Below are 144,179 nucleotides of genomic sequence, written 5' to 3' on the forward strand. Positions count from 1 at the left end.
GGTTTGAGTGAAAAAAAAAGATATAGAGAGAGAGTGGGAAGATTAGGTAGGCGGTCATGCCGGCCACTTACGGCATGTATGGGTTGGTCGTGATGTCGGAAACAGAGTTTGGGGGAGTTTTCTTGTTACACACTTTAGATCTCACCCTTTTCAGGATGTTGGAAGATCTACGCAGTTTCAAACGGGTCGAATCGTTCGCATTGTTCTTGCTGTTTAGTCCGGACCGAGATGGGAACCCGGATGGAAAGTTGCTCTTTTGAAGCGTGATTTATTTACAGTTTCGGTTGGAAGATAACACATTCGGCAGGATTATTAGGACGATGATGTTGAACTAATTTTAAGTCGATAAGTTTCAAATGGTTTAGCTCTCGGATGCGGGATTTCAACTTATTAGAAAGCTGATAAGTTTCTTCCATTTGTGGTCATTTGAGCAAAAAGAAAACGAAATGAGTAAAACTTTTCTTCACAAAAAAAAAGAATTTTCTACCAACTGTTTTACATTCCAGTCTGGTAACAGGGCGCAAAACAATTCCCACTAGGATTCGGAGAATCCATCCAGAAAGGGTTTCTCTCAGCTCGGTTGCGCAACAACTTTTTCCTCGTTTCAAAAGAGTTAAACTGTTCCACTTACAAGAATGAAAAACGTTTTTAAAAAAACCCTGCATTCTCTGACCGGAATTGTATTTGTTTTCAATAAAAACCGCTGAACCCATGCTCGAAGAGAAAAGTTTTCCACCAGCATTTATTCGTTTGTTTTATTCTTGTTTTCAATCAAAGGACGAAATTGCACAGCGAAGCCTAACTGCAGGGGCTAAACCCTGGGTGGGGACGTAGAAGCCCCTTCGTTCGCTTACCCCCACCAGTTCCATTCAATTTAACAGTGGAATTGGAACAAGCAGCACCAACTGGTGCATACCGTCGTTATAAAAGCATAAATCATTTAGTTATAGAAGCTCTCTTTGTAAGTCAACCGATTGGAACAAATTACCACTTGAATGCAGTGAGCAGAGTAGCTCATTGTCGGATGTCTCTGTGTATGTGTGTGTGGTAGCACAGGAAATGCACGACCGATACCAAAGTCAAACTGCACCGGCTGCTGCTGGAACTAGCTAGTGCACACTCAAGAGTCCATCGTTAATTAAATTACACATCAGATAGCCGCCTTCTAGGTGCTGGTGGCTTCTGGTTCAAATAGAAACGCTCTGGTTTGGGTTCCACAGATCTGCAGAAGCTGCCACTGATCAACCACAGACAAGGACGGATGGAGCATATCGCATGGATTTCAGTAGTGGATAAAACTCTAAATTGAATCTAATTTGAAACTACAGAATCTAAAATTCTCTAATTTGAAACTAAAGAATGCTTGATCCTTAATCCTGGAACTCAAAAATCCTTGATGCAGGAATTTACGAATCGTCGATCCTAGAACTCAAAGATCGTTGATTCTGGAACTCAAAGATTCTTGATTCTCAACCTCAGGAATCCGGAAAATCAAGATATTTGATCCTGTAACTGAAAGACTCTTGATCCTTCGTTGATTCTGAAACTAATAATTCCTTAACGCTGGAACTCAAAGACAATTGGTCTTGGAACTCTCGAATCTATGGTCATGGATTCCAAGCATCTGTGATCCTGGAACTCAAGGATCCTTCATCCTCAAGCTAAGGGATCTTCGATCCTGAAAATCAATGATCGTTTATCCTGAAATTCAACGATTCTTGATTCTGAAAATCAGAGAACATTGATCCTGTAACTGAAGGATTCTTGACCTGGAACTAAAGTACCTTTGATACTGGAACTCCACGATCCTCCATCTTGAAACTGAAGAATCCTTGATCGTAGAACCCATGAATCCTTAATCCTGGAACTCAAAGATCGTTGTTCCTGAAATTCAAGGATTTCTGATTATGGAACACAAGGATCCGGTGGTGGAAGCAAGCACCTGTTTCTGGATCATAAAACTTAGAGATCCTTGATCCTTAAACTCACAGATCCTTAATCCTGGAATTCAAGAATCTCTAGTTCTGGAACTCAAGAATCTTTCATCATGGAACTCAAGGATCCTTCATTCTGGAACTTAGGGCTCCTTGATCCTTGAACTTGGGGATGCTGAAAATCATCCTGGAAACCTTGATCCTGGAACTCAATAATCCTCTACCTTGAAACTCAAATGTCCTAGATCATGATTCTGGAACTCAAGCTCGAAATTAGGGATCCTTGATACTGGAACTCAAAAGTCTTTGATCCTGAAACTTTAAGATCCTTTATCCTTAAAAACTCCTCGATCTTGTAACTCACGAAGTCTTGGTTCTGGAACTCAAAAATCTGTTATTCTTGGTTCTGAAACTCAAAGATCCTTGATCCTGAAAGTCGAAGATCCTTGATTCGCCAACGTGGAGATTCTTGATCATAAACACTCGAGGATCGTTGATCCTGGAACTCAAGAGTCCTCTTCCGTGAAGCTCCAAGATGCTTGATCCTGGAACTTGGAGATTCTTGATCTTAGATCTCTGGATTCTTGAAGGATCGTCTATCGTGGAACACAAGGATTCTTGATCCTGGAACTCAAACAACCCTGATACTGGAATTCAAAGATCCTTGATGCTGGAACTTAGTTCCTTGATCATGGAATCCATTAATCCTTGATTTTGGAATTCAAGGATCCTCTACCTTGAAACTCAAATATCCTTGATCATGGCACTCAAAGATCGTTGATTCTGGAACTTAAGGATTTTTGAAGCTGGAATTTAGAGATCTTTGATCCTGGAACTCAAGTGTCTTTGATCCTGAAACTCAAAGATCCTTGATCCTTGAAAACTCCTCGATCTTGTAACTCACGAAATCTCAAGAATCTGTGATTTTTGTTCTCAAAGATCCCTGAAAGTCGAAGATCCTTGATTCGCCAACGTGGAGATTCTTGATCATAAACACTCGAGGATCGTTGATCCTGGAACTTAAGGATCCTCTTCCTTGAAACTCCAAGATGCTTGATCGTGGAACTTGGAGATTCTTGATCTTAGATCTCTGGATTCACTATTTTGAAACTGAAGAATCCTTAATCGTAGAATTCATGAATCCCTAGTCATGAAACACAAGGATCTCGTTTATCCTGAAACACAAAGATACTTGATCCTGGAACTCAAACAACCCTGATACTGGAATTCAAAGATCCTTGATGCTGGAACTTGGTTCCTTGATCATGGAATCCATTAATCCTTGATTTTGGAATTCAAGGATCCTCTACCTTGTAACTCAAGGCTCCTTAATCATGGAAAATCTTTAATTCAGGAACTCAAAGATCGTTAATTTTGAAACTCAAGGATTCTTGATGCTGTAACTTAGGGATCCTTGATCCTGGAATCTGTAGTTCTGGAACTCAGGAATTTTTCATCATGAAATTCAAGGATCCTTGATTCTGGAACTTAGAGCTGCTTGATCCTTAAATTTAGGGACCCTGAAAATCATCCTGGAATCCTTGATCCTGGAACTCAAGAATCCTCTACCTTGCAACTCAAGTATCCTTGATCATGGCACTCAAAGATCGTTGATTCTGGAACTTAAGGATTTTTGAAGCTGGAATTTAGAGATCCTTGATCCTGGAATTCAAGAGTTCTGAAACTCTAAAAGACTTGATCCTTAAAAACTCCTCGATTTTGTAGCTCACGAAGTCTTGGTTCTGCAACTCAAGAATCTGTGATTCCTGGCTCTAGAACTCAAAGATCCTTGATCCTGAAAGTCGAAGTTCGTTCCTAGATTCGCCAACTTCTTGATCATAAACACTCGAGGATCGTTGACCCTGGATCCTCTTCCTTGAAACCTTTAAGACGCTTGATCCTGAAACTTGTAGATTTTTGATCTTAGATCTTCGGATTCACTATCTTGAAACTGAAGAATCCTTAATCGTACAATTCATGCATCACCAATCATGGAACTCAAGGATCGTTTATCCTGTTACACAAGGATCCTTGATCCTGGAACTCAAACAGCCCTGATACTGGAATTCAAAGATCGTTAATGCTGGAACTTAGTTCCTTGATCCTGGAACCCATTGGTCCTTGATTTTGGAACTCAAGAATCTCTGATTCTGGAACTTAACGATATAAGATCACGGTACTCGAGGATCCTTACCTTACAACTCAAGGCTCCTTGATCATGGAAAATCTTTAGTTCAGGAACTAAAAGATTGTTAATTTTGAAACTCAAGGATTCTTGATGCTATAACTTAGGGATCCTTGATCCTGTAACTTAAGGATCGTTTATCCTGGAACTCAAAGATCTTGGATTCTGTAACATAGAGATCATTCATCATGAAACTCTAGGGTCCTTAATCCTGGAATTCAAAGATCCTTGATCGTAGAACTCAGATATCATTAACCCTTGGGAGTCAAGGACCCTTGATCCAGGAACTCAGCGATCCTTGATTCTGTAACTCGAGGATCCTTGATAGTAGAGCCTAAAAAACATTTGATCCTGGAACTCAAAAATCTTTGACCTTGGATTCGTTGATGCTGGAACTCCAGGATTGTTGCTTCTTGGTTTCAAAGATCCTTGTTCGAGGACCTCTAGTGCTGGAACTCGAGGATCAAAGCCTTGATCCTGGAACTCACACATCTTTGATTCTGAAACTCAATGATCGTTGAACCTGAAATTCAAGCATCCTTGATTGTAGAACTCGAAGCTCGTTAATCCTGGAACAAAAGAATCCTTGCTTCTAGAACTTCAGAATCTTTGATCGCAGAACTAAAAGATCGCGAATCTTTGATCATGGAAGAAATCGTAGATCCTGGAACTCAAATAACCTTGATCTTAGAACTCATGGAGCCCTGATATTGAAACTCAAGGATATTTGATCTTAGAACTCAGAAATTGTTGATCTTGAAACTTATTGAATCATTGGTCCTGGAACTCAAGGATCGTTGATCCGGGAATTTAAAGTTCCTTGATCGTAGAACTCAAAGATCGTCAATCCTGCAACACAAGGATCCTTGATCTTGAAACTCAAGGGTCGTTGATCCTGAAACTTGAGGAATCATTAGTCCTGGAAATCAAAGGCCGTTTGTCGCAGAATTTAAAAATCTTTGATCGTAGAACTCAAGGATTGTTGATCCCTGTACTCAAAAAAGTGTTATCCTGGAACATACGATCCCCTAATTTTGAACGTGAAGGATCCTTGAAACTCAAGGATCGTGGAACCTGAAATTGAAACATCCTTGATTGTAGAACTCGTAGATCATTGATCCTGGAACAAAAGAATTCCTGCTTGTGGAACTTCAGAATCTTTGATCGTAGAACTCATGGAACACAAGAAATCGTAGATCCTGGAACTCAAATATCCTTGATCATGGAACTCATGGAGCCCTGATATTGAAACTCAAGGATCTCAGAAATCGTTCATCTTGGAACTTAGTCCTGAACTCAAGGGTTGTTGATCTTAAGATTTAAAGATCCTTGATCGTAGAACTCAAGGATCGTTGATATTGAAACTCAAATAATCATTGGTTCTGCAACTTGAGAATCGTTGATCGTGAACCTCGAAAAGCCTTGATTCTGGAACTCACGAAACCCTGATCCTTCAACTCAAGGATCGTTGATTTTGGAATTTAGAGTTTCTTGATCGTAGAACTCAGATCGTTAATCCTGCAACACAAGGATCCTTGATCTTGAAACTCAAGGGTCGTTGATCCTGAAACTTGAGGAATCATTGGTCCTGGAGATTAAAGATCGTTGATCGTAGAACATAAAAATCTTTGATCGTAGAACTCAAGGATCGTTGATCCCTGTACTCAAAAAAGTGCTATCCTGGAACATACGATCATTCCTGATTCTGAAAGTGAAGGATCCATGACCCTGGAGTTCAAAGATCCTTCATCGTAGAACTCAAAAAATCATCGATCTGGAACTCAAGGATCCGGGAACTCAGAATTAATTTATCCCGGAACTCAATGATCATAGATACTGAATCGTATGGATCCTTGTTCGTGAAACGTGATCCTTGACCGTGGAACCTAAGAATCCTTGATCCAGAAACTCAAAACACTCGATTCTGGATCATCGGTTCTGGAACTCGCGAATCTATGATCCTGGAACTCAAGAACCTCTGATGCTGGAACTCAAGAAATTGTCGATCCTGGAACTTTAGAAATATTGATCCTTGAACTTAGGAAATTAGGGATCCTTAATCAATGAACTCAGGAATCCTGATCCTGAAAATTAAAGGTTTCCCTAGCTTCTTTGGGAACGGTATAAAAGAATCCTCAATCTTGAACCTAAGAATCCTTGATCCTGGAACTCGAAGATTCTTGATCCTGGAATTTATTATTTCCTGAGTATACATCGTATTAACCTGATTTAATCTGTTCCACTATATTCCGCCACGTCACTCGGTCAGTTGCTGCTTGTCTCCAACCTCTCAGGTGTTCGATAATCGCTAGGTTTTGCTCCACTTGGTCCAGCCACTGGGAATGCTGCGCTCCTCTCGATCCTGTACCTGCCGGGTTGGAGGTGAAAACCAACCTGGTGGGGTTGTTGTCCGGCATCCTCACAACATGCCCCGCCCACGGTACTCTTCCAGCTTGAGCTACTTACCGGATACTTGGCTCACCATAGAGTCGCGCAAGCTCGTGGTTCATCCTTCTCTTCCACGTGCCCGTAGAGAACCACCTGTCTAATCAGTGCGTTGTACAAGGCGCGTCTCGTGCGGTGGTGAAGCTTCCTGGATCTCAAAGTTTTGTGGAGCCCATGGTAAGCACGACTTCCAGAGATAATACGCCTTCTGATCTCCCGGCTGGTGTTATTGTTCGCAGTTACCAATGAGCCTAGATAGATGAACTCGTCAACGAACTCGTCGCCGTCGATCGTAATACTACTGCCCAAGCGGTCCCTATCGCGATCGGTTCAGCCAGCCAGCATGTACTTCGTCCTAGACACATTTATCTTCAGTCCTACTCGTGCTTCGCGCTTCATTCGGGTGCACAGATCTGCTACCGTCTCCTTGTTTCTACCGATTATGTTCACGTCGTCAGCGAAGCCCACGAACTGTCCGGACCTCGTGACAATCGTACCCCGAATGTTGAACCCCGCTCTTCGCATTACACATTCCATCGCCTTGTCTTAGTCCGCTGCTTGTTTCAAACGGATCCGAGAGGCCGCCCGAAATTTTGACACAACACCTTACACCATCCATCGTAGCCTTGATCAGTCTTGTCAACTTCCCAGGGAAGCCGTTCTCGGAACTTAAGTCGTTCTGATCCCGGAACTTAAAGACTCTTAATTGTAGAACTCGAGGATCCTTGATTCCGGAACTCAGGAATCACTAAATCTGGAATTCAATGGTTCTTTATCGTGGAGATCAAAGATCCTTGATCCTAGAACTCAAACATTCTTAATCTTTTAACTCTACGATATTGATATTGAAACTCGACGATCGTTGATCCAGTTCTGAGCTGGGTCGATAATTTGTATAGGTTTTATCCGAGACGTGTCATGTTATTTAGAAAAGCAAACTTTTACCCGAACAATCTTTCACATCCCTTTTTATCTGTGACCTATGTGACTCCCTTAGCCCTGGTTCGACATGATGCCGGTGCGTCTTCAGCTCCACTATTCCGCACCAGAATCCAGAATCCGACATCGTTAGGCTGCCTGCCTGCCGCCGGGCGGGCTTGTATCTATCTTCTGTCTAATGAACAAAGTCAAGCGCCAGTTAGTTAAATTGTTAATTCATAGCAAATCGAGCGGAAATTTTCACCCATGCAGCCAACCGACGCATGCTAAAATAAACGTACGGGTGCAGTTCAGTGTGTAGACACACGACGCTCTAAAGTTTGCTCAACTGAGAAATGCGTTGATAAGCAGGTCGGGAGCCTGCTGTATAGTCAAGGTTCACTAGATTTACCAATTACCTGTACCCGCTGCCTCCTGGCTGCTTTTTAGGTTAGGGTTCCCTTGCGCTTCGAAACCGTCGATTATCTCTCACGTAACTGCCATAAACGTGTATCTTCATTTCAGAAGCTACAGTCGCGGAACCATCCAAGGAAAACTGACTCAACTCGTACAGCTGAAGCGAAAGTGTAGTAAATCATCTAATGAACCACCAAGCGGCTCCATTTTCCCGCCGAATGGGGTGAAGCACCACAAACACACTGCCGGTTTGGTTTTTTTTCACTGCCCTCGTTTGTTTGTGATTGATGCTGAGGAGTAAAAAGCAATAAAGCGTCCCTCGTGTCGGTTGCTCCACCACTGCACTGTCTCGGTGGTCCTCCTCCGTCGGCACGTCACGGGTGCGAAACAGCAAATAAAAACGTCACTTTTAGAGGAAACCAGTAAGAAAAATGGCACATTCTGTGTGATAATTGTGATTTAATCTAATAGCGTATGGGATGTATGAGTAGTTCGAATCAAACCGAGCAGATAGCGCTGCTAGTGTGAAAGAGGTACAAGCTCTGGAACGGGTGAAGAATCATCGAATAAAATAAATTGCCGTAACTTTGCAAATAAAGCCATACAAACCATCAACAGTCGAGGGAAATTCCTGGCCATGGTTAACGATTGTTTTGTGTTGTTTTTATTTATGTTGTTTCTTCTCACTTGAACCAAGCGGATGCTGAAAGTCTCGTTATACATTTTTATGTTCGTTTTCTACCACCTACCGGAAGCACGTGCGAATGGTGGAAAATAAATCAGAGGATTGATAAACTTTAAGATATTTTTCTTGCTTTTGACGTTTCCTTGCAGTGCTGGTAGCAGACTGTTGTTGCTGTTGTAACGCATATCTCAGTGCATACTTGGATCGCTTTTTCGCTTTTCAGGTGTTTCGTTTTTCTTGTTGACTATTTGTGGCATAAAATTTGAAAACATCGTAGCTTCAATTGAGAAACTTGCTCTTTAAAATTTTGTTTATTACTTTTTAGTTTTTGTGATTTCTAAGATTGTTTTTGATTAATTTCAAGCACAAAACGCGTTGTCGCTTGACTTAGTGCCATACAACCATGCAAATATAGTCTAATTTAAAATCAGATTAAAAAAGCATCGCCTCAAATATGTTCAAATAAAACAAACGGGTAAAAAGGTGACACCTAAACAGCTTCCGCGATACTCACTGATACACTTCAAAACATTCCATTTATCAAGCACCGATAAAATCGCCCAATTTCAATTAGCAATGAATCATTGAGCATTCAAATATTTACCACCCGGCCCCCAAATCACGATTACCGGGGCATCGTACCTAAAAACTAAACAACATTTTAGCTATACATTTACTACCAAACTTTCGGATCACGAGGTGCTGTAATCTGTACCGAACCAGTCGCGATAAATTAGCTCAGGGTGTCGATGCCCGGCAGCTATCCAAAGTATCCGGTACAGCCGCGCCAACTACTGTCCCCTCGCGGTTCTCAAATCTCATTTGAAAATTGCCACCGCGATTTGTGCACGCACGCACGCAGGCACGCACATACATCCCAGCATGATCACATTTCGCGCTGCGGGTGTTGTGCGTGTTGCCTGCTTCCTAACCCATATATCGTGCTCGGAACAAACGATCTGGCCTAAGCTGGGTCATTAATTCCGAGCAGAGCATAGGTGGCGGCGGCGGCGGTGGTCAGTAGTGCCCCGGCTGTGAATGGGGTAAAATGAGACACTGTTTCAACTGCGTCTAACAACAAAGCAAGCTATGCTCGGAAGGAATAAGCGTTTCACTCTGATATCTATGCAAACGTGTATGCAAAAAACGGGCCAATATTTACCGATTGTAAATCCTGCGATGGTTCGAACACTGCCATCTCTAGATTGGTTCCGGATCGGGTTTGTGTTTGCTGAGGCAGAATGCAGCTTTACGTTCGAAGACCGGTTGTGGTTCAGCTCATTGCATCTGTTACTTGGGTAGATAGTACGTAGCTTCCGGATGGATGCGGGATGTGCGCGGACGAGAGCTCCGACATCATCAATTATCATTAATTATCGGATCGCACTCATCCATTTCCTGGTGAATTGTGTGGACTATGCGTACACGGTGGCTAACACAAGAGCTGTTCAAGTGGAAACATAAATAGCCACAGCAGGACACACACAGGGAGAGAAAGGTGCTCAATCGTTTCGATTTGTTTTCGGGAGGTATAGTTAATCGACCGTTTGCCGAAACGGTCATTGCGTGTGGTCGATTTATGGCCACCCGGTGGAGTTTGTAGAAGGGACGATGTGTAAATTGTTGGTTTTATCGGTGAACTTGTCTTTCGATTAATTTGTTGAAAGCAGAAACATTTTTGTGCAAAAGTTTTGCACAAAGCATTGCGAACAGACTTGAATGGTTCGAACTCGTTCGGCATCGGATGTCAATCGTTGCGTAATGTTGTCGGAGCAGAGAAGTACATCTAACATCTGTTCCATTCTAGAGCGTACAAATGTCTGTCTAGATTTTCCATGAACAACAACAATTTTGTACCTCTGTTCAAAATTTCGTGCACGCGTTCAGTATTATTCGTCTCGATGTACAGGTTTGCCTCGAACCTCGAAACCAAGCGAACGGTGTACAAACTCTAGTTCAAACGAACGTACACCGGGTGCGTACACGAGAACGATTTGCACAAGGTGAAAAGAGTCAACGCTAATGATGATGTGATTCAGAACGAGGAAACTAGCGCCTCAAACCTACATGGACGCACACTGTCATGTGCACGTGTTTGGGTACGAAATAGCGTGTTTGAGTTCGTACACCCTCCCCAAGGTTGAGAGGTTTGACGGCATTGCAAACATCATCAGGCATATTGCGTGCATCAGCGCTAAAGAACAACTGCTTTAAGATGGTTATTGCATTACGCCTCGATAGTGGTGCACCGAGGAGACCGAGGAGACCGAGAGGGCTTATGCGCCTTTTTTATGTTCTGTATTTCATCATACTCTGCACCTGCGCATACAAACGCTCAATCACTGGTCTGTGCGCGGTGATGTGGCCGACTGGCGGGTTGACGTGCATTGACTTTTGCTGTTTTCCGTGTTTGCAAATATTGTTCCACATTTTGACAGTGGTATTCGTGGACGGGGCTCAAAGTGGGAGTCATTGTGTGTCCATTTATCGGTCGAATTCGTCATCGTACATATACTAATTAAAACAATTTTATAATTGAATTAATTTAATAAGTACATAAGTAGAAACCTATTAGTTGTCTCTTTGTAATAATCGTAGTTTTTCGTACTAGTGGATAATTGTTATGTGCTAGTCGTATGTCTATCTATGTATGTGTTCGTCTGAGTATTTGTGGCAGTTGGGTCAGGGAATGGATGCAGAACTGGCGTATATGATAGAATAGTGGCGAATACTTCTGGTGATCAATTTGTGCATTCATTCGGGAAAGTGGGAATGGATAAATTAGGGCACAGTGAATTTACCGACGCAAGTGAGTCATCCATTCCTGGCCAGCATAGCATGATGAAAGTCTAACAGCATGCAATTGTCGTTAATGGTAAATATACAACATTTGCTGCATTCAGACGAGCTTGATTGATGTTACATGTGTTTTTCTATTCTACTTCGCTAGACTGTTTCTTTTGTACATCTATTAGTTTGCTTTTCTATTATTTATGTATACCAAAATAGTATCGGTCAATTTATACACTTCTAATCAAGCTCTTTACATCTTTTTTCTTTATTCGGCATATTATGATTCCTTTTATCAGTATATCTCTACTATACGCTATCTACACTCATATAAGTACAAACGCTCGGGGCCTTCGCGATAACACAAACCTGCCCACAAACGCGACCATGCAATTGCAATAATCCACACCTACTTACGCCCGCTATTTCGCTTACATGAAAAAACTCCGGTAGTTAAGTAAACGTAGCATCTTAAAACTTCCAAACGCGGTCTCAAACATTAACCCACCACTCGCGCGATCATGAAACGGTTACGTCCGGAAGTCTTACCTTGGTCCTAGCAGTATGGACTAATGTCTTCAGTTGAACTAATCAAAAAGGTGACGTTAGCACACGCGACATACAAACGCACACGCGATCGAACACGTTAACGTACAAATGCTCGAGCTCTTCGCGATGATACACGCAATCGCGAGCCACTACGCCCCCACATACCTGAACCGTACAATGAATATCACATTCAGAATCACGGCCCGCTACAATTGGCCTAAAGCAGTGTTTCAGTGGACGACATTGCTTGTCTCGTCTGCAAATTGTTGTATGTGATTCGGACGGGGATCTCTCTGCCGAGAACCTAGCCCTACAGCTCCAGCAGGACAACTCTCGAAAAAATTATTCTGATGGTGTATCGATGTATCGACAATCTCGTCCGTAGTAGTATCGTATTAAGAGGCTTGTCTATACTTGAAATCGAAGTCGATATGATAGCTCAAAAAGGCACTTAAAGAAGCACATGGTGCCAATAAGATATGTCATAAATCTGCCAAGTGGGCTGGTTCCTCTAATTTATCTTTGACACATTTTTTAGTGAAACCCATTTGATATTACCCTACCAATATTGAATGCTAATTGTGACAGCTACCGGCAAAGATTTCGGAAGAGCATCTTGCAAGTAGCGATCAGCAACGTAATTGGTCGGTAAATGTATCAACAAAGCTTATCACCCTTTTCATGGACGAGACATACTACTCCCTCCATCCAATCTTCCGGTAAAGTCTCCTCCTTCAAAGCTTCTCTTTGTCCAAATTGTTAAATTTTATATTTGATAAGAAACCATCTGCTTCGACTCAATTGTCAAGGTGGAAATGGATGGTTTTTTTTGCCCAACTTTCGGATACAGGACAGCCTTTCAATCGACCGATATGAGTTGTGATCGGAGGGTGATTTTACTGGTGTTTGGATTGCGATGAGCATTTTATTTTCGGAGCCCCGCTAAGGGACATCTTCCGGCCTTTACAAGGAACTTTAAGGACAGGAAATGTTACTCTTTTTCCTGCAAGGCCCTCCAGTAGATGTTTCCTCTTGGGAGCCATCAGAGTCACTCTCGTGAGAAGACCAGAGAATTAAGAGGTTTTGTTAAGGCTGCGGTAGGTACTCCTAGAAAAGAAATAATTTATCAGCGTACGGACGTAATGTTGAAAGGCTGTCATAAATTCAAAAAAAAATGCTGCCCGACCGAAAAATAAAAATTACGACATTGGCGTAGTTGTTGTCTTTAGAATTTATACAAAAGATCACTTGGAACGTTCTTTAATCAAACGTTTGCTTTATTCCCGCGTATTTCGTACGCAGGACATGTCGAGATATCACGAAATTTTCTCCCATAGTCTGGATGTATGGGAAAAATGACCATCGAATTTTCAAAATGGACATGCTGCAAAAACTGTAGCACCTCGAAAAAAGTTCCCAGGCAAAACTTCATCTCAATCGGTCGTGATTAAGGGTTCCCGAATAATAGTCAAAGTTCGGAAAATCTCACTCGAGCAAACGCGGACATTTTTCAGTTTTCTTACTGCAGGAATCATCGTCATGATTCTCGCCACACGTTACAGAGCATGCCTTATTGCACTTTGTGCAAGAAGACGTAGTTCGGCAAACCGTGCAACCGCAAAGATTATCTGAAAAGACTTTGATTGGGGGTATTATTTCATTCTATGAAGCAAGGAATTTCCTCGTTTCCAGTAATTCTAACTGTCATCAGTGACCACGCCATCAATCTACACATCTCGAGCGGGGACGTAAATACGATAGCCTGTCTTAAATGGCTCGCAGAAATCAATATAATTTTCCTGCTTTGAAGCTTTGAGCATATCCGAGCGGACCTTTGCTACTTCAGTGATAGTCAAGAAGCATTCCGTCAGGTTCTTAGAAATCTTTAAGAAGTTTTATGTTTAGATTTTTCTTGGGACCGGAGAAATAAGACAAACGAAAAGTCGAAGGGCCAGAGTATCGTTTGAGTCGCGAAGAGTTGAGACGCTCACAGGGAGTCAATTTTGATTCGACCTTCCTTTGACCGTCCGGAGACTTTGTAATAGCTGAGAAGCGATGTGTGGGTAGAACAATGTTTTACACCAAATATGATCCTCTATCACTCTCTAAAAGTAGGAGATGACGTCTGTGGTTTGTTTCCACTTGTACGTTTTCTTCTGTCCCCACAAACGGCTTTCCGTAATGTGCTGTTTGATAGCAGAATTGGCACGTAGCAATTTGATTTTCGTACTTACGCAGCGTTTTCTGAGCACAGGGAGTGCCTTGTTCTTTAATAATGAATAATGAATTGGGATTGACTTAACGTATCAACAACCCTCGAGTGTTCACAGAGAGAAATCTCTTTTGTTCATATTTTCAATAGGAAGTACCCGTGCGCAATGGGGCTTGAAATCATCGAAAATTTCATGAAGGAGAAAATTCTATTTCCATTGTATCAGAAATCAATAACATTCTCAACAAACAAAAATGTTAAAATTTGTTCCTTTCATGAAAACCAGCATCACACGCGTCCCTTCTTTACAGGTAAATGAAAATCAAATAGAGCGAACCGTACAAAAGCCCCTACTCCTCCACCCTAATGTGTCTATTATAGGCAACATCGGTTATTCAAAGTGAACCAGAGCAGATTTCATGCAGATAAACATCCTCCTGCTTCTTCCAAGCGAGACCTCTCCCCCCCTCCGTGAAACACATAAACTCCGCCAAGCGGAAAAAGCAGAAGATGAACTTTCTGCTCCCCCTCAAAATTTTCCGACACAACAAAACCACAAGAAAAACATTCCACAGACGTTTGCGTCGGCAGAGAAGCCTGCTTTGATACTGTTTTAATCGATTAAATTTCAAAATAATGATCCCATTGCCTTTGGCGCAGGATGGGAAGAATATAGGTGAGAGACTCTTGCTAAATATAGGCCCCTCGTTAAGGGTGCTCAAAATTAGGATGGGGAATCAATAAATTTTCGGGTACGAAGCGCGTGCCACCGTGACAGGTTTTTTCGCGTGGCGGTGTCACTCGACAGATGCCTATACGCGGGCTGGATGTATTTTCTGGAATCCATTAACCCCGGAGCACAGCAGTCATCCGTTGTTATCTGGAAAACATTAAAAAAGTTATTTCCGGAGCGTCGTTGGCTCTTCATCTTCACTGATGGTTTACTTGTCCGCATTAGGTACGTATTGCTCAGTACGGTTCCAGGTGGCAATTTTGTTCGCGAATGATTTTCCCACATCGACACTTTATCATCATCGGGTTGCGACAGGATGGCGGTGGTGCTGAAAAAAAGAACAAGATGTTTGTTTTCGTTCGGCTCCCGATTCTGCCGTGACCCCCGGTACGGTACGTATTCCTGTCGGAACGAGTGGCAAACAGTAGACTAATATCCTATTTACCGAGCCGTAATATCGTTAATTTCCTGTGAATGGGATGTTTTTTCGCTTTTCCCGCGAAGGAAATGGTTATTCTCCCTTTGGAAGGTTTTTTTTCTCGTCTCACTCTCCGATGGATGCTAATGGATCGTTTACTGGCTGTAGAAAATAAACGGGAAAACACAGGACGGTGAGTAAGCAGGAAAATGCACTGTCAGAGTCTGCAACTGTTTACCGACGCCTACTGCCTGCAATTCTTGATGGTTTTGAAAATGTCCAGGGAAGTAGTATTTTCCGAGGGGAACGATAGCGATGCAGTTTCTCGTCCCTCAACTTTAATTAGTATAATTAAAGTTTCTGTAGAAAATTGTTGATTTTGCATAAAATTTTTATTTTCTTTCGGTTTATTACTAAAAAAACAATGACAGACGAAACGATATACCTTTGTCATCAGATCTCACGCTGTTTAGATATTTTTATCAAACAATCTTTTATTTAAAAAAACTACTTGTGTAGGAAAATTTAAATCCTTTTTTTGGTATATATGTTCGACACTTTTCTAGAAGAAAAGACATCTTTTCTTCGAATAAAATTATGTCGGACTTAGTGCCGAGCAAATTAGTTAAGAAACAAGCTTAAACTTTTACATCAACTCAAACTGCTCTCCTTGTCAGTCGCAAACGTCCCACCACCTCGCATACCTTGAATATTAGCATCCCATTTTTGAGTTCCTTTTTTCGCATATCAAATTCAAAAGGAAACGCACAATTTAATCCTCTATTACGGTCGGAGGATAAAATATTCATCAACATATGACAGGAATTCGACCGTGTATGCTCATACGAGTGTCCTTTCCCTCATTGTCCCTGTCCCAGTCAATTGTAGAAATGGTACTAGGGGGAAATTGAATTCGGATATTAGAAGCTAATAAAAATACGACATAAATTCCGTCTCGGTTCTGTTGTCATGGCAGGGTGTCCAGCAAGAGTCCAAGGGAGATGGACAATTGTCGCATAAGAAATGTCCTTTCATTTCCATATATCTAGTGGGAACTTGAGCGGAATTTTTTTTCCCGACTTCTAGCCTCTATCTGGGATTGAATGAATATTTTATTTGATGGCGTGTTATCCGTTTTACCTTCCCCCTTCCTATGTGTGTTGATCCCTCGCACGGTTGTGTCCGATTGAAATAAAAATGGTCAGAAACAAACCCAAGTAAAAATCAAGTAAAAATAACTTGGGTGAGGTTTCTTTTAACCCCTATTTTATACACATCAACCGAGTCCTGACACATAATTGTCTACTTTGTAGATTTTGACCAGCTTCACTGAACCACTGTTCTATAAGAGTCTATCACCGGGGCAATAAACATATTTTTTCACAGCTAACTAGATTGGTTCGACACGGGGACAGTTCTGGATTGAAAGAATTCCGCATTACTGATCCCTAGGAAGCTGTTTAGCTGGAAGTGATTGGAATCGGAATGTTTGATGATGAAGATATCAAAAAAAACATGCAAGTACACATTTTCAAATTATCGGGCATGTGGGGATCAAAAGAGAAAAAAAAGATAGCGAATGGTCAATGCTTCGATGACAGGAACAATTATCTTTTTAAAAGGTAACCATGAAAATATTGCAACACTTACATTTGGTTCAAACTTTTCTCCCTCCCTTGTTTGGAGAATTACAGTGTCGTACGACCTACAAACTACAAAGATGATTTCCAACAAATTTCACGACAGGAGTTGTGTTTAAAGTGAATGATGGTTTGAAATTTAAAAGAATATAGAAATTTACATTGAAATATCTTTTTTGGCACGCAATCTGTACCCGTGGAAAGCAAAGGGAACTTTCCGTCACAACAAGTATCAACATTGGTGAAATTTACAACCAATTTTCTTAAGCAAGGAAGAAGACTATTTTTATCGACTCTATTCGAATGAGAGCTTGTGAATATTCAGATGAATTAAATACTCATTAAATCGGTTAATTCTCAGAATTTTCTAATGGAAACCACAATAGCCTTGTGTATCACAAAAATGCCTTAGAAGTATCATCAAAATTCCATTAATTTGGCAAAGTATCAGTAAGTATAAAATAAGAATGTCATAAAAGAACAATAAGAGCATCAGAAAATTATTATAAGAGTACACTGGAAGTATCAGTATCTAAAGCTCCGATATCTACTCTATTAATGCTGAAATTCAGTGGATGAGGTCACGTTTGTTCACTGCCTCATAGTTCCTTACTAAAAACATACAAAACAAAGCAAAAAAGACAAAGCCTCCTCCGCCCCATATTATTTCGATTCTAGAAAGTGAGCCGCAGAAATAGCAACTTTAGTGTTCCTATGACAATCAGTACCTTCAATCTCGTTTTAATTAGCACTCAGTCATTTTCATTTTATTCAAATTGCAATTATAGCAATTTGAATCCCAAAATATGATTAGACGGTATACAATGCGGGAAATAAACACACTTAGTCACACCTTCGGTCTTTAAATACCATTGCTGACTCGTAAATCCACGGAAACGAAGGGTGACACATAAATAGTAATAGTAGTTTATTCGCTTTCAATCTTAAAGCGAAAACGTGTGAACGAAGGAAATAATAAAAAAACTGGAATTCATGCCGTCGTCTCATTTTCATTTTTTGTAATTTCTGGTGCTATGGGAGGTAGCGTCGATCTTTCGTCATTTCCCCCCGATTTTGGTAAATGAAAATAACATTTTTCGACACTGGAAAGACCCATACAAATAACACAGATTCTGAAGTACAATAAAGTAGCCTAAAATACAAAAAAAAAGTACCATAAAACACCAAAAAAGTGCCTTCAATCATCCAGCATATTTTGTGCATAAGTTTAAAAGAACCTCTCACAGACAATTGCTTTAAACTAAATGGTTATTGCATTACGCCTCGATAGTGGTGCATCGAAGAAATCGAGAGGACTTATGGGCCTTTTTATGTATTGTTTTCTTTCATACTTCGCACCAGCCTAACTAACTAACGATAGACCACAAGTCTGTGCGCGCTAGCGTGGCCGATTGGCGGATCGACTTTTGGTGTTGGCCGTGTTTACAAGCATTGTTCCACAGTTTAATGGCGGTATTGGTGGACGCGGCTTGCAATGGAGTTCATTGTGTGTCGATTTATCGGTCGACTTTGTCATCGCGCACAGGCCAATTAATTCAAGAAATGTCAAAGTAGAAGACTATTAGTGTTAGTGTAGTAATAATTGTAGTTTTTAGTAGTTATTACTAGTGTACAATATGTCGTATGTCTATCTGTTTATATCTGATTATTTGTGACAGCTGGGTCAAGGAATGGATGCAGAACTGGCGTATATGATAGAATAGTGGGTAATTTATTATCTCGAGCGCAATTTTTTACTTCCTAGAATGCGTTGGTCACTTCTTCCAGTGTTCAATTCGAGCATTCGATTCATATCACTCGGGAAGATCTGATTGGATAAGTTACGGCACGATTAATTTACCGACGCACGTGAAAAATCCATTCCCAGTCAGCATAGTATGACAAAATTCTAATAAAATGCCATTGTCGTTAATGGTAAATAAATATAATTTGCTGGCATTTAGACGAGTTCAAGTAGTTTGATCGCATGTTGCATGTGTTCTTTTCTTCTACTTAACTAGTCTGCTTTTGTTGACCTTCTGCTAGTTTGCTCGGTCTACTTAACTAGTCTGCTTTTGTTGACCTTCTGCTAGTTTGCTCGGTCAATTTACACATTTCTATTTAATCTCTTGGCAGCTTTTTTATCTTAGTTCGGTTTATTAGTTTTCTTTTTTTATTATTTCTTAAATTAATTTCATACTATCACAATCAATTGCTTCTTCTCTCATATACACTCACAATCTTTCTCACTCCAAACGTGCAAACGCTCGTGGCCTTCGCGATAACACACACCTGGTCACAAACGCGAACATGCAATTGCAATCATCCACACATACTTACGACCGCGACTACGCCAACAATAAAACACCCTGGTAATTAAGTGAACGTAGCACCTATATATTTACACACGCGGTCTCAAGCATTAACCCACCGCTCGCGCAATCATGAATCGCTCACACCCGGAAGTCTCTAGCCTCGGTCCCAGCAGCCTAGACTCATGCCTTCAGTGGGACCAATAAAAAATACGCTTATATTCCCTGAACATGTTCCATGACGACATGACCGGGAACTCTATTGATCTCTTCTAGCACCTGAACCATACCCTGAAAATTAAGTTTCACAGTCTTTGCGCGATTATCGAAGAACACACGCGAATATGTGAATGGACACACGGCTATAAAGTAGAATTTATCCATGCCAAGTTACCTACACGCTAGCACATGCGACATACAAATGCCCATGCGATCGAACACGTTAACATACAAACGCTCGAGCCCTTCGCCATGATACATAGAGGCGAATATGCAAGCGCGATCATCCGCGCACAACTACGCCCAAGATTTCGAAAACACAAAGAAACGCCCCGATAATTCACTTATAATCTGCACTTATAATCTGATCAACGCAATCTCAAGTGCAAGTAAATATACGGTCATTCCCACGCGATCGCGCATCTGATCCGTTCACTCAATATATCAATAAGAATCGGCCAACTGCAATTAGCCTTGAATTGGTATTTTGATGCCAAATGTCTTAGAATGACATGGAACGTCGAGATCTTATTTCAGAACGTAAAAATATTGTTGAAAAAAGTTGCTTCTAAGAGATTTCAAAAAATTGTTTTTATGAATTTACGCCAGATTTTATCGTTTAATACATTTCCAAGACATTTGGCATCAAACATACGAATTCGATTTTTGAAATTTCAAATGGTTCTCTTTGGTGTTTTCTCACGGGTGAAGTTGAATGCACGACCCCTTTAATCATATCCCATTGAGCTCAATTTTTGCATAGTGTTTTTTGAGCTAGTAGTTTTTGTGATTTTTGAGCTGCTAACACTAAAGGTAAGTATGGTTAGAAAATTCAGGATCATCATAACTATTTGCATCCATTGCACAACTACACGATTTACGATTACGCTATCCGCAGTTTCATTTCGCGGTACGGAAAATATGCACATGCTTCGGCCTTCCAATACCACCGCTAGCTCGTTAATCTACGGAAACAAACAGCGACAAGCAAATACCATTACTAGTTTATTTTAATTCTCTCAGAATCAGAGTTCAATATCGAAGGCACCAGTTCCCTTTTCAATTTCAAAGCAAAATATCTCATATGATTCTTGTGGCAAGCGAAAAGCAGTTCTTTCACCATGCACAAAAATTACAATAAAAGTGCAAAACTGTTCCATAAAACACCATAAAAATTAAAAAAATGCCTTTAAAGAACCATAAATTATCATAAAATATCTTAGAGGTAACATGAACAATGCCAATGGCATATATAGGAAAAAAAACTGTCCATCGAATTTTAAAACCGGACACAACTCAAAAGTTTTAGCATCTCGAACAAAATTTCTACGAGCTCAAATTGACATTATTAAGGGGTCGCGCAAAAAGGGCATCATTCAAAAATTTTCACCCGTGTGAAAATTACAAGAAGCGGGTAAACGTTTGTAATTTCAAGATTCGAATGCGTATTTTTGATGCCAAATTGCTTCGAGTGACATGAAACGTCGAGATCTTGTATCATCTTGCATTTTTTTTTTCAAATGAGTTGCCTGGGACGTTCACGTTTCATACATTTCTAAGACATTGTACATACAAAAAATTGAAAGCTGCATTTCCAAACACAATCTCAACTTTCCATTTAAATTCAAAAGTCCCGTTGAGGCTACTATTTTTTTCGGGATTACCCCAAATCTCGACGTTTCATAATATTCTAATACTTTTGGCATCGAAAAAAATGAATTTAATTTTGGAAATATTGAAGGGTCCCGCGTCACCCATTGTACCATCATCCCATCAACGATATTGATGAAGACAGATAGTGAACATTTATCTAAGACATTGGCAACGGTATTTGAGTAGAGAGAACGCGGCTAGTCCTATCCAATCCTTTTTCATGACATTGGAACATAGCACTCCCTATGCTCAGACCACGCTATGCACCTATAACAATCAGATTGTCACGTGTCAGTTTTATGAACAAACTATGCTTGCGAGAAAATAAAAAAGCAGATTCAGATTCAGTCCAACCAACAGTCCACAGACACAGTGAAACCATCACATCCTGGAATGTCAAATGGCGTCAGGCAACGATTTTAGTCATCTACTTGTCAAACTCGTTCCAAAAATCCTCTTATTATTAATGTTATGCAGAATTTATTGAATGCTCTCTTGAGCGTAATCAGCGATCTCTCCCGATAGTATATGGATGCCGTACATACTAAAGAAAGCTTGAAATACTCAAAACCCCACTCACCTTAATTTAAAGCACGATGAGTAAGGCACTTAGTAATTTTCGATTCTCATTTCAAGTATCATAGAATGAAATTATATGATAATAAATCATAAAATACGATTATACGGTAGAAATGCAGGAAATAAACACCAGTCACCTTTGGTCTTCCAATACCATCACTAACAAGTACATCTACAGAAACGATGAGCGTTTATTCGTTTTCAATCTCAAAGCGAAAACGTGTGAACGATGGAAATAATAAAAAAACTAATATTTATGCCGTCGTCTCGTTTCTAATGCTATGGGAGGCAGCGTCGTTCTTTCGTCATTTTCCCCCGATTTCGAAAAACGAAAATAACATTTTTCGACACTGGAGATAACTATACAAATACCACAAATTCTGAAGTACAATAAAAGTAGCCAAACAAAAAATCATAGAGCTCTAGAAAAATTAAAAAAAAACAAAAGAGTGCCAAAGGCACATTTAGAAGAAAAAAAAGTGACCATCGACTTTTATAACCGGACAAAGCTTTAAGCTCCTCGAATAAACTCCCTATGCTAAATTTGAGCTCAAACGGACATTATTGAGGGGTCGCGTAAAACGGCCTTATGTGTGTTGACATTAAGCTCGGGATGTAGTAGGTGTTAGCTCTACCGATTTTCCAATGACCCATTTCAGAATGACTATTTTCCGTCGGCAAGCTCCGCTCAAATTTGGAAGAGGGGGGGGGGGTCCCGACCTCCAGAAAAATTTGGAGAGGGGGAGGGGCCCGGACCTCCAGAACCCTCCCCCTGGATCCGCCTCTGGTCTTTTTCTCTTTGCCGTATGTATCCGATTCGTTCCAAGTTTTAGCCGGCCTGCCAGGCGTCACGCAAAACGGGCATCGTTCACAAATTTTCACTTGTTTAAAAAAAAACACCAGAGAGGGGTAAACGTTTGACATTTCGAGATTCGAAGTCGTATATTTGATGTCCAATTGCTTCGAGTTTCATGAAATCTCGGAATCTTTAATCATCTCGTAATTTTATTTTCATGCATTTCTCAGACATTTTACCTACAAAAAGTTGATAGCTGTATTTCCAAACTCAAGACTGATCTCAACTCAAAAGTTGTGGAAATAAAATTGAATTTTTTATCGAGATTACACCACATCTCGACGTTTCATAAGATTCTAAAATTTTGGCATCAAAAATTCGAATTGTAATTTGAAAGGGTGCTTGGTGGTTCTTTACGGGTGAAAAGTTTTTAACTTTGACCCTTTTCCCCTTAATTATGTCCGATTAAAGATAGATGACAAACATTTTTAATCGGTATTCGTAACGGTGTATGCTTGATGAGCACGCGACTTGTACGCTCCACTACCTCCTTTGTGACCCTAGAACATAGCACTCCCTATGCTCAGACAACGCTATTGGCCAATGATATGTGACAGATTTTCACATGTCAGTTTTGTGAACAAACTGCCCGCCCCTAGAAAAAAATACCAAAACACCAAGAAACAAACCCATAAGCTCGAATCACAGATATTTGGAATTTCAGATGGCGTCAGTCATCGATATTCGTCATCTACTCGACACACTGGTTCCGAAAATATTCATATTTTTAGTGTCATAATTGATTCATTGATTGCCTTCCCCCCCACTTGAGCGTAACCGTTGGTCTACCACGGTAGGTATATGGTATATGGATTCAATACATACTCAAAAAGACTCAAAGTATTCAATACCTCACTTATTTGATCAAGGAACTTAGTATTAAAGATCCAGGAATTACGGATACATAATCAAGCATCACTGCCCCAAACGCGGCCTACAAACATATGTGTTCGCGCGATCATAAATCGGTCACGTCCGAAAGTTCCTTATCCTCGGCCCTAGTAGCATAGGTCCCTCAGTTGAACCAATCGAGAAAAAAATGATGCCCATACCCTCTAAACAACCCGTTCCACGGGACATGACCGGGAACTTTAGTGATTTGGAGAATCTTACTCTTCCAGCATTCAGCACGTTAACATATAAACGCTAAAGACCTTCCCGATCATCCACGCACACTAAAGCCCGCGGTCTTGAATGTTTTAGCACTAATAAACCTTTAATAGTGGTCTCAAGCGGGAACATACAAACGCCCATGTTCGCGCGGTAATACATCGGTCAAGACTGATGATCTCCTTCTGCGGTCTTAACAGCCTAGGTCCATGCCTTCAGTTGGACCAAACCAAAAAATACGCTCATATTCAGTACACAACACGATCCACGGCGACATGACCGGGAATTCTAGTGCTATGGTGAAACTTACTCTCTTCTAGTATCTGAACCATGCACCAAAAATTGAGTATCAGATTCACCGTCCGTGCACGATCATTCACCGATACACGCGAATATGCATATGGCCACACGATTGTGAAATCTAATATATGCACGTGAAGTTCCGTACACGCTAGCGCAAGCGACAAACACATTAACATACAAACGCTCGATCCCTTCGCGATTATCCGACGTAAAGCAATGCCCGCGATGTCGCAAATATGAAAACACCCCGGTCATTAAGTGAATGTCCTAGTACTAATATACCTATAAAGCTCGAGCGGAAATCTAATCCCTCGGTCTTACCAGCCTAGGTCGATGCCTTCAGTTTGACCAATAAAAAATGACCCTCCTATTGGCTAGACAACACGTACAGGGCAATATGACCGGGAGCTCTAGTGATATAGGGAAACTTACTCTCCCCTCGCATCTCAAGCGCACACTGAAATTAAGTAGCAGATTCACGGACCGCGCACAACCATCCAAGAAATGGACACACGGTTTTAAAATCGAATTTATACGCGCAAAGTTACATACACGCTAGCACACGCGACATACAAATGCCCACGCGATCGAACACGTTGACGTACAAACGCTCGAGCTATTCACGATGATACACGCGATCACCCTACGCCCGTATATATCTGAACCATACAATGAATATCACATTCAGAATCACGGCCCGCTACAATTGGCCTTAAGTAGCGTTTTAGTAGGTGATATTTCCCGTCTCGTCAGCAAATGTAGTGAGTAATTCTGACGGGCAGCCCTTCCGAGAACCTAGCTCTACAGCTCCAGTAGGACAAATCTCGAAAAAAAATTATATAAGTTTCACCAATGATTCAGATATCAAGGATCCAGGTCTCAAAGATCCAGGTAGTGCGGTTCCAGAATCAAAGATTTTGGTATTAGGGATCGAGAATAAAGGATCAAGGATTCGAGGTTGGATTAGGTGGAAAGGATCCAGAATCAGTGATCCACTATTAAGGTTACACAATCAAGCATCCAGATATTATGGATCTATGAATTGAAAGGATCAAGAATCCAAGTATCAAGGGATCCAGGACAGAAGATCCCAATAATCAAGAATCCAGGTATCAAGGATCCTGGATCTTTGTTACTTGGATTCTTGCACCTGGAACCATATTAGGGACCATTCATAAATTACGTAACGCAAAAATTGCCCAAAATTGACCCCCCCTCCCCCTATGTAACAAATTGTCACAAATTTTTCCATCCCCCCCTCCCCTGTTACGTAACAAATTCAAAGAAAATTTTTTTTTTCTTCGATGAAAACATGTTACGTAACGATCTAGTTAACACCCCCTCCCCCCCTATGTCACTACTTGTCACAACTTGTCGTACCCCCTCCCCCCCCTAAAAGCGTTACGTAATTTATGAATGGTCCCTTATTGGATCATTGATCCTAGGTACAGTTTTTACCCGTTTTTATGCACCCTCTATTTTGTGAACTTTTCATACCCGATTTTATCAACCTCCTATAAATTCATACATACTTTTCCAGCAATTCAGATCGACAATTTTTCCTTGTAATCAGTTAAGTTAGTATTTCTTTATTTTAGACAATGCAGGCTTAGCCACCGTTACACTATGTTTTTAACATGTCCCTAATAAAATGGAACATTCCCAGCTGTAGGGAAAGCTTCCTATTTAGAACCAATTTTCAAGTCTGGCTCTAAATCGAACATACGAAACTATGGTTCAATTCAAGTCCATTGTGACATCCTTCAGGATTCCCACCTAGGCTTATTTAGATCTTACGTTTGCCTTTGAAGCCGAATTTGTTTTGACTTAAAGAACAGCTCATGAAACAAAGAATGGAGCATTGTGTGATTTTTCATTCAACGAGTCTAAATACCTGCTACTTCTAGAGGTTCCTCCCATACATTTTTCAGCACAACAAGTACATTTTTTTGCCATTCAAGTTGAAACTGGCGAAACGGTCCGCTCTTCACTAAAGTGCATGTCCCTGGACGGCTTCGAGAAATTGGAATGAGCTGCTATTGGTTTGAGGCTACCACACCGATATGTGTACATAGGCGGCATATATTTGTGAATGAACTCAAATCCGATCGCCATCGGTGTGAAAGTGGATACTTCTAAAGGTGCCAGGGTTGATGATCTGCTGCCGCTTGCTATGAAAGAATGTACTAATGCCTTGTCACTTTATTTAATCTAACAAATTCTGAAACAACCTTTTCGGAGGCCTGGAAACCTGCTTTCGTCATTCTAACACAGGAGATATTCTCAACGTAGAAAAAAATTTCCATCCTAAACTGCACTGGATCGTAACGTTAATGTTAGATTGAATAGTTAGAACATTTTAACTAATTTCTGGAGTCCTCAAGGCAGTATACTGGGACCGCTCATTTTCATACTGTTTTTGAATGATACATGTCTTCATTTGAAACGCGATGTTAGCCTGAAAATGTTTAAAATTATGTGCTGTGCTGAAAATCGCTCAGATCTACAATTAGACATAGAACTGTTATCACGATGGCGGTAGAGAGAATGGAATGGCGGTGAATATTAAAAAATTCTGTCCCATTCACTCGTTGTCGCTTATCGATTAATTACGAAAGCACTCTGATTGATGCTGTATAGGGACACATCCGTCGTAACACGTCTCAGTTTAACGATATATACGCAGGCTCCTGTCAGGACTTCATTCCAATGTACACTGTCGGGGCGAATTGAAAGGTTCACTAAATGCTGACTTCCCTACACCATTAGATGACTTCCATGGAGAGACCCGTAACAATCCCCGTCTAATCGTGGGAACCAATGGCTACTCATCGACCTTAAAACACTGGCCTCTCGACGAATTGTCTCCTGACGACTACTATTGATTGGCAACGTAAATTACTTATTCAACAGTATTCCCAGTTGTCCGCTGTGTCTGTGTGTGTATTAGTATTCAATAGTGTGTAATATAAATTTGCCTTTACCGCCGCGAAATTTATTTTTAGGAATAAAATTATGAATTGCAATTCACAGTATTCTGTACGAAGCAAAATATCAAAGACGCGTGCAAAAAAACTGAATGCAACAGATCTTACCAACTCGGTGTGGTGCTGACCCGCACCGGCCCCTACCACGCCACGGGTTCGTCCTCACCCTAACCTCTGTGCTTTCCATAAAAAGTATTGGATATCTTAAGCTGCAAAGTTGAGGGTTTCTACAGGTCAGAGGAGGACCATCGAGCGTCCCGATTCTTGATGTTTTTGCAGTCCGAGGTGAACAAAGTTGGTGGAGGCGCAATGTTGTTCTTTAAATAGTTTAGAAGTTATAGTTTGTTACTTGTAGATGGCTGTAACAGCTATTCTTCCAAATAACCTTTTAAACGTCACTACTACGAAATTGGCGTGGTTTTCAAAAGGTGTTTAAACAATCGAAACACTTATTTTCTCCTAATAACATTGGGGTATTTCACGTTTTTTTTAAGTGATCCCAATTTTCAAATGCATAGTGCCACTTTTGAATATATAACATTGGAGTGGCCGACCAATTTAGTTGAGAATAAAAATACCGTCGGTCCGCTGTAGAACAGGAGTTAAAATCTTCATCCAAAATTTCAAGATAATAATTGAGTATTTTCAAAATAGATTAATTTAACCCCTGTATACGATGCATTGTTGCAACCCGTCAGCTTCGCGAACTTCACTTATTACACTCAAAAACCCTCACAAAACTACTCTGACAATATCTTTAAAAATACAACTATGAATGAAGAGTCGGATTAATATCAGACGGAATATATGACCAGTGTCAGACAAAAAGTAGAATAGCACTATCGAATCCATGCTCGATAATGGCCCAACCTAGGTTCGAACTAGCATCTTGCCACATTAAACACATGTAGGTCAGCACCATACTATCTCGATATCTGGTAGCAGAACATTAAAAGTAGTAAAGTCAAAGAAACAGTGCTCTGCAGCTTAAATAAGCGATGACAACACATTTTATCACGTTGACGGGAGTGGATATAAAACACACCGCTATAATAGCTCGAGGAACTATTAGAAACTCTTGGTAAACAATTCTAGAAGAAGTATCTGTTAACCCTTGACAACGACCATAGGGATTAACAATTAACGCTAAGGGGATGGCCAGTAGATGACGAAAATTGATGATTGACGCCATTTTAAAGCTGATGTTGGCTTCCGTTTACTCCAAAATACTGCAAACCATCATCAATATGGGTGTCTTTGCAATACATGATTGTCGTTTGATTGTTAATAATAATTACAATGTTTATACATGGTAAATAATACTTACATATATTACGAAATCTTCAATTACACTGATATTGGTATATCTATTTAGACAAATATCTCGAGGAAGTAAAGGTAGTCGTTTATCACTACATTGTATTAATCGTGTTTGTTGCATTTTTACAAACTGATAATTACCGAATTGATTAAACAAACGCTTAACCTATCACAAATTTTCGGCAACTGGTTGCCCAGAGCAATAAACACATGATAATGCTTTTAAGAGTGGCGTATCACTAGTCAAGGTGAATCCAGATTTATGATAATTTTAACTCAATCATGCTAACAAAAATTACTTCTTTCCTTCCCCGATGACTGTAAGGACGTGGTCGGTGCTGTTATTGTCATTATAAAGTAAAGAACTCTCGAAGCGTGCACAATTGAAGATGGAAAGCTACTCCCAGGCTCCATTCGTTGGTTCTCGGTGAAATTTCACTTTCTCTGGCCAATCACGAAGTAGCAACTACGAATTGTATAGTCAGCATGCTCGCACTCATGCCCTAAACGGTTTTCCGTGTGATCGTGGTCAAATTGTATTGAGGGTTATGTCATCATCAATTATTCCACTTGGCGAATAGAGGGACAAGTCTTGCAACATCTAAAATCAACTGTCGCTGTGTTACTTCAGAAATGTTGTCCATAAGTTTAACGCATCTGGATCCAGCATAATTATGGTTCTTTGCTTTTTAGGCGATTTTATCAAATAATTGCTTCCGTTCAACAACATTCGTATTATGAATAACTCGTCAATTTGTTCACGTGTTGTCTGTTGATTGTTACCAATATCAAAAGTGGTTGAAAGAAACAGAACAGTTCTGTGCGAATGTTCAAACTCATTTTGGTGATGATGTCATCTGGCGGTAAGAGTGTTAAAGCTTACATTTGAAGTCCACTGAATAGATACAGCAGATCCTTTTCTACCGGTAGAGTGACAGTTGAAACATGCCTAAAATAGGCTCAACAATCGAATGGTTCCAAGTCGTTGTGAATTCAATTTAGAAGCTTCGGAAATCGCATTTGTTTTGATGTTACGATCCATCGTACCGACTTGTTGCTGTTGTGGGAGTAGACTAAGTTTTGCCTGAAAGAACAGCTCATGAAACAAAAAATGAAAATATTTTGATGTTTTATTCATCGAACTTTCTTCTTCTTTAGTGCATCGATATTTTTTTTGACATGCAAGTGAAAATTACTGGAACCGCCTGCTTGTGAAAGTATTGTATGATCTGAAACAAATATGGTACTTTCGTAAAAGTAACATCCGTATTCCAATACTTACCCTGTAAGTTCTCAATCAAAATAAGAAAAAAATCATCAAACATATAAGGGTTCTTGAGATGGTCTACTAATATAATTAACTTGCTTAATCTTGTTTAGGGGCTGCAACTCTGGCTGAAGTTATACATAGTGAGGGGGGCGACTTCACATAAGGACGCGACTGAAGTATCTATTACCAGAAAAAATGCACGAATAATTTGATTTTTTTTATATTTTACCTGTCGTTCATTACACCTATCATATTTATGCTGTACGTAGTTCACAAATAGTCATACAGTGCTCAAATAAACTGGTTGATCCCGAGTGATGTCTCGGAAAGAACAGAAGCATTGATTTGCTGACGAGAAAGCAAAAATGCGCTCTTGTTTTTGGATCGGAGAACGCTCCCTAACTCTCTAAAAGGAAAACATCGACGTGGGCCAATTTGTGCATTAGGACACCTAGATTATCAAAGCTAAATTTGGTGTTTCGAACTGGCTTCAAGTTGATGCCAGTTACTGATGAGACGAATGGGATGCAATTCCATAACACTTATCGATTTCTATGTGTAATAAAATATTGTATGGCACTCAGCCCCAAATAGTTGAGGTTAAGCGTTTGAAAGGAAAAAGTTCACGATTTTCAGGATTACGTTGAAGATAGATAATCGTCCACATTTTTCTCGCACTCCTGTGTCAAGACAGAACAGTTGTCTGGTATTCATACAGAATGTTTCACAGCCATAACAATCACAGCCAGACGCCATAAAACTATTCCGGATTGGTTAATATTTCACGGACTAACAAGCGTAAAAACACAATCCGACGAGATAAAAAACAACTCGTTCCCCCGCATTTTACTACCCCCCAGAGTACCCCCAGTCAGTACAGTGGCAAAACGGGTACGGGAAACTATCTTTCAACAAATTACCTCTATATTTCGCTTCATGTCGCAGCAGCAAACCATTTAGCAAAGCTCCTCCTCCAGCCACCACAAATCGCAGAGCAAAGAGCACAGAGTGGACTAGGAAAATTTTACATAAAATGTCTCATGAAAAACAGCACTCTTCCCCTTGTCTGTCCATATGACCCCCCTTCGAACCATATTTCTCAGCACCAGCAGTGGTGGACAGAGATAGAACGAGTCGCGTACTGAATATTTCACGAGAGAACTGTCATCCCCCCATGATGATGCCGGTGAGTAACAAATTTCAACAATATAATAACACCAACGAAGAGAAAGCTTGATCAAAACATGCGAATACAAAAACAAAAATAGTTCGCAGTGAATTTTCCGCCTGCTTTGGTCGCGGGGGGGCAAAGTTGCTCACGGAGTCTTGCATCCGCACGGGAGAGTGTTTGAAGCGAGAACAGAAATGAGAGTCATTTTCCCCTTTGAAGAGATGGGGGGATGGAAAAGTACGCATGTGCTTCTGTTGTATATATACCTTTTCGTTCTCTCTCAAGGCGGCGATGCTCTGACAGCTAGCGAGTAGCGATTGTAGCTTACACGTGGTTGCGTTTTATTTACCTGGACCGGAGCAGGTTCGATATCAGTCTACTATGACTGGCTGGTGAGAGAGGGAATGTTGAAAACTTGGAGATGCTTGGTCGTTCAATTTATAATTGAATAACCAAGCGTGCCCATCGAAATGATTATTTTTCGTTTCGGAACTGTGTTTAATTGATAACTGTTTTTAGTTTATTACGAATGTTTATAATCGTATTCGCAATCCGTTAATAGGTTTACAATCTATGGTAGATCTGATGAGGCAAGGTTTTTAGTTTTTCTGGTGATCAGCCTGTATGATTTATTTTTGACTTATCAACATAAAATTTTCACGCAAATATTCAAAACTTCCATGTCCCATCGTAGCAAAAAAAAACAGAAAACAAGACAAGCATAAAAATAATGATAATCTAACGCCCTTATCTGCGTTTCACGCTCCAATCACTTCGATGAAAGGCAAAACCGTTCCGGATTCCGGCCGCAAATACGCTATTTGTGGCGAACTTTCCCACATCATCTCATCTCTTCTTTCAACGAGGATGACGATGGTGATGCTGATGATGATGGTGGTGTTGCTGCGGCTGCTACCGGGAATGCTAACCACGCAGTTCGATTATCCCTTCACACGATTTCGGACCGGTTCATGCGATGTGCGAATTGCTTGATCATGCTGGTCGATGATTTGCTACAATGTACCATATTGTTCAGGAATTTACCACCAAGTCTAACGCGAGTTTATCTTTGTTTAGATATTTGAATATGGAAATAACAGATGCCATCACCTGATAACTTCGACATTTAAACTAGTTTTGTTGTACTTGAGCTATGCACCACTTAAGAATTTTTTTAAAACAAATCAGAAACCTTGTTTGTACTGGTCAGAAAATACCATTATGCTATAATTCTCCTTAGTGGAGAAAATTTAAATAAAAACGATTTTCTCCGCTGAGGAGAAAATTGTTTAAAAGTTTGCATGTCGACTTCGTCTCATCAGAATCCGACACTAACTTAGTGACAGGACTAAGCTAGCGCCCGGATTGACGGCAGCTCCGAAAACGAAAACACGATTTGTGTAAACTACTTTTCTTTCGTTTTTGAGCTGGCGTCAATCTGGGCGCTAGCTTAGTCCTGTCACTAAGTTAGCGTCGGATTCTGATGAAACGAATTTAAAATCGAAAATTCCATAACTAAATCAGGAAATGCAGTAGGCTAACCACTAGCGTCCTCAAAAGTGCACATTTCATAATTTTTTTAGTCAGAATGAGTTTGAAATGATTTTTTCCTTTAACATCTCTTCCGTTATAATGTCGTCAACGGAACGGCACTCCTTCTACCGCAAAACCAGTAAAACAAAGTTACTATCAGCGTAAACATTCCTCGTTGTAAATGTCCATTCGGTTGAATGGGAGAACGGAACAGAACAGAAGGGTAGGTCCTTATCTAAGCGCGATGGAACTTTTTTCCGAGCCCTCTCTATTCGTGAAAAAAAAAACACATGGGATATGTTTTCAGTAAACCACGTTTGATCTGCGTGAAATGTTCGACTAAGCGGAAACGTTTGTGCGGGGTTTAAAAATTCAATTTAGTTTTCTCGTGAGTCGAATCAATTGTTGGTGGGCTGTGGTACGAGGGTATGGACAATGGATTCATTGGAATAAGAAATAATTAAAAAACTACCGAAAATATTATGCTGGAACAATTGCTGTAGAACTATATACGCTCCTCTTGAAATATTCTAGGTACCAGAATTGTTGAAAACGGCGTGCAAACACATTTCCGCTGTCTAGTAGAGTTCCTTGACGTTCATATGATTTTTCGGAAGGTCCTAGAAAATCTCTTAAATTCTCATAAAAACCAAAAGCGATAAGGCTTCTTCAATATTGTAATAGCAATAGTATTTCCCTAAATTCATTAGGGACATTCTTGAACTCCGTAGGATCTCTTTGAAGTTCAAGGTTAGCTCTAAATTTTTGAAATTTATGGTGTAATGATAACTATACAGTTTATACACGAAATTGCAATGTAAAATGTTGGAGTTATCCAAGATGCTGTGAAATAATTTATAGCACGAGTTTACGTTTTGTGGGAAACTATTAAGCTTAAAACCCCAACAAACGAAGATTTGCAAAGGCAATATGATTTTATATAGAAAATAGGCCGATTGGACAATAACATACAAATGCTCGAGCTTTTCGCGATAATACAAACCCACTCGCAAACGCAATTCACGAATGTCTACGCCCGCGATCTCGCAATTATATAAACGTACTGGCGATTGAGTCGACGCGCTAGCACTCACGATTTTATAAAGAAGTCTAATATGTCAACAAACACGCCGCTCTCGCGCGATCATGGATCATGCATGTCCGGGAGCTCCCACTCTGAAATACGGAATTTTATCTAGCTAAAGGAATTTAGACACTTTTTAGGTGGTGTCCAACGGGAAAAAAAACTGATCGAAATGTTGAGTGAAGAATAAGGGTTAGTGCATTGGGCCGGAGTCTCGAAGGTTGTGGGTTCAAATCCAGTCTCTAGGGGCATTTTATTTTCACGTGATTGCTGTCGCTTCACTCACCATTTCGATCTGTTTTTCCCGTTGGATACCACCAAAAAAGTCTTAAATGAGGTATTGGCACTTACATCAAAAATCAAATAAATCAATTATTAGTTTAAGTCAAACACGTGCAGTTATACACAAGCTTGCATACGCGAAATAAAAATACCTACGCGATCAAAGCGGTTAACATAGAAACGCTTGTGCCCTTCGCTATAATACAAAACTGGCCACACATTCAAACATGCAATCGGAATCATTCCGCATTCTCGTTCTGGCATACATAAAAAACGCTCCGGTGCACAGAGGAGTAACTAGACCAACTTCCTGGCCAACAACCAATTTTTTGCCAATTTTTAGTCTCGTTATATTTTTTTACTTACCTAGAAGTCTACTGTATAACGTGGCAAAATTAGGATGATGTCCATATATATCTAGCAATACGGTTTTCTAGTGCAGATGATTGTAATAAATAAGACAATATTATTGCAAACGTAGTCGAACACAACTTCAGCTCAAAACTAACTGAAAATACTAGCGTTGCTTTGCATTGCACCAACTTTAAAAAAATACGTAAAATAGTTATATTAAACGGCGAGATCCGGCAAAGCTGCTGAAACAGTATTACAAAACAAGATTCCAGCTATCCGAAAAACATTTAAACTATGAACTGACTTGTCCGATCTACAAAAATATTGAAATTATGACTACTTTGAGGTACACCGAAATGCTGTTAGGCTAAATACTATGTTTGGAAAAATGTATCTCTATGAAAACATGCCCAGCACCACTTTTCCACTGCGCATCTGTTTATGCAACTAGAAAAACAAATGTAGTCACAAAGATATCCTCGAGATTACTAGTATTCGAAATGATATTGAAAATTGACCTCTGCACTGGTAGGTGGATAGATACCAAATTATTCCAAAAACTAGTTATTGTCTATTTTTAGTTCATATTAAGGCATAATAACAGCAATAGCAGCAGTAAATAATTATGGCCAGGATTCGACCCCAGTTACTCCTCTGTGCGGTGATCAAATACATATGTTAGCACTTACGAATATATAAACGCGGTCTCAAATGGGATTCTACTAACGAGCGATTATGAGCCGGTCACGTACGGAAATCCCTGCCTTTTGTCCATACAGTCCAGGTTCTTCAAGCGGTTACACGGTTACAAGATTACTCAGCTGAATTTATGCAAGCGACACCCACACACTTGCGATCAAACACGTTAACATACAATCGTTCTAGCTCTGCGCGATGATACAACTGTGGTCACAAACGCGAACATGCTATTGCGATCATTCATGCACCTATACGCACGCGATCTCCTAAACATGTGAAAACGTCTCGGTGAGTAAGTGAATGTTTTATCACTTATAAAGTTATAAACGCGGTCTCAAGCTCGAGCATATAAACGCTTGTTCCCACGCGATCATGAAATCTCTAAGCCCTCCTGTATGAACCATACACTCGATGTCACAATTAGAACCACGGCCCGCTGCCATTGACCTTAAGCAGTATTTTAGAGAGGTGACACTTCCCGTCTCGTCTGCCATTGTAATGAGTGCTTTGGATAGTAAGCCCTTCCGAAAACCACTGAACGGACTAGCACATGTGAACATAATTTAATGGTTTAAATCAAACCAATGAATACGAGAATAAAACATCTGTTCTTTATGCTCATATGACTGCTAAAAATTGGTAACTGGTTTTCAATTCGTGAATTCGTTGATTACCTTCACAGTCATCATTCCACTCAGACAAGACCATGCGTATTCCCTGTACACGTTAAATGCCTTGTGGATGAGTTCTTTAGTTGATCACTAAACACTGAACAAATAAATTAGTTTGTTCTGTCCGAAAAAAATGTCAGCCCAATCGGCGTCACTCAGCGGATACGTGTTCCCTAACGAATTGCACAACACATCACATCAACGAATATTTAAAATTACATAGGACAAAAAATGTGATGTCAAATAAAGCAATTGCAGAAAAAATCGCCAATGTTCAATGGTTCTCCTCAGAACGTTGACATATTGTTCTAAGAGCTTTTTTTTCAAATTGTTTGTTCAAAAAGAGTCTAGAGGTAAGCTTAACAGAGCTGTAGATCTTTTACATTGACAGCGAATAGCCAAAGTAAAACTGAATTTGGGGTAACCATTGTCCAATAACACCTGGGGCTCGTTAGTTTACTTCCATTAATGCATTGATTTTGTAGCTTTTGTTGTGTTGTTCAACTCAAATGTTATTTTGTCTTGTAGTTTGCGATTGTGAGAAAGCCTCAAAAAGTAGTCGAGCAGATTTTGGCACACCGTTGTTATAATCTTTATGAAAATCCCTCACTGGTATTAAAATAATGCCCTCAATACATTGGTTGAAGCTCATCAATGTTGTGTAAATGATAGCAAAAAACGTCGCTCTTTGTGATAGCCCACTGATGGCTGTTCGCTGTATCGTCACGTTGTTTTCTTACTTACATAGACATTAATTGGAAACCATCGAAAGCGACTAAAATGCTGCTGCTGGTTGCAACGTTAAGTTTATTACGATTGTTTGATTAATATGTGGTTTAACATCAATTGACATCCGATTAAAAGTAAAGATAACATAATGACAGTCAGTCCTACGCCTACGGTGCACGTTTCTGTGTATCAGCGAGGTTAGTAGTAAAGAAGTGTATATAATTTGTGTATGTGAGCATTGCTTGAGTGAGATGCCTGGTATTTATACTAAGCGTACAGTGCAATAACCTATTACAGACATTGAATTTACGTATAATTTAACTAACCTTATTCTGGCCAATATCTAGCATCTGAGATCTCGTGCGAGCGACTAGCGATTGCGTGTGGAGACCTGTTTACTAGGCTGGGAAATATTTTTCCTAACCGACAGCGTCTTGGTGGTCGTCCAGTTCTATCTCGTACACTGCCGTGTCATCATCGTGGTTACTGCCATGATCGTGTTCGTGAATATCTGATTTTATCCTTGTTTCATACACTTACGGGTCACGAGTGTGATGGTGCTGGCTGTTAATTTTGAGATGTCTGACGCAGCTTTTGCCGTCAATATTATCTGATCGGCAGCCACAAATTTGACAATTGTTTGTGGTACAGTTAATGGTATTGGAGACTATGGATATGCAAAGATGTAATGTGTGTAGTGATACAATTGCATTATATTTTGTACGTTCAGGGCCAGGTAGGAGGTAATGCGTTGGTCCACCCATATTCTCACCATAAAACTCAATTTGAAATAGGGGAATTACTTTCTAGATTTATAATGAATTCCATTTCTTCCAAAAATTACATTTTTAATGGTCCCGGGGCAAGTAAATTGTGTCATTCTATACGGATGGTTCTAAAATGGGTGCGCTGATTGGCTCGGGAGCCTACGGACCAAGAATTAAAGAAGCGATGTCAATGGGAAAGTGGTCTACTGTTTTCCAGGCAGAGGTATATGCAAAATACACCTGCTCGTAGGTCTATAGAAAACGAAATTACAGATATGCAAAAATCGCAATCTTCTCGGACAGCCAAGCAGCATTAAGGTCAACAGCTGGCAACTCGGAATAAAGTAATGATATTGTGGGTACCAAGCCCCCTGTACGTACACGTCACATGACACAAATACCTACTACATCACTAACTGGTGGAAAACAATAAAAAAAAAGATGCGGCAAAAGCAAATGGGCTTGTTTTCAACCAAGAAAGTGCATTAATGTTTGTCAGACCGGTCGATAAGAACTCAATGTACAATCGTGCCCAAAAGAAAACTAGAGAATGCCAGCAGTAACCAGGAAACTACAAAACATTTTGTTATAATTGTGGACGTGCATAATGGTCGGCCGTGCATTTTGTTTGCAGAACTGACTCATAGCTGTTTGATTTTCATAAATACAAAAAGTGGTCTGAGCAAAATATATTCAATGAGTCAGTATCACGAAAGATGGTATAGCATGAGTTAACTGTATTTTCAACTTGCTAAATTTGTTGTCAAAGCCAGAACAAAAAATATCCATGTCTCATTTGTAACGGATGCTCCTGAAAAATTGCGATATAATATTTGTTTTCATTTTGTTACTATTTTAATTTTTTTCTTCATGTTAAATTATTTTGGTTTCGGTCTATCCACAAGACCCTTTCCCCTTGGCCACGCCACTGGTTTATATTCAAAATAAATACATTTGACAGCATCGTTGATTCTCTTTACAGCACAACAGGGAATCGACAATGTGTTCAGGTGACAGAGCTGTCAATCAGCTCATAGTTGCATAGTTGCATATTCAGAACATAGTAGGTTTGTATGTTAAGAGGTCATTTTCGCTTCTAATGTTTTATCTTGTCTTTTGGCAGCCCCTTCCAAGGAGAAATCGTTCCAACATCCAACAGTCCCATCTTGTTTCTACATAAACAAACACTGCCACCGCTCCGTTGAAATCAAGGACAGCGGAAAAGAAAGAAAGGGAGCCGAAATATTAACAATGTTAATTTCGGTTGATATTCCACAAGGGACACATTCGTCCTGATGGTCGTGGAGAAAGTTGTATTTCGCTTATCTCGGCAAATGGCCCACCAACACGAATTGCGCCGCTTTCTGAATGTTTCGTTCACTTTTTTTTATGATTAAAAGATGAACAACAATGGATTCGGAATAAATGTAAATGGTTATATGGGTCGTCATTTGGTCCTTTTCGGGTGAAAATGTGCTGAAAGCAACTGTTGTGAAAGGAAGGGGTAGTTAACGAGCAATTTGGGGGTTTCAATGTTCAATCTTTGTGAAATAAAAATAAGCTACGGAAAAACTTGTTCTGAAATTAGATTCTAAGATAGGGTTTTGAAATGAGAAAAAAACTCTTTCCCTATAAATTTATAATGCGAACACGTGGTCGTTGTTAACAAACAAAAACAGCCAAGAAAAAATCTCCTCGCTTACAACGCAACCTTTCATCGCCTACTACAGGTGAATCGGTCCCATTTTCCCGTTCCAACCGAATTACATCAATCATTTTTACAGTCTATTACACTGACAGAGCCAACTTCGATTACGTGTCTTTTATGGTGCTTTCGGCATTTTTACACGGTATCCAGGAAAGACTCCCCCCTCTCCCGGATCCCACGGCACTTCGTATGTTGAAATTTTATCGCTTCATCACCCACGTATGAGGTAGTCAATAAAGGAAATCTTCTCGCTCTACGTCTCCCTATCAACACACGACCGCAGAAAGCGTGAGAGGGGCTAAATGTGTGGAAAAAGAAACTGTTACACTTGTTTTCCCGGCGCGCCTGAAGATATATGTGCATCCTTGAATGGTACGTGGCAATCCTTATCGTGGTCCCCCGAGCCGGGGAAGTAAAACAACCGGAGCAAGATCCAATTTAAGTCGTTTTGCGGCGGCTAAATGGTGCTTTATTTAAATTGAAGGTAATTTTTCGAACGTAAAAAGTCGGCTAGCGGAGGAGGAGGAGGTTAAAATGTCAAAAAGAAGGCTAACACAACCAGTCACTCGCGCTATCGCAGTCGTTTGAAATATTCATGAAATCGTAAACCTCCAGCAGAGAACAACCGGAGAACCATCATTCGCCAGCGACACAAAACGATGCCGGAGCCAGTGGAAAAGGATTAACATTGTAATTAAAAATTTCCAGATTAGCAATCTCAACGTGCACACACGTTCCATCATTCTGCTACACCTTCCCCCTGCCAGTCAGTGTGTTCCTCCTTTTTTTTTTGCTCCAGCGGCGCACTTTTTCTTTCTCACATTTCATCCCAGTGGTGTCGGGCATTGAGCGGCAAAGAAAGCTACCGCCGCGAGCCGCTGGAGGGAAGGGTCTCACATCACACGGTCGGAGCACATTCCATCGGGGGGACCCCGATGTTTGCAAACATTCCAAATATTTGTCTTTTCGTTTGCCCTGATTCCATTCCATAGCTCGCTTCCACAAAGCTGCTGCGGCGGGGAGCCTGCATCAAAACCAGCAACCGTTTACCAGAGTAGCACTACAGCGCAAGCAAATGAGTGGCGGTGGTGGGGGGCGGAGGCCGAGTTTTTTTTGCTGCTGCCGCTTCGCACACTGACTCGGTTTCGCTAAATTTATTTCCTCTTTTCGCTAATCCTCGGTCACTTGAGCCTTCAAGAGCGTGTGGAATTGCTCCTAGAAAGCACAGTCAGCCGGCCCCCGACCGACGTTGGCTTTGCCGACAATCCTTTGCTTCCGGGGGTTTTGGATAGCTAGGTGAGCCTGGGCTCAGACGGGGTGTTGAAAAATTAAAGAAGAGTCGTGAGTGTTTTGCATGTTGTGGTGTGAATGTTTTTCATCTATTTTTTCAATGTTTGTTCTTGTGCTTCATGTGAAGGCATTCTTTAAATTTTCAGAATCTTAGTTATTTTACACTATCATTACTCTGTCGTTTATTGAGCTTACTGCCTATATGTTTTATTTTCAGTTTTTTGGTGGAAATTACTCTCACTTATCAAACTTGCGGCTCGAGAAACTTGAACGATGAAGTCACCAAGCGGCTCTTTATATGCAGTCTAACTAGGGACGCGGTCCTGTCATACCTGTCTTGCCAAGTCGAAAATCCATCGGTTCGAGCATTCGTCACTATCGTTAGTGCCTACTAGACTGCCCAGGAAAATAATGAATTTTTTAAAACGCAATCGGCCCACCCCTGATTCGATTCCTAGTCCCACCAGGAGAACTTGCACCAAATTTGAAGCAAATCGGACAAGTCTAGCTATCGGACCAACGTGTCTGAAGTTTGTATGGGATTTTTCGACAATTTACATGGAGAAAACCCACTAACTCGCATTTTTGCCGCTAGGTGACAGTGCATGTATCGTATTATCACTGTAAGTGAAAATAAGAAAGATAATTTAATTGCCTACAACTTTGCCAAAGACTGCTAGTGAATCCGGCTTTGTTAAAAGAAGTTATTAAACTTTTAACGAAGTGATGTCTGGGTCAGTTTTGCATGGGGCCTAGCAGTGCATGGTTGTGTATCTGTAATCTATTCCCACAAACTATGCATTTTTGTGAAATAATCGATAGGTTTAGCCCAATAGTATGTTCAGAAGAATTATAAGACATAATACGAGTTATGCTTTGGTTGAAAAATTTAAGTTCCAACTATGACCGCATAGAGGGCGCCAACACTAACTTTTCATAGAAGAGAGATAGACTATCAAGATGTTCGAAAGAATTATTGGAAAATATCTGTTCTACAACTTTTTGGAAGACACCTAATTTCTATCTCTTTCCGTTGAAAAGTTAGTGTTGGCGCCCTCTACGTGGTGAAATGTGGAACTAAAACGTTGTATCCAAAACATGGCTCGTATTATTTACTACAATTCTTCTGAATATATCATAGAGCTAAATCTTACGGTTATTTCACAAAAATGTTTAGTTCGCGCAAATCAAGCACTGATACACAACCATGCACTGTTAGGCCCCATGCAAAACTGACTCAGACATCACTTCACTAAAAGCTTAATAACTTCTTTTAACAAAGCCGAATTCACTAGCAGTCTTCGGCAAAGTTGTAGACAATTAAATTATCTTACTTATTTTCATTTACAGTGATACTGCGATACATACAGTGCCACCTAGCGGCAAAAATGCGAGTTAGTGGTTTTTCTCTATGTAAATTGTCGAAAAATCCCATACAAACTTCAGGCACGTTGGTCCGGTAGCTAGACTTGTCCGATTTGCTTCAAATTTGGTGCAAGTACTCCTGGTGGGACTAGGAATCGAATCAGGGGTGGGCCAATAGGGGTCATTTTTTTCCTGTCACTCTAGTGCCTACCCATTGTAATGCGCAACAACGTTTCTTTCAATTAGCCGTCGACAAACCGGTACCAATAACTGTAGTTTTTTGTGTGCATTTTTTAAATTCGCCCGTTGTCAATTTTTTTATTCGCACCGTATTTTCGTCTTCCGTTTTTTTTTAATTTTCAATTTCTAGTTTCCTTAATCGCATAATTTTAAACACACAAAAAAATAGTTTAGAATGTTCAAATTTTGTAGTTCTTTAGTTTTTAGTATTTTTTAAATAAACTATTATTTTGGTTTTCCTTTTCAATGCATTATTATTATTTTTTTAATTTCATTTATTTTTTCAATATTGTAGTTCTCTTTTCAATTTCTTTTAAAATTAGAAATGTTCGAATTCTTTCTAATTTCCAATTCTAACACTCATAAATTTCAACATTTTGTTTTATTTTTCACCTTTTAATTTCTTTAAATTTCAATTTTTTGCCAATTTTTTGCTGAATATTTTACTTTTATATATTTTTGAATCATTAAAAAATAATATAGTAATACAGTGAAGATTCGTTTTTAGGCTGATAAAATGGGAACATTGATAAAATCGGGACATACATATGTTCAACTTGGTTCGTCTGCTAGAGCCCATCAAACTACCAACTATCGATGTTCATATGAAGCTGATAAGATCGGGTCTTCACCTTTTTTTCAATTTTTTCAATATATTTGCAACATATTGCTTTTCATTCCCTCAATAATTTAATTATTAATTTATTTTAATTTATTATTTTTTTCAATAAATACAAAAAATCTTCTATGATTCAAAAAATCGATTCTTCAAATAAATGAATTCTTCAAATAATCGCTTTCTTAAAGAAACCAATTCTTCAAAAATCGATTCTTCAAATAGTTGATCTTCAGAAAAATCTATCCTTCAAAAAAGTCGATAGTTCAAAAAATCTATTCTTTCAAATAAAGATCGATTCTTCAAACAAATTAATTCTTCAAGAATTCGATCCTTTAAAAAAAATCAATTCTCAAAAAAAATCGACTCTTCAAAAAAAAATTAATTTTTAAAAATCAATCCTTCAAAAAAGGCGATTGTCTAAAAAATCGATTCTTTCAAATAAAAATCGATTCTTTAAACGAATCGATTTTTCAAAAAAAAATCAGATTCATCAACAAAATCGATCCTTCAAAAATCAATAGTTGATTCTTAAGAAAAATCGATCTTTCAAAAAAGACGATTGTCCAAAATATCGATTCTCGCCTTCCTTTCCTTTAGAAACTTTGGAATAACAACAACAAACTGCGTCGTGTCAATTCTGTGAACAATGTGGCACTATGGAAAAACGTGCATGGAATCTGCCAAGAAACTAACATCCAGACTTCAACACACACAGGAAACTATCGCGTTCACATACCTGCTCATAAAGTTGAGATCAATGGCGTGGTCATGGGTTTGAAAATGACATATATGGATCTGTTGGAGTATGAAGTTCGTAGTTTGAACGATTCCTTACTCAAGCAAGTAAATACTTTAAATTGCTGAAAATTGCCTTCAGTATCTATCACAAAAGACAGGAAAAAATCCTATGTAGACTTAAACTTGTATCGTGTGCCATCCACAGGTTACGTTCTCTTCGACAACTCGACTTCGACTCTGCGTCATGAATTGCAGTAAATGCAAGCAATCGGGCTACACAGCCACCCATTTTGGCAATGTGGCTCATCCGGGAATGATTCTTGCAGTGGGAATACTGAAAAGTGTCACTACTGCGAGGAGACATGTCCCGCCTAAACATAGTGCGTAGTATTATGAGGAGTTTTTCGGCTAATCAGTCATAAATTAGACAGCGAAAACAACAATATTGCTTTTACTTCCAACGTTTCAATGGATTTATTCCACCTTTATCAAGGATTAAAAACTTTGTGTTTTCTTGTAAAGTGTAACGTTGTGGTAAAACATGAACTGTCCTAATGTATACGCGTCATCTAATAGTGCTATTGTTCGCATATTCATGCACCTACTGTATTTTTTGAAATTTTTCTGCGTTTGAAACGATTCTGTTTCGTGGGTAGAGAACGAGGGAAAAAGCGCTATATTCGATCTGGTAACTGTACTCCATGACTGATTAGCCGAAAAACTACTCATAATAGAAGCTCGACAGTCAAGAAGACATAGTGCGTAGAAAAACTGAAGTAATCTCTCAAGGGACGTCCTAAGCACTCTTTTACAGAGGTTGCTACCGATCACGATAAAATCTTTTGCTCTCTTGACTCAGGGTCAGGAAGAGTGCGACTCCGATAATCCCCAAGCGTCCAAATAAGGAGTCTTCGGTGTACTAAATCAGAAATTCAACTTGCTAGAATAATAAAATTCTTTGATGTCGTGTAGTTAATATTTACATCTTTCAACATTTCTAATTCTTTTAAAAAGTATGTTGATAACTTTTCACCCTCTAGTGGGAACAGTTTTGAAGCATTGGACTGCAAAATTACCAGAGCGCTATCGCATCGAATGAAGTCACGGATTCGATCACTGTTCTACAGTAGAATTCTATCGAATTATTGGTGCTAATTAGACCAAGAGTGCTTCGACTTGCACGTGGAATAGACTTCCACGTACACTCCCGAATACTCCCGACAAGGAAGTACGCGACATTGGAAACGAAACAGAAGAGCTTGATGAAAACCGAAAAACGTGGTTATTGGCGCCGATTCGTCGACGAGTTAACGAGAGAAACATCGATTTTGGGATACTGTCCGAAGTGTATGCACAACCGAAACAATACCAACGAATGTGTGGAATTTTCCAATTACTGCATATTCGATTTAGCTAAGAAAATCTGATCAGATTCTGTGTCGGTACAGAAGACCTACAGCGTCACGTCCTCTCATGAAGGAATCACCGTTTTGGAAGGTAGAATTCTAAGTTGCTTTTTTGTGATGCGAAAATAAAACTCCGAAGTTTGGTAGAAACAAATAAAATGTTGATTTTATTCAATGAGTTCATGGCGAGTAACATCGTCCCGTGAGACTACAAGGCAAGCGAGAGAAAGATCGCCATTCCAGAACCTGGAAAATCAACCTCCGATCACAGCCCGTTGCCACAATTCATTCTCTTGGTATGGACAACATAGGTTCAGTAGTAAATGTAAACATAACTCGTCTCAACCCATCTTTCATTACATTTGGTTAAGATACTCTCACCGCTCAAACAACCCTATTTACCTTCGAGTATCGTTATAATTAAACAAGTGCGAAAACGCTCATTTTACGAATCCATGTTAAAGTCATCGTTTCCACTTAATGCGAACATGTAAAGTACGATTTATCATCCAACAGGATGAATTTCCAATTGCAAAGTGTTTACTGTGAAGTGTACGGTAGCAAATTGGTATTTTTTTTAAATTGTTTCGCTGTATATTTTAATGCGCACTTACGTTTATGATACATTACGTTGTTTTTCTTCAAAATAAAAGACAGTTGAGCTTGAAATATGTGTATCGATTTACAGAAAAGGAAGATTAATGCAGATAGGAAAATATGCGATGCCTAAGTAAAATTCTCCGATTCAAAACGTTTCGTGTTGTGCTTCTGGCTATTACCAATCGATTTCATGGACTTTATTACATAATACTAATTTAAGACGGTCACATTTAACCTACCTTCGAAGGTAGAACTAGGTTGAATTGAAAACTCAATTTATGAGAAGAAAAAACGGGGGGGGGGGGAGTCGTGTGGGGCAAAACGGGTTACGGAGTCGTGTGGATCTATTCTAACTAAACAAATGTGATCAATTAATTGGACATTCTTTCCCCTTAAAAACCTGACAGCAGTCTGCCTAGTTATGTATGTACTTAGTCTTGCAAGTAAACTGAAAGAGAAAGGAATGACAAAGTGAGCACAATAACATGCATGGAGCGATTTTAAGCTTTTTTACAAAAGAATCATTATTTGATATATTTTACCTATTCTCTTTAGAAATGCCACGTAGAAACAGTAGCCTTAAGGTTAATCGGGATTCTTTTGGATTTCTTTTGGGATTTCACTAATCCTTGCTATAATAAAAATGTGCCCCTCGATAAACTGTCGACAAACCGCTGCCAATAATCGTATTTTTTTTTTTAAATGTACCACATGTTGTTGATTACAACAATGCATTGTTACCTTTACCTTAAGAACTAAACAGTGACTATCGTGAACAGATTCTATTTCAAAACAGCGGCGGCTCTTTCGGAATATCATCAGACAATAATAAAGGGTGTTTTCGGCTCCCCAAACACATCCAGAAACAGAACCTCAAAATTATCTTTATGGATGTTTTCTCTGACCATAAAAGAACCCTTTTTGTGCCTCTCACCGCCGCGCCACGCCATTGCTACAACCTACCCTGGAAAGGGTGTGAAAGTACAAGCAACATCAAACAACCCAAGTCAAGTCAAACGGAGAGTTTACCCTTTTCTTATACGTTTAAAAAGGACCTGGATGCCTGGAAGTGCGCTGCGGTAATTTTGATAAAACGGCTTAATAATTAGTTTGTTAAAGTAATTTATCTTAATCTTTTAGCGAACGGATGATGACCGACGAGGGTTTCGTGGTGTCTCTTTCCCGCCTATAAAACTCAACCCTGAGTCGAAATAGTACCAAACTAGACACACACGGCCAACTACGATGGGCGACGGGCGTAATTTGTGTTTGAACAAAGTGCCCCGGCCATATATTATCGGGTCCCTCTAAAATGCATGCGGTTGTGCTTGACTTGGATCCGACTTCAGTCGTTCGGTCGGGAGAGGTGGGAGTCTTTTTAAGTACCTAGCTTCCAGTCTTCAGGGTAAACTACGTGTGAGCATTTTCAACGAAGAAGCCGACTCCCGGCTGCTGCAAATTCTGTTATCTTGACTTTCGGCGAACCCTTTGCTAAAGAACGGCAGCGGGGGGATTTTATAACTTAATCAAGTGGGAGCTTCCTGTCCGTCCGAAGTAGTTATCCCACTTGGAGGTTTCTCGTTTGCGGCCGAGAAGTTAAATTTTATGTTTTTTGATAATCCCTTTTTCCTGGCTTTGGTCGCTGTATCACACATAATAATTTGTGGCCCCCCGTATATAGGATCTGTACCTTTGTTTGAAAGGGGTGAAAGGGAGTTTGGCTGTTCGGTTCGACCGCAGTTTGGACCGGCCAACGACGAATAGTGTTACTGGGTGATAAGAAGTTATGCCGGTCCAAAAAACAGATTTTCAACCGACCGGAGTTGAATCGGATTGAAACAAGTTTTGGCTGGAAAAGTGGGAAAACGAGCGGCAGAAAATTACAAACAACTGTTACATTTCTCCGGGTGCCGTTGGACACGTTCGTTTCCGGGACGTGTGATTTATGGCGGAAATTAGACATTTTACGGGTGAGTTTTTGGGTTTGCCAGGAGGACTTCACATCGGTAACCCATTGTTTATGGTCATTCGTCTTGTTTTTAACCTGTTTGGATCCCAAAACAAACTTTTAATTTGATTCTTGCACTGCTACCGCATGGCCTACTTTGGGACGTATTTCAGTCGGCATCAGAATCAGGTTTACCCCCCGGTGTGCTATTAATCACTTGGCACAATCGAATCGAAGCGTGTCAGTGTATCCTTTTGTGATGAGAAGTCAGGAGCTATTAACTTTTACGTTTTATAATCATTATAGTAGTGTTATTCGACGCTTTTCGTAGCTCGTGGTTTAAATGTCAAAACTAATGGCTTTTGGGGTCATGTTTTCGAGTGCTAAAATACTTTCTTTCGTTTAAAATGGCAGTCAGGCTCGATAGGTTTTGACATTTCAAGGCGATGAGCAAATAATATCACGGATCCAAACAATACAATGACGCATGAAACTCGGGAAGGAGTTTTTGCGGCTGCTAATATAAGCTACCATTTTCGTTGTAATGAAGGTAGGAGGTAAGAACTCGAAGTAAAATTTGATGTCGGTTCCTACAACAGATCTAAGGCATTCCAAAAATCGTTTAGAGATAAACTGTGCGAGTTATTGGTCATGTCATTTTTTCGGTTTAGAAACATTAGGAATCGAATTCAAATGAGCTATGTGAAGGCAACTGTCCCATGCTATTATTTTTAGCTTCCTCTGACAGCGATCCAGCTCTTGTTTTGGAATCCCACGGAGCCAACTTGGTTTCAGAAAAAACGCGTCACAACAAACGCATCTCGCCTTACTGGTGGTAACTCACTATTGAAACCTCGAAAGACGCCTTCCGCAAGATATAAACAACCATCTCGCCTTCCATCATCGTCTCCGGCACAACCGGAAAATTGTGGTCCAAATAAACCCTTACATTAATTCACTAACAGACCATAACAACAACTACACCTATCCAAACCTACAAAATCGTTCAAAATCAAAAATTTAAAATAATGTTTATGAAAATGAACAACGGTGAGTATTTATGTTGTCATAGCATGACAAAACAGAATCCTGGATCCTTGATTTTTGACACAGAATGCTGAATCTTTCATCATGGTCCCATGATCTTGGACTCGGGATCCTGAGCCCGGGATCGTGGACTTAGCATTCTGGATCCGAGATTCTAGACCGAGATCCTAGGTTCAGGATCCTGTATCCAGCCTAACCAACACTTGCAACATGTAATAGCCGCGGATTGTTGCATAACCATAAACTTTTGCTGATGCGCTTTTTTGGTTGCAAAATCAGTTGAATAACGGTTTATGTTCACTTCTTTTCAACGCATTATGTTGCAGAAACTGCTAGGCAACAAACGGTGTTGCTCGGGAGGTTACTAGACTCGAGGTACTGAATTCAGCATCCTGGACCTAGGATCCTGAACCGGGGAGCCTAGACACAACACCCGGGATATTGAATCCGAGGTTCTGGTTTCCTGCGATCCGGATCCCAGGACCCTGGACGCTGTAGCCTGGGTACAAGATCCTGTAGCAGGCATCTTGGACCCAGTATCCTGGACCCAGAATTCTGGATTCTGGTGACAGAATCCTTGCTTAAACCAAGGACCTGGAGCCGGAATCCTGGACCCAAAACCCGGGATCCTGGACCTGAGATCCTGAACTCAGGATATTGGACCCGCGGTTATAAGCTCGGGATCCTGGATCCAGTGTACCGGACTCGGGATCTTGGACCCACTCGGGATCCTGGATCCGGGATTCCGAACACAAAATCATGGGCTCGGGATCCTGAACCTAGGATCTTGCTCCTGGTATCCCGGATTCATGATCCTGGACCCGCGATACTAGAGGTGAGATTCTGGACCCGAGATCGTGAGCCCTGAAACCGAGGTCTTGAATCCAGGAACCTGATCCCTGTATACCTGTCTCAGGATCCATGATTCTTGGTAACTCAAGGTTGGAAATATGTCCAATGTCCGTTGCTGAAATTATAACACACTCTTTTCGAAATTCTCGTGACAGTGTAAAATTTATTATAGTTCGAGCACATCATTAAAAGATTCCTAATAGCGTTTTGTGTTTCCTTCCTACCTAACTCTGAAATTCAAAACACAAACTACGGCATGCACCCATCAATGGCCGATTCATACGTACCCGTACTGTAATCAGATGATATACCATTGAAAACCTTGCGAGGAAGATGCAGAGGAAAATGCATCACAACAGATCAACAGTCAACCCAACCAAAACACAGTCTTCAAAATCACTGCCTGAACCACGAGCTTGTGGTAGCTAGTCAGACCATAATCACAACTGCTAAAGCTGCATCCAGCACCTCCAAATATACTGCCAGCATTATTAGAGAGGAAGTTACTACCAATTACGGTGCTTTCACGCTGGTCACTCGTAAGTGCAAGAGGCAAAGAATAATATGTGATCGCGAGCAACAGGACTGCTTTAATGATGATGACATTGCACAGTGTTTTTTTGCTAAAATCTTGCTATCTATTAATTAGTTACGCCTAAATCGGTTGCATTTGAACCAATAACGTCTTCGGTAAAATTTGTGCACATTATAAGCTTTTTCATACGGTGTTTTGATTTTAATGATTAACAACAGCTAAAACACACCGCTCGCTCACAGAAAAGCGAACAAACAAATTCACCCGTGTCGCTTAATTACTTCTACATGTCAGTAGAAGAAAAGCCTCGTTACCGCAAGGTGAGTGACATGAGTGAACCTAAAAAAACATAGTGCGCCCACTACGGGAAAATACTGTCGTGATCGACTGCATGAGAACTCAAAGAAGACTTACAGTGTGTGAGATGGAAAATTTGTTAATGGTGAAAATGGATCTTGATCTGACGTTAGTGACACACCTACAACTACATCATACAAAAAATGTGGTTCTGATAACGTTAAATATGTTATGCTATCCGATGTAGAATTCCTTTGAATAGTGAATAACATGGAACACGACGTCGAATACGACAACATTAAAACCAAAATGCCCGTTGTTTATATTGACAAGGATATTACGGAAATTCGCCTACATGATTTGGCACCGTGCACCAGCGCTGAGTACATTAAAAAATTCATGTCGAAATACGGAGAAGTGGAGCACATTACAAAATTCATTTCGAAAAACGAAGATGTTACGAATGACACGTGGAGAAACTTTCCTCCCGGCATTCTCAAACACGGGGTTCGTGTGGTTAGAAAACAGCTGCACCAACCGATTCTTTCCTAATTGTCCTTCGAATGCAAATCTGTTCAAGGTATCACCTACATTCAGAGAACCCTATAAACATATCCTGGGCCGATGTCCACATGCCAGTTCTCTAACCAAACGGCACACTTTGCTAATCCATGCACCGAAATTGGATAGGAAAATGGATCTACTACAACACAGCCTTCCCATGCCAAACGACAAACAGTCGGTCAAACGGTAATAATCGATAACCCAAAGTCAACATTTAATATACCCAGCGTCGGAATATCCAAAAAAGAAGACGAACACCGAGGTCACGCAGAAACATTAAACGAAAACCAACAGTAAGAACCTGGAACGTGATATACAAAACTACTCTAGCGACAACGACATGGACGTACACTAAAACGAAGGAGAGGGCAGACAGAACCACCAACAAGCAGCAAACGGTAAAGGGACCAATGGCAATAACCAGTCGTCTGCACGAAACATTGCACGCAACTGCAAGCAGTGCGCCCAAGATAGACGATCGCAACAATAATCTTATTTGTTTTGTTTTATGAATTTTCTGAAAAAGGCGACTGGCTCTTGCGGGTAAAACCTTTATAAATAAATATCAAGTCCAGCTCTGAAATAAAATGTCGTGAAATATGTTGGAAACTTGGAGGACTAATTTGTTATAAAAAGTATAATTTTCTTAATCTAGGTAATTTCTTCAATTCTTATATTTGTCCTAGATTTGCTCTGTAGAAAAAATGATATAGTTAGGGCACTCACTTTAAAACACTCCGGATAAGGGTATTCAATTAGATAAGATTGTCGTTTTTACCGAGTATATACAAATGGTAACGTTGAGGATTAATGAAATTAGTAATTGTGATTAAGATGTTGTGGAAGTGCACGAGTTGAACTGTCTCACCACATCCACAAATCGTCTGCCAGATCAGAAATTTCTGGACAAATTTGGGAGTAATGTTATCTGTGTCAGATTGTTACGACGAAACTTTTCTACTCATTACGATGTAGTGTATTCTATCCATTATTCGTATTGTTTTTGTTTTGAAATTGTTTCACTAATAACTTTTCAAAATTTCGTTCAGTCTTTAACGACCGTCTCGAGTCATCATGGTTAGTTCATTCAGGCGTTCAATTTTTAAGCCCCTCCCGCAATAAAAAGCGGACTACAGGCATTTCTGCATAACAAGAATTTGTATTCCTTACAACGTGCTAATAAAAGATAATGATAATACAATCATTTTCGGAATGCCTAAGAGTAGTTAATCGAATCTATACCGAATTACTCCGATAGTAAATTTCAAAGTCATTCCACCGGAACATACCGACTGAAATAGAAGCACCACCAAATCTCGATCGAATTCAACCAGGGCACTTTTCGCTAATCAGGAGTTATGTTCTTTTCCAGTCATAATGGACATTAGAAACAGTCTGACCTACTGAAACCGAAACAATCTTCTATAATTTTTCATTTCGAATCCCCAACCCGCAGGAATTCGCCGGACAGTTGCGAAAATCTCCGGTGACACTTCCTAATGAGCCCACATAACCAGTCGTAAATCTTATCCCGCCAACCGGGTTCCAGCTCCGAGTCTTACTGTTTTCGGCGAGACACAATCCGTCCACTCCATTATCCCTGCAGCTGGTCACAGGAAAACCATTTTCGCCCGTGCGGCGAAGGGAATTAAGATCATTTTTTACCATTTAACGCCAATCTTTGGAAGCCTACGGAAGCAAACCCAACCACCAACTAGGAAAGGATGCCATAAATCGATCCTTAATACCAGCCGCCCCGGATAACCGTACATGGTGGCAGTAGCTTGGGGAGGCGAAATTATGTTTTGTCATCATTTTCATTATGTGATTTTCGCTTCCGGCAACCAGCACACTACTCGAGTCGGTGTCAAAGCAATGACGACGGTAGTTGGTTGGGGAAGAAAGCAAATCGAATGATTTGTTTCACGCCGGGGAGATAAACTAGAACATATTTATTATCAGTGTCCTGCTCGTTTGAGATCCGGCAACATTAACAACAACAACAACAACAACAACGGCTAACGTGGAGGACGGGAAAAGGAAAGGTTGATAGCAAAACACTTAATCCATTAATATAGGAAAACAGGACAAATAAATCGTTTCTGGTTTCTGGTGTGGCACTGACACTCCCGGTGTGTCTGTGTATGTGTGTCTACGTGTGTCAATGAGAGATATTTATTTTCCCTCGCAAACCCCGGCGTAAATTATCTTCATCTTTTGTTTTTCCATGGCTGCTTGTGTTGCAAGTTCACAAAAACATTCCGGCCCCCGCTTTGAACGAACGGTGCTGCGATGCTGATTAAGCGATCAGTCGAGTGGTGGACCACCACCACCACCAGGCAAAGTAGGCTGAGAAAAATCGACTGGAAAATAGAATCCAATTAGCTATTAATCACCGCCCGGGCAGTGGTCACTTGAGGTATTGTAGCATTCTACGAATTCTGAAGCGATGACCATCGTCGACTCGAGAGGGGTTTCATTGATTGTTAGGATACGATGTTTGCGTATTGGATGCGGATAAACGAAGGGCCAATCAATGATTTAATCGTTTCGCATTAATTTCAGCCTGTATCCGAGGGATCGGAAGGTAATTCTGTAGGGAATCTGTTCAAAGTGTTTCTGATTTTCGGATAATGTTTTTACTTTTTCACCTCTAACGTCGTTAAGCGAGCGAATCTTAGTTTTTGGTGATTCTGAGATGACCGGGCATTTTATGGAAATAACACAACATCCTATTACCGTGTTGACCCAAAACAAAACCCGTCTGTTGAACCCTAAGCCGAAACATTTCCAATGGTACTGCGGATCGATTGCGAATAACAACTCATTTCTGCCAAACTACATTAATACATGAGGGTGGCCAGACCTACCGATTTATCGGTAGTCCTACCGATTTTGGTCTTCCCTACCGATTCACAGACAAGACCAAGGGAAAGCTACCGATATTTTGTTATCCCTACCGAAAACTACCAATCTTTATTGATTTTGGACACATTCTACTCAACATTCATTTTTGGGTTGGATTTGGTCTGAGATCTGTGTTTTCAGTATTTTACAATTCTATGTCATCACTACGTTTTTGGGACAACAATCCGGCCTACCGATAACTACCGATACACTTTTAGTGACCTTACCGATATTAAGGCATTCTATCTGGCCACCCTGACATGATTAACAATGGGACAGACACTCCTAGTGCGACGCACATTCACGTCACTCACAGCCACTCACATGGGCCTACCGAACCCGCTTGCTGCGATTAAAATGGATGTGACGCTTACTAAATCTTGTCCTCTGTTCCACTGCAAGCCACTGATAATCCGGCCGTATAGTGACACTTGAAACACTAGACTTATATAGTGCTGAGTACAGATTTTCTTCAAGACTGACATATTTATCGGTGCGAAACTGTAACCGTAAAACGATACAGAAAAACAATGTCAAACTTCAACGACGAGGACATTCGTCGGATAATGTGACACATCACTCAGAGCGGTTAAATGAGTGGAGTCTACACACAGCAAGCCATGCATGCTGGCAGGCGACGGCGCCGGGCCAAAACGTCAAGATAAAACTAAACTTTACCCCGTTTCCAATTCCATGCGAAAACTCATCCCCGGTCGGTGGGTTGAGCGAAAAGGTTAAGATTTTGAATATGGTGAACAAAAGTCGAATGTGAAATTCTTGTTACGGTGGGAAAGTGGAAGGAGAAGCCGAAACCAGGAAAATCTTAAGAAGATTTATAATGACATTGAAAGTGTTTTATGGTGGGATTTGGAGCTGCTGCTGCTACTGCTGCGGATCTACGTTTTACGAATAGGGGTAGGAGTAGTACGAGGGTGATGTTGTTCCACCTTCTGCCACCGGGGGTACATAAATATTCAATTAGTTTTGGAAGAAACTGAAGCTATCTTTATTGATTTCAGGCACACCTCAGCTACATATATAGTTGGAAGGATCGGAACATTTTGTGGAGGTTTTATGGTTGACGTCTGGTATAAGGACATGGAAAAAGAAACTAGTTGTGCTTGGCGTACAATGAAAATATAGGCACTAATTGCAGTGAAGTCCAGAGCGAACTAGCACTTGATAGACTTTATTGACTCTTGAACTGAATTAAAATATTTAGTTAGCTTCCTCATCTTATTCACTGTAACATTTCTTATTATCGCCTTTCACAAATCCGAAGTCCGTTTCTATGACCAGACATTATTTTTTCCGTCGCACTCCAATTACAAACTTTTAATTATCAATAATTCAATTAATTATCTGCTTCGTTGAAGATGATACCACGAATCCAGTGGAACTGAGAGTTACTTTGCCTACCACTTCATACGCTCCTACATCCTAAAGTTACAGAATATAATATCTCTGAGTTCCACGATCAAAAGTCTACAGGATCAAGCTCCTGCGCAAGAGGAGGGTTTTAAGGGTTCCAACCCCTCCCATAAGAGTTTTGAATTACTTTTAAAAATGTATAACCTTCCTGTCAAAAAATAAACTGCTAGCCATTTATGTCATTTAAGGTCGATCACTGAAGAAATCTCGCAAGGCGAGGGTGTCTGGAAAGGGATGCAATTAAAGTTGGTCGGCTTCGCTGGATCGGTTCACGTTCCGACAAGTTGCAATATTAGCAATAGTGTTGTGAGTTGACCAGCAAAGATCGGTCAGCGGGCTAGCAACGGGTGCTAAGAAAGAAAAATACGAAGTCAGAAAAAATCGGCCTGGAGAAATTTTTTCCGCCGATGATATCTCCGTCGGAGTGGCTGACAGCTAAATGGCTGATGAAAATGGGCAACGGTATCAGGAGAAATTCCGCCACCGAGAAATTCTCAGCCCCAGCAGATAAATAGAAACGAGTAGCGCCAAGAAGGATAAGAAATTCTGCGACTGTGGTTGTAAAGAGAAATAAATCATTATGGTCGACACGTCCGGATCGACGCGTGTCTCCACAGGTGACGATACTTGCAGCAGACCTAAGCTGGTTAGATGTACGCCGAAGAACGATTAACACAAAATAAAAAAGAGCAAGAACACAAACCCTTCTAAAACAACAGGTAAAGTGGGTCCCGAATAGATGAGGATGGCGAGATACAAGAGGTTTAGGTTTTTATTTTGGTTTAATCGGTGGGCTTAACTATTGGAAACCAATCCGACAGTTGAATATTTCTTCTCGTTATCATTTACATTTACCATATTTGGCTCTATTCGGAATTGGCTTTACTCGTACCTAACCGTACGTGGAATGACAGTGAAAATTGGAGACATCGCCATTTGCTGCCAGGTCGGGAGTTACTCAGGGCAGTCATCTCGGACCTTCCACATTTTTGCTCTATTTAAATGACTTAGGGCCGATTTCTTCACCCTCACTTAACGCTTAAGTCAGGTTTAAACGGTATCGGTGAACCGAGGGTGAAAAAAATGGCCTTTAAACCATTTGCTGAAGTGCATGAAATTTTCGTTTGCTTGAAACTATTTCGGATTATCAGGAATGCCAAAGACGTAAAATTTTTGAAGGTTCCAGTTTGATGTATTCACCAATTGGTGCTATGTCAATAGGATGATGTTAAATGCCTTCAAATGTTCGCTTATATCTTTTACTCGCACTCTAAAGGTAATTTCGACTACAATATCTCACAAATCGTTCTCAAACGGGAATTATCTGTTGAAGATTAGGAAGTCTACTTAGATCACAAACTAAACTTAAAGCACCAGTTTGAGTACACTTTTTAAGGTCCTCTAAACTGCTAGAATTCATTTGTAGAGTCACTAAGAATTTTGTCAACGTACATTGTTTAAACGCACTCTATTTTGCTTTGGTCAGCTCTACACTCGAGTACGGCAATGTAGTCTGGGCACCCTATTACCAAAATGATATTCAACGCATTTGCTCATTTCGCATTTCTTCGACTCCCATGGAGAGACCAACTGAACCTACCGAGCTACATAGTTCGCTGTAAGCTTATTGATCTCGATCTCCTGTCTGTACGCTAGTATGTTTCGAGGGCCGTTTTCAATTGCGATCTACTGCAATCTCGTATCGACTGCTCCGAACTTCTACAACTTTTGGACATCGACATTCGTCGTCGTAGTTTTTTAACCCATGGTTATAATGGACCTTTTTACAGTATGTATCGTCTTTTCAATGCACAGTGGTCCAGATCGCTAATTTAGGAGGAATTTTTACTTTCTGACAAACCTGTATAATTTAGCCGTATCATGTCTTAGGATGAATTTGTGTACTTTAGAAGATGCTTCTTTTTATTGGAATAGTTATTAGGGTGGTTCTAATTTATCTAAAATACGAAAATAAACTTTTTACTGATGAAAGATAGAGCTCCACAGTCTTCCACAAAGTTGTAAAGTAACTTATTTTGAATAAATTTGTTGAACATATTAAAGCTCTATCTCTTTTAGTTTTTGTTATACAAGAAATTTAAAAAAAAAGATTAGGGTGTTCCTGAAAAAAACGTTTTTTTAGTATAACTTTCGTATCTTTTACTTTTTGTTAACACAACCTTTGAACAGCTTATTGAAAACTTCAAGCCGAGTATTTTTCTCCAAGACACCGAAGGTCTAACTTTTTTCTTTAAAAAGTTATGGACACTTTTCGTTAAAAAAATAGCCTATTTCAAGGCTCAATATCGCTGATGCGGGCACCTAAAATTGAATTCTGTTTCCACCACATGAAAGACCATACTTATTAGTATATTTGAGCAAAAATTGGCGAATACGATATTTTTTTAAAATTTGCAATTTAGATTTAAAGTTTGTAGTTTTGCAGGTTCAACGCATTAAAGCATTTACACACATATCGTTGTATTATGAAAAAAGCCACTTTCAAATATCATTCTCTCATCGCAGCAAGCTTTGCATAAGTGAAACGACTGTCAAAAAAGGTTTCTGATTTTATTCGTTTTAAATAAAACTAGTAAATATGGATATTAGTCGAAGAGAGTTGGCGAATTTGCTTATTGCTGGTAAAAAGACAGATGAACTGCTTAAGTTCATTACAAGTAGTAATCCAAATGTAAAATTGAGACTTGTTAATGTTCGAAAGAAATTTTATATTTTGTTAAAACAACCTTTGAACAGCTTTTAGAAAACTTCAATCCACGTTTTTTCATAACTCTGAAAGTCTAACTTTATACTTTCAAAAGTTATGGAAACTTTTCGCTCATAAATAGCCCTTTTTCAAATGTCATTATCTCTGATTGGGGCAAATAAAAGTAAGTTCGGATTGAACCATAGAAAAGAACATACTTTTAAGTATATTTGAGCAAAAATTGGAAAATATTATTTTTTTAAGCATGTAATTTTAAATTTACTAACCAAAGTTTTTAATTTTATCGCATAGCGACATAAAAGAAATTGCCTAAAGCCTTTGTATTTCCTTTTCTGTTTTGCTTACATATCAACAATACAGAATGTGTTCATTAAAAATAATTTGGCTATGACAACAATTTATGATTTATATAAGGAGAATTTATTCAATGCCAATTAATTCAAAAGTAGATGCATTGCAGCGGTGCTCGTTGAATTCGACGTTTACATTTAAGAGAAATTATAGGATCTGATGAAACAAGAAGTCTCTTGAAAACGTCATCAAGATTGACGAGTCGATCGAATTTGCGTGCGTGGAATTCTCGGAATCTGCGAATACTTTTATGCCTGGTTTCTTGAACTTCTTCACTGCACATACCTACTGGCAGCATGTTATGTTGAATAATGCTTCCTCCATGGACCAGGAGTTTATGCACGGTTGGTGAGAGAGCGTACCAACCATACAGGCGTACATAAAGCAATCGTGTATCTTCGGCGTAACTCCGGTAAGCATCCGCGTTAATTCCCAATTTGCTGTTGATGATTGTTAATAGCACATACATACGTTCTAGCAACATTTCGTCCAACCCGGTTTCTTCTGCAACGACATCTCGGTTTCTGAAAAATTTTCGAGCTGTGTTACCATCGTTAGAATTTCCGCCACCTGGCAAAGGTTCGCTAATACGAAGACCTAAACGGTCACGTAACGCTTGTCGAATTTTTATTTGTCGTTCCTTAAGCTCGCTGGTATTTTTGCCTACGCGCCAACGCGGTTTTGCTAGAGCTAAACGGTAAGCAATATTCAATAGTAACTCCATTGCTCGTATTAATGCATGTAAAGGTGAAAAAACATAAACTATCCGGTGGATCGCTGGCTTCCAGTAAAGGATCATTCAATCGCTTTCCGGAGCGTTTGCATATATAACACGCTTGAGACGGTGTGCCTGTTACGTCATTCACTACCTTCGTATCAACCATGGAAAATATGAAGCTTGAACTAATCGGAATCTTGCGCATATTAACATTTACTATAGTCGGGACTAATTCATCGATTTGCTTGTTCATCGCGGCAACTTCATCCTTTGTTAGTTCAGGATTTTCCTTCTTGAAAATTAATTTTACTGGTCGGCACAGGGATACTGAAGATGGAAAATCATTATTCCAAAGAATGCAATCTCTTGACTCATCTTTCCGGCGACTAACTACACGTAAAGGTACTATAGATAGAGCAAATATATGCGAATCGTTATACTCGAATAGTTCTCCATTTTCATCTTCGTCAACGCACATTTGCTTGTATCTATGTTCAAGTGGAAAAGAGACTGTCAGTCAAAGTTTAGAAGAAAAATAATGTTGCCTACCGGGAATGGTTGCTGCTTCCATCGCAGCCCCACTTAAAGATAACAAACGTATTATCCTCAGGATGCAGTGGTAGAACTCCAATATTCAGAAACGAGATGAGTCGTTCCACGGTATGGTTAACAAGAGCTTGAAGGGGAACATACGCACAAGAAGGCTGAACAGAAATTCCTGAAAAAAAATGTTGATTCAGGGACGAATCTTTGAGAATAGTACATACCGATCGGATAGCATAGTTTCTTTTCTTCTACTATTTTATTATACGCGGGATAAATGTCCAAACCCTTCTGCATAACTGAGCTGCGTATGTTTTGGTACTGCGCCTTAGAAAAATCATTTTCACAAATAAATCTAAGTGCCTCCTCCGCAGTAAACGCTTCTGCAATCGGGACAGCCATAGATCCTAAATTCTCTACGGTAGATCTGACGGGACTTTTCGACAATCGTTCGATTTGTCTGCCAACTAAACGGAAACCAGTAGAATTAGCGTTGACGGCTGACGCTAAACCAAGTTTTTCCGTGGAATACTTATCGCGCAACTTTCCTAATCTTTTTATTTTGGCTCTGCGACATATTTCGGAAAATGGTTTCCTCTTTCGGCCTTTACCTTTACCTTCGACTTCGAATCTTAGCTTTCCTTCAAGCCACACAAAATTTTCCAGCTCAAACCGAATTTGCGTGCGCTTACTCCGAATCCACAACCTTCTAAATTCCAACATGAAGATTTTTATTTTCTTCCGAGCACTAAAAAGTCTCAATTTTACATTTGGATTACTACTTGTAATGAACTTAAGCAGTTCATCTGTCTTTTTACCAGCAATAAGCAAATTCGCCAACTCTCTTCGACTAATATCCATATTTACTAGTTTTATTTAAAACGAATAAAATCAGAAACCTTTTTTGACAGTCGTTTCACTTATGCAAAGCTTGCTGCGATGAGAGAATGATATTTGAAAGTGGCTTTTTTCATAATACAACGATATGTGTGTAAATGCTTTAATGCGTTGAACCTGCAAAACTACAAACTTTAAATCTAAATTGCAAATTTTAAAAAAATGTATTCGCCAATTTTTGCTCAAATATACTAATAAGTATGGTCTTTCATGTGGTGGAAACAGAATTCAATTTTAGGTGCCCGCATCAGCGATATTGAGCCTTGAAATAGGCTATTTTTTTAACGAAAAGTGTCCATAACTTTTTAAAGAAAAAAGTTAGACCTTCGGTGTCTTGGAGAAAAATACTCGGCTTGAAGTTTTCAATAAGCTGTTCAAAGGTTGTGTTAACAAAAAGTAAAAGATACGAAAGTTATACTAAAAAAACGTTTTTTTCAGGAACACCCTAATCTTTTTTTTTTAAATTTCTTGTATAACAAAAACTAAAAGAGATAGAGCTTTAATATGTTCAACAAATTTATTCAAAATAAGTTACTTTACAACTTTGTGGAAGACTGTGGAGCTCTATCTTTCATCAGTAAAAAGTTTATTTTCGTATTTTAGATAAATTAGAACCACCCTAATAACTATTCCAATAAAAAGAAGCATCTTCTAAAGTACACAAATTCATCCTAAGACATGATACGGCTAAATTATACAGGTTTGTCAGAAAGTAAAAATTCCTCCTAAATTAGCGATCTGGACCACTGTGCAATGGCTGTTCCAATGTCTTCAAGTTCCATTTGTCCCGGAATCCTGCCAAGAAATCGTTTCTATGCTTATTATCTTGTTAGCTGTAGTCTAGTGCTAGTTCGTAGTTATTAAGATTATGCTGTTAGTTTTAATTGTAGTTTTAAGTGTCGAAATATTTCATTTGTATGTTTCTTATCTATTGATATAAAAGATGAGGAGGTATTATGCGTGCTGGAGAGCGAGTTAAAACAAAATTCAGCTCCAGCGGGCTTTTCTCTGCTGCCAAATAAATAAAAAACGACGTCCATCTAATTCAGAAGACTCCACATCTGTCTTTCGCAGACGATCTTAAGATGTTTCTTCTCATCCACTCTACTGAAGATTGTATGTTACTGCAACAATAGTTTGAAACATTCGCTGATTGGTGTATTCACCGTGTACTTCTGCGCACAGAAGTAATTTTTTTCCGCTCATTCCTTCCTACACTAAGTGTGTTCTACCGAATCCCATTAGCTTTTTTCGCTACTTTTAACCGAGTTTTACACAGGTGAACGCTCAGCTAACAAAGCTTTTAGCGAGATCTCAGTAGAAGTGACATTTGTTTTGCTTAAATCCAGAAAATGCATCGCTGAAAATCAGTAAATTAAAGCCACTTTGCTGAGCTAGCAGTAGAAAAACTTTACTGACGACAGCTGAACGTGCGCGAATTACCGAAAACTGTATTGAGTGTGGTATACCTAAATAAAATAGGCTGAAAAATTGCAGCATAGCTAAAAAACAACCGCTCTGGGCACCCTGTGTTTTAAGCTTGCTATCACACTCACATATCGCTTGACCGCATCTGCGCTTCCACCCGAGAGGGCACTCATGCGCTGCGCACTCAGTAACGCATCTCACTAGCGTGTGATGTTTTTCGTTTCGTTCAGTTCATCGGCAATCGCGTTTCGGTTCGGTTTATTGCTTCGATAGCAGCGCGGTTTTTAGAAAAAAAAAACAAAATCGTAGAAAACGTATCACACTTTGAATATTTAAAGTTATCTTTTTAAAGCTTGAAGTGTTTTTTTGCAAATCAAAGAACGGGCTCGATTAGTGCGCATTTTTCTCGCGGTGGTACTGGCGTCCTGCCGTAGGGCAGAGAGATGTTACTCTGTCGTAGTGCAGTGAAAGAAATGTCTTGGGGGTCTTGTTCGGTAGTGCAAAATTTGTTGCGGAATGAAAGTTCTTCCAGTAGCCTATCAAAGTTCAGTGCAAAAGCAGAGTAAAGTGTTTGTGTTGTGTATTCGACAGCCATCTTGCAAGCGCGACATGTTTGAACGTGTTCAGCAGGCTTGTTCTATTCGCTGTCGGCGTCGAGAGTCGTCCGCTGAGTGAGTGTACTGCGAGTTCCCTTCAATTTGTCGAATGAAGCACGGCTGGATGGAGGTTTCATCGTAGCGGGCTGTGATGGGCCGGGCGAAGGAATTTAATGGTGTTTGTAGTTGGTGGCTGCTTTGTACTGCGGTGTGAAATCAGGTTGGTGATAAATTCTTTCTTTAAAAGGTATTTAAAATAAATTGTAATTTTTTAGCAAAGTATGTGATAGTGTTAGCAGGGACTAATTGAAAAGGCTGATCAGCTTCCTATGGCTTAAGAGTTAATTAATGTTGTACTAGAGGATGCGTCGTAATGTCAAACAGAAAACGCGTCGATAGCCGAGCATGCTTTGCTTTTTCTAATGGTGTTTATTTTTTTTTTCTTCTGGCAAGTTTAAATACGATCTGTGAAACGTGAATATTGGAGATATTTAATATATCGGAGAACATATTAAACATTTGTAAGCGGCAACGGCAACAATTGAGGATACACTTAAGGTTTAAATTTCTTGATACCTGAAGTTAACCGCTCGTGTTTTGTCTTTGGTTCGTTTTTAACTGTACTCAGAATTCAATTTTCATACAGGGTGTTTGGTTCATGGTTAAGAATCTCTCGGGGGGTGATAGACTGCCATATTTGGAGAAAAAAATTGTTCTACACATACCATCAAATCTCAACCGTTACAGAGTTATTGAACTTTTTGTGTAAAAAACTATGAAAAAGATATGAGAACACCATTCAATAGGAAATTTTCTCACCTTTCGAATGGAACTAAAACATTTAAAATACAAAGTATACTTTTAAAGTTAGAGGTATTTTAAGACAAATAAGTTTTTTACACAAAAAGTTCAATAACTCTGTAATGGTTGAAATTTGATGGTATGTGTAAAACAATTTTTTTCTCCAAATATGGCAGTCTATCACCACCCGAGAGATTCTTAACCATGAACCAAACACCCTGTATATTAAAGCAACATTTGAACATCATTTCCCTTATTTTTTATTACAATACATTTTAAATAGAGCGAGCGACAATGAATATCTGGAAGTCTATCTAAAAACTGCGGTGTACATCATAACTTAAAATGAACGGATCCAAAAAATTGTGATTACTGCCAAAACATTGTTTGCCTTTCTTCTATAGAAAGGCTATGCAATCACTCTGAAAACCGACTTTTTAACTGAGGTCCGGAGGGCTGAGTCTCTTATACAATTCAACTCAGTTCGTCGAGTTAGGCAAACGTCTGTGTGTGTGCGTGTGTATTAGAGTGACAGGAAAAAATGACCCCTATCGGCCCACCTCTGAGTCGATTCCTAGTCCCACCAGGAGTACTTGCACCAAATTTGAAGCAAATCGGACAAGTCTAACGACCGGACCAACGTGGCTGAAGTTTGTATAGGAATTTTCAACAATTTACATGGAGAAAACCCACCAGCTCGCATTTTCGCCGCTAGGTGGCACTGTATGCATCGTATTATCACAGTAAGTGAAAATAAGAAAGATAATTTAATTGTCTACAACTTTGTCGAAGACTGCTAGTCAATCCGGCGTTGTTAAAAGAAGTTATTAAACTTTTAACGAGGTGATGTCTGAGTCAGTTTTGTATGGGTCCTAACAGTGCATGGTTGTGTATCAGTACTCGAGTCACACGAACTAAACATTTTTGTGGGATAATCGTTAGGTTTAGCTCAATGGTATGTTTACAAGAACTATAGTAAATCATACGAGTCATGCTTTGGTTAGAAAATTTTAGTTCCTCCTGTTACCGCATAGAGGGCGCCAACACTAACTTTTCAACGGAGAGAGATAGAAATTTGGTGTCTTCTACAAAGTTATAGAGCAGGTATTTTTCAGTATTTTATCCGAACATCTTGATACTCTATCTCTCTTATATGAAAATTTAGTGGTGGCGCCCTCTATGCGGTCACAGGTAGAACTAAAATTTTCTAACCAAAACATAGCCCGTATTATTTAATATAATTATTGTAAACATACTATTCAGCTAAATCTAACCATTATTTCACAAAAATGTATAGTTCGCGGGACTCGAGTACTGATACACAACCATGCACTGCTAGGCCCCATGCAAAACTGACTCAGACATCACTTCGTTAAAAGTTTAATAACTTCTTTTAACAAAGCCGGATTTACTAGCAGTCTTCGACAAAGCTGTAGACAATTAAATTATCTGTCTTATTTTCACTTACTGTGATAATACGATGCATACAGTGCCACCTAGTGGCGAATATACGAACTAGGGAGTTTTCTCCATGTAAATTGTTGAAAAATTCCATACAAACTTCAGGTACGTTGATCCGGTAGTAAGACTTGTCCGATTTGCTTCAAATTTGGTGCAAGTACTCCTGGTGGGACTAGGAATCGACTCAGGGGTGGGCCGATTGAGTTTTCAAAAATTCATCATTTTTCTGGGCAGTCTAGTGTGTATGTATGTATGTGACCAAAAATAAGCACATCGGTTACTCAGGAATGGCTTAGCCGATTTTTTCAAACTTTGACCCAAATGAAAGGCACAACGTTTCCATAGGCTGCTATTGAATTTAATTAAATTCCGACTTCCGGTTCCGGAGTTACAGGTTGAAGAGTGGGGTCGCGCATGAAATTCCCATATAAACCGGTACCCGCAAGTTATCTAAAAGATGCAAAACTTCATCAGCTCACTGATACCCAATCAAATCCACGTTGACCACATTGAACAACTTCGGCGGAACCGGAAGCTTTGGGAAAGTGGTTATGTTCCTGAGTTGAATTCACATCTGCTTCTCAGAAATGTCTGACTCGATTTTCACAAAATCAGTCTCAAATGAAAGCTAAAATATTCCTGTTGTATACTATTAAATTTCCTTTCAATCAGAGCTCTGGTTCCTGTGTTACGGGTAGGTATTCGGCCACATGCGAAATTTCCATATAAACCGGTAATCAATATATGCATAAATGATGCAAAAATAATTAAAATGAGCTACAAATTGCTTGAAAGTGTTGGCCGACACTCTTATATCGTTCGGCTCACTTCGTTGTGTTCGAAAAACTTGTGTATTCGTATGTGTGTATGTCTGTGTGTATGTGTGTGACCAACAATTGCGCATCGGTTACTCGGAGATGACCGAAGCGATTTTCGCAAAACAAATCTCAAATGGAAGGTATAATATGCAGTTTGGTGTAGTATCGCCCTCCACTTACCCTAACACCTGCTTCATCAATTCCCCACCTCTCCCTCTTGGCCACCCTCGCACCCGCATTAGGGCATTGCAAAAAAACACTAATTTTTGAAATCTCAAAGGCCTCCCATTGTGACAAATAGCAAAGTAAACTCAGATGCCAAATTTCATATCATTTGGACAATTTTAGACCACCGCTCACTTTGCTTGAAGTTTTTCGCATTAGTTCCATGGGAAAATACAAATTTTTCAGAATAACTTTTTTTTTCTATTCAAACAAACTTCGCCAATTTTTTAGCGTTTGCTTTGAAGCAAAATTAACGATGTTTCTCGACATTTAGAATCCCTGATGCATTTTGTTCCTTTGTTATGGTAGTTTAAGTGAAAAAAGTTATGTCCCATATTTACCTCCCCCCCCCCCGGAGAAGATTTCCTAGTTCCTCTAATATAAACTGCCCTAGTAGGTCTTTAAAACCAGTGAAAACTTTGATTTGAAATGATTTTGAGTTTGAAAACTACTTTAAAATTGAAACTAATTTAAAATTTGTTAACAAGTTGAAACCTTTTGGCGGGATCTGGACCCCCCGAACCCTCCTCCTAGATCCGCTACTGGGTTCAAGTGTTTCAGCTTGGACACATAGCTTGTCAAGTTCGTGGCTGTCGATCCATGGTAGGTATGTGCAAATCATACTGAATTTTTCCACCTTTATATTGAACATAACCAGCCCTGGAATCGTACACGAAAAATACCAGTCATAAATTCATGAACAAAAGCTCACGGTTTCGTCAACTGAACAATTTACGAAAACCATGACCAAGTTGCTGAAATTATGCATAATGAATCTCGAATTCATGAAAATATTTGTGATTTTTAAAAACTAGTTCGCCACGATTGGCGTTACATTAGAAATTTCGGTTAGGGTACTGTTGTTATTCCCTGGACATGTTTAGTTTTTGTTGTGATTCTAGTTCATGATTTGAAAATGCACCGCCGACAGTCAAATGATGTTCATGATTTCAAGAGCTTATTCTCGATTCTTGTGATTTCTCATCACGTTATTGTGCTATCTTATTCATAAGTTTACCATCGCATTTGTCTGTCAGACTAGCGGGATTAAAATTCATGATTTTAGGATCTTTGTAGCGACTTTTGTAATTTCTATTCACGTTATCCTGAAATTTTGGTTATGAGTAGAGTGATTCATGTTCATGATTTCAGGATCTTAGTCACGATTTTAGATATTTTTGTCACGAGTTGTGTGATTTGTGTTCATGATTTCAGGTTCTAAGTCACGATTTTTGTGACTGCTGTTAATGTTGTCGTAATATTTTAGTCAAAATCATTGCCCATTTCATGAATACATGAATTATATTTCATGATTTTATGATCTATTACACGAGCACGGATATTGGATCGTGACATATATTAGGAATCATGAACCAGTTCACGAATACATGAATAATATTTTATGATTTTGTGAATTATTTCACGAGCACGAATATTGGATCGTACCTAATATACTAGAGATCATGAATTAGTTCACGAAAATTAAGTGGGTTCATGAATACAATTTTGAATTTCGCGAAATAGTTCACGAGAACATATCCAGAATATTTCAATTTTGTAAACTAAGGCTCTTTTATCTATGAAAATCATCATGAATCAACTTTTGGTTTTATGAATAATTTTCATAAAGTTGTGAAATAATTCGCGTACTGAAAATCGCATTAGAAATGACTTGGCGCAAACCGTGACTGAAGTTCACAAAACAAAAGCTAATAGTTCTACTAAAATAAGCGTTTAAGAGCATTTGAACTTATACATCGAGGTGACCTTAACTTAAGTGCTGAACATTTAATCATAGGCGACGAATCTAAACAGCAAAAAGCACACACGGAGTTCTGAATCGTTTCGGGAATCAGTGAAGGTTAACTTAAACATCCAGGCTCTTAAGTTAAGAAAAAATGCTAAAAATGCTTTAAATGTTTCTATTTTTTACTCAAGGGAGCCACTTAGGATCACTGGTCTTTGGTTTATTCATCAACGATCTCTGTTAATCTTTGTATCAGAATAATTGTTCCATGCCGATGACTGCAACATATTAGACACCATTACGTAGCATTTAACTGGCTTCAAGATGATATCGTTAATATTATTCTTTGAGCTCTAAATGATATGTGGAATAACAAAGGACAATATAAGATGATTTGGTGGTTTTAAGCAGCGCCTATTTGCAAAGATTGAAAAAAATCTTTTCAGGATTATAGTTTTTGTGATTGGGATTTGTTCATGCTATATGCGACATTCTACCCATCTGATTGCTTCTATATTGTATGTGGGCAATGAACCATAACTCCTATTCCTATTGTAGAAATTAAATGTATCACGATGAACGAAGCTGAAACTGGTCCCACTTCACAGCAACAAAAATGGCGAATAGTTCTTAACATTGTCGTTTCTACTAATTTGTTGTAAGTTGGAACATTTGTTGAAGATGAAAATGGAACTTAAGGGAGAAAAAAAAATCATCAACGGCAATCAAAACTAGCACACAGTTTCAAACGCCTGTCTAGTAGTTAACGGAGAAATTCCGCGGAAATAGGTAGTTAAATTCAATAATGTTCCGTTTTTCTTTGGTGTGCAACGGTTGCCTAATCAATCGGCATGTAGCTAGGGCTGCGCCTAGCACCTCTCAACCATCAGCCAGCGTCACCAACGAAAAGTGCTACAGCGATGATGACACGAACTAGAAATTGATTACCAGGCGGTGCCAAACTGCGTACAGTAGATCCAACGAATACAGTCTAATTCTTGTTTTTTATTTTCAGTTTAGTAAATTGAAAATATATACCCAAATCTCAGTTCAGCTAACAACGCATGTACTCGTGCCAGTTATGCTTTATCCTTAAATAGTAAATATTTTAATTGTTAAAAGAGCAGTTTTCGACATAACCAATAATTTATTGATGTGAAAGGGAAAGCTCCTTAATTTGGAGAAGTTATATTTTTGGATAATGAGATTGAGTAGCAAAGTATTGATGAATATGATATACTAGATTAAAAAAATCCTTTTTATCAAATTATCAAAAGCCCATCGCAGGATTCCATATTCCTAACTACACTAAAGATCGCCTTTCCGTACTTGGTCTTGTACCTGAAACTCCTCTTAACACTAATCCATGTTTCGTGTGTCATCAAAATTTAAATTAAAAAGGTTTTTTGTATTTTGAATTCGCCTCTTCAGTAACTAGCATCAACGTGGGGCGATGTTAGGTGATGTTTATAAATACTATTCAAAGCAGCACAATACACTAAATCCAACCAGAAACACGATACATTTAAAGGCTTGTTTAGATTAAGTGCTAATTTGAGTATTAGCTTAGATTCATTGTCTAACTTGGCCCCAAGTTGATGCTAGTTACTGACGAGTTGTATTCTAAACTCCAACCTAATCCAAGTAATCGCTACTAATATCAGTGCAGCGACTGTCAAAATCACTTTTGAAATTTCTTGGGTTACCGAACCAGAACCGAAAAACACTCCTCCATGTTTTGTCAAAAAATTTCGTTGAGTGTACCGTTCGCCATCCGGAAACGCCAGGCCGGTCCCGGACAAGCGCCAAGTGTAAACATCACATCGGAACACGAAGAGGAAATTGAAATAAATCATCACTTAATGCTTAAAATTCTGTTACACCATATGGTGACATCCTCTATCCCCGCGTCCCATTCTCAGCTCCTACCCTGCATCCTGCACCATTAACCGGTTCGAGTCCGCCGCATCCGGGCAAGAAGCATTTCATCACTAGACCACTAGGTTCCGACCGGTTCCAAGCGAACGACCACGTCTCGATGCTTATTTGTTTATAGGCTAAATGCGAACGTACCACCCATACCCCTCCCGAAGGCCACAATTTACTGGATCAATGACCAAAAAACTCCCCCCTCCCCTTTGTACCGCACCCAAGGTACCTAGTGAAAGTGAGAGACGATAGCCCTTCGGTCTATTTTAAAGCTCCAGGCCATAAATTGATTCGTCCTTCGTCGTCAGTCTCTACACCAGGCAGCAAAGAGACACACGCGACTGACCGAATCTGGTCCGGTCCGGTCCGGACCAGTCCGGAGGCAAAATTTATTCCAGCTAATAGCCCCACCACGATGCTGCTACTGCTGTCGATTCAAGCGCAAACACTTCTCTCGCCGGATTCCGGCTCGGTCCCTGCCCAGAGCGGGATGATGCGACACTGGTTCACTGATTTGTTTATTTTGACTCGGTTCGGTAACATCACACCGAGATTTTCCGTGTCCGCCAATGTTTGCCGGCGATCCCCCCCCCCCTATCCCTGCAACAAAGCCGTGTCACAGGTTTGTGTTTTTGTTTGCCTTGTCAATTTTGTCCTCGACTGGACAAATCGGATTCCGCGCGGTGGCGGGGGCCGGAATGTTAAATGCGATGCTCTCTTCTTTGCCGATGGCTACTCCGGCCACGATGATGATGTTGTTGATGCTGATGATGATGATGATGGTATTTTTTTTCGAATTCGACGAAAATTTAACTTCATTGAGCGATCCAGTTGGAGGTTGTTCGGTCACCAGACGGGGTACAAAAAAAAGACTCACCCTTTGGGGAAACAGAGTGGGAAAGACAAACGGACAAAGTCTGAAAAGAGATTCGAACAACGGTCACACTGCATTGGCAGTTAGTCGTACGTAGTAGTAGTAGCAGGAAGCAACAAAAAACGATGTTGTTTGCGAAAATAATCGTAAATCAAACGGGACTTAAGCGGTGTTGGACGTGGAAAATGGCTTTCGATAATTGCCTTGAGCGTTCGATTTTTGGCGCGAGAGGGATTTATAAACAAATGGTTTATTGGTCCTAACTTCGGCAGGTGAACAATTTAACTTTGTAAATAAAATGGATTTAAAGTGTTTGCAAATTAGTTACGTAACAAAAGATGATTTGGTCATTTCATGATCTGGTTTTCTTATGTTATCAACGTTGTCTGAGCGTAGGCTTAGTTTTGATTAAGAGTAGTCATTTGCAACACGTTTTTTTTTTAATTCGTTAGGCCAAAAGACAGTTTTCCAACGGCGTTTCTGTCCCAAAAATGATATCACAGTTCTGAAATCTTTAAACAACACTCACAGGTTACTGTCACAAACAAAAGGACTAAAAAAACCGCGCAAGAAAGCCAATTTATAATTTTGCATTATCTTGCCATCATTCGTTTTTATTACCATCACGGTGGTGAATGAATGCGATGGAGACGACACTTTGAAGGATTCCTCCCCGGTAAAGACTTTTCTTTCGACTTTTCCCCAACACTTCCCGACCGACGACGACACGCTTCACTCGACAAATGTGCAAAGAATAAGCACAGCACTGTCAAGTGGAGTATTGTGTATTGTAATTCTTTTATTGCTGCACTGCGGCGACTGTCACAGCGGCGAGGGGCCTCGAAACGACGATGGATGGTGGATTGCGAAGAGTGGTGAACGTGATCCTTGTTTACGACACATCCCGTACTTCGTTCGGTAAGCGTTGACAGTTTGTCGTCCGCTACTTCCGTGGCGAATGGTATGACAGCTTTTCAGAATTGTTTACCTTTAAATTTAAATGTTAAAATCAATTTTCCTTCTTTGTCAATACAAACGAAGAACTACCAGAATATAGAACTATCAATAGAACCAACACGAATAAAGTTAAAAACGGATTTTATGGCCGAACCCTTAACGATCCAAACGAGAATCCTTTTCGGAAGTCACTTCAGAAAAGGCGGTGAAGACAAAAGACAGCATCCTCTCGTTGCCTCGTTCCGTCTCAGATTCCGTGCACCGCTATTACCGGAGAACAACACAAGGAACTGAAAAGAATACGGAGCAAAAAATCCAAATTGATCTAATTTTCCAGGATGAATGGCAAACCGATTTCAGTGTCGAGTCCCCCGTTCTTTTTTTTTCTCGTCGTCACTAATCCAATTATTTCACCGCCAACTGAGTGGTTTCGGTGTGATGAAATCACTTTCTTTGAATTTGTGTTTTTTTTCCTTTTTTTTCTCATCGCTTCACGTTTAAAAATCAAACAGAGCATTCCCGATTGCTTCGATCCTTTTTTCTGTTGGCATGGGGAAGCTTCGCATGATTAGCGACAGTAAAGTCCTACTCAAGCAATCGAAACGTGAAATCCGCGGGTAATGAAATAATTAATATACTTAAATTTATTGTTGCGCACGGGAATCGAGGATACGAAAACGGAAACGGAATGGGTCCCCAAGAATTTCCCGAACATAAAAATTCAAGCGGTCGTGTGTAGAAACAAAACCAAAAAAAAAAAAACGCGCGTGTAATAAAGATAACCGAACCGGGTCCGTTTTGTAGCGGTGGCGGCAAATCTGTGACCACAGAACCGTGTACGTACAAAACACAGCAGAATTGGTATCCTCCCTTCCCGCGCGACGGGCGCAGTCAATTGAGGTTCACTTCGGAGAAAGTAGCGTGGAAGGGGAGGGAAAAAAATAAACACTGGTATTAAGGGGGGATACTTACAAAGTGATAAACGTTTCGTGAACACGGTAAGACGTACAAGAGCTACATAATTAGGCGCTCTGGTTCGGGAAGGCAAGTTTTATTAGGTTTGGAACAATTAATTTGTATAATTTTACGAGGTTGGATTCAGTGGATAAGGAACGATAACTGGTAGGGATTATTTGTGGGTTAAAACGGAGGAAAATCTGAATTGGAAACTACAAATGATTATATGAAATTCTACACCTGACAAATTTTATTGAATTGGAATTTAGTGACAGTTCTACTTCACGAGCGTACTATACAATTAGAAAGCTAGGTTTCAAAATAACACATTTCATCTTATACTACATGAGCTGTAAAAATAATATTTATCACTTAATGAATTTATATATTAACATTTCGGCATTGGCTCATCAGTAACTGGCTGCCCACTTGGCTGCACACATAGTGAAATAGTGAATAGCCGCGGATTCTTGGATTCAGGTGAGATTCGAGTTCTTCAAACTAAAAAAAATACAATAACGTCAACAATCTGGACATTTCATCTCATTTTCAACTATGTATGTTAGTTCTCAACCAGTATTCCACCCGTTAACGACCGACCGATGAAAGAGACTCTCCGCTACTTTGTAATTTTGTATCCATCGCGCTCGGACACTGATAACAGTAGGACACCCCCCTCCGCCCACCATCTCTGCTCCCAACAAGACGTTCGCTTATGTATTCCCCAACCGTTTGCTCCACTACCCACTGGTGTCTATCGTGGGTCGCTGGGAAAGTATATAAAGCGAGACAAACAAACAAAAAAATGCAGAGTCTTTGACTCTCCTCCGGAATGTGAGCGTGAGCTGCTGCTGTCGTCGTCGTCGTTCTCGTCCCATACTATCCGCATAGTAGGCGTGGTGGGAAGCTCTCTTTGTTGGTAACGAATACCAAGAGCTAAGCTTCGACATTCTCGTGCGATGGGAAAATGCTTGGGAACAACTTCAAGGCGGAGCTTTTCCCATTTTGGCGTACTGTTTTCTCGGCTTTTGTTGTTCGTCTTTGCTCTGTTTAGTTACTCAGGATGGGATCGTCTCCATCTTTGATTGTTTGACCTCGGTGGGAATCGGATGCGATGTGATGGTATTGTGCTACACACTAATCGCAAAGAATAAAAAAACAGTTACTTGGAATCAGATTCGATTCGCACATAAAAACGATGAAAAATGATTTGATGTCACGTTCTGTATTTGTCTATATTCAATGAAGAAAAATAATATTGGGAATTGATACCCATTTAATAATTTGAAGTATTGTCTAATATAAATGCAACCATTAAAAAAGAGTGGTGTTTTTGTGGTGACCAAAAGACCAACTAATTCCATCTTACTTTACCCTGCAGTACAAAACAGAATTATGATTCAATTATACAGCGAACTCTGCGTGCATACCAAGGACAAACTAGTATGTGCATGTTCCGTGAACAATAGGCACATTACGGACGACCCTGCCAAGCTACCGTTGAGCTCATCTACAGAAAGAAATGCCAACACCAATATCATACCCTGAATCATAAACGGTTAAAAAAGTTGAATTTTAATGTTTCGTGTTCTGCTCATCAGTATCTGACACCAACTTGCTTCCAGTTAGACGATATATCCAAACTAACATCAAATAAGCACTAGTTAGACGCTAAATCCAAACATGACTTTAAAACCTATAGAATGCTCTCGCCCGTGCGATAAGTGGAGCACTTGTTGAAAGACTTCACTTATTCAGTTCCACCATATACGGAATGTGGTTCTGGCACAATCCCAATATCGATTCATACTACATGACTTTATCTATAAGAACAACATGAACCACTTTGTTAAGATCCCCGTCTATATGGAGAATGGTGCAGTCGAGGTACTACTACATGATCTGTACACCTGATAGTGCAATACGAAGATTTATGACACAATACGATGAATTGGTATCCGTTAAACGCGAACGGTGAATGCGAATAAATCTCTCAAATATTTCCTCCGTGATGCTTGAAATATGGTATCCTCCATGATGCACAGACCACGCTGTGCACCTATGACGATCAAACAACCACTTGTCAGTACTGTGAACAATCTGTCTTTTTTCAATTAATTTAACACGGCTCGATGCGTGAGCCTCATGGAGCATTATTTGTGTCACCTGGCAATGCTGGAAGGACCACACAGTCTGCTTCCCTTGATCGTCACTTTCATCCATAGTTTCGTCACCACCGGTGATTGCTTTGAGTTGTTTCGTCGGTTTGCAGATTACGGTCGTGAAACCATCATTCTTGTTTCCTGTCGTCTCGTAGAGGGTGGTGCTTTTTTAATGCGCTGGACGACGGTGTTACTGATTTAGCTTTGCTAAAATTTTAACAGATGTTGCTGATTCAACAGCGGTTGGTTCTGTAGTTTATGTATTTGTTTTTGTAAAGATATTTTTTTTGACTTGGGTACTCCTAGATAGGGTTTCCCGTAGTGTTCTGATTATTCACAATACTGGCACGTGAGGGACTGGTTGTCATAAGTACACAGTGTATTCTGGGAATAGGCAGATCCAGGCTCCAGAGTAATAAAGGAGGGAATGAAGTATTTCAACCGTACTCTCACCACTTGAACTTCGTTGAGAACACCTGGGGAAAATTCTTCCATTACCTTCTTAAATAGAGAATTTCACTCTATTGCGACGTGTTTTACTTTATGGGAAACATCGAGTGGTTCCGGAGATAGTTAGATTATTTTAACTGCATTACCTTCATTTTATTTATTTATTTTGAAGACAGTGCTCTGGATTTTATTTCCTTAGATGAGCATCTCATAACGGAACTGGCATGTGTTAATTTGTCCTGGATGTGGGAAAAGAGTTAACTGGGTAATGGTACTATCGCATCGTGTTCTGTATTGCAGGGTTAGGTTGGATGAAATGGATCGCTCCAGCCGCATTCTCTCCACTAAAACACCATTTGGAGCACCTGGAAGTAGATTCTCTATGACGTCCGCCCTTAATTCTCCCGAAATGGGGCAAGAATCATTTAATGACTACTTTCCAAGTGAATAATGCTAGATCATGTGACCGAAGCTAAATTTTTCCATCGTCCCAACACATGAATAACTTGATTTCAGCGTTGTTACACACACAACTACGTGTTTCAAGTTGTTGGACGTTATCAGCACTGAATGCTTGACATGGTCGATCTGGAGCGACTTCCGAGAGCCTAAGCTCCATTTTCATCTTCAGCAATTCTAGACCTTTTATTCAAAACTACATATCTACAATGAGTGACTATCTTTGTTTACTTTCTCTTCTGTGAATAATTCGGTCGCTTTAACATCCCTCAACTTTTTGCATAATATGCTAGTCAAAACCACCGTCTTTGGATCTGTACTATAAAATAAGTGAAAAGTGCTATAGTAACGCAGTAAAAATCGAAAGAGAAAGTAAACAAAGAGAGTCACTCATTGTAGATATGTCTTTTTAAAAAAAACACTCAAGAATTGTCCACATCACGAATATAAGGTCTTATGCGAAAAGACCGGAATACAACAGCCACAGTGTATGGCCAGAGTACCACTTCTTGTCTATGCGACTCACTCATCTCGATAGATCTTCGCGGAAAGAGTCAAAGTAACGCTTTTTTTGGTTCGATAAAAGTAGCTGTATTTGTCGTTTGCTTCGCGCTGGCTCGGGCAATGCCAGAAAGCACACTGATAATCGTGGCCGGGGTTTTACTGGAAATAAATTGTTGAGCTTATTTATTTATTATAAATATATAAAAGACACATCAACCCAAGCTAGACGAATGAAAAAGGGAATCTTGGCCGAACTAAGTCCGACTGTACAAAGCAATCCACTGCGTGTGCGGTACGTGTGTGCCTGAACCATAAGCGGTAGCGTAATATGTGGCTGTCGTTTTGGGGTAATAATGATAACTACAAAAGCTGCATCTAGTACCTCAAAATCTAAAGCCAGCACTATCAGCGAGGATTACGACGGCTAATTCTTAACCGCAGGAAGCAAGGAAAAACATGCGATCATGAGAGTTTTGGCAGCATTGACGATGACGACCGTGACGTGTCTCCACGTGCAGTGGCGCACGAGATCTAACGGACAGCCAGTAATAATTTTTCTTTTAAATTTACGTGTTACACATATATCCCCTCCCCTAGGTTGATGGATTTGCTGGTATGGCAAACATCATTAAGCATATTTCGCGCATTGGTATCAAAGATCCTCTGACAGACAATAGCTTTGAGATGGTTATTATATTACGCCTTAATAGTGAAGCATCGAGGAGACCGAAAGGGCTTATGGGCTCTTTTATTGTTTGTGTTTTTTCATACTCTGAACCAGCCCTAACTAATGGTCAACCATTTGCCTGTGCTCACTGGCGGGTTGACGTGGATTGACTTTTGCTGTGGGTCGTGTTGGTAGACATTGTTCCACAGCTTGATGGCAGTGTTGATGGACACGGCTCGCAGTGGGGCTCATTGTGTGCCGATGTATCGGTCGACTTCTTCAAACTTAAGTATAAAACAAATAGGATTTTAGCTTCGTATTAATTCCTGTTCAAAAATCGATAAGAAACGGGTGGTCCGAATTGAACAAGGGTTGGTTAATTTGGACCTACAATGTAGTTTTGCACGAAAGTGGTGAGGATACAATTTATCAAAATGTTTGATGAATTGTCTTCATTTTCATAGACACAAATATGTTTCGCGGAAATCCCACAAACTTACCCAACCTGAAGCTATATAAAACAGTATTCAAGTCACAGAAAATTAAAATGCTTGTAAGACAGGAAAATGTGATTTCGATTAACTTTAAACAAAATCTTCTTTGACACTATATAACGTTGAACTATTATTAAAAGTGAAACTGGATCTTAACTTCAAGGAAGTGACATAAATACAGTTACACCACGTGAGAAACTGCGTTTAGATTACGTTTAAAGGTTTAGCCCAGACAGAAAAGTTAATTGCGAAGAATAACATGCAATACGGCGTCATTTAAATATTAAAACCAAAATCCTGAATAGACGTATTCCGAGAAAATTGAAGTGCTGGACCATAACACATTAAAATATGTATGTCAAAATACTAAGAAGTACTATCCATTTGAAACGATACTTCAGAAAAAAACCAGTGCCATCCCTAACGGCGTTCGTGTTGTCAAAATGCGGTTGTCAAATAACGATGTACACTTAACCTGAGATTTCTACGGGCCAGTTTAGTAATCAGACGGCACATTACGGAAAACATTACTGCGAAGTCACTAAGAAAAATCAATCTACTAAAATAGATACCACAAAACAGTTTTCAATAGATGTTCATGAAACACAATCAATTGGCTGGCAATAACCGATGCGCTTTGTACATCGAAACTAACTTGCTGTAGCAATGATTGGTCTAGTGTCTCCAAACCCACAACCAGCACGATAACTGCCGATAAAGACGGACTTACAACTGCGACCTGGAAGAGCAAGAAACACATAAGAACTCCCGACTTCGAGCATCATGAAAGCTGTACCGATCAAGACTCCCAAATTGTGTCCGTTTGTGTTATTCTTTTATTTTTACATGATGTTATACAAATGAATTCGTGCACGAAATTACATATACGATAACACTCGCGACATACAAACGCCCACAGGAACGCACCTGTCAACACGTAAACGCTCGAGACTTTCTCGATAATACAAACCTGGTTACATACGCGAACATGCGACTGTGATTACTCCTGCGAACCTGCGCTCGAGGTCTCGCAATCATGAAACGCCTCGGTGACTAAGTTAATGTGTTACGAACACGGGGTTTCAAGCACCGTAACATGCTAACCGCCCGTTCTCATGCTTTAATTATTTGTCTAAACCGGGACATTTCATCCCTCGGTCCTAGCATTAGCTTACAATTTTTTCTAATGAAATCTCTGTCTCTCTGTTTATTTGACATGGCTCAACGCGTTGGCATAACTGAGCCGGACGTCATTTAATATTTTACATTATGTCAAATAAAGAATATAACAATTTTTTTATTTGTGGCATCTTCTTGACGCAGCGTGCTGCTGCGTGTTGAGATTCTTTTACTTGGCGGTGAAGCGTTAGCTGCATAGTTTGGGGGTCATTTGGTCTACCTTCTTTCAGGTTTTATCGTACTCGGCCATGTCCTCGGTTCTAGTTTCTGCCTTACTTCGGTTGTTCTAGTTTGTGCCTTACTCTTATGGGTCGCTATTTTCCGGCATTCGCTTCATTGTCGTTGACTTAGAGACACTAGACGCGATCGGTGTTGAATCGGTATTTGTTACTACTTGATCCGCAGATGTTGGTTTTGCAGCTGTTTGTGGCTTAGCGTAAGATGGATGGGTCCTAGTTTTAGTTGGATTGGTTGAATTGTCCTTAACAGTTTCTCCGCGGGGTTTTCCGAGGTGTAGTGTCTTCGTGCAGAACTGGCATGTAGGAATTTGCCCTGGGTGCGTGGCCAGTGTTGTCTGACTAATGGGAAGATCATCGTGCGATAACACTGTGATCGTTTTGTATGAGAGAATTAGCTTGGTCACACGCATTTTCATCACACGAACACCGTTAGGAATGCCAGGGAAAAAGTTCCTCCACGTATCGGTTGTAACAGAGTCCATTTCTCTGAATTTTTGCTGCCAGGAGTATGCGGAGCCAAATCATGTACGCGAACTTCTATAGTGTCATTTTCGAGGTATACGGGCTATTTAACGTAGCCGCATTCGGTAGTATGCTGCATGTTGTTTCGCGAAACGGATGACTCAGCTTGGCTGATATGTTTGAATATAATCAGTACGCAATGTTTAATATAATGCCTCCGTAGGGTTGCCACTTCTGCTAGATTGAGTCCATTAACACTTTTAGTAACTGTTCCACTTCCCGAATCGCTGGTCTTACGAAACTTTTCGAAAAATCGACAGCAACACAGTTCGACCGCAGCGGGGTTGCTTTTTGCTGGACACCGACACTGATCACTATTACACAGTAGGTAGGGCACGATATATTGTTATATTGTTTGCGCTGTAGATATCGAACGATTTTTTGCTTTGCAAAGTAACCAAAGCGACGCACTGGTAGCAAATTTGTTTATCTCGTCGGTCACAGCAGATCGCTTTAGCTTCTGTTCTGAACAAGAGGGCCAGATAGATTGAACTTACAATTGCTCGTACCCCACGCGATAATACAAACGTGATAATCCACGCAGATATAAGCTCGCGATCTGGTGCTTAACTCAACGTTACAGCAGCAATCTCAAACGTAGCATATAAATGGTCCTACGAGATCATAAAGCTTCCATTTTGTATCTGCAAAAATTCAAAAAAAATCTATTGTCAAGACTATTAGAAACGTAAACGCTAGAGGATATTTTATAACATCAATATTAAAGTAAATTAATAAACAAATAAATTATTAAATAAATTTATATTATTTATTTATATTTATTATATCTATTAATAAGTGAATAAATAATAAATTAGTAAAATAAATCCATTTGTTTTTTTGTTAATTCGGCATGCTATCTTACAGGGCTGCGATATTTAGCCTCATGTTGCAATCGTTATTTTGAAAATAGCTGACGAGGCGTTTTCAGCCACTCGTTTCAGAACGAACGCTGTTTAGAGCGGCTCCTAACGGGGAAAACAAACGTAAAATAATAAATTTGTAAGTTGATAAATCAAGCAATTATTAAATTCATAGCGTCACGAATATAGCAAAATCAAATGAAAATTAAAAAAAAATATAGATTTATAAACTAAATAATTAAAGGATCATAAATTTACCTATAATAAAATTTAAAAAATAAATTAACTAACAAGTTAATAAATGATTGAGTATTCATAAACTGTTAAACGAATAAATTACTAAAATATGAAAATCAATCATTTGAAAATTATTTAACCAATACTCCCATAATCATAAATCATTGAATTAATAAGTAAATTCAGGGGTTATATACAAAGTTGATCGAAAAAGTGAGCTAATTTCGTAATTTTTTAAGGATTTTATGCAAATACAGCGAAAGATAATTAGTTATGGAATTTGCGTTTTGATTTCATCTCATCGGAATCCAACAGTCACTTAGTGACAGGACTAAGCTAAACCAAGTTTCGATTTCATTAATTCTTATCTCCTTATTCAGAACTTATTTTCTTGCGGAACATCACGCAAGACTAGTGGTTTGTCCAGAAACAGAAATGGTGTTTCCGTGTTTGGAGTTAGTGTTACTCCGGAGCCAGCTTAGTCCTGTCACTAAGTTAGTGTCAGATTCTGATGAAACGAACTTGAAACGTAAATTCCATAACTAATTTAGTTATAGATTTTGTGCTCTTTACATGCAATGGTTTTTACCTAAACTTTTCCCCACTAATGGGAAATATAGCATAATGAAAATGTTTAGGCAAACTTTCTAACCTTTGTTTCGACCTTGAACGTGGTTGTTGGTTGTCTAAATTCTTCATTTATGATTTTTCTGGAAATATTGATGATATTATATACCCGGTCACAAATGCAATCATTGATGTAAACCTACGTCTACGATCTCAATCATAAAAATAAAAAAAAAAACGAAAACGTGCTGGAGTTTAGAATTTACGAAATTCGGGAGCTCCCGCTTCAAAATACGAAACTCTTATACCCATGACAACAAGTCTCAGGGGGGCACAGTTGGAAACCCCAGTGAGATGGGGAAGCTCACGTTCTTCCTTCATCTGAACCATAAACTCAAATTAAATATCAGAATGTCCGAATATTCTAGTAATATTTGGGGAAAATCGCTCCCTTTTAGATCTTGACCGTACGCTTAGAACCGAATGTATTTATACACACGAAGTTACATACGTGTCACATACAAACACTCGAGCACTGAGCGATAATTCAACGCTGGTCACAAATGCGAACATGCAATTGCGTTAATCCACGTAAACCTACGTCTGCGACCTCGCAAACATGAAAACGCCCCGATAGGATTTTATTTTTTTATTGGTTAATTCTTGATTTGAGTTGATACTGGGGTTTGAAAAGGCTGTTTTTAAATTATTTTCTATGCCAAATGTCTTAGAAATGCATGAAACAACGGATCTTGTATCTTCACGCAAAAAATTGTTTTGACATAGGTTGCCTCTGTGGCACTTTTAATGGCAAATTTAATTTTTATATGAAATTTAAAAATATTGTTTTTGTTTTCGAATTGACAACAGATTTCGAAATTTCATGGATTTCTAAAATATTTGAATAACAAAAAAATGAAAATTTCATTCCCAAACTCGAATCCCATATCAAATCAAAAAGTTCTCGACACTTCCTGATATTCCAAACAGCACCCACCCATTTTTTGCACAAGCTAGTTGTTGATGATTTTATGATCCATTGCTGATTTAGTTTTTGACATATTCTTCGTTCCGGTTTCTAATAAAATAGGTTGCATCCAGCTCTATATCTTGTGAAGATAGGTGCCCACATTATTCCTTTACTGTAAAATTCAGACTTGCTTTTCAAATTATATTCCCCATGATTGCTGTGTTTTCCTTCACATTCTTCAGTTTTTACTTTGCGTCCGTTCATAAATAAATTCTCCTTAAATCACCCAAATGATGCCTAAAATGGATATCGAAAAAAATTCCTCATCAAAGAGTCCGAGTTGACATTTAAAATCAAACACATTGAGCTGGGTTTGACAATATCTTACCATCTTTCGCATCAAACGTAGTCCGCTAAGTATTCTATTATTCCGCAAGACGCAGAAATATTCAGCTGTGCCAGATTTCTCGAAACTGCGTCTAAAGATAAGATAAGCTTAAATAAGTCTAAAGATAAGATAAGCTTAGAATTGTCATATTTTGTCCAAGGCAAACACCGCGACAAGGCTTTTAAGATGAACTAACGCGTTTACATGTCCGCTCACAAAGTTGAGATCGATGGAGTAGTTACAATTCCCGATAAAGTTTTTTTTTGGAAAATGGTGGTGTCATTTTGAATACAATTCTAAAGGTTGCAGAATCAATGAAACTACGAAATTACATAGGCCTGTGCGACAAACACGCATCCTGCCAACAATGTTAATCGTCAACCCAGTTCCAAACCCTATCGCAGCACGAACAGATTGCCAGACGACTCTGGCCGTAACCGCTAAAATCCCCTGAAATAATGTGTATTTTAATTGAAGTTTACTGCCATAATTGGATTCAATAAAATACACATTGCCCTCCACCCCTCGCTCGTAGTGACTACGAGGATGCCTTTCCACGCATGGCAGATAAATGCACTTGTGCGTACCGCGAGTGGGAGCCTATAATTGAGGCGATTAAGTGGAATCTCCGCGCCGTCGCCGTACCCTTTCACCTTTTAAAAAGGGATTTTCTCTCGGCAGATGCTCTCGGATGCGACGCACGGGTTGGTGGGGATTAGAGGTAGCAGTAATCAAAATTAAAATATACAGTACCTTGATCCTGACAAATGAGCAGAGTGTTTACCCCCTTGTTTCTGTTTTTTCCGCAGCAAGCAGCGGCACCTGCATGCCCGAGGAAATGTTGCCGATGAGCAACGGCTCGAGTAACGAAAAAGTTGATAAGTTATTCAAGAAGGTACCTACCGTCTCGTTGATAAACTTTCGCTCGCCTGAATGTATACTTTGCCCCTCCTGACACGGTCTTGTCCTCATGCAGGATGTCTAATCCTTTAAGTAATTTTAATAAAACTTGTCACTGAAACTTGAGGTGTCTTTTCGATGCGGGGCCAGAGGGAAGACACTCGAAGCTGTCAGATTAAATTAGCTTCTCCCGGTGCCGCTGGAGTGAAATGATATGAACTCGATGTTACAACTTTTCTGCCAGCCGTATAAATAGTCACATTTCGTCCTACACCAGTTTGCTGCAGTGTGAGCGATTCGATAAAAAGTTAAAGAACAATAAAACCATTCCGGAAAATTAGCAATTCGAATCGTGTGTAAACGAGAACCCGCCCGACTTCATCAAATATTGACTAAAAATATAAAACGACACGAGCGAAGGCAGAATGGACCAACTTTTGTCCGTCCTCAGAGTTGGAGTTGTTGCTGGAGTTGGAGACCCATTTCCGAAGCATAAAGTCCACTGACTAGTTGTGTAAACGATATCCAATAAACTTCCCTTCCGCAGAGTCGACGGTCGATGAAAAACCAAGGAACAAGCGAAATCTATTCTCTGCATTCAAACCATCCACCGACCCCCTGTAGGAAGGCAGCCAGCCAGCCAGCAGCAAGTGCGGTGAAACTGGCAACTTTTCTTACACAAACTGAAGTCGCAGTAGCCTCTCTGTGTGTGAATGGTGTTTTCAAATCACATAACTCATAACTTTTGTATTTTTATTACTTTCGTCTCGAAACTTTGCGGAGCGGTTGCTTTGATTGCCCGACGAGGCGAAAAGGAACGTGTTATCCCCCTACCCACTGACATTAGGGCTACAAAAGTGTTTGTTTTTTTTTGTTTTCTCGCTCCAGCTTCTGATTGATCATTTTGCGGATGTGTGATTTTTGGGACTCCGTCCTTGCCACGGTTTTGGTGGATTGAATTGGGATTGAGACAATCCAATTAGGCTGTGTGATAGACTTTAACGATTAACCATTACGGTAAAGTTGACGGCACTGATAACGACCAAATGGGAACGAACTGATACGACAGCGAAACTTTTCCTAAGAGTAATCGATTCGGATTTGAGAGACTAACGATTTGTCAGTGGGATTAAAACTTGTTCGTGTGTGCGGAACCGGGAATGCAGATAAATTATTGTAATTTGTTAGGCTCAAAAGCTTAAGACGCTGTGAGATAGTAACTAATTTAATCGATTCATTTGTGTTCTTAGAATTCACCATAGGCCGCGAGTGGGTATAATGAAAACACACTGGTGTAAGCATCTGGAAGCTTTTTCAAGAGTGAATGATTAAACTTTTCATACGATTTGGCAAGCGGTTTGCTATTGCGGTGAATATGAACCGAAAAGGTTGCCAGTTTTCCATTTCAAGCGATCTTGTGGATAACCTTTATTCAATCGAAGTAGACACCCTTGCAGTCAGCAGACGAAATATGAACCCTTCTGCCAGTACAGTGAAATTAGATTGATAGTGAAATCGAAGGTAAATTACTCTATTCGGGTAATACTCGCTTTTCGAACCGGATTTGACAGTTTTTCATCATCAAGTGGACCCTTCTGGACACCTAAAGTACAAGAAATTGCCATTATAAATCAGAACGGTAACAGCATCCATCAGTAATTAAATGCCATACATCCTGTCCTGATTGTTGCCGCAAAAGGGTTGCAGTATACAACATCCCATAACTCACAATCAACCTCCTGTAATGGGCTGCTGTTGGACGATGGGACAAACCTTAGTTACGAAGGTATTTCTAATAACCCTTTTTTATCCTGAAATTTTCCCTACCCGATTTATCGAACCGAATGACGACGACAACGACTTCGTCCAATCCGCAGGGATTAATTTCATGAGGCGGCAATTCATTTGCATTAAAATTGCCCTGTTGTTACTTCATTAAAGATTTCGGTTGGTCGGTGAAAGGGTCACACTTTCACCGTTTCTTTCAGTGTGTTTTTTTTGTTTTGTTTTGTTTTTCTTTCTTTTCCACCTTGGGACGATGGACACAAATTTAAGGAATTTTTAATTAATGACACTGCAGTTTCTTACCCCGGAGCTGGTGCGCTGGGGGTTATTATGAGTTTACTTTTTATCACCCTTTTTCTTCGCGTGTAATGGGTGAAAGATGTTTGAGTTTTTTTTTCTTATGACTTAGATAAAAAAATTCTCATTGTTGTCATTTTGATAATGAAGAATAATGATAAGATTTAAATGATGATAAATAATATTCTCTTCTTGGTATGTATACAACTAGAACGTAGCATCACAGACTAACAAACATAACACTATGAAGATATTCCCTCAAAAAACAACGATCCGACAATTTTCCCAGAACACTAGCTCCATCTTTTATTCACGGTCCGAAACACTCATTTGCTGGTGGGTTACCCCTCAGGTTTGGGAACAATTTTTCACTAGTGGTCTATCCCCATATGCTTGTTCATATGTCAGTGGCGCCATAATTGCAAATGTGGCCACAGTATCTACTACAAATATATTTAAAATTACCGTTAGAGCGGGCGAAACATTGTTTTCGAGTGTTATGTCTGTTAGTCTGTGGTAGCATCACAGACTGTGCTGGGTTTTCAACTATCTACTCTTTGCTCCTTTTAAGAGGTAATTTAGGTCAATTTTAGGGAGCTCCTCGTTCCACTAAATAGAATTTTGAGTTCCAAATATATTACAAATAATATTTTTTTTTAGTTATTGACGTAAGTGTCAATACCTTATTCGTGACTTTTTGATTGTATCCAACGGGTAAAACCTATCGAAATGGAGAGTTAAGCGATAACAATTATGTGAAAAAAATTCCCCCTGAGGTAAGATTCGAACCTGCAACCCTTGGGACTCCGGCCCAATGCACAATCGTTTAGGCTATCCCTGGGATATGATGACGTCCCAGACAGAAAACATGGGGCCCTATTTTCACAGTCACATCGCCTGGTGACTAGAAGGAATGCTTCTTTTAGTCACAAGGCGACGTGACTGTGGGAATAGGGCCCATGATAATCGCATTGGCGACAGTGATCGTGCCAAATCGCAGCAGCTGCCACCCAGCCACATTTTAATTTTCCCGCTAGATACCAAGGCAGCGTACAATCACTGTCGTCAATGCGATAATCACATGTTCTTTTTGGGATGTTATCATGTCCCAGGGATAGCATGAGGGTTTGTGCATTGGACCGGAGTCCCAAGGGTTGCAGGTTCGAATCCTACCTCTGGGGGGATTTTTTCACACAACTTGTTTTCGCTTAACTCACCATTGATATTATTTTTCGACGCTTTTATCGAACACAAAAACTCGACTCTGTTTTTCCCTCTAACTAACACCACAAACTGCATGTTCCGTTTGTTTCGTTTCTACACGACAAATAAATGTTCCCAAATGCGTGAATAAAGTGTAATTCGGGAACAATAACGTTTTACGTTACGAAAACAGATGCACAAGCAAAAATGATGTGTTTCATAATTATATTCAATTTTTCTTCAGTAATACCAGCCTGAAGCTTTTTTTCGTGGAGTTATTTGATTTTCTTTTGTGAACTTTAGTCATGGTTTGTGATTTTATTCATAAACTTAGGAGTAATATTTACGGTCCGACTATACGAATCATGATTTATTACGTATTGATTATGATCTGGTTTTCGTGGTTATGAATTAGTTAACAAAATTGAACCAGACTGGATATTTTCTCGTGAACTATTCCATGAAACTCGGAATATTATTCGTGAGTCCATTCATTCCTCGGGAACTAAATCATGAGTCCTAATATACCAGTCACGATACATAATTCGTGCTCATGGATATTTCCACTTTCATTATGTTGTTCATGAAATGTGCAATTTTGCGCATGATCTTAATATTTTCACGTAAACAATTTCACAGAACTAAGAACATTATTCATGAATTCGTCAACTGGTGCGTTTCAACTTCGTCTCATCAGAGACCGACACTAACTTATTGTCGGAATAGATTAGCGCCGGCTTGACGCTAAATCCCTGAACCTAAAACACACTTTGTGTTTCAATCGAATGACTGGTCAAACGTGATGTCCCGTCCGAGCAGAATTTCGAAAATAAATTAGTGTCGGTTTCTGATGAGAAGAAGTCGAAACGCACCCATGACTTTATTAAGTTAGGATTTGTGCCCTTCACGTACAAAGACTGGTTTCACAAAAAAATTTCGCTCAAATGAGAAATTTTGGTGTTTACCCAGTTTTTCTCCCTAGGGGAAATTTAGCATAGTCATAGTACTTTGTTCAAGATCTTTGTTAGAAGATATCCCTAACCATTCTTACTTTCATGCAACTCTGCACATTTGAATTTCTCTGTGAGCTACATATTTCACAATATTTGGAATACTATTCATGGAATCAGTTGTTATCAACGTTTCACTCGATATCTACATACACGGATTAGACCGTTACCAGTATACCAGCTTGAAATAATTTTTGTTGTGTGTCGACCCACATATTTCATATCCGTAAACTACCCACGATTGCATAGTTGTCCCGTTTTTTATGGGATTTCCTACCTGTTGCGGCGCAGCCTCATTTATCGACCATCCCTTCAGCTTGTCATCATCCGCCATCATCGATCGAACTGGACAGGCATCTGTGAGTACAATCTCACTAAGGATGGTGAGATAAACTTATGAGACGTGAGACACGACAGCATACATCGTCCGTGTTGCCAGTCGTGCTGAGAATAATTTTGATTTATAGAAAAGATTTTATATGTTGAACTAAAAATCACGAGTTAGTCGTAGTCTTACCACCGCTCTAGGCGGTTGGTCTTCAACCCTTCTTGGGCTTAGTAGATTGTTACCCGTCTTGGGCTTAGTAGAAAGTCACCCGTCTAGGGCTTAGTTGAATGTTTTACCCGTTACTGGGCTTAATGTGAATAAATGTATTGATCGTCGAAATAAGTGTTTTGCTTCCCTGGAGTGGTTCCTGAAATTTATTGCCAATGAAAGTAGTCGGCCTCTACGCTCGATTAAAACCGAACCTAGAGAACACAACGTAGAGCAGGTATCTGACAAAACACTACCTTTATGGGACTGATGTGCGATCATGGGCAGTAAATACAATACATAAAGAATTTGACTAGGATTTTTCATAGACCTCATTTTACAATTCCAGCTTGACAAAAATCTGGAGCAATCTGCTGTTTTCCATATCACTCGGTAAATATACCGTACAGACAATACATTCGGACCTGGAATATACAATCGTTCGTAAGCTACTGTCAACAGAAGAGAAAAGCAAATACAGTCAAAACCCAATTTTATCAGCCTCCGGTTTTGTCAATTTTTAACCCTTTTTTATCAGCCTCACTTGAAAGTGCGTTCGATGGGCTCTAGCAAACGAGCCAAGTCAAATAACTGTATGTCGTCAAACAAAGTAAACAAGCTCGAAATAACTTCTGCTGCCTCGCGAACCACCAACCATATCGGTCCTCTTCTGGACTACCGATACAGTGTTTTTACAATGTCAAACCTACTCCATTTTACATTTTTGGGTTACTACAGATGTGTATGTATGTTTGTTTTAATGAACCCGTTAACTAGGAAATTTATTTGAACGAGTGTTTCCTGAAGCAACACACTGGTTCCATAACGGTTTAGTCGTATTTAGGATCCTGTCAGTGCGCTAACAATGCGCAGTAGGGTGGGACAAAAAATAGATTCCAGCTTCGAGCAACTTTTTGGGTACCATTTGGATCCCAGAACATCTGTGCAAATTCTTAGCTTGATCCCTGAAACTATATTTTTGCGCCCACTGTTTAAAGTTTACATGGGTTTTTATATAGGAAAATTAACTCACAAAGTCATTCCTCCAGGAGTCGCCCAATGCTTCCTAGAAATAAACCGTTATATGGCTTTTGTAGGAAATTTAACAAAGAAATAAGGTCTCGAAAACTACGAAACGATCTGACGCTTGAGAAAAAAGTTATTAAGCTGAAACCAATTGATGCTCTGACGATTGATAAAATATTCATTTTTCTAGCAACACTGTTGTTTGTTGTCCAATTATATGCAATTTTGTTTTGATCTTCTCTTAATGTGTCTAAATCATTTATATATACTATTTGGCCCCTTCGCAAGAGTTTTGAGGAATGAATTGAGTCTTCTTTTGTTCATAATAAGAGAAAGCTAAAAAATTGTATATAAATCGACCGTCAGCAGCAGTGATGCTATGAAAAGTAAAATTTTCGTTAATCTTCAGGGCATAAATCGGTTTTTTCTTAATAACTTTTTCCACAAGCATCAGATCGTTTCGTGGTCTTATAGACTTTGTTTCCTTGACAAATTTCCTATAAAAATCAGACATCTACTTATTTTTAAGGAGGTAACGGGCGACTCTTGGAAGAATTAATTTGCAAAAGACGTTTTCCCCATACGAAATCTCATGTTAACTTTAAACCGTGGGCGCAAAAATATAGTTTCACCGATCGAACTTAAAATTTGCAGAGTTGTTCTGAGAGCTAAATGGGACCCAAAAAGTTTCTCGGAGCGAAATTTTATTTTTTTCATATAACCATGTCCCACTCTAATGCGCAGGTAGGACAAGAATCTACCCAAAATATAAGAACTTTGCCCAATCGAGAAATATGAGACCAACGTCAAGTGGAATTCGAAGAAGATCCAAAAATGTTGGAGAAGCTTTTTAAGGCAAACTAGCGTCCTGCGGGGAACAAAGTCGACGAGGTGTCTGTACAGAATCTGATGGCAAGAGTTGAACGAAAGGCCCGAATGTTGGGATTCGATTAACTGGAAGCTTCGCTGATTTTTTTCTTTTTGTATTAATTTAACTATGAAAAACACAGCACAAAATTTCGTAAATTGAATAACACAAGTTTTTTTAAATAAAACATCAAAGAAATAGCTCATGCAACAAAGAACAGCTCATGCTTGAAAGAACGTAAAATCGATGGAAAAATGTGGTCAGGAATCAGGAATCAGAATATATTGGCTTAAATGGCACGTTCCCCGTATGTAGTCGGGGATTTGTGCCCTGCCGTGTGTTTTCATCATTTCCTGAGCGGAAGGAAATGACAAGGAGGTGTGGGGAAGTAGAATTGGAAGGGTGGGAAAAATAACAGCACAAAGATAATCAACAGGTAATTTAACTCACAAGTAGTTCAACTTGCCTGCGAATAAGCCTAAAGCTCTTTACCACAGTGGATAAGAAACTTTAGTATGTCTCTGAGTATCAGACGATATGAGGTTCCGTAGTCGGATTCACAAAGATCACATGAAAAAGACTCAGCGCGCTGAATAGTTGCCATATGATAATTGAGTTTGCAGTGGCCGGTTAAAGCCCTGGTCAGCATGCCGCAGTGGAGCTTCGAAAAATGCAGGAGATTTTTCGAAATCGCTGGGCACGGTTGTTCTATGAACGCCTTTGTTTGGCGACACGTTTGTAGATTTCTCCGATAATTGCGGTGCTCAGACGAAGCCCAGGACCGTATTTTTTCCCTTATCCAATTTGTCGAAATTGGCAGCGCGGGCTCAAGACCAACGAAGTCAATCGCTGAACCTGCCAGCTAATCATTTCCAGTAATACCGCAATGTCCGGGCACCCAGACAAGGTAGATAGTGTTGACAATGCTTAGTTCTTCGATTTGGGTTCGGCACGCGATCACTAGCTTGGACCGGGATTTTTCTGAGCTAAGGGCCTTGATTGCAGCCTGACTATCGGAGCAGAAGTTTATAACTCTGCCGGACAAACTCAGTTGAAGGGCCGGTTGTACCCTGCACATAATCGCAAAGATTTCTGCTTGGAATACAGTACAGTATCTACCTAGTGAGTGAGATTGTTCCAATCTCATTTCACGACAGTAGACACCAGCACCAGCACGTCCCTCCATCAGAGAACCGTCAGTGTAACAGACCACTTGCGTTTGTTGTTGTCTTTCCATAAAGCCAGACAACCACTCCTCTCGAGAGGGAATCTTCACTTGGAATGTCCTGTGATATTTAGAAGTGCCTCAAAAGCAGCAGTCGGAGTCGTGGTTAAAGCACCAGTCAACGCCATGAGCGCCATTCTTTGCAGATGGTTTAGCTTTAACTGGACTGTCACCACCTCTCCCCTCCGCCACCACACAAGGCATCCGTATGACAGTATTGGACGTACAATTGTCGTGTAAATCCAATTGATGTATTTTGGTTTGAGACCCCAGGTCTTTCCAAAAGTTCGCCTGCACTGCCCGAAGGCCATGCACGCTTTCTTGACTCTGAACTCAATGTGAGCAGACCAATTCAGTTTGGAATCCAATATGACTCCAACGTATTTGACTTGATCTGCACAGAGTAGCTTAGAATCAAAGAACTGCAAGGGACGAATCCCGGTTGTTATTCGCTTCTTCGTGAAAAGAACCATTGAAGTTTTGCTTGGGTTAACTGATAAATTAACTTGTCGACACCACTGTTCGACAGCTCTTAATGCCGGTTGCATTAAGTCAAAGATTGTTCCGATGCAAAATCCAGTAATTAGTATTTGGTAATCGTCAGCAAACCCGTAGGTTGGAAATCCAAGCTCATTGAGTTTTTTCAACAAGCCGTCGGCTGCCAAGTTCCATAACAAAGGTGACAGAACGCCGCCCCTAATACTCAACTTCCGTATCTCAGCCTGTCGCAGTGACGAGCAAGTATGCGGTTACTAAGCATTGCGTTTATCCAACCCTAGATACATGCAGGTATCCCATGACCGCGCGTCGCTTCCAGAATAGACTGGACGGACACATTGTCAAAAGCACTCTCAATATCTAGGAATACACCCAAGCTAGATTGCTTGAGCGGGAAGGCTTTCTCAATGTTGGTGATGATCGATTATCCGCTCCAAAGCTTTCAGCAGAAAAAAACTTAAGCTGATAGGCCTAAAACTCTTGGCTTCTTAATAGCTTGAGCACCCCCCTTTAGGAATTCAATAACACAAGTTTTTTTAAATATAACATCAAAGAAACAGTTCATGCAAAAAAGAACAGCTCATGCTTGAAAGAACGTAAAATCTATGGAAAAATGTGGTCACTCCAACGTTAATCAATATCCGATCATTCACCGCTCAAATAGACAAAGAAAACAAAAAATCAAATTTTCTCATATTTAGTGCAAAGTAAATTGGCCGGAAAAACAGAAATTATCATTATAACAAACAACTAGCTGTTTGAATCAGTAAAAAACTCTTAAACTTTTTAGGTTGATAGTAAATATTTTTGCGATATTGTGGTCGCCGCAATTAACATGCTGGGAAATGGGGAAGTTCATCCATATATCGAATATTAGATGCTGCCTACGAGTGTTCACGAGTGAACGTATTACGAATAGGTGGAGTTGTAATACTCGGCCTGGATGTAATTTTCGAAAAATATTCTTCTAAACGTTTAGAATGAAATCTCAAAATGTAGAAACTAAAAATTAAAAAGTAGAAACCAATATAAATAAACTATGTAGAAATTACTAAGGTTAAGTTCAGTAAATTGCTGACGAGTGCGTATGATTTTCAAAAATTATGAAATATTGACAAAATGAAAATCTGGATGGACATAAAAATATATATAAAAAGCAACCCACATTGCTTATAAAATTTTCTCGCAAAAGTTGTAGTGAAAAAATTGTAATAAAATGCTTTTCTTACAAATTACATTTTTTACAATAAAATATTTTTGTCATTCTGCGTATGATTGTCACTATATCTAATGTGTTTCTCTAATATATGGTAGTATACGAGTCGTACGTCCATTTAACCCTTACTGAATGAATGCCTGATTTATGTAATGTTCAAAAGCACACGGAATATTCAAACGACCACACGGTTATAGAAACTCCTTAGTGAATACGAAATGACATACGCGCTAGCATACGTGACGCGCAAACGTCCACGTGATAAAAAGGACGCGCAATAACATACAAACGCTCAAGTTTTTCGCGATAATACAATCCAAAAAGCAATCAGTCACGGATACCTAAGCCCACGATATCACAATCAAAACCCTGTTTTAATCCAACTAGTGGTGCAATTGTGCCTTTCTCATTTATCCAAACTATCATTTAATGGCTGGTTATGTTCAATATAACATTGTGAAAATGTCTATTACATTCATATTACACTTGATGAGCATATATAACTGCACGATTGTAACGAACCTGATAAGCAACATGTCGATACTGACACACTTGAAACAAACAAAAATATAATATTTATATAGCTTAATCAGCGTGAGTTCAATGTTGTCTTCATGTAACTTCATGGTGGAGAAGGGAAGGGATATAATTACTGGGAGAGGGAGAATGCGTCGGAAATCATCTAACTTATTGTAGTATACGGGGTGGATGAAGAGAATGCATGTGGGAGGTTGGTCTGAGAGGGTGGCGGGTGAGAGAGGGCTGGGGGTTAAGAGGTAGGAGGTGGAGGGGTAGATGGAAGGTTCAACACCGAACTTCATATTTTACCTTCCATTTGAGACAAGGATAGTGAAATTTGGTTGTCATCACCGAAGTGGCTTTAGATCTGGAATTTGCCCGGAATCCCAGGACTTCCGGAATTATCGATAGTGGACAATACATTACAATAATTTTTTATTCGCCACCAGTGATCTAGGCCTGCGAATCGAAGTAAATTTATGTTCATTTTAAATAGATTTTAAACCTATGAGGTATTACGATTGTACCGCTTTATATGAGAAATTCTTAAGCGACCGCAATTACCAACCTGTAACCCCGGGACCAAAAGTCAGAACTAAATGAAATTCAATAGCAATCAATGGGAGTATTATACCCGTCATTTAAACTCAAGTTTGTAAACATCGGTTAAGAGTTTGCTGGGAAATAGGTGTGACAATAGCTCGGGAACTTGGCAAGTTCCCAGGGGCAATAAGATCCGTCATAGGTGACCAATGTATTCAAAACTACTTAAATTGGTTACTAGTGATCTAGACCCGCAAATCCAAGTAATTCGGACATCATAGGGTTACCAGTTTATATGGGAATTTGCTGTGTCAACACACTCTACAACCCGTAACTCCGAAACCGGAAGTCCGATCAACTTAAAATTCCATAGAGTCTTATAGAAGCGTTATACCGTTCATTTGAAGTTTGTGCAAATCGGTTCAGCCATCTCTGAAAAAATTGAGTGACATTATTTGACACACACATAGATATTTTGCGATCTCGACGAACTAAATCGAATGGGATATGAAACTCGGCCCTCCGGGCAATGGTTTCAGAATCTATTTTTGGAGTGATTGCATAGCCTTTCTTTATACGAGAAAGGCAAAAACCACTTTATAAACGCGATCTCAAGCGCGTATAAATGCCCGCACTTGCGCTATAATGAATAGTATTCGTACGGGAGTTTCCACTCTAAAATGTGGAAGCTATATACACTAGACAACTTTCTTCTTCATCTGAATCGTATACTTAAAATCCCGCACGAATACACAAGCGGATACAGGGTTATACAAATGAATTAAGCGAAGTTACATACACGCGACATACACACACACCGACACGATTAAATCCGTTAACATACAAACTTTCGAATCCTTCGCGATAATACAGTTACAAAAACGAACATGCAACTGCGATCATCCACGTATACATACGTGCTTGATCTCGACAAAATGAAACGCCCCATGGAAACGGCGATTACGTAAACGTTTTAACACTTGTAAACATATGAACACGGTCTCAAGCACAAACAAACAAGCGCTCGTTCCTACGCGAATCACAGCCGGCTGCCTTAAGTAAGCAATGTTTTCTGGGTGAGCTTCCCCGTCTCTTCAAGTTATTCTGACGTGGAACCCTTCGGCTCAAGTTTGACCACACAAAAAATATAATTGCTGTAAACGATTCGAACTTTTCTCTTGATTCTGCACAACATTAGTGGTCACTTTTTGAGCAGCTTTAAACTACATTTTATTCAAGTCTTAGATGGAATTCACAAATATATGTTCCCTTCCCAACTCCCACTGGCTGGCAGCGGTTTACCGAAAAAATATGTTTCCATGTATTTATTCATGCAAATAATTTAGTTCCAGGATTTGGGTAGGTGTTAGCTCAATTGAATTCCGATGACCCATTTCGTATACAGAGCAAACCGTGTTCCGAAGCCATCGTTTCATAAACCAGCCCCGCCTTTATATAATGTTTACATCAAATGGATTTAAACATTATAAAAAGACTTTCGATTCCTTACAGAAGGTAAGAAATCGACGCGTATTTAGTATATTTATTTGATTTTTATATATAAATAAGTTATATTGTGTCGATCTTACCTGATCTTGGATGTTTATCACTCTTATTACTACTTTTATCTTGACTTCCTTCTTACGTATGCTCTCTATGGTTAAATGATCATGTTTCCTCAAAGATTTGCTTTGGAGCTAGAACAATGTTTTTCCGTATTAAGCAGAAAACAATTTGCCCGCGTATTTTTGCACTATGTTACTATCAAGCCGTAACGCGGGTGGCGTCGTGAAAACTATCGAATAGGAATCTTTGATGGAATTCATAAATGCCCCTTTAATTATTGCACAATACCGCTCAGTGGGACGCAGGTCGGGGCAGATCAGTTTATCTTCTCATCTCGTACAAAGCAGAAGCGAAAAAAGAAAACCGTTGCGCTATTGACATCAGTGAAGCAAGCAAGTGCTTGTTCGTTACCCTCTGCACGAAAGAGTATTGTATCGTTGCTGCAAATCAGTCAGTCGAAGAAAATGAAAGTGCCCATAGTATACGGGATAACCCAATATCAACTGGCGGATTTAGGCGGTAGAATAACTAGAATAGCTCCAATCTGACGGATGTGACCTACATTCAGCTACACCACGTTAAAAACTGTGTTTTTATTACGTTTAGAAGGTTAGCTCAGACAGATAATTTCATTGCGAAGAACAACATGCAACACGGCGCACAGTGTCACCAAATTGAAGAAAACCGTATATTTGAATTCGGTTGTTTAATAATTTATTATGTTTCTGTTATTCGAAAATTCGTTGTCTTTTCGCATAATGAAATATCCGGCCAAAATATGATTTCTTCACGCGTTTTCTAATGAATTATTTCAATTTCGGTAAGTATTTACTACTATATTCATCTGCATCGGCCGATTTAGCCTTGTTTCGGACGGATCAGATGCACTGAAATGCTTTTCTCGGAAATTGCTGCCCACAACAACAGTTTCCGTTTGAATTTTGAATTGCCAGCGAATTTCACATCGTCTGGTGTTGCTTTAATGTTGTCAGTGTAATAGCTATCGTTTTCACTTAATTCAAAATGATAAATATTCCATTCGCAAAGTGTTCACGGTGAAGTGTACGGCAGCAAATTTGGTATTTTTTCGAGTAGTATGCTTTGTAACTTTGATATCCTCTATATATTTTTGAAACAATTGTTGTTTTAAAAATGACACACCTTAGATTAAAATACTTGATTCCATTAGATTTTTACCACTTGTAACCAGCGTACCAACTGCTGTGTGTCAAAGGCTACGAGCCAATATCGAAGGACACGGCTATACGTTAACACGCGTATCAATTTTCATTGTAATACCAGAAAACCACCCAACGGTCCACCACCAAATGAGTAGTCCTGTTTTGGGGGCAAATTCCCCAATCCACGGGTGACCACCATCACCATCACCAAAATCCATTCCACCGTTCCACCTTTCGCGAAGCGAACCGGTATCGGATCGCACGTTCATAAAGCGTCATACTTTTGTTAATAAATTTTCAATTTTATAATTAAACCAAGATTAAATGCAACAGATAAAATGATAATGTTCCTACCAAAAAATTAATTGCACATTAATTTCGGCGGATGAGTGGAGCAGCAGCGTTCCTTCAACCAAACCATTGGCATTGGCATCATTTGTTTGGTTGGTGATTCGACTGCAGGCAGTTTGGTGGTGAAGGAGGTTCGGATTGGAGTTTCGCGCTTTTTGCCTGATTTTAGCCACTGGCTTATGAAAAGGGCGCGACGGAAGATTAGTTCTAAAATGCGGAGTCCCGTTTTGATCGAAACGGCGTACGATTCCCATGAGATATGGGGTGGAAGTGAAACGCAATCCGGCTTTTTTGTCCGGTTGCGCGATGTTTTATGTGGAAATCTGTACCCGGTTCGCGGCTAGAATTTTAATTGCTTTTGCGTTGTTGTGCGTTTTGGCTAGCGGAAAGTTTTTCTTCGAATAGGATTTTGCATTCGAATGGATACGGAACAATGAAGAGAAATGGGTTGAAAACGAGGACTAAACCGTGCTGAAGCGAATATTGTTATGTCGTAAAGAAAAGATCACATGTGACACGATAGTTTCATTTTGGTAATTTTTAAGTAAAATTTATTTTTGGGTTAAAAAGTTTTTACAAAAAGAATGATGACAAAAGACGTTCCTGATCGAACTTACACAATTTTTCTGTAATACTAAAATATTTTCATTAAAATGACTAAAATTCTATTCAATTGTGAGTAATTTAGTTTAAATTAGCAGCTTAACAACTACAGCATCATTTAATCTCAATACACATCAAATGTTCCGGAAGAGCGCCTATGCCCGGCAGGAAATTGAGTGAAACGAAATTCAATTTCTCCTTCTCAGTTCCCATCGACAATAAAAAACACAAACAAAAGCCAATCGATCATGTTCATTTCACACATCTGATCCATCAGGGGGGAGAATTATCCCTACAAAAGAACCCTTATTTCTAAAGTCCACCCATTTCCGGTTAGTCGATTCTTGAAAACAACTTTCCTCGAACCGAAACTTTCCCTTCACTCACATGGTCGGCAACAGTCAAGATAAACTTCTGTTTCTTGTTTGCTCTCCAAAAAACGTTAGGAACCAAAACACCATATGGCCATTTTGTCCCCCCTTCCCGAACCCTTATCCGGATCCGGATCCGTTTTCAAACAAAGTTTTCGTCGAGCAAACAAATAAATTTAATATCGATATGATTCTATTTTCTTTCCACGAACAAAGCTAGGTTATGTTACTTCTCCCCCCGTCCAACGGTCCAGCTTACCACCATCTTCCATAACTAAGGCGGGTGGTGAAAACTTATCCTTTCACTCATTCGTTCGGTGAACATACCGGCCGCCGTACCACTCCATCCGAGTCGACTCGACGCTGGACCGGAGTTGCCTCGCTTCTGCCGGCTATAATAAATCGTTGGGTGATTGTATCATATCTTGATTAGATTTCAGTTTTCTTGCTGAAGGCGGTGGGGTGGTTGCCGTTTTTCTTTCTTTCTTTCGGACTGACACTGACTGTAGCCAGTAGTAGTAGGCTGGGAATCATCATCAGGGATGAAAGAAGGGATAATCACACTTTTGATACCCGCTTCAAGATATACAAGTGCCGTCAGGATTCGAATGGTTGACTGTTTCGAATTTCGAATGCTTTATACTCTTAAGGACAGTTACATTCTAGAAAACAAAGCAATAAGATCTAAAATGGGCACTTATTGATCAAAGAACAGTGTCACTTTTCCAACCCTCGATTCAACCAAAATGACATTTGCTGCGTGTCGCGTGATCAGCTATTCATTGACTTTTTGAAAAATTAGGTGAAAGATTCCTTCCTACCCCTCAGCTAGCTGTTGAGTTGTTAAGTGGCCAAAATTCTAACCAGAACGGTAGCTGGATGGTGGCGTCCGTCCATGCCACCATCCAGCTAGGAAAGTGGGATGCTATTTTTTCAAGTGTAATTACGATGATGACTGGCGGCAAATATTTGCTGATTGTGCGGTGAAAATAATCATTACGACAATCACTGTGTTTAGACTTGCAAGAACTTTTTCGACGGGATGAGTAAAGTGAAACAAAACAAGTTTAAAGCAACATTTTACGTAATAAAAGATGGCGCCCCCATCAACTGTCAACTCGCATATGGTTCGTTCCAGTTAATATGATAATAATAAAATTAAGATCGAGCGTAAAATTTAGCACAAAAGACAATTTTCTTGATGAACCCAACCCAAACCATTCACGCTGAAACTGTCTCCAAACTGACAGATCAATTAACTTTTGCGACATCATTGTTCCAACGCACATCTTTTGCTTCCACCGCCTTTGCCGAACTTGCACGAGCACGAATAACAGCGAAGATTGTCACACTCTCCTCCCTCTTCACGCCAGTCGAGCCAACCCCTGGCATTATTGTGTGAAATCTGTTTTCCTTGTTTAGGCACTTGATGTGGGGATGGGGTGGGGGACAAACTTTTCCTATATCACGCGACGACTCTGTCAGTGTATCCTTACTAATGTCGTATAATTGTATTCTCATTTGGAGAATTTACCACTTATGCCAGCGACAGAAGCGCAAAACTCGGTTCAAAGTATGATCTCTGAATCGTTTGCCACTCTGCCTAGTCTGGAAACATTATGCTACTTCGAAGATATAGTTTTTTCGACAGATAATGTTCTCAGAATAGGGTTGGTTTGCTGAGAGATTCTGTATTTAAACATAAAACATAAAACATAAAACATAAAACATAAAACATAAAACATAAAACATAAAACATAAAACATAAAACATAAAACATAAAACATAAAACATAAAACATAAAACATAAAACATAAAACATAAAACATAAAACATAAAACATAAAACATAAAACATAAAACATAAAACATAAAACATAAAACATAAAACATAAAACATAAAACATAAAACATAAAACATAAAACATAAAACATAAAACATAAAACATAAAACATAAAACATAAAACATAAAACATAAAACATAAAACATAAAACATAAAACATAAAACATAAAACATAAAACATAAAACATAAAACATAAAACATAAAACATAAAACATAAAACATAAAACATAAAACATAAAACATAAAACATAAAACATAAAACATAAAACATAAAACATAAAACATAAAACATAAAACATAAAACATAAAACATAAAACATAAAACATAAAACATAAAACATAAAACATAAAACATAAAACATAAAACATAAAACATAAAACATAAAACATAAAACATAAAACATAAAACATAAAACATAAAACATAAAACATAAAACATAAAACATAAAACATAAAACATAAAACATAAAACATAAAACATAAAACATAAAACATAAAACATAAAACATAAAACATAAAACATAAAACATAAAACATAAAACATAAAACATAAAACATAAAACATAAAACATAAAACATAAAACATAAAACATAAAACATAAAACATAAAACATAAAACATAAAACATAAAACATAAAACATAAAACATAAAACATAAAACATAAAACATAAAACATAAAACATAAAACATAAAACATAAAACATAAAACATAAAACATAAAACATAAAACATAAAACATAAAACATAAAACATAAAACATAAAACATAAAACATAAAACATAAAACATAAAACATAAAACATAAAACATAAAACATAAAACATAAAACATAAAACATAAAACATAAAACATAAAACATAAAACATAAAACATAAAACATAAAACATAAAACATAAAACATAAAACATAAAACATAAAACATAAAACATAAAACATAAAACATAAAACATAAAACATAAAACATAAAACATAAAACATAAAACATAAAACATAAAACATAAAACATAAAACATAAAACATAAAACATAAAACATAAAACATAAAACATAAAACATAAAACATAAAACATAAAACATAAAACATAAAACATAAAACATAAAACATAAAACATAAAACATAAAACATAAAACATAAAACATAAAACATAAAACATAAAACATAAAACATAAAACATAAAACATAAAACATAAAACATAAAACATAAAACATAAAACATAAAACATAAAACATAAAACATAAAACATAAAACATAAAACATAAAACATAAAACATAAAACATAAAACATAAAACATAAAACATAAAACATAAAACATAAAACATAAAACATAAAACATAAAACATAAAACATAAAACATAAAACATAAAACATAAAACATAAAACATAAAACATAAAACATAAAACATAAAACATAAAACATAAAACATAAAACATAAAACATAAAACATAAAACATAAAACATAAAACATAAAACATAAAACATAAAACATAAAACATAAAACATAAAACATAAAACATAAAACATAAAACATAAAACATAAAACATAAAACATAAAACATAAAACATAAAACATAAAACATAAAACATAAAACATAAAACATAAAACATAAAACATAAAACATAAAACATAAAACATAAAACATAAAACATAAAACATAAAACATAAAACATAAAACATAAAACATAAAACATAAAACATAAAACATAAAACATAAAACATAAAACATAAAACATAAAACATAAAACATAAAACATAAAACATAAAACATAAAACATAAAACATAAAACATAAAACATAAAACATAAAACATAAAACATAAAACATAAAACATAAAACATAAAACATAAAACATAAAACATAAAACATAAAACATAAAACATAAAACATAAAACATAAAACATAAAACATAAAACATAAAACATAAAACATAAAACATAAAACATAAAACATAAAACATAAAACATAAAACATAAAACATAAAACATAAAACATAAAACATAAAACATAAAACATAAAACATAAAACATAAAACATAAAACATAAAACATAAAACATAAAACATAAAACATAAAACATAAAACATAAAACATAAAACATAAAACATAAAACATAAAACATAAAACATAAAACATAAAACATAAAACATAAAACATAAAACATAAAACATAAAACATAAAACATAAAACATAAAACATAAAACATAAAACATAAAACATAAAACATAAAACATAAAACATAAAACATAAAACATAAAACATAAAACATAAAACATAAAACATAAAACATAAAACATAAAACATAAAACATAAAACATAAAACATAAAACATAAAACATAAAACATAAAACATAAAACATAAAACATAAAACATAAAACATAAAACATAAAACATAAAACATAAAACATAAAACATAAAACATAAAACATAAAACATAAAACATAAAACATAAAACATAAAACATAAAACATAAAACATAAAACATAAAACATAAAACATAAAACATAAAACATAAAACATAAAACATAAAACATAAAACATAAAACATAAAACATAAAACATAAAACATAAAACATAAAACATAAAACATAAAACATAAAACATAAAACATAAAACATAAAACATAAAACATAAAACATAAAACATAAAACATAAAACATAAAACATAAAACATAAAACATAAAACATAAAACATAAAACATAAAACATAAAACATAAAACATAAAACATAAAACATAAAACATAAAACATAAAACATAAAACATAAAACATAAAACATAAAACATAAAACATAAAACATAAAACATAAAACATAAAACATAAAACATAAAACATAAAACATAAAACATAAAACATAAAACATAAAACATAAAACATAAAACATAAAACATAAAACATAAAACATAAAACATAAAACATAAAACATAAAACATAAAACATAAAACATAAAACATAAAACATAAAACATAAAACATAAAACATAAAACATAAAACATAAAACATAAAACATAAAACATAAAACATAAAACATAAAACATAAAACATAAAACATAAAACATAAAACATAAAACATAAAACATAAAACATAAAACATAAAACATAAAACATAAAACATAAAACATAAAACATAAAACATAAAACATAAAACATAAAACATAAAACATAAAACATAAAACATAAAACATAAAACATAAAACATAAAACATAAAACATAAAACATAAAACATAAAACATAAAACATAAAACATAAAACATAAAACATAAAACATAAAACATAAAACATAAAACATAAAACATAAAACATAAAACATAAAACATAAAACATAAAACATAAAACATAAAACATAAAACATAAAACATAAAACATAAAACATAAAACATAAAACATAAAACATAAAACATAAAACATAAAACATAAAACATAAAACATAAAACATAAAACATAAAACATAAAACATAAAACATAAAACATAAAACATAAAACATAAAACATAAAACATAAAACATAAAACATAAAACATAAAACATAAAACATAAAACATAAAACATAAAACATAAAACATAAAACATAAAACATAAAACATAAAACATAAAACATAAAACATAAAACATAAAACATAAAACATAAAACATAAAACATAAAACATAAAACATAAAACATAAAACATAAAACATAAAACATAAAACATAAAACATAAAACATAAAACATAAAACATAAAACATAAAACATAAAACATAAAACATAAAACATAAAACATAAAACATAAAACATAAAACATAAAACATAAAACATAAAACATAAAACATAAAACATAAAACATAAAACATAAAACATAAAACATAAAACATAAAACATAAAACATAAAACATAAAACATAAAACATAAAACATAAAACATAAAACATAAAACATAAAACATAAAACATAAAACATAAAACATAAAACATAAAACATAAAACATAAAACATAAAACATAAAACATAAAACATAAAACATAAAACATAAAACATAAAACATAAAACATAAAACATAAAACATAAAACATAAAACATAAAACATAAAACATAAAACATAAAACATAAAACATAAAACATAAAACATAAAACATAAAACATAAAACATAAAACATAAAACATAAAACATAAAACATAAAACATAAAACATAAAACATAAAACATAAAACATAAAACATAAAACATAAAACATAAAACATAAAACATAAAACATAAAACATAAAACATAAAACATAAAACATAAAACATAAAACATAAAACATAAAACATAAAACATAAAACATAAAACATAAAACATAAAACATAAAACATAAAACATAAAACATAAAACATAAAACATAAAACATAAAACATAAAACATAAAACATAAAACATAAAACATAAAACATAAAACATAAAACATAAAACATAAAACATAAAACATAAAACATAAAACATAAAACATAAAACATAAAACATAAAACATAAAACATAAAACATAAAACATAAAACATAAAACATAAAACATAAAACATAAAACATAAAACATAAAACATAAAACATAAAACATAAAACATAAAACATAAAACATAAAACATAAAACATAAAACATAAAACATAAAACATAAAACATAAAACATAAAACATAAAACATAAAACATAAAACATAAAACATAAAACATAAAACATAAAACATAAAACATAAAACATAAAACATAAAACATAAAACATAAAACATAAAACATAAAACATAAAACATAAAACATAAAACATAAAACATAAAACATAAAACATAAAACATAAAACATAAAACATAAAACATAAAACATAAAACATAAAACATAAAACATAAAACATAAAACATAAAACATAAAACATAAAACATAAAACATAAAACATAAAACATAAAACATAAAACATAAAACATAAAACATAAAACATAAAACATAAAACATAAAACATAAAACATAAAACATAAAACATAAAACATAAAACATAAAACATAAAACATAAAACATAAAACATAAAACATAAAACATAAAACATAAAACATAAAACATAAAACATAAAACATAAAACATAAAACATAAAACATAAAACATAAAACATAAAACATAAAACATAAAACATAAAACATAAAACATAAAACATAAAACATAAAACATAAAACATAAAACATAAAACATAAAACATAAAACATAAAACATAAAACATAAAACATAAAACATAAAACATAAAACATAAAACATAAAACATAAAACATAAAACATAAAACATAAAACATAAAACATAAAACATAAAACATAAAACATAAAACATAAAACATAAAACATAAAACATAAAACATAAAACATAAAACATAAAACATAAAACATAAAACATAAAACATAAAACATAAAACATAAAACATAAAACATAAAACATAAAACATAAAACATAAAACATAAAACATAAAACATAAAACATAAAACATAAAACATAAAACATAAAACATAAAACATAAAACATAAAACATAAAACATAAAACATAAAACATAAAACATAAAACATAAAACATAAAACATAAAACATAAAACATAAAACATAAAACATAAAACATAAAACATAAAACATAAAACATAAAACATAAAACATAAAACATAAAACATAAAACATAAAACATAAAACATAAAACATAAAACATAAAACATAAAACATAAAACATAAAACATAAAACATAAAACATAAAACATAAAACATAAAACATAAAACATAAAACATAAAACATAAAACATAAAACATAAAACATAAAACATAAAACATAAAACATAAAACATAAAACATAAAACATAAAACATAAAACATAAAACATAAAACATAAAACATAAAACATAAAACATAAAACATAAAACATAAAACATAAAACATAAAACATAAAACATAAAACATAAAACATAAAACATAAAACATAAAACATAAAACATAAAACATAAAACATAAAACATAAAACATAAAACATAAAACATAAAACATAAAACATAAAACATAAAACATAAAACATAAAACATAAAACATAAAACATAAAACATAAAACATAAAACATAAAACATAAAACATAAAACATAAAACATAAAACATAAAACATAAAACATAAAACATAAAACATAAAACATAAAACATAAAACATAAAACATAAAACATAAAACATAAAACATAAAACATAAAACATAAAACATAAAACATAAAACATAAAACATAAAACATAAAACATAAAACATAAAACATAAAACATAAAACATAAAACATAAAACATAAAACATAAAACATAAAACATAAAACATAAAACATAAAACATAAAACATAAAACATAAAACATAAAACATAAAACATAAAACATAAAACATAAAACATAAAACATAAAACATAAAACATAAAACATAAAACATAAAACATAAAACATAAAACATAAAACATAAAACATAAAACATAAAACATAAAACATAAAACATAAAACATAAAACATAAAACATAAAACATAAAACATAAAACATAAAACATAAAACATAAAACATAAAACATAAAACATAAAACATAAAACATAAAACATAAAACATAAAACATAAAACATAAAACATAAAACATAAAACATAAAACATAAAACATAAAACATAAAACATAAAACATAAAACATAAAACATAAAACATAAAACATAAAACATAAAACATAAAACATAAAACATAAAACATAAAACATAAAACATAAAACATAAAACATAAAACATAAAACATAAAACATAAAACATAAAACATAAAACATAAAACATAAAACATAAAACATAAAACATAAAACATAAAACATAAAACATAAAACATAAAACATAAAACATAAAACATAAAACATAAAACATAAAACATAAAACATAAAACATAAAACATAAAACATAAAACATAAAACATAAAACATAAAACATAAAACATAAAACATAAAACATAAAACATAAAACATAAAACATAAAACATAAAACATAAAACATAAAACATAAAACATAAAACATAAAACATAAAACATAAAACATAAAACATAAAACATAAAACATAAAACATAAAACATAAAACATAAAACATAAAACATAAAACATAAAACATAAAACATAAAACATAAAACATAAAACATAAAACATAAAACATAAAACATAAAACATAAAACATAAAACATAAAACATAAAACATAAAACATAAAACATAAAACATAAAACATAAAACATAAAACATAAAACATAAAACATAAAACATAAAACATAAAACATAAAACATAAAACATAAAACATAAAACATAAAACATAAAACATAAAACATAAAACATAAAACATAAAACATAAAACATAAAACATAAAACATAAAACATAAAACATAAAACATAAAACATAAAACATAAAACATAAAACATAAAACATAAAACATAAAACATAAAACATAAAACATAAAACATAAAACATAAAACATAAAACATAAAACATAAAACATAAAACATAAAACATAAAACATAAAACATAAAACATAAAACATAAAACATAAAACATAAAACATAAAACATAAAACATAAAACATAAAACATAAAACATAAAACATAAAACATAAAACATAAAACATAAAACATAAAACATAAAACATAAAACATAAAACATAAAACATAAAACATAAAACATAAAACATAAAACATAAAACATAAAACATAAAACATAAAACATAAAACATAAAACATAAAACATAAAACATAAAACATAAAACATAAAACATAAAACATAAAACATAAAACATAAAACATAAAACATAAAACATAAAACATAAAACATAAAACATAAAACATAAAACATAAAACATAAAACATAAAACATAAAACATAAAACATAAAACATAAAACATAAAACATAAAACATAAAACATAAAACATAAAACATAAAACATAAAACATAAAACATAAAACATAAAACATAAAACATAAAACATAAAACATAAAACATAAAACATAAAACATAAAACATAAAACATAAAACATAAAACATAAAACATAAAACATAAAACATAAGACATAAGACATAAGACATAAGACATAAGACATAAGACATAAGACATAAGACATAAGACATAAGACATAAGACATAAGACATAAGACATAAGACATAAGACATAAGACATAAGACATAAGACATAAGACATAAGACATAAGACATAAGACATAAGACATAAGACATAAGACATAAGACATAAGACATAAGACATAAGACATAAGACATAAGACATAAGACATAAGACATAAGACATAAGACATAAGACATAAGACATAAGACATAAGACATAAGACATAAGACATAAGACATAAGACATAAGACATAAGACATAAGACATAAGACATAAGACATAAGACATAAGACATAAGACATAAGACATAAGACATAAGACATAAGACATAAGACATAAGACATAAGACATAAGACATAAGACATAAGACATAAGACATAAGACATAAGACATAAGACATAAGACATAAGACATAAGACATAAGACATAAGACATAAGACATAAGACATAAGACATAAGACATAAGACATAAGACATAAGACATAAGACATAAGACATAAGACATAAGACATAAGACATAAGACATAAGACATAAGACATAAGACATAAGACATAAGACATAAGACATAAGACATAAGACATAAGACATAAGACATAAGACATAAGACATAAGACATAAGACATAAGACATAAGACATAAGACATAAGACATAAGACATAAGACATAAGACATAAGACATAAGACATAAGACATAAGACATAAGACATAAGACATAAGACATAAGACATAAGACATAAGACATAAGACATAAGACATAAGACATAAGACATAAGACATAAGACATAAGACATAAGACATAAGACATAAGACATAAGACATAAGACATAAGACATAAGACATAAGACATAAGACATAAGACATAAGACATAAGACATAAGACATAAGACATAAGACATAAGACATAAGACATAAGACATAAGACATAAGACATAAGACATAAGACATAAGACATAAGACATAAGACATAAGACATAAGACATAAGACATAAGACATAAGACATAAGACATAAGACATAAGACATAAGACATAAGACATAAGACATAAGACATAAGACATAAGACATAAGACATAAGACATAAGACATAAGACATAAGACATAAGACATAAGACATAAGACATAAGACATAAGACATAAGACATAAGACATAAGACATAAGACATAAGACATAAGACATAAGACATAAGACATAAGACATAAGACATAAGACATAAGACATAAGACATAAGACATAAGACATAAGACATAAGACATAAGACATAAGACATAAGACATAAGACATAAGACATAAGACATAAGACATAAGACATAAGACATAAGACATAAGACATAAGACATAAGACATAAGACATAAGACATAAGACATAAGACATAAGACATAAGACATAAGACATAAGACATAAGACATAAGACATAAGACATAAGACATAAGACATAAGACATAAGACATAAGACATAAGACATAAGACATAAGACATAAGACATAAGACATAAGACATAAGACATAAGACATAAGACATAAGACATAAGACATAAGACATAAGACATAAGACATAAGACATAAGACATAAGACATAAGACATAAGACATAAGACATAAGACATAAGACATAAGACATAAGACATAAGACATAAGACATAAGACATAAGACATAAGACATAAGACATAAGACATAAGACATAAGACATAAGACATAAGACATAAGACATAAGACATAAGACATAAGACATAAGACATAAGACATAAGACATAAGACATAAGACATAAGACATAAGACATAAGACATAAGACATAAGACATAAGACATAAGACATAAGACATAAGACATAAGACATAAGACATAAGACATAAGACATAAGACATAAGACATAAGACATAAGACATAAGACATAAGACATAAGACATAAGACATAAGACATAAGACATAAGACATAAGACATAAGACATAAGACATAAGACATAAGACATAAGACATAAGACATAAGACATAAGACATAAGACATAAGACATAAGACATAAGACATAAGACATAAGACATAAGACATAAGACATAAGACATAAGACATAAGACATAAGACATAAGACATAAGACATAAGACATAAGACATAAGACATAAGACATAAGACATAAGACATAAGACATAAGACATAAGACATAAGACATAAGACATAAGACATAAGACATAAGACATAAGACATAAGACATAAGACATAAGACATAAGACATAAGACATAAGACATAAGACATAAGACATAAGACATAAGACATAAGACATAAGACATAAAACATAAAACAAAACAAATGAAAAATATGGAAAATATAAAAAATATTAAAAATATGAAAAACATGAAAAACATCAAAACCAGGAAAAACTTGGAAATAACATGAAAAGCATGACATATGAGAAACATGTAAAACACAAAAAAACATGAAAAACAAAAAAAACATTAGAAACATGAAAAACATGACAAAACATGAAAAAACATAATATCAAACATATAATAAAACATAAAAGCTGACATTCGGGAACAAAAACTTTGTTTTTTTATTCATCTTTGTTTTCCGGTGGCCTGTGTCCGCACTGAGTGCCTAACACCGACGTCAGAGAGATAAATCCACTATCTGGACCCTAGATATTGGCCTGTCAACAGCTTTACTCCCCTACCAAAGGAAGGCGTGACCTCAGATTTTTCACCTTGCAAAATTTCAACAATCTCGGCAGGGATTGAGGGTTGCTCTCCTCATCCCATTTTTTGTAAACTTCGACAAACTATTTCAAAATTTAACGATTGCATTAAAAAAAACAATCTAAAAATTTTCTGCCACCTGGTGATGGGTCCACCGATGAATCGTGATTTAATAAATGCGTAATATGTCCGAAAAAAAAATTGACAACTCCATCGGTTCTTGTACGGTAGCAGCAATGGTGTTTTGTACATACCGCCAGACCGCACTTTGTGTCGGTCTGATACAACCAACCGTTCATAGACAAGAAGCGCGTTTGAAGATCCCAATCGGCTCCAAGAACTCCAACCATGCTGTTTTAATATTCAAACGAATCTGTCTGCCGATTGCGATAGCTATGAAAGTTAATAATATGGCTACCAAGAACACGTCAGACAACCTTGAGTGGCACCCTTCGGCACCCGGTATTCCCGAGCAGCGGCCTGTGTGAGTAACAGTTAGAAACGTAATTCGATGGAAACAAACCCACATCAACCGTTATTCGACACTTTAAGCAACCAAAAAGCGCATCAGCAAAAGTTTATAATTATGCACAATAACCCAGGCCGTTACTTGTTGCAAGTGCTGCTTGGGTGACCGTACCAGTTCGTGACGACGCGGGTGGCGTCGTGAAAACTGTCGAATATTAATTGATAATAGCTTAGAGCTTCCAATGTGTAAACGTATAATGTTTTTAAAATCGTAGTAGTTATAGGGTCGAGCACTGGTGCTTAAAATTCAAATTACTCGGGAGTTTTACAGTTTCGGGATCGCATCGGTGTTCTCAAATTTCAAATTTTTGGAGTTAGGAATTTACGGTTTTAAAACTCTTGGGTTCGGGTTTGGTTCGAGTTTTTAATGTTTCGAATTATCGAGCTCGGGCTCAACCGATCAGCTTGTAACGGTGCTCATAGCTCCGAAAATTAATTGAGTATCGGACGCCTTGAAAAAGGTCCCAAACAAACGGACCGAAACGATGGATAAAGTCAGAATTCTGTATTTTTGTTTAAATTATAAGACAGCACAGGCAAACTTAGAACCGAATGAGCGAATCGCGAAACGAACAAGTTAATGCATTAATGCGCTGAACACCGTTGTGGTACAAAGGCAACCAAACTGCTGCCGAATACCCAACTAATGAGTGAATAAGGACGGCATATAACGCCTTCAAACAATGAATGTTTTTAAGTGATTTTATTATCCGGGATACGGCAACGAGCTGTCTGGATCCCGGGAATCTATACATGAAATGTGAACATTATATGGTCATCATGCTCATGTGGAGTTTCGTTCGTAGTTTATCTATCTATATATATATATATATATATATATATATATATATATATATATATATATATATATATATATATATATATATATATATATATATATATATATATATATATATATATATATATATATATATATATATATATATATATATATATATATATATATATATATATATATATATATATATATATATATATATATATATATATATATATATATATATATATATATATATATATATATATATATATATATATATATATATATATATATATATATATATATATATATATATATATATATATATATATATATATATATATATATATATATATATATATATATATATATATATATATATATATATATATATATATATATATATATATATATATATATATATATATATATAAAAGTCAATGTTTGTATGTATATGATTTATGGACTCCCAAACGGCTTAACCGATTGCCATAAAAATTTGTACATAGTAGGCATATGTTCTGGAGCGTGTTTGTGTGCTATTGGACGGGGATTATCTGCCCACCAGATGGCGCTTCGGAGCAAATTGTGTTTTTCTTCTATTTCGTTGAAAGTCGCAGCAACGCGCGATGGGTTTTAGCTAGTAAAATATATGTTGAAAGACCGTATTCTTTCCAGACCCAAACACCACCACAGTAGGCCGATCCTTTGGTCGGTGTATGCGTTAAGTTTTCGCTGTGATATTCATAAATGACAAGCGGCAGTGAGCTGCGGTTCATATTCGCAAAATCATATCTGAAACGAGTATCTCACCATTGTTATCATCATCGTTTCGTTTCTGGCGTCTCATCATTGCGAATGATACCGAAACTGAAACTTCGTATCATACTACCTAATCTTTCGAATGTAGGAGGTAAGCATAGTTTGTGTGATATTTATTATGTGAAAAGTTTGTTGGACCGCATTTTTCTTTGTGGAAAGTTTTTCAGGAAACATGTCTGTATTGATTCTGGTTTTCCTTTAGACTTTAACCAAAATTAACCAAAATTCTATTAATTTTCCTTCACTAGAATGATTATTGCATGTTTTATGAAATTTCAATCATCTCGTACGCTAAACGTCAAATTCATTTAAAAAATTGTCGCAGCCAGCTGCGTGCGCGTAGAGCGCGCCGTACACGCGAGAGAGTCTCCTCCGCCGCCACCCAGTGGAAGCTGATGGTAGCGTATCTACTCCCCAGCCAGCAGCAACCACCACAGCTCATCGTGTCGGTGCGGTTCCCATATAAAACACCACATCTTCGAAGGCCCGGACTGGGCTGGTAGCCGCCCCACCCCCCGCGAGATAATAAATATGCGGAATAAATCGCAGCTCGGTGTGTCGCTTATGGTTTTAATTGCACATTATTTTCCGCTGCTACTGCGCGCGGCCAGGATGCGAATCCTTGCCGCTGGAAAATCGCGCACTGCGTTGCCAACAAAACACGGGACGTTTTAAATTAATACTTTCCGGGGATATATTTCAAAAAACAAAAAAATAGCACCCTCGCGTCCGTCCACACCGGGGTAAGTAAGGAGGGTTACGGCCGGGAAAAGAGTTATATTTTGCAACAATAGGTGCCACTTCTGTGTGTACAAATTGTGTGTTTTACTAGTAGCGAGGGGTTAGTTAAGGACATATTTTATTAGCGATGAGTGACCTGATGTCAATGGAAAGAGTAATTTGGGATAAAGGAATGAATTCTACTTTTTTGGGTTTGGCGTAAGTGCTTTGTTGGTGGTATGCAACAGGGAAAACAGATCGAAATGGTGAGAAAAACGAAAGCTATCATGTGAAAAATGCGTATTTGGCCGGAGTCCCAAGGGTTGCAGGTTGAAATTCTGTTTCTGGAGGATTTTTTTTTCCACAATTGCTTTCGTGTGGCTACCACCAAAAAATTTTAAACGCAAACAGTTCAAATTATCGTTGTGCCCAAATTCCGAATGAACTGATACTATTTCGACAGTCGGCTTCCTAAACTTCTCGAAATATACAAATACCGAGAGCAACGTTATCAAAATTAATTACCCCTTTTCTGTCAAGTGAAAGACCCCTCGATTCGGCAGCCATCGCGCGTGGGTGTTTCATAAATATGAGCCAACAACATAATGTTGCCTCCTGATGTACGGGGCACTGATGTTGTGTTGTGCCTGCCGAGAGTACTAATTTAAATTTGATTAATGTGCAACATGTTGATGATAAATATGGTTTACTAGACTGACTGTACGCACCACCAGGCGCACGTATAAAATGGTTCAACCGAAATAAACTGAATCTGAGCCAGGCATCGACCAGGACATGTGCGCCTACAATATTGTTCATGGAGGTAAAATAAAAACCATCGCACTCACTCGGCTCAGTTGTGTCAACTCGTCCTTGACATCGAACAACAAATAACCAACCCGGGCTCTCACTGGACGGAAGTGTTGGTTGGTGGCTTCATGGAGGTCGTATCATTACAGCAGTGAGCCAACCGACCAGCTAGGCAGCCCGCTGGGGAGAAATAAATTCGATGACCAGACAGGTAAATTGAGTTAGCACCAGGGCAATTAATTTCGGTCGACCTAACAGTAGTGTGGTGTGTGGGGTTTTTTGCGTCCGTTTAATCCTCGGACAGTGTTTCTTTTCCGAGATCGGTACTGAGCTGTAGGTGGCAACATCTATCCAATGTTGAGGGTGAGCTGCTTCATAATTAATGACAATCGATTAAAGTATTCAAACGTGAAATAAATTATACTTCCTAGGGAGCCAAATTTGGGTTAACCCCCAAATGTATGCATGAAATTTCATACGAATTCTCCGCCTCAGTAGGTAGTAGCTGACTGAGCCACAAGATAATTACAAAAAGGTGAAATAAATTAGAATGATGTTTTGCTACTCAGTTTGGATTTGGATTCTATCCTTAAATTTGAACAAGTCACTTTACTTAAGTAGCTTTACTCTTCAAAAATACCGCTGCACACTGCTTCACTCACAATTCTTTTCCCAGAAGAATTTCTTGTTCTACCCCTGTCTAAGCCGGAAATAATAGCTCCCCAACCATAATTTACAGTGTCAATTTTCTATAAGCTTTCCCCTTGCAAAAAATTGACTCCATTCTAGCAAAACAAGGTTGACGATTTTTTATTCCACCCGCTTTCCGTTTTATTTTCAATTATCCCCTCACATCTAATATTCATGCGGGGAAATTTGACGATTTTGAAACAGAGCGTCGTTACGGAACTGTCCTTGCTCCTATGGATAACTGTTAGACTATCATCCGCACGGAGCCGGACGATACCCAGCAAAAAAAAGTAAAACAAAAATTATAAAAATTCTCATTTCCGGCTCTCGGATTGCAATCCCCAGCTCAGGCCGGCGGATGATGCTCTGCACTCAACCCTGACAAACTGAGTGACTGACTGCCACTGACTGAATGAACGGACGCAAGCCGGACGTGAGCTTCCTGTTCGGCACTAAGCAGGCGACGATTTTTTTTCGTGTGTCGCGTGCGTCAAAACAAAACCAAATACAGGTTGGTCTTGGTACCTATTCCTAGTCGCGAAGCGTTCCGTTGCAAATCGACAACTTGTTTCGTGTCGTATCAAAATATCGAACCGTCTCACGCTGATTCCCATTTTGATGGTTTCCGAACAAGCAACAAGAAGTTGGTTGTAAAAACATTGTTTTAGGGCGATTTTTTTTTCGCGAAGTACCATGTCCTAGTGCGATTGTGCTAGCATGATGATTTAGATTAAATGTGGTGATGCTTATGAAAATAGATTTCGCGTAAATGGCTCACCTCATATCCAAACTTTCCCCAGTTTAGCTTTAGAGTGTATTGTTTACATACGCTCCGTTGTGTAGTTGTCAGTGAGATTCAAATCGAGATGGGAAAAAATCAGGAAACCGTTCGCAAAAGAATTTTGCAACTACATTATTCGACCATCTCAAAGGTCCTTTCCAGGAATGGAGCGGCTGGCCATTGTAAATGGAAGAAACTGTCGGTATTCTATTCGAAATATTCGATTATGCAGGCCATATGGACTTGTGGCATACTCAGTGAACCATTCGTAACCAAAAGCACCGTAAATGGCGAGATTCACAAAACTGAGTTCCTTCAAAGATTTTAAATACTGTGGATTTTGAACCAAAAGACATGAAACCACCAAACTGTTCTGAACTCCGTCCTAACGAACCTTATGGTTCCATGATGAAGCGCATACTTCGTTAGATTAAAAGAGAAGCGAAGCACGAAAGAGAAGTGATGAGGAAATGGAAAAGTTGAGAAAAACATACCGGAAACGATTGTGCAGACTATCATAAAAACAAGGCCTTAGAATAAGTCGGTGCAGTCGAAACCATGAACGCACTCGTACTTTGTCTGTAGATTGGCATTCGTGCAAATATGCAAAGCGAAGAATAATAACTTTTAGGGTAAATTGCACCAGTACTAGCAAATATTTAATCCGAACATCTCATGCACAATCCATGTGATTTTGCTAGGCGTATAAGCACAAATTATTAAGAACCAGCCGGATTGGGGGTAAAGTCAAGCATTCCGGGCAACAACAGTAATATGATTTGTGTAGGCAGCCAATTTGTAAGAAGATTTATAAGCTACAGGTCGTCTCCATTTGGGTATTTTCAAAAACATGGATATAAAAACTTCGGCGAAAAAATGCGCAAGATGAGACCTGTATATCTTGAAACTTCTCCTAATTTTGAGTCAGATTGATGATAAGTGACCCATTGGAGACCATCTCAAAAATTGTATAACATTCTTTTACTCGTCGTCGTCGCCACTGTGCTCCGGTCGAATCTGCGATTTGTGCATGGGGCCCTTGGTATGGTGGTGAAGCTTCCTGAATAATTTTATAGAGCCAATAGTAAACACGACTTCCGCCTTCTGATCACCCGACTGGCGTTATGGCCCGCGATAGCCAATGAGCCCAAGTAGACGAACAGTCCTGTCAACTTCCCGGAAAAGCCGTAGTTTCCACAGTCCAATTTGTCGTCTTTCTTATAAGTCGAGATGATGACCTCTTCCTTCCACTCCTTCGCTAGCTGTTCTGTATACCGCTTCCACTCCCAGACCATCCATACCAGCTGCTTTATTGTTCTTGAGCTGTTGGATAGCCTCCTCAAACTGCCACCTTCCTTGTTTATACAATTTTTTAATTGCGCGATATAAATTTTTCGATTTAAGTCTGCCTTCTCATCTCGTATAGACCAGAAGCCAAAGAGCACACCGTTCGTTAGCAGTAAACAAACGAACGAACACTATACACTATAGAAATAGCGAAATCCCGTTACCCCCTACTGTGAGTGAAAAGACATAATAATAAGTAGGCTGATTACGGGAGAACACAATCGCTTTTGACCATGCGCAGACCCTTCTTGAGCCTACAGTATGCGAGGTGGTAAGTTAAAAAAATTGAAAATTGAGCTTGAGTTTACGTAAGTGTCACGCACACAACTACATCATACACGTAATGTTGTGCTAAGGACATTCAATATTTATAGGGATAGGGACAAAGCAACCAATGATTCCCCACCGAGAAAGAAAATCCACACGCGTTGCGGAAAGCAAAACGCCCGGGATAGACGAAGGCAATAATTTGCGGTAGCAATTGATAAATTTTTTCGCCCATTTCTTTTCGCGCGATTAAATCATACGCTTCTTATTGAGCAACTGTTATCACCTGATTTAAGGGTGCGCGCTACATTTTATATTACCCGTTTTGGAACCATCAAAATGATTTAGAGCTTTAGACAAATTTGGGATAAACTTCATTTTCGAATCAAATTGTATTTAAAGATTTGGAAGTGGGTTTGACGATGAGCTCTGGTTTGGAACTCTTTCAAACACTTGAAGTGTCTCGTGCCAGGACTCTCGAAGATGACTCGAAAAATACTAATCTTTGGCAGCACAAGTGCGCGTGCTCCGGGTGGTGAGGAGCCAAAGAAGATGATAGTTAGTGCTGAATGGGCTGCAGATCGTCAAAAAACAGACCTTAGCAAGTTAAAAAAAAAGTTGTAATGCTGACAAGCACGACAAACACGTTAACATACAAACGCTTGAGACCTTCGCGATCATCCACGCATACCTACGTCCACAATCTCCCAAACACGATAACACTCCGGTGATTAAGTGAATGTTTTAGCACTTATAAATTGACTAACGCGGTCTCAAACGAGAACTTATAAGTACTCGTGATCCAGTCAGTTCCAGAAAGATACCCTCAATCCTAGTAGCCCCTTCAGTACGGCCAATCACCAAAAATGACGCCCGTATCCACTAGGCAACACGAAATGACAGGGAGTAGTGATATGGAAGAACTCACTCTCTTCTAGCATCTGAACCGTACACTGAAAGATAAGACTCAGTATCACGGACCGCGTGATCAATCAAGAACACACGCGAATATGCGAATGGATACACGGTTATAAAATCGAATTAATACACGCGAAGTTACACACACGTTAGTATAGTATACATTCAGAATCACGGCCCGCTGAATTTGATCCTAAGCAGTTTTTAGTGGGTTATATTTCCCATCTCGTCTGCAATTGTAGTGAGTGATTCTGACGGAGTTCCATTCCAACAATCCAACTCTACAGCTCCAGTAGGACAGCTCTCGAAAAAATAGAGTGAAAGAATTGGAAGCTAAAGTTGAGATTTTTTAACAGGAAAAACACTGATAACTTTAATATTTATGATATATTTGTATTTGAGTCGATTCTGATATAAACGGTTTTGAATTGAAAACTTCCCAATTTCTCAGTAAGCACCTCACTTTCTATTTTATTGTTCTAGTATTGTCGTTTTCCTCCGGAATAGAGAAACTAAAGCTGCATATCCCTGAGATTTTTTCATGTTAACGTTGCAAACAAAAATTTATTAAAAATTTTCGGCTGTTGGCTAGTCAGAACAATGCACACATGATACTCCAGTAGGCATAAATACGTGAGGCATAATAGACTTTACGCACCTTTAGAACTATCGTCTTGATTATAGAAACTCAGTGTAAATATTTGCACTTTTTTGTTTTGTAAACATACGCTGTAAGCTGACCAAAATCAATAAAAAAAATGTTCGTGCTGCATAAACTAGAAATTTTTTTTTTGCTCGAATGAAAAAAGTGAACGCTTTGGAGGAACTCATTTGTATATAGGTATAGAAAATACACATATACTTTGATTAATAATTACATACATGCATGCTGCAATCGTGCAAGAAGAAAATACTTGCCTTAAGGAGAAGCTCATGAAACGAAGAATGCTCAATTTTATTATTATTAATTCAATGAATATACAACGATTAAGTCGATGTATGGAGTGATCGCATAATCTTTTTATATGAGAAATGAAAAAATCATATCATGTTACACCATTCATTTGAGAATAATACTGTTGAAATCGGCCCAGCCATTTCTAAGAAAAAATATATTGCATAACCTTTCTATATAGAGCAAGCAAAAAGCTTTAGCAAATTTTATGTGTAATCGCACTATTTATCACATAACTCCGGAATTGGAGCTCCGATCCAAATGAAATTCGACAGCAGTTGATAAGTTTGCTCATATAAGAAAAAAGCAGTTGATAAAGATACTATAGCTTTCATTTGAAGTTTGTGAAAATCGAATGAGCCATCCCGGAGAAAAATTTGTATCTAATTCAGGGTTTTTGTCACATTCTCTAAACTTCGCGGTTCAATCGTAGGTGGCCACAGTGCTCAAAAAGGGTTTAATTGGGCCATCCGTAAACCAGAATCACAAATTCCAGCAATTTAAAAATGTTTTATTAGTTTCACGTAATTTAGATAACAAAGAGATACCGATTTCAGAGCCGTAGCTTCCGGTTGGCTTGGTCCACGCCAAGGGAGCCCAGTTTGGGGAGACGCTGAAATCGTGATCTGTTTTATAAAATAAGTGAGGATAAATCATAAAATAAGTCATGATTGGAGTGCCATTCCCAAGCACACACACTAAACTATTGTTCTAAAATCGAACTGAAAAAAGCCAATGCAACTGAGACCCCACCAAAGGCACTAAAAGATTACGCTACGTCAAAGTCTTCTCGATGCCAGCAAGGGTTCTGAAATATTACAAATTTGCCAGTGATCAACGAGTTTTGCACTAAGTTGAATTGCTGGTTGAAATGACATGAAACTTTCGGAGTTCCTAAGACTTTGTGTCCTCGAGCTGGTATATTTGACACCCTCTCAAGAGACAAATTTAAACTTTTATAAGTGATCTCACTTGCCTAAAGTTTTCGGAGCAGTAAAAGATACCCCCACATGGAGATAATCAGAGTCACACTCCTGAGTCAAGTGAGCATAAGGTTACCTGATACGAATTTTGAGAGAAAACATCATTTTGTCCCGTCCAGTGCGATTGCCATTCAAAATCTTTGCTCGCCGGAGCAAGGGGTCCTTGAAACAACCAACCTCATGCTTCAGTAGATCCACGCATAACAAACTCGAATCGGTGCCTACGCTGTCGATCTCAACTTTGTGAGCGGGCATGTATACAGAATAGACCTTCATAAAAGACAGAATATCTTAATCCTGAGCTTATCTGGGCAAAATATCTGTCATCGCTGAATTGTTTTATTTGCATATGCAAAATGATGGGTAGATAATGTCTGGGACATAATAGCAATGTCGTGATGGCACTTGGACTGATGATTCGAGTGTTATGATATGCACCGTAATGAGCAATTCTCAAAGCAGGTCACAGCTGCTAAAAATAATCCCCTCAATATACTGGTCTTGATATACAGATATAGCATATCGAAGAAAGTCCCTACCAATCGGAAAAAAAATGTCTTATAATGTCAAGAAATATCGAGATCTGGAGTAATCCCGAAAAAATGCCTTTCTGGGACATGAAATTATAATTAATTGAGATGCGACCTGAGCTTGGAAATGCAGCTTTTAATTTTTTGTGTGTCTTAGATATGCATGAAAGATGTGTTGACAATTCGAAAAAAAAATTATATTTTTTTCAAAGAGCCAAAAGCTGCAGAGGAGAAGACCTATACAAAAATCACGAGATGATACAAGATCCGACGTTTCATACATTTCTAAGCTTTCTTTCCAAATTGCCATATTTTCCAAGTCTCGTAAGACTATACACAAAAACAGATTTCGAGGTGACACTTGACGTTTTACGAACATCTAAGCCATTTTGCATCAAAACTACGAATTCAATTTTTGAATATCCAAAGACCTCTTCGTGTTATTTCACGGGTGAAAATTTTCGCACTTTGACCACTTTATCATGTCGGATTGAGATGAAATTTTGCATAGAGACTTTTTTCGAGGTTTCTGGGTATAAAATTCGATTATTACTTTTTCCAATACGTGCCGTCGTTAGCATTCTGATATACAATCTCCTGAATAGATGCTTTCATGAAATGCGCGGCAGTCATCACGAAGGAACTTCGGTCGAATCTTTTAGCAATTTAGGGTCTTTCGGAATTTTTACAAGCTTCCAATCATCGGAAATAAATATAACTGAATATGTTGCTGAAGGGTCACCGAGGCGGATCGAATTCCCTAAAAAAAATCGTCAGTTCAGTAAACGGATATACACATACAGTCGTCCGTCACCTTTAAATACCTAGGGTCAACTAATTTCTCGAAAAAGTCTTCCGTCCGTCGCCTTCAAACACCTAACTTCCAATGAAATTAGAGACAAATATGTAGTGAACTTATATGTATTTAAAGTTTCACAAAACTATAGTGTTCTGTTGGTGTTCCATACTGATGGCTTTGCCTGAAATAGCCTAAAAATTCATTAGTTAAACCTTATGTCTTCAAGGTACTTTGCAGTATAGGTTAATTTTCAGTTAAATTGTCTTACAGATACCTAACCTCATATTCAATGCGGCATATTCGCTGACAATGCTGCTAGCGTAGACCAATGACGCATGGGGTGCAAAAGTGAGTCTCCGCCAACCACGCTACGGCACCGACCAGTTTATATGGAAATGTGATTGGATGAACCCTGTACAATAGGGCATTGCAAAAAAAACTTTTTTTTTGAATTCTCAAAGGCCCCCCCTCTCATATTGTGACAAATGTCAAAGTAAGCTCAGATGCCAAATTTCACATCATTTGGACAATTTTAGACCCCCGCCCACTTCGCTTGAAATTTTTTGTACTATGGGAAAATATGGAGGAAAAATACATTAAATGCTATAACTTTTGAAGCAGCAATCAGAAAATTACAATTTATACCTCTTTTGAAAGGAAATAATCTAAGTATTTGAATGAAGATATATTTGTTTCTTAAAAAAAACGGGAAAGTGGAGTACTGGGTCATTTTGGCCCCAAAATCCCCTATTTTTTATGATTTTTCTGCTCCGTGATGCAAATCATACATATTTTGTAGTTTTTCTAATGTAAAAAATTTCAGAAATCTAACGGAACCCTTTTGACCTTAGTTCGAATACGGAAAGTTGGGGCTTTTTGTCAGTCATATTAAATTTTATCATTTTCTCATGCATATATCTCTATTATTCTTCAATCAATTTTCATAAAATGTAACTTATTGAACGTGTAAAATTCTGAGGAATAAAATAAAAATAAAAACGTTAAAGGTAAAATTCAGAAACATCAATCTTTTTGATATTTACTCTACAAATCTCATTTTTTTTCATTTTTTGTCCTAATACCTCAACTTCCCCTATTTTTCCAGGAATGAAACTTTTCTCATGTGATCCCTAAGCATATTTTACACTAAAAGTAGTAAATTAAACAAGAATTTTATTGTTAAATGGAGTTAATATGTGCGATTTTATGATAAAAATGTGAAATCGACACTGTATGTCAGATAATTTGATGTTCCTGAATTTTACCGGTAACGAATTTATTTTTGTTATATTCCTAAGGATTTTCCACGTTCAACAAGGTATAGTTTATGAAAATTGAGTGAAGAATAATAGAGATATATTCACGAGAAAATGATGAAGTTTAATATGAATGTCAAAAGGCTATTTATCCCCAACTTCTCGTATTCGGACTAAGGTCAAAAGGGTTCCGTTCGATTTCTGATATTTTTTTACATTAGAAAAACTACAAAATATGATTGTTTTTCTCACGGAGCAGAAAAATCATTAAAAATAGGGGATTTTGGGGCCAAAATGATCCAGTACCCCACTTTTCCGTATTTTTAAAGAAACAAATATATCTTCATTCAAATACTTAGATTATTTCCTTTTAAAAGAGGTATAAATTGTAATTTTCTGATGTTGGCATTTGAAAATGAAAATTTGCACCACTGCACCATACACTAAAAATGAGCTTTGTTTTAAAAGATGTGTTTTCGACAGCTTATTACGAAAAGTTTGGATGGCTGAAAGGTCATTTTGGATTGAGTATTCCTAAATTTGAAGACATTATTCAAGCTATTTATTTGGCATGATAACGTTATAAAGAAAACTGAACAAATTAAGACAAAAATTACGGTGATATGTCAACTCTGTTATTAAAAAAATTGCGATTGAAAAAAACATCCTTATTTTACAACTCAGGGTAATAGAATAAAAGATGAATCTTATCAATTCTCGGCAGCCCGCTGCCCAGAGCAATTATTATATAATAAAGTTTTTGATACATATGCTAAAACCGTTCTCCTCTTGTTATATATGTGCAGATAAAGAAAATTGCTCGGTTTCTTACTTAGCAACATGTATCGGACTAACATTCTTCGCATCCTAAGAAGATCTGCATGTTGTTCCGTCATAAGCGTCGAATCTCGATCTCGTCTAAAATATTAATGCAACAAGGCCTACTGCTTTTTCTGTATCTTTAGCAATCAAACCCGTTCCTTGAATATGAAAGCATTTCTCTAGGCTTTCACTCGACAAGCAAACAGCAACACTCTATCCCAGCTGAAAACGCTGTTCCGAATGCGAAGGGTGCAACGGGATAGTCTTTCGTCGGTCGCGGCGGGTACCCCGATAAAGATTACACTCGAATGATAAATGATTGTTCGTAGAATCGCGCGGTTCCCTCCTTTTGTAGTACAATGATAGCAAAACCGCACATTGATAGGATCAGATATAAATGCAAAGGCTACTGTGTTTTTTTTTAAATTCCACTCGCGTCGAATCTTCGAAGAAGGAGGCATTGTTCTAGCAACTGTTAAACTCGTCGTCAGGCAGGCTGTCTACTATGGATAAAGAGAAAAAAGAAAAGAACACGTGATTGGGTGTGAAATCGTGCGATCCTTGACTTTCACTCGTTGCCGTGCAACACTGACGAGGGGGAAGGCAATTTTAAATTTTGATGATTCCAAAAGATTTGATTTGGCTCAATAATCGTAAACAGTGGCTGTGGTGGTGGTGTTGATGGTAACTGTCTTTCTGACTTCTGTGTGTTCGATCCACACGATAACATGTGTTGTTTTGATTGCACGGGGTACGAATGTTGAATACATATTTGCCGATTTGAGGAGGATGGCACTTTTGTCTTCTGTATCGAGAAATGACCGTGGGCAAAATGCGGTTATGAAGTGTATTCCCATTCGAATCGTGGATGTTATAAATTCCACGTTTTGGAAATTTATTTCCTTTTGATTGGGTGGAAAATTGAGGAAAATGATTGATGGTGGAGATTTGATTGGCTCTTGTTTTCGTTGATCAATTTTCTTAAAATGTATTTGCTTTATTTATTTTTTAGAGAAGTTCATTATTCGGTAGGAAGGCAGCGTGAGATTTTGAACGGTTATAACTCCCGTTTTACTGAACTGAATGGCAGATTTTCGCAACGATTTAATCGAAAATAGTTCCAGCAATTTTGTAGTAAATTTTAATCTGTATATTTTAATACAACTTTGCCAAATATCACCAAAAAACCATTTGAACTGAAAATTGAACGTTTTATCTTTTATTCGCGTCAGCAAGCAGTACTTATCGCAACAAAGCCTCAAAATGGAAACAATAAATCTTTTGTTGATTGTAACACAAAAAGTGCCGCTTGCAGGATTGCTAAAATTGAAACACGTTTTCCGCGAAAAAAAATGGAACAATCCTGTTTTCCGCTATCGCTTATCTGTTGATCAGCTTTAAAGCGAAAAATTATGAGCTAATTATGCATGAAGCCGCGCGTTGCCCTTTTTTTTTACAGATTGTACACACATTTTAATGCACATTTTTTGCCCGGAGGCGGGGATGCCAACTACATCCCGCAGGGTAACAATGAATGAAAAAAAAGTGGAATCGTACGCCCATTGCACCCGCGCCCATTCCAGGTGCAGGTACACAGTCCAATGATAATGATCTGTTTATTTTCGCCAAAAGCTTTCCATAATCGGCAAATTATTGAAATTAACTCGTGGTCGAGCGCCGGTCGGATAATGTCATGCTACAGGACGCCCCCGGCTATTCCTTGCCCATCGTTTTTAACCCCGGAAAGTGCATTGTTGTACATATTCACCCCCGCCACCAAAAAAACCCAAAACAACTCCCCACGCTCACATTCCGGTAATCAAACTTTTCCCCGGTACTTGAGAGCATATGCCGATCCGGAATACGGTCTGCCCCAGTCTAACTTTTACGACGTCTTTATCAGCCCATTGAATGTGGCCACCGTAATCTTCTTATCTCAGCTCACTTCCCCCGGAATAGTTGTTGGCCGCTTGGGGGATGACGCAGCTTCCTTCCGCTGCTCATCTTCTTCATTCACCACACCACGGCTATTTATTGGCTTCATTTCACCGGAATGGTTATGGCGAACCACAGCATTATGAGAAGAGATTTCTTTTTATGAGGTCCTGGTAGGTTCAAGTACATATAGACACAAGTCTTTGTCGTTAAAGGTAAGAGAACCTAACCTTAATTGAAATTATCATGCCCGCCTCTGATCCGTCGACTAGTTACCGGACCTCATTCGACCGGATATTTAATTAGAGGGGTGCCAAATTTGACATAAATCTTCGGCGATGGCACCATCTGCTGCGTGTCCTTTCATATGCAAACCATGATTAATTGGCTGTGGCGGTGAACGATCGCCAAATAGTGCCGGTCTTGACTTTATCCGAAACCGGGCCCATTACTTGCACTTGCAGGTTCTCGGCACGGTTTGCTTGCTTGCATTAATGACTGTAGTCCTTTCGCCGGTGGAATGAGGGATTGTGGCCGTTTTCTTCCCCGACAGACAAGTGTCAGATGCATTCATGACACGTGTGCGAAACCTAACCTCAAATCGGTAGTTTGGAACATTTTGTATAATTTTCATAATTGCATAAGTCCAGATTTTATTACCAATCATCACAAACAGAAACCGCATCGTGATGCCTAGCGTCTCGGTGGACTGCAAAAAGCTGAAGCAGGACGTGCCTGCACTGGCAGAGAGTGCAGTGCTGCCAAGCTTGCCAAGTTTCAAAATTCATTCCTAGAACGCTTGCTCCAGAACGCAAATTTCAGTTTGAAGCTAGAATGAGAAAATTTGTCAGCTCGATACAAGCTAGAATGACTTTACCCACCTGGCATCACTGCTTCGGAAGCCGGCTCTAATCCGGTTTCGTTTACTCAATCCCTCAAAGACTCATTGTTGACCAATTATGCTGCGGCACCTAAAATCTCAAGCGTATTAGTTTCACAACAACCAACCTGCCTGTCTACGCCAAACTGTAGCTCATCCAACTCAGCGCCACCTATGATGCGTTATACAAAATCCGAACGAACCGACCTCCAGCAAGCCTGTAGAGAAACCAACCGAAAAAGAAGAGCAAGTTCGTTATCTGAAAATAAATGAAAGGATGTGTCATCGCCATATCCGTTCGTTGGTGGTCGGTGGTCGATGCTCATTTACATTCAACACCGAACGGCCAGTGTCACTCATCGCCTACTAGAAACCGAGATATTGGAACCTCCTGAGTGTATATGCGATGCAACTTTCACGCCTATACACAAGTTACTCCTTTATGGAGCTGCTACTGCCTGCTGCTGGGACGCACATTATGCGGTGTAGCATCTGTGTTTCGATTCAAACCGTTTGAAAGCGGCTCCAATGACATGCTACAGCTTCCCCCCTCTTTCATAATGGATAGTGCAGCGATTTAACGCTTTGTGATCTTGCATTTAAATCGACAACAGTTGAGCAACGGGGGGGGGGGGGGGGGGGGTGAACAGTAACAGAGTAGGCCTAGCCATTAAATCAACATCTATCAGCTGCAGTTAGCTCGCATCCTTCGGGCCTCAACCTGATACCTTTGTAAATGGTCTAACCAAGAGAAGCGATTATACGGTGATTGTTGAGAATGAAAGACATACCGTTCGATTGAAGGGAGAAGATGATCAGCAACCAGCAGCTACGATGAAGGGGACCAAATTTGCACTCCAAACGATTTCGTCCTGTGGCTTTCTTGACGGCTTGCCATAATCCAGCGGAATAAAATAACAATAGACGACGCCAATATTTGAGCAGAGAGCACAGAGAGAGAGGGACACAGCTGTGAAAAATGATGTGCGAGATCATTTTCTTATTTCCACCGCCTGCTGTGACTTTACGGGGCGGGGAGGAAGATCGTTAGCCTTTCCACACATTCTTATTCCACAGCGACGGCGGCGTATGAATACATGTTTATAAATGCGATTCCGTGCACAGAAGAAGTAGAAGATAACAGGTACATCCGCTGGCCTTACGGTATCCGGTTGCGAAACGATTGCAGCTTTCTTGTAAGAGCCGAATAAAGGGGGACACGCACTCAAAACGCATTCGCCCCTTAATCGCCGGCCATAAATTGGGAACGGATTTTCAGAAAAGGGTAAATCGCTTGAGTTTAAAGTATTTCGAAGATGTTTTCCTAACACGAGGGAGATAGTCCTGTTACTGTTTTTCTTTTTAGAATTTTAAATATCCTCGTTTGGAATGGAATGGTTGTTTGCTTGGACGAACGAGATGAAATCTGTTTTCTAGCGTGTCTAACGACCTAAACGAAGTGTGAATGAGATTTTGTATAATTTTTCACGCATTAGAAACGCTTATGTCGAATTGTTGAAAAAAAATGCTAACTACTATTGAACGAAAATCACGTTTCAGTTGCGATAAAAGACATTTTGGTAGCATGTTTGTTCGGACATATAACTCCAATTTCCGGATCATAGAATCTTTTACGATTTAAAAAAAATTCGAATATTTTGAACAGTTTTCAGGGCAACCTGTGTTTTGTGGGTGAAAACAACGTGGAAGCAGTTCCAACTACAAAAATGTTGAGTGACACACGTAGCGTAGTGGCTGGTTTGACGTTGAGCGAGAGATAGGCTAGAAAAACTTGGCAAGGAGCTGAATGCTTGCAGCGGCTACCATACACTTTTTTCAAATTCTCTCGAATCCTTGTCTCACGTTAGATGGAGAAGGAAGAACGATAAACTAAAATTCATTGATGGAATCGTGATCGGAAGAAATAGTTTACTACATATTTTTCACGGAACGGTTTATCAGTTCCACTCGAAACCTTAATTGTTACTAGGATATGGCTTCATCCATCTCAGAGTTGAATAATTTTGCTTCCTCTAATTTACCAGGTATGGCCTCTGTCATTCCCCTTTATCCGTTCTTCTGCATCACAAAATGTCTTCCGATACTCAATGGCTCCCCCGCCCCCAACCAGAGTGTTGCATCAAGCAAGATCGACTGCGCTTTGGATGCTCTTATTTCAGCTCAATGTTAAAACCATTTCATGTAATTCAAATCCGAGGGACCTGAAACAACGGTATTCAGTCGTAACCAAAACTACAAGGTTCGCGTTCGGTTTTGTCCGATTTGAAGCGCATGCAAACGCGGTTGCTTGCGATCAGCTTTTCAGCGTTCGAGTACCGCGCATATGTAGCTGCACGGAACGTAGAGATTGATGGTGTGGTTAGCTAATCGAATCTGACCACCTGAAGACTTTTTGAAGTACGGAGCTGCCGTTTCAAGGACTCCTCGTGTGATATCGCTCGTAGATGGGGTGAAGACATTTATTTATTTATTTTGTGTATTTATTTATTTAGTACCCTACCCACGTAACATGAGACATACATCTTATTCCCTAAGAGACACTTCTCGAGTGACTTTTGTCGGATCGGCTCTTACCTAGTCATGTCTATATTAATGAAGTTCGTCTACCTGCCGGAAACTATTTTCAGAAAGTTATTTTCAAAATGCTCACCGCTATGGGTTTTTGATCAATACATGTCACTTTTTGGTTTTCTAATGACTTTAGAGAAGGCCCGACAAATCTTCGAAACTAGTCAATCTATTCGTCAATCTATTAAGTATGAATCATGATTTTTTCATGTTTGTTTTTTGTTTTTTTGCCTTTTTTTACCTTCATTTCCATTTTTTTACGCCGTTTGGCGCATGATTGTCACAATATCTAATGGCATCTAACCTCTACTGAGTAAATGTCTAATTAATGCGTTATTTCTTTTTCGCTGTTTCTTTGTTGTTTTTTTTTCTCGCAACACCCAGAAGCACAGGGGAATATGTTTATGATCATACAGTTATAGTAACGCTTTAGTACACGTGAAGTTGCAAAGACCCACACGTTAAAAATCGCACACAATAACATACAAACGCTCGCGTCCTACGCGATAATCCAAATTCAGTCGCAAACGCGATCCTTCACGCATAATTACGCCCATGAACGTGTTAACACTAACGAATTTATAAATGCGGTCTCAGGTGGCAACACACAAATATCCGCTAACACTACACCATGAATCGTACAGGTCCGAGAGCTCCCGGAATTTCTCTTTTTATTTCCCTAAACAGGGTGGATTGGTTCCACAACGTACGTTCAGCCAACTTGATAACAGACAAACAGGAAAACAAACACGCGGTTAACTAGAGGCACTGGATGCTATTAGAAGAAAACACTTTTATTCACTACGACGTTTATTCGCGTAAATCATATGCATAACTGACTCACAAATAAGCGGTGTCGTTTATATACACAGGAAACACACCCTCTGGAATATTCCAGCATGTTTCGCTGCTGTGAACGGTGCATGGCGCTTGAATTGAAGCTGGTAGCGAACAGGGCCGTGTGGTATCCGGCCTAGAATTGAGCCACTGGAGTCCTGCTCCCATGTCGTAGGAGGCGACTGAAAGTAGGAGACCCTAAGTCAAGGTGTAGTTCCGTGCCGAGGACTTAATGACTGGAGGGTCTAAAATATGCCAGTCGCGCACGAAGCGTTTTGGGTTTTGCCCTTGCTGTGTTATGCGAATCTCTGACACAGTGGACCATTATTTTCTTCGCAAATCGTGGGAATCAAATGATCATGTCCCATTTAAACCTGATATGGCTCGCTAAATGCGTTAACATCCCAACTCGCTTGGTGTCCTCTAGTTGTTATGCAATTTGTGTTGGAGATGAAATGTACAGTTCTCTAATCAACAATGGTTAGAATAGCACAAGTCAATCTCCAACATAAACGTACAGCAACTATGAATTTATCTCGACTCATGCAGGAAGGTAAAGCTTCCATAGCATTGGTTCAAGAATCGTATTTCCATAAAGGAAACTTCTATTTTGGAAAGTTACTTAACACTGCCTTCACTGCTTACAACAAGACAGGCATGACTAACCCACGTGAAATGCCTCGTGCTTGCATTCTTGCAAATAAGGCTATTGACGCGTGTCTCATGTCGGAGCTCACAACTCGCGATATCTGTGTTGTCACAGTTTCACTGACTGTCGGAAACGTAGACAAAAAATACATATATTGTTCAGCATACTTACCGCATAACGAATCATCTCCTTCTGATGATTTCAAAAGCGTTGTATCATATTGTAGCAGAAATGGGCTTCCGCTCATTATCGGCAGTGATGCGAATGCTCATCACATCATTTGGGGCAGCTCAGACATCAATCTGAGAGGCTCTGAACTGTAGTAAGTAGTACAAATCTCCATATTCTGAATGTGGGAAACCGACCAACTTTTGCGAGGTGTGGAAGGGAGGAGGTGTTAGACATAACACTTTGCTCTGATAGAATTTTGCATGAACTGGGAAATTGGCAGGTTCCAAATGAAACTGAACCGTCTCTATCCGATCATAAATATATATTTTTCGATCATTTTGATGTCACCTTCAATGTGGTGACATATCGTAATCCTAAGTCTACAAACTGGGACCTCTTTTTGGAAAACTTAGCGACTAAATTTCATGGATATTTTCCAACAGTTAGTCAACTAGACAACTTAGATGACGTCGTGGATACGACAAACTCATTCATATTAGCATCCTACGAAGAAGCTTGTCCACTTCGTACTGTTAAATCGACTAGGGGAACCCCTTGGTGGAGGGCTGAGCTTGAAAGAATGAAGAAAGTTATGAGAAGAGCATGGAACCGGCGTCAGCGTGATGACTCCAGGGCTTTCAGGTCAGCTCGTAGTGCATATAAGACATGTCTTAGATCTGCAGAACGGGCTGACTGGCAAAGCCTATGCACTAATGTCTCTAGTCTGAACGAGGCTAGCAGATTAAATAAAATTCTCTCCAAATCGAATGATTTTCAGATGAACTCCTTGGAAACCAGAGATGGTGTTTATGTGACGGACGAAAAAGATGTTCTTAATTGTCTCTTCGACACACACTTTCCAGGTTGTATCGATCCGGAGTTGAACAATGTTCACCGATCTCATTCTGGTGATTCGGACTCGTGGGCGTTAGCACGCACATTGGTTTCCACTGAATCGGTCAAGTGGGCGGTTGACAGCTTTGCTCCATACAAATCACCCGGAAAAGATGGAATACTTCCCGTGCTACTGCAAAAGGGATTTGATATTCTTAAACATGTCTTGAAAAAGATTTTGCTTTCCAGTCTTGCTACCGGGTATATCCCGAAAGCATGGCGAGAAATAACTGTTAGATTTATTCCCAAAGGGGGGCGCTCAAGCTATGAAGAAGCCAAGAGTTTTAGGCCTATCAGCTTAAGTTCTTTTCTTCTGAAAGCTTTGGAACGGATAATCGATCATCACATCAGGAACGTTAGTTTAGTTGAATATCCACTGCACAAAATGCAACATGCATATCAGTGTGGGAAATCCACGATCACTTTGCTTCACAATGTTGTTTACAACATTGAGAAGGCCTTCTCGCTCAAACAATCTAGCTTGGGTGTATTTCTAGATATTGAGGGTGCTTTTGACAATGTGTCCTTCCAGTCTATTCTGGAAGCTACGCACGGTCATGGGATACCTGGATGTATCTCAGGTTGGATAAACGCAATGCTTAGTAACCGCATACTTTGCTCGTCACTGCGACCAGCGATGCCAGATTTACAGACATGTCTGTATTTTACAGACTTTTGATGTCTCCTACAGACGTAGCCAGAGATCTACAGACTTTTAAAAGGGTAATAGTGTTTAGTAAAATTGCGCTAGAATAACTGTTTTTGAATACGAGTGATTCCTTCACAGTAGAATTCTACTTTCAATCTATTTTTAAAGTAAAATTTTAATGAAACTAGGGTTTACACAACCATCTACAGACTTTTACAGACATTTTAGTTATTCTTCTACAGACATTTCAAAAAAACATCTGGCATCGCTGACTGCGACAGGCTGAGATACGGAAGTTGAGTATTTGCGGTTGTCCTCAGGGCGGCGTTCTGTCACCTTTGTTATGGAACTTAGTAGCTGACGGCTTGTTGAAGAAACTCAATGAGCTTGGATTTCCAACCTACGGGTTTGCTGACGATTACCAAATACTAATTACTGGATTTTGCATCGGAACAATCTTTGACTTGATGCAACAGGCATTAAGAGCTGTCGAACAGTGGTGTCGACAAGTTAAATTATCAGTTAACCCAAGCAAAACTTCAATGGTTCTTTTCACGAAGAAGCGAATAACAACCGGGGTTCGTCCCTTGCAGTTCTTTGATTCTGAGCTGCTGTGTGCAGATCAAGTCAAATACGTTGGAGTCATATTGGATTCCAAACTGAATTGGTCTGCTCACATTGAGTTCAGAGTCAAGAAAGCGTGCATGGCCTTCGGGCAGTGCAGACGAACTTTTGGAAAGACCTGGGGTCTCAAACCTAAATACATCTATTGGAATTACACGCCAATTGTACGTCCAATACTGTCATACGGATGCCTTGTGTGGTGGCAGAGGGGAGAGGTGGTGACAGTCCAGTCAAAGCTAAACCATCTGCAAAGAATGGCGCTCATGGCGTTGACTGGTGCTTTAACCACGACTCCGACTGCTGCTTTTGAGGCACTTCTAAATATCAAACCATTACACATACACCTCAAACAAGAAGCACTATCATGTGCATACAGACTGCAGGTTACTGGGCTTTGGAACAGTAATCATGTTGATCTTGCTACCAGTCATACACAATTGTGGTCACAAATGGTTACATGGGGTGAAGATATTCTTGCTCCCAGCGATATTACACTCACTTGTAGTTTTCCTTACAGGACATTCCATGTGAAGATTCCCTCTCGAGAGGAGTGGTTGTCTGGCTTTATGGAAAGACAACAACAAACGCAAGTGGTTTGTTACACTGACGGTTCTCTGATGGAGGGACGTGCTGGTGCTGGTGTCTACTGTCGTGAAATGAGACTGGAACAATCTCACTCACTAGGTAGATACTGTACTGTATTCCAAGCAGAAATCTTTGCGATTATGTGCGGGGTGCAATCGGCCCTTCAACTGAGTTTATCCGGCAGAGTTATAAACTTCTGCTCCGATAGTCAGGCTGCAATCAAGGCCCTTAGCTCAGACAAATCCCGGTCCAAGCTAGTGATCGCGTGCCGAACCCAAATCGAAGAACTAAGCATTGTCAACACTATCTACCTTGTCTGGGTGCCCGGACATTGCGGTATTACTGGAAATGAATGGGCTGACGAATTGGCCAGGGCAGGTTCAGCGATTGACTTCGTTGGTCCTGAGCCCGCGCTGCCAATTTCGACAAGTTGGATAAGGGAAAAAATACGGTCCTGGGCTTCGTCCGAGCACCGCAATTATTGGAGAAATCTACAAACGTGTCGCCAAACAAAGGCGTTTCTAGAACAACCATGCCCAGTGGTTTCGAAAAATCTCTTACATTTTTCAAAGCTCCACTGCGGCATGCTGACCAGGGCTTTAACCGGCCACTGCAAACTCAATTATTACATGGCAACTATTCAGCGCGCTGAGTCTTTTTCATGTGATCTTTGTGAATCCGGCTACGGAACCTCATATCATCTGATATGCAACTGTCCAGCGGTAGCGCAATTGCGATTTCGGGTCTTCAGCCGTCCTTATATAGACGAAACCATGTTTGGTCGACTGAAACTCAGAGACATACTAAAGTTTCTTGTCCAATGTGGTAAAGAGCTTTAGGCTTATTCGCAGGCAAGTTGAACTGCTTGTGAGTTTAACTTACCTGTTGTTTATTTTTGTTTTGTGCTGTTATTTTTCCCACCCTTCCAATTCTACTTCCCCACACTTCCTTGTCCTTTCCTTCCGCTCAGGAAATGATGAAACACACGGCAAGGCACAAATCCCCGACTATGTACGGGGAACGTGCCATTTGAGCCAATATATTCTGATTCCTGATTCCTGATGGCGCTTGAATTAAAGCTGGTAGCGAACACAGCCCGTGCGAACTTTAAAATACCCACGGGAATATGAACGAAATCAAACACGTGAAATTATTCACATGCTAGTATCCGCGGCATAAAAACGCCCACACGATAAAATACGTTAACCTAAAACCGCTTGTGCCCTTCGCGATAGTACAAATCTGTTTACGTATGCGAGCATGCAATCGCACACACCTACGCCAGCAACCTCGCATACACACAACGCTCCGGTGATTATTAACTCATAAACGCAGTCCCAAGTACGATTATATGAACGCCCATTCCCACATGATCATGAACCGGTCACGTCCGGAAGCCTTCAGTCTCGTCTAAAAAAACAAGCTAATATACACCACAGGGCGCCATGGTCGGATACTCTAGATAAATAGGGGAATTAACTCTCTTCTGGATCTGATCCATACACTCACCATCGCGGATAGCGCAAACATTCAAAACCCACGCGAATACGCAAGCTTATACAAACGAATTTATACAAGCGAATTTGCATACATGCGACAAACACGCCTACGCGATCAAACCCGTTAACATACAAACGCTCGAGCCCAGCGCGATAATACAACATTGGTCACAAACGCGAACAAGCAATTGCGATCATCCGCACAAACCAACACCCGTAATCTCGCAAACCTAGAAACGCCACCGTGATTAGGTGAACTTTTGAACACCTCCGAACGTATAAGCGCGATCTCAAGTGCTATTATACAAACTCGAGCTTCCACGCAATCATGGATCCGTCACGTCCGTAGGCCCCTCCTAGCGTCGGTGCTAGCCGCCTAGGTTTATGCTTTAAGTAGGACCATTCTAAAAAAATCGCTCATCTACACTAGATAACAAGTTTCAGGACGACGTGACTGGGAACTCTAGTGATATGAGGGAGCTCACTCTCTTCTAGTATCTGAACCGTCCAAATCCAAATTAAGCATAAGATTCATGGTCCGCACGATCATCGCAGAGCTCACGCGAATATGCGAATGGACACCAGAGATGCCACATTAAAATGTGTTTCGGCCAAAAAAATCTTTTTACCATCTGTGATGACTAAAACAGGAAAAAAATCTGAAAATCTGTAATAAATTTTCAAAAAATCTGAAAATCGCGATATTTCAAAAAATCTGCGAAAATCTGTGAAATTCTTATCAAAATGCCAAAAATCTGTCATCAGAATCGGTGATCAAAAATTGTGAAAAAATTCTGTGACATAACATAAAAATCTGTGAATATGGTAACCCTAATGGACACACGATTATGAAAATGAATTTATACACGCGTAATTACATACGCGCTAGTACACGCGACATACAAACGCTCAAAACTTCACGATGATGATCAAAGATGAGCATACAATCGCGATCATCCACGCACATCTATGCCCAAGTTTTCTCAAGCTGGAAAGTTTTTCGACACCAAATGTTTGTGCATATGGACAAAAGACACCAAACCTAAAGTATGTTTTTTTTGTGTTTCGGATTCTCCTCGTCAGTAACTAACACCAACTCTACGCTAGTTAGATAAGTCCAAACCAGCACCAAGTTGGCGCTAGTTAGACACCAAAATCCAAAAACTCACACGTCTTCCGTGAACGGTAAACAACTGGCTGGTTTCAAGTCATGTCTCGATAGTAAGCACATAGGTTCTGTTTGTCGACGTGGTTGGCATTAAGTTGGTGTTAGTTACTGACGAGGTGAATCCGAAACAGAAACACTAAAAAAAGTTTATTCAACAAGCCATCAATGACAAGATTCCATAAAAGTGGTGATAGCATACCACTATGAGGGCATCCTCAGATATTCAGCTTTCTAATCTCTACTTGTCTTAACCATGTGCACAGACGTCGTTTGCTAAGCATTGCGTGTACTCGCGCAAGATGTTGCAGTGGTTGATTGAACATTCCACTGATTTGAGAAAGACGGTCAGACTGATCGGTTTAAAGCTTTTTGCAGCCTCATAGGTCACTCAGCTGCCTTTGGGAAAGAATATTACAATTATTGCCCGCCACGTTAACAATATGTAACCTGTCGCAAGACTACAAGAAAGTACATTTTTCAAAATGTACTTGAAATGATCACATTCTCTTTAAAGTAGAACTGGAATGATTCCTTTTTTCAATCGCCCATTTGACCGATTCGGATTCAGAACTATTTGAAAAGAACTCAGCGGCAGTCATCGGTGACGACTCTATACAGCCTGGAAAGTGTGTGGATGTGTCAAAAAGACGGTTTAGCTATTACAAGTTTTTCGTTTCGAAAGTAAGGCATTTCTCAAAGCTTTGCGAGCCGATTGAAACACCTTCGACCCGTCACTGAGTCTGCGGCTCCAAACTCCGCTGAGTAGCTTTCTTTGAGTCCAGAAAGTTCAGTGTTCCACTAAGAAGTTCAATCGCAAGTTGTCGCAAGGTCATCTTTGTAGAGGTCCCTGTTTGTAGAGTTGGGATTACGATATGAGACGATATCTAGCGAGACGATTAAATGATCACAAACGTTGCACTTATGATCAGATAACGACGGTTCGAGCTCGTCTGGTACGAACGAGTTTGCCAACTCATGCGTAATACTGTCGGAGCAGAGAGTTACACTTAACAACTCTCTCCTTTCAGATCGTGCAAATATTGAGCAATTTCGTACATTTGTACTACTCCTTAAATTAGAACCCTCTCAAATTGATATTCGAACAGTCACAAATTATGTTAAGGGCTTTTGCATCACTGTCAATAATGCGTGCATACCCTTTTTGGCCACAGCAAGACGCAACCAAAATTTTTGCAAGTATTAATGCACGAGGCATTTCACGTGGATTTGCCAAGTCATTTTTTGTCGAAAGCTACGAAGACGGAGTTGTGATACTTTAATGAAAACGAGCTGTAGCTTTAACTTTAACTAACTTAACAATTCGATTCTGTAGAACTGTAAAACAGCTCAAGAATGGAATACTCAGACTCAGCTCAGACGATAGGAGATTTTATAAATTTAAAAAGTGCTTCTCCGTCGAAAATGCAAAACGCTAAAATTCACAAGTTGTCCTGAAACGTAAGGCAGGCACTATATTGAAAGAAATTGTCAATTGTTACGTTAATGGAAGTCCACAAACGAAAAGCATTTTTTGGGTAAAAGACCAATATTTTTTTGAAAATCTGTAATTGTTTAATAATAAAGAGCAAAAAATAAAATTTGCTTTGAAAATCAAAAACTAAAAATCTCAAAAGCGCTTCAACAGAAATAGGTTTGTTCTGGTTTTTGAACTCTGTGGAACAATATTCATAAGTAGATCATAATTAGTTTTGAGAATAAATGTAACGTTTAGTCAATCGAAAGAATACAGAACTGCAGTGGTGTATTTTAAATATTGCAAGATGTGGCCGTCCGTTTGAGCTAAGCAATGCTTATTAATATTTAAGATATATTTTACGAGTATAAAAGTTTCCTTCATTCAATTCCAACCTGTGCGGAATGTGGTACTGGGAGAATTCTACTACATGATTGATACTCTGATATTCTATTTATTTCTATAGAGCTTTGAACTATGGGGTCCAAGTTGTGACATTAGATTGAGATACAATACATTCCGTAAAATTTTTCATGTCCTATTTTTGTTGGAATAGAAACTGGTGGTCAAAAATTTCCCTACTCAAATTCTTTTCGACCGGACACAGACTTCTCCGAACGACGCTCGAAATAGGTAATCCAAAAATTAATAGAAAATTAAGACGTCCACAGGCTACTGTAAAAAATTCATAAATATCACTTAGCCAACCCGCTCTCGATGATGCAAAAAGGTAACACCTTGCAAGCGATTCCTGTACGTACGTCGTTATCCCAAGGATGCATGGAAGCTGGAAACCGTTTAGAAGGTCCGAAAAATGGCACATTAAGATAATAATCTGTCCAGCAAATCCTTTCTTCCACCCAACGAAGCAGGTCGTTACCGGGGCAACTCCCTGGGTCAACACCGTCGCATGTAGGAAACACGTGTCCCTCTTGCTCCAGGCTGCAGGCTGGCTACCGGTAATCACCTATATGAGCTCGAGCTGTAAGAAGACGCCCAGCATAGAACAGAGAGCCAATTTAATTTAGATATAATATCCTTTGGCTATTAAATGGTCGTTAAGTTAAATGACCAAAAAATATGCAAAGTATCGCCGCAGGGCCTGCTGGTGAAGGGATGGAGCTGAGCATGGTCGAAGCAGGAAGGAAGGAAGGCCGCGTCTGTCGGCTTCATAAATTCATTTTTGTAATCTAACCAACTGGTTGGATTGGGCGGCGTACGAGCCGCGGTACGGTTGACACTTTATAAATCTCGACTGAATTCGGATAAGGGCGGTAAAGTCAACTGTCAAGTCGGTATTGCTTATGTACAGATCGTAGTGGAAAGTGAAAGGTATAAAATTTTTCTTTTTTTGTTAATATTTTATCCGAAATTCCTCTTTAAAAATGAATTTTGACAGGTGGCTTGCACGCCCTTTTCAAAAGTTAGTCGAAATTGAAAGAAACACAGCGAAGAGATACGGCAATTTTTCCGTGCACCGGTCTATGCGGTCATGGCGTGCTGAGATTGGTAAAACACAAACGTTCCAGAATGGTAACAAGGGGTGAGTTTTTCACCGTACATACGTACCCCGGCTACAAGTGGAAGGGTTAAGCGATATTTGATGATTTATGTGCGGACGGAAATCTGGACCACGGTGGACGGGAAAATTAATTTACTTTTTTTTGTCAAACCGGAACAAACCCGGAAGTTTGTGGTGATAACGATTAATCATATCTTCATGTCGGTAAAGAAGTGCAACTCATCCGGACAAGTCCGTATATTCAAAGCCATTTTACGGGGAATCCGACAAGTCATCGTCGGCATGTCATTGTGGTTCCGGTCGAAGGAACATCTCACCACACACCGCAAAACATAAACAGTGCCGAAGAGAGTCACTCCAGACAAGGTGTAAACAAGCGGATAAAAAGAAAATAAACACTTGCTTCTTCCTGGTGTTTCCGAGTGTTTGGGGTAAGTGTTTATTGTCTACCTTTTTCCGGCTGCCGGCATTGTTTGAGGTGTACAGCTATCGATTGTGCTGGAAAATGGACCCCCTGTTCACCATTTCGGATGGAGAGATGGGGGGGGGGGACATAAAATGCTTACAAATGACAACATGCCCCTAATTTCTGTATCATTCTTCAATCTGACTCGCTAAATCCTTGAAAAATGTTTACAGAATGTTATTCTCTTGCTGCTCGTCGGAGACGTCTGTTTTTATTACTGTCATTCCGTCGACTGTTTGCAAAGAAAACAAGACACGCCGGCATCTTCATTTAGCCCCCGACCCCTGACTGCTCGTGATCCTGCACCGAAGCTCGCTTCGCGCGGATCCGGGAAAATCGAGGAGCTGTTTTTCGTTATGTATGCAAATGAGTAAACAACTTGGTAAAAAGTGTTTTAAATTCTTCCCCGAAAATTTTTATCTCCCAAAAACTCCTCCTCCAGCGTCTATAAAGACACTTTTATTCGTCTTTCATCGTCTCGCCTCAATGTAGTCAATGTACTATAGGAACGCGTTAAGACGCGCCAAATTGACTAATCGAGTACAGTTTAAACCCGGCAGATAAGAACTTAATACCCATCCCCTGAAATGCGGAGCAGGGATTTGTTATGTTTGTATCCTGCACCCTGTGCTACCTACCAAAACGATAGCTTGTCGGTACAAAAATTGAGCAAATCTCAATTTAATCTCTTTGAAAAATTATACGTCGTTCGGGATTTTTTTTACTTTCCGCGAAACCGATGCGCCCTCTATTATTTGACAGTTCGTCCGCCCGCAAGTAGGCGCTGTGTTGCAATTTCTGTTCCACCGCTATCACCGTCATCATCATCATCATCATCACTCTCATCGTTGAAGTCTTTCGTGCTGGAGCACCAACAAAACGCGAAGAAGTAAGTGTCGTGTTTTTATGTCACTATTAAAGATCTTTTCCAAGATTATAATCGCATTTGTTTATCCTCTTGCGCCCACCGTGTGCGTCGTTCGTTCGTTCGTCGCTTACTGCGTCACGACCACCATCCGGTCCGCCGGTTTCGATGGTGGGGTTGTACAAATTTAAATAGAATTTAAATCGGAGTGACTCGCCCCCCGCCTACTGTTCCACCGTGTTTAGTGTGTGTTTATTTTGCCTTTTTTTGGTGTAATTATGTGTGTGGTGATTTTTTTCCTCTTTCTCTTCTCTGTCATGACAGGGGTGAAATTTGCAAACGGAGGATGGATAAGCGGTCCCTTGCTGCGAACGATTAGAGAGGCCAGACCATGTTTTTCCACGAGCAGCCTTCGAGGCAAATTAGCATAGAACATAAATTTAGATAAGTACGGTCATTTTTCAGGGGAAGGAAAAGCGCTGTAGAGGTAAGTTAAAGCAACAAACAGTTAATAAAAAAAAACTCAAACGGCTTTTAGTAACGAGTTTTGTAGGAATCTTTACGGAGAAAATTGTTAAAAATCAGTTTTACCTTTATTTTAGTAGATTATGGATTGAGAATTCATCTCATCAGTATCTGGCATCGACTTGGCGCTAAATCTAAAAACGAGACGCTACTTGTGTTTACAGGAAAACAACAAATACCATGTGGAATCCCGACAGATTTCAGCGGAGAATGTTTCTGTCAAAGTTTAAAAGTATCACTCACTGGAAAAGTGACGAATCAACTTCGAACCACTTCCAGCAGGACCATCGGTTTACAAACCATGAATAGAGATGGTATCACATCTTGATTAGCTACCATTCTGGTTCTTGTAAATCTATTTTTCCTTCTACCAAACCGCAACCCTCTAGGAAAAGAAAAACAACAATGTAATGGCAAATCCCATCATCCAACAATGAGGGGATCAATTTCCGTCTCAAAACAAACGCAACAATGGATGTTTCCTAAATGGTTCATTTTCATCGTGTGGAAAACCATCACGATTATTGTTCGCTCTTTATTCTCTGACGAAAAGGTTCGGCGATTAATGACGCTCATGACCGATGAAACTCGATTGAATCATTGAGCCAAGTCACGTAACCCATCCCTCTCTCGTTCTCTCTTTTGTACACACATCTTATTTATCTCGGTATAAGGAGAAATGTCTAAATATCAATCATTGTCCGTCCAGTATGGTTAAATAGACCGCAAACAAGGACGGATGCGACTGCTTAATTTTCTTATCCACAATTTTCTACTTTGGTGGAAGGAAACGTTTCCGTTTCGTTAATTTTTTGTCTTCGCAAAGAAGTGTGCATCTTCCAACATGGGGCACCTTGCGGGAGCGTTCTGGAATCAGGGAAGAACTGTAGCGGTCGCGTGGTTGCTTATCTTTATCTCATTTGGGAGATGATTTATGATGTGGTATTTATAACAACAAAAGAGTCGTAGATCCCCCTTTTCGGAGATACGATAATAGTTCCCATTGGCAGTCAATCGTTGTTGTTGTGATGGAACAAAATTTAAGATATTAAACATTGCAAGAATTTTCGGAAGTAAAGTCGCTATCACACTATTCAGAGTTTAGCGGACAAGGCGAAATTCTGCCAAACGTCAAGTTGTCGCTACAGACACTTGATGAACATGCTTTTCGGAAGGCGGGCATAGCATAGTTGGTAAATCGATTTCCTTAAACGCAGCTCACCTGGGTTCGCATGCCAACCCCGCACGTAGGGATGCAATTTTTTAAGAGATTTCGCTAACCCGAAAAAGAGGCGAATAAACCTAAGGTTAAAACCTCTATAATCAAAATAAAAAAACAAACAAATGTCATCTTTCCACTTCCGGAAAATGTCGTATGATGCTTCCTGATACGTATTTTTTCCATTTTTGCAAGTGGTCCAACTAGAAGAAAATGTCTGAGCGCTCGGAATGCTTCCCTGTCAGACAGAATCACGCTATACTACCTGACAAGATAGGAAATGTCACTAACTAAAGTAATGATTAAAGCTTACTGCAGTGGGCCGTGATACTAATTTTTAGTTTAGTATTGCACAGTTCACACCAAATCGAACTGCACAGTTTGAAAGTGTGATGAATCAAAAGTGTGACCAAAAGTGCAACTCCTTTGACCTGACAGATTTTTGACATCGGAAAGTGCCAGAAACAGACTTCTTCTTACTTCTACTATCTAGAAGGTTAGCATGCCTGCCAGTCTCGCTGTTTTTATAATATATTTAATGGAAAAGTTTTTTTTGTTGATTTTCTATCATTTTATTTGGCAAAAGTGTGATAGCGAAGTACATCAAAAATCCAACTTTCAAAGAAATAAACAGATAGATTAAAACCTTCCGTATCCATGTACTCTAACGAAATAGTGTTGAAACTGACTGCGAATTATTTTTTTCTTTCTTTTGGGTACTTGAAAAATGCTTATGACTTTTGCTTTTATTTTTTTAATTTCATCATAATGCCTGTATATTCATAGATGTGTGAAGCCTACTCCATTGCTAACTAACTTATACACATTCAGCTCTTTCCACAGCTACATCATAAAAACGACCCATATAAACGCTCGTTCCCACGCGATCATGAAATTTTCACGTCCCCACATTTGTCTTAACGCAATAAAGAGATGAACTGAGATCCTGTAAAATGGGATTAATAATACTAGCTATGATGTACAAAAACAACGTTTTCAAGTAATTTCACACAAGAGGGTGGCCGACGTCTAGTTTATTCGTTTATCACGTTTATTCGGACTTTCAGTAGCAGGCATTTACACACATTTCGAATCGAGCCTAAATGTCTGTTATCTGTGATAATACTTACTTTTTTTCCTCTCATATAGGGTAGACGAGCCCTTATTCATCTCATTAGTCAGGATGTCACATTATTTTGCCGATAACTTAGCTTACAAAGATCGGATTGCGCTTGCACAGATATCATCAGCTTTGTTTTGCTGTAAAATTTTTGAGCGTTTGAGCGAAGCAAAAAGTCGAATACAACGCACCTTTATTCACCCTACCATTTGAGCTAATGCGTTGAATATAGATAGCAGACACTGCTCTAACTAAAGTGTTTAAATGGGTGAGATGAATAGTAGTACTAAGATGAATTAGGGCATAGTAACCCTAGAAAGGTTTTACCATTACTATTAAAATCGTCAACCTAATATAAGCCATTTTTACTTAAATAGGATTTCAACAGTGGTGTGTGGCGGGGTTACTCCCGCACAACCATACCCACCACCACCTCCCCTACCCGCCTATCAAACCCCGCTCATCTCCATCACATCCCTTCGGACTACCACCCCATCCCACCTCCTACAGTCTCATAACTCTCATTCCCATCGCCTTCACCAACCAGGCATACCAAAATAGGCTAGGGGTGGTGGCTGTGGGTTTTTCATTCCCCTTACACACCCATCCCTACATGCCAAAACAAGTAAGCAAGAAGACACCGTTGAACTAATGCTGATTAAGCTAATTAAGTATCACATTTTTTTTTTGTTTCAAGTGTTTCAGCGTCGACACGTAGCTTATTAAGTTCGTGGATTATGAGCCACTGTTTATGCGTGTTCGGAAAATATAATAGACATTTCCATAATTATATTGAACATAACCAGCCATGGAATCATAGTTTTGAGAAATAAGAAAAGCTCAATCATACCACTGGGTGGATTAGTTTTTTCTTTATTCGGAATGTTATTTTTTCTTTTATTGCTAACACATTTTTTTGTATGATGCGAACCACTGCGACCAGTATCTATTGTGGAATTGCTAACACAATAAATTGCATATTCTTTTATATATATTCACAATCTCCCATTCAAAACGAACAAGCGCTCGTGTCCTTCGCGATAACACAACCCTGGTTACAAATGCGAAAATAAAATTGCAAGCATCCACACATACTTACGCCCGCGAACTTATAAACTGATAAACGTTGTAACCTCCAAGTTCGGTTACCCTGACTGATTTCATATGTACATGCACAATTTGTAAAAAAACTACCGGTAAATAAATGTATTCTAAATATTCCTTATCCTCTGTTTATAAGCTAAAAATAAAATCATTTAAATCACATTATTATAATATTAAACTAGCTTAAACTTTTAATACAAATTCCCTATTCCTAAAGGTGTCTGAATTTATCCCAGTAAATAAATAAAAACAAATGAATTTACGCAAATGAATTATATTTATCTTTGATTAATTAAAACTACAGCTATACCCTATTATTAGATTTCGATTTGAATTTGAATTTGCTATAAAATGTTCCCATACCCCTTGACACCATAATCCCTATAATCTCGCACTATCTTGATGGTCTTCCGTCAACTGCCGGTGACAGTTTCCCAGGCAAGACATCAACGGGAATAAAAACAACTGGGAGCAGACGATCGGTCTCTTATTTGTGTTCGGCGTGTGTCGGCTGTCAGTCAGCCATTGTGTTCAGTGAACTAAGCAACCCTGTGGTGAAAATTCATCGCACCGTAATAAGGGTCGCCGACAAAAGTTGGCCCAACTCGACTGTGCGGACTGCGGAACCAATCCACCCGCCATCTCTCCGAGGTTCGTCGTCGTCAAGATATTTGAACGAACCGACTCTGCGCTACCCTGCGTCGGAACCGAACGCGCGCTGCTGTTGTTGTTGGACTGGTTGCTGCTGCCACCAAGCGTCGAAACGGCCGGCCTCGAAATCTTCAAGACTGCTACCAACGCAGCCGCCATGGAAGAACGAACGCATGGATTACCGTAAGCTAGTGCTATTGCATCCTTTCCCACATTTAAATAAAAATAAATATTTCTAAATTAAATTCTATTAAATAAAATGTGATAGTAATCTCTTGTTCCGATGTTGCATTTTAAGCAA

Source organism: Topomyia yanbarensis, chromosome 1 (assembly GCF_030247195.1).
Source record: "Topomyia yanbarensis strain Yona2022 chromosome 1, ASM3024719v1, whole genome shotgun sequence".
In the NCBI taxonomy this organism is placed as follows: Eukaryota; Metazoa; Arthropoda; class Insecta; order Diptera; family Culicidae; genus Topomyia; species Topomyia yanbarensis.